Source organism: Podarcis filfolensis (assembly GCF_964270895.1).
Source record: "Podarcis filfolensis genome assembly, chromosome: 2".
NCBI lineage: Eukaryota > Metazoa > Chordata > Lepidosauria > Squamata > Lacertidae > Podarcis > Podarcis filfolensis.
In genome coordinates, this window is record NC_139605.1 from 50,177,921 (window position 1) to 50,313,259 (window position 135,339).

Genomic DNA, 135,339 nt, shown 5'->3' on the forward strand with positions numbered 1-135,339 from the left:
AGAGGCAATGGTCTGGCCAGGAAAAGTAATAATTGGAAATCTGTAATGCGGTTCATTAAAAGAAAGCCAAGGGAGATGAACAGCTCGAGGCCATTGTCTGCTAAAAGCCACTTGAGCAGGGTGAGAGAGCACATGCGTCTCCGCGCACCAGCGCAATGCAAATAGCTTTGCTGCCCAGAAGCTGCATTAGATGCAGCATGTGATGGGACCTGCTCTGCTGAAACGGTTGCATGATGCAAGACTGAAACTAGGCAGCGAACGGTAGAAGGCAGGCCACACTACCTGGCCTCATGTCTGCTATTTCAGGATCATAACATAAGAAGAGGCCGCTAGATCAGGCCAATGGCCCATCTAGTCCAGCATCCTGTGGGAAACCAGCAAGCAGGATTTGAGCACAAGAGTCCTCTCCCCTCCCGTGGCTTCCAGCAACTGGTATTCAGAAGCATCACTGCCTCCAGCTGTGGAGGCAGAGCGTAACCATCATACTAGTAGCCATCAGTGGCTCTCCTCCATGAATTTGGCTAGTCCTCTTTTAAAGATGTCTAGGTTGGGGGCCATCACTGCCACCTGTGGGAGAGAGTTTCATAGATTAACTATGTGCTGCATGAAGAAGCTTCGTACTCTTGGACCTCTACAGTGGTCTGCCCAGGAGACTTGGTTGATAAGTAGGAACATGCCACAACCCAGTAGCAGCCGGTCAGGTCAGCATGGTGGGGACTGTGTTGTTCTCTCAGCTCCCTGACACCGTACATTGCTGCCGCTTACCAAGAGGTGAAGCACAGGGAACTCAGTGTGGTGCAGAAACAGTGCATTGTGTACTCAGGACCACTGCAGGAAATCAAAATGGCTGCCTTTTCTGGCTTTGGAAGCGGGCTCTGCCAGGGTGCTGAGGCCCAGACAACTGACATTCATTCTGGGGCCTCTAAGCCAGGCATTCATTCTGGGAACCATTTTTTGGACCAAGGGCTACATTCCCTCCTGGACAATTTTCTGGGGACCATGGGCTAGTGGTCAGCAGGAAGGGGAGGGGAAATTGACACAACAGGTATGACTCAGTAGGCTACATTCCAGCCACACAGAAGGCAGGATTTCCCCCTCCACACACCTCTCCATCTTCTATTAAGGCAAGCAAGAGACACAGCTCAGCCAGGTAAAAGTGTTTGAGGAGGGTGCAGAGCTGGATTGTGGCCTGGGAAGAAGGCCAGATAACTAGGTGGGTGGGCTGCAATTGTCCCTGGCCTGAGGTCCCCCCCTCTAAACCCTCATGCCCATCAAAGGGGGCTACTTCCACTGAAAAGGGCATTTGGTTCTGCACAGTTTACAACAAGACAACTTCATGGGGAAGGGAGCAATATTTCCTAGAAGCCATGACTTTGTCCCTCAAATCTAACTGGCTTACATAGGGCATAGAAGGGACTCGGCCCATTCATGATTAAAGTACTTGGCCTTGAAAAGCCTGAGTAAACACACCAGGTTTTCCATCATGTTTGTTCCTGCACATGGCAGTCATTGGCACGGCGCTCTGTTTCCAACTTGTCTATGATTGTTAAACCATGACAGTAAACAGAACTTAAGGAATTAGTCATTATATTGCTTTTTACTGCTGTAAGGTTGGAACCATCAAGTGATTCATTAAAATAAGATACTCTCGGCAGTGAAAGAAGTGGGTGAGGTGCCTAACTGCAAGAGTCTGGCTATTTCAGATTATTTATTTTTTTAATGTACACAGCAGGCAGATAAGTCCAATGTCAGGTGTGCAATTAAGGGGAAAAACAACCTTAACAAATGTGATTGTCCAGGTGGCTTGTGACACACTGAGCAGGCAAAGGTGGCAGCAGGAGGAAACCAGAGCACCCAAGACTCTGTTCACACTCCTGTTTATTGTTCACTCGCGGTGTTTAATTCATGTTCACAACACGGTGTTATCCAAAATGCATGAGGATTTCTGATAAAGGCTAATGGAGTGAAGAGATCTAGGCCCGGACAGGAGTTCTGGAAAGCGGGGGATGGGGTGGGTAATGGGGGGAGGGGAAACCACTCCTCACTATTTAGTGGGGTGCTACTAATGCACATAACCAATAAATTACATCATGCTGTGGTAATTCACCACTTGGTAGATGGCAGTCTGCATCTACCTACATTTTATACTGTACCAACAATATGATTGCATGCAGTGCCTTTTTTTCTAGAGAAAAGGTGGTGGTGCCTAGCGAGAAGACCAGGGTGCACATGGCCAGCAGCAGAGTGCAGGTCACATTCTGCACTGCCCACTCTCATACTCCTTGGGGAGCGGGCAGTGGCGTAGCGTGGGGGGTGCAGGGGGGGCCAGCCGCACCGGGCGCAACATCTGGGGGTTAGGGTTAGGGGGCGCAAATCCATGGGTTAGGGGGCGCAAATCCACGGGTTAGGGGATGCAAATTACTTGCCTTGCCCCGGGTGCTGACAACCCACGCTACGCCACTGGGAGCGGGACTCGTGTGGTCCAGCCAGCCTTGAGGGGTGGCAGCAGCGGCCAGGCCCTGGCAGGGCTTTGCTCAGGTCCCGGCTCCCCATGCAGTTTAGCCTCTTGGGGCGGGAAGGGGTAGTGCAGGTACTGGATACTGTACCACCAGGAAAAAGCACAGATTGTATGCATGGTATCAAGTGAGATGGTGTTTTCTCTAGTCTTTTGCTGAAGCAAAAGCTGGGGAAGTTTCAGTGTTGTTACATAAGATCCCAGCTTCAAAACCAACACCAAAAATAGGTCAACTAAACAGAACTTTAAAAGGAGGCAGTGTCAGTCATGTTCCAGTGAGAAATGTGGAGCACTCCCCCTACCTGACCCTGCATTTTGTGGCCTCTTGACACCCATTTCTCCCAAACCACACATGTATGTCTCTATCTGTTTCTGCCTCCTGATCTGTAGGAATGGCCAGTGAGGAGAGGCAGGGCTACAGACCTGGCCTGTAGCGGCCATATGCCAGGATAATGCGTTGACAGGGCAACAGTGAGGTTGGGGTTGTTTGAGCATACCGACATGGCCAATCCAGTGCTACTGGTTGCCTGAACCACCCTGACTTGCCACCGCCGTGCCCTGCCCCCACAGCACCCCACTACACAGCAGTGACACCACCGCTAGGAGCCCACTCCTGAACATCAGTGGAAATGGGCTGTGGTCAACAAATGTTTGTGCTACAGTAAAATTGTGAGGATTTACTGCTGGATCATTGGTTGGTTGTGCAGTCCAAAGGTATTCATCCACCCACCCACCACTGTGCAGTTGTTCAATAATTAGCCTCCAGGGTTGGCTTGTATAAGTCTGATATTACTCATCTAAACTGAATAGGTGGAGTCTCTTTGCTGCTTTCTATGCTGGAGCAGCTATTCCAGAAGCATTGCCAGTGTTTTGGGATCATGTAGCCCTGGAATACAATGCCCTCTGCCATTATGAAAGCCAGTGTGGTATAGTGGTTACAGTGTTGGACTATGACCTGGGAGAATGGGGTTCGAATCTCCACTCAACCATAAAACTTACTGAGTGACCTCTGGCCAGTCACCGCCTCTCAGCCTAACTTACTTCTCAGGGTTGTTGTGAAGTTAAAATGGGATGGAGAGGGGAAGAACCATGTATACCACACTGAGCTCCTTAAAGGAAAGATGTATAATTGTAATAATAAAAATGTAACCTACAGAATCCTTGGTTTCATTTCCCAGGTGGCACAGCTTTGAGAAGAGAAAAAGAAAACCATGGAACTTAACCATAAAGATTGGCCACCCTGTGATGTCCTTAGACCCTCTTCCAAGAAGGTTCTAGAGCTCGACTGCCTCAGGCCTACATCTTCCGACTTTGCATAATTGTTTTCTTGAAAACAGCTTGGTTATCTTGTGCCATCACCATAAATGCAGCATGGAAACAGTTGGGACAGATTTATAGCAGATAGCAGTTAGAGCTATCTATGATTCACAGCACCAATGTGTTTTGCCCAGAGGAGATAAGATATCCTCTGGTAGATCATTGACGGCTATTTGGCAGCATGGATTTCCTGGGCTGCCTGGTTATACTGAAAGTGAATCTAACCTTTAGAAGCCCTGATGTGACAGACTGCGAGTATGTGTCTGCCTGGGAATCTCCATTTGGGGATGAGTCGGTCAATGGCAACAACTTAAACACACACAAAATGATGGGTGAAAAAGGAGACGCTTCATGCATGCCAATGTTTGCATGAAAGTGCTTTTGCTTTCCTGGAAGATGAATGTATTGTTGTGAGCCGAGAGAGCAAAGTTCCAGATATTTATTTGCTGTCCCCTCCATTCATCAAAACATTTTCTCAATGGTTGTTGCCAGCCATAATAGCTAGGAGATGACAAACCCAACTAGCAGATTGATAAGTCTTAGTCAGGAGTTCACAAACATGTGAAGATAAGCAACCGAGGGGTCAGGCACACTCTCTCACCATCCCACATTGGCTCTCCCCACAACACTACCTATGGACATAGGCCATCTTTGCAGTGGGGCAAGTTGCTGGATGTGGGGACCCAGATTGCAGGGGCAGGCTGGTGAATGCATATTATGGGGCAAGCATGTGCAACCCTGCTCTCCATCCTCCTATGACTTGTCCAAACTAAGTGTGCACCCTGACTCTACAGCATGTGGGCGATTCTGACCGCTAGGAGAAGAGGTAGTGGCCAGGCCTCACTAAGGAGTACACATAGACATAGCGCTTCAACAAATGGAGGATTGACTAAGGCCTGATTCATGCTTTCCAGGAGCAATGTGGGAAGCTGCTTAAGTGCGACTTCTTCTTATGCTACTTAATCAATGTCTGGAAGGGGAAGCCACCAGAGAACTTTGGGTTCCCATGGGAAGACAGCGCAAACACCACAGCCACAACACCTGACCTGGTTCCTTATGCTTACATGTTTCATCCTGTCTGATTCCTGCCTTCCCACGTGGCTCCCCTATTAGTACTTCTCTGAAAGAAGCCCTAGGGGAGCTGCTTCCACATGGGAATTAAGCCTTAAGCTCCGCCTTGTTTTTACAACATCTGTGTATCACTATCTACCAGACACCCGCTATCTGGCTTTGGACCCATTCTGCTTCCCTGCCTTGCTAACTGGGTTGTCTATTCTCTGCCGTAGCCTGTGTGGTCTACAGGAGCAGCAGCCAACTGCCACGCTGAACAAGCCCTGTGTGCTGTCAGATGTTTGCCTCTCCCTCGTGTAATAGGGTGAGGAAACTCCATTGGCTCCTGTTGCTGAACCCCAAACAGGGCACAATTGTTCCAAGTTCTTCCAGTAACCATTTGTTTCCTTCTTCTTACCAATAATATCCCACATGCCTCTCAGCACTATTAATCATCTGTGCTTTGTTTTGTTTCTATGCCTTATTCAACATGAGTCATATCCCGTTGCGCCTGTGAACCTGGTCCTAAACACACTCGTTTCTAAGTTCTGCTGGTCCAGAATCTCATCTTGCATCTGTCAAGTTTGTGGCTATGGTTTGACTGAAATAAATCTTATTAAACACACACACACACACCAATGTTGCTTAGAGTGCTGCTCCAGTGTACTTTATCGCTAAATAGATTTGGCCATAACACATTTGTTTACAATATGACTCAAAAATCCACAGTCCGATCAGGTGGAATCTCCCAAACATTCCTTCTATAAATCTCCCATCCATTTCCATAGGAGGGTGTGCACATATGAAGAACGTCATACAGTGGTACCTCGGGTTAAGTACTTAATTCGTTCCGGAGGTCCGTTCTTAACCTGACACTGTTCTTAACCTGAAGCACCACTTTAGCTAATGGGGCCTCCTGTTGCTGCCGCGCCGCCGGAGCACGATTTCTGTTCTTATCCTGAAGCAAAGTTCTTAACCCGAGGTACTATTTCTGGGTTAGCGGAGTCTGTAACCTGAAGTGTATGTAGCCCGAGGTACCACTGTATTTGTTAATAACTTCAGTTGTACCTTGGAAACCGAACAGAAGCCATTCCGGAAGTCCGTTTGACTTCCAAAACATTCGGAACCCAAGGCACAGCTTCTGAATGGCTGCAGGAAGCCCCTTCAGCCAATCAGAAGCCGCAGAAGCTGCACCGGATGTTTGGATTCCAAAAGAACGCTCGCAAACCGGAACACTCCCGGATTTGCAGCGTTTGGGAGCCAAAATGTTTGATTCGCAAGTGATTCGTCAACCAAGGTACGACTGTACTTGAAACATCAAAGGTCTGGATTCATAAAATTTTAACTTAGGAAATGTGGTCACAAGAATACAGGAATATGAATTAATATTGTTATTATTTATTAATTCTATAAGTCACTTTTTGTGACTTGTAAATCAAAGTGACTTAGAATATTTTAAACAAAAACAAAAGAAGACACATACATATATTAAAACGGGACACACACACACTACTGGAGGGTAATCCCACCCATGCAACAAGGCCATAAATAGTTACTGTCCCTGCAATCTCGCCTTTTACACCTTTATAATGGTCCCTTGTTCATGGAACTCCCTCCCTCTGAAAATAAGCCTGTCCCTCTCACGGATCATTTTCAGGCAACAACTCGGGATATAGCTGTTGGCACACAGGCACTGTGAGGAGGTCTGTGAGTGGATATGGCCATCTTTGACACGGATGCTAAATTCTTTTTATTGGTTTGATGTGATTTTCATAATGCTTTAACTCCTGTCATTTTATCATATGTATTCTGGGATCCTGGGGGCGGTTTGTGAATGCAAATAAGTAATAAATAAAGTTGTGATTTACCACAAGGGGCAGTTGACCATTTCGACTGAGAAAAACAGGCTGGTCTGCATGTTATCACTGAGGACGGTAAGAGGATTGAGCCCTTAAAAAAAACAAAAACCCTTTTGAACTTTTCAGCCATAGTAGCTGTGGCTCTATCAGGCAGAAAATGTCAGAGGACCTTATCTGGCACAAGCGAGGGTGTTGATGTGCTTCCCATGGAATGCTGATATCTTCCATAGGCAAAAGCAGTCGATGACAGGTTGGAACGCCAAAAACCGCTGCGGCCCTGATACATTCCGGGCCTTGGCCTTCTTCCCAAAGACAAGAGCTGCTCCAAGTCCTCCTATCTGAGCTCTAACTCCTCTTCTGAAGGAGCAGATAACAACTTCTAGGAATAAACAGAAAGTGCCAAGCCTGTGCCATACATGCCTTCCTCCCTATATATGTTCCTTGGGCCTCTTTTTTTTTTTCCTTTTTGGTCCTCCTTTGCTTCCGCTTTGCTGCTCCACGGTGGAAGTTGTCACTAGGAAATGCTGTAATGACCAGAGCACACAATCAAATAGGCAGGAATCAGCCACACAGCAACAATATCCTCCTCATCTGTCCTTCCAAGGAGCTCAAGATGCCATATACGGTTCTTCCCCTCCCCCATTTTTTCCTCACAAGATGTCTATGAGGTAGGTTAGCCTAAGAGACAGTGACTGGCCCAGGGTCGGTTGCCCAGTGAGCTTTATGGCAGAGTAGGGATTTGAACCCTGGTCTCCTGCTATAACCACTATACCATACTGACCAATGGGGAGGGACACCCAATAACAACAAAATTAGAATACAGGCCTTTGTCCCTTTAAAGGTTCCAACATGAGGAAAACCAATCTGGCTGTTCATCTTTACTGTGCCACTTGGATGTGAGAATGTTCATTGAGTCTTAGAAGAATTGAGGTAACACTTTTAACAAGAAAATCTAAGTTGGATGAAAACATTAGAACATTAAGCAAGACCTTATGCTGATGTAGATATAATTCTATAGTGTGGGGAATACACATAGTGCTGTAATAACAAAATACAGCCATCAAATATCGTTGCAAGTATTCTTTTTTGGATAGGAGATGTGACCTTTTCTCTAGGCGTCGGTTCGGCTTAAGAGCAAATGATGCTTCCGCAATTGGCGAGAAAATGCTTGCTTAAATTAGCATTGGTGGGTTTTTTGCTGGGTTGCAGCAACTGAACACATCATCCCTGCTTGGGTGGCAGCTGGAGGGAAACCTTTTGCCAGTTTCCAATGTAGCCAAGGGAAGAAGAAAGATTTGCATATGCCTGGCAAGGAGCAGCATTGCGGGTGGGGATCAAAGTTTGGAAGAAGTGATAAAGCTTTAGAGGCTCTCAATCTGTCTGGGTGCTTGCCTCCTTTCCTGTGGGCTCAACACATACTAGAAAAAACAGCAGAAGGGGCCAGTAAAAAGCAGCCACTGAAACTTCCTAGTACATGGGCAAGTAAGGAATACAAAACTGTTTGGGGTTTTTTAATGGCTAATACTAGCCAAGGATTTCGCCTTTCCTGCCTATCTCATAAAAAGAGGGGTGTCTTTGCAGACTAAGCCATTTCCCTCCCCAATGCTAGAGCAGGTACCATCTACCCATGCTTATGGTGGCTGTGTTTGTATTCATGGAGAGAGGATAAGAGGCACCAGTGTCTTTAACCATCCTGTTGAATAAAGGAGCTTGTGCAGCTTGCGAGGCCTAGATGAGAAAGGCTGAACCTGCTGAAACTCCTTCATGTGAGCAGCTACTGAAAGTATAGGAGTATTTGGACCCCTTTCAACCTGGCTTCAGGTCTGGCCCTGGCAGTGACCTTGTTCATTTGGTGATGCGGTTCTCACCCCAAACAATGTTTGCAAAAAATGCATATATGTTAGAGGAAAGCGTGCACAAAAAATAAGGTATTCGTGGAAAGGACGTACAAAAATCGCATTTTATCAGGGAAAAGTACTTGCGGAGATATGCAGATTTCATATACAAAAATGCATATAGACATGTGTTTGTCAGGAGAAATTCACATTAAAATGCTGGTGAATTTTCAGGAAGATTTTTTTATAATAAAAAACCACAAATCACTGCAAAAATGTGAAGAAGAGTGGGAAAGCCAGAAATGGAAAGAACTGAAATGGACAGGTCTTTCCATTCCTAGCAGTGACTTTTACTAGGCATTGCTCTTCTCTTGCAAGCTACATGTGAAATTGAAACTGACTTTCCACATGTCTGTGTACATTCCACTCCATTCAAACCATTAGGTGGTTTGGCGTAACCATGTGGACAGGGGAGGCGCAATGCATACAAGATGCCCTTCTGAGCAGCTTTTACATTTTTTATCAAAACTTTACAAATTGCGCTAAATCACTTTTCCGGCTGCATTTGAAAATATTCTTGCAACAGCACTTCAATGTAATTGATTACTGTAAGTGGCTTTTTAAAAAATTATTTCTTTCCAAAAGGCTGGAAACAATTGCGACTTGGAGACCACATATTCCCCAACAGAGTCTGTTGTTTCCAGCCTTTCCCAAGTAAATTAAACAAACCTGTGATCAATTACCGTTGCAAAAAATATTTCACTTCATTTCCCCTGTATTTTTAAAACTAGGTGAAAAAGCATCATAGCACTAAAAATAAAAATAGATTAACATAAACATGGAACATAACTTCAGAATATTGGTGTCAAGACCAAATTCAGTATTGTGCCCCATCAAAATGTGAGACCGTCAGATGCTGTGTAACTCACTCTCGTTTCTGGGGGCTTCCTCAATTCTAATTTTGTAAATCCTCAGAGACAAATTACATATTGAACACAGAATCTGCCCTTGTGTCTTTATTTTTTAACCGTTTAAATAGCAGCTGTGGCAGGATCAGGAAGCATTCAAAGCAAAATGGCTGTGAGATCCAGGGGAAGCAGCCTTATCTAGGCTTTCCCCTCCCCTCTTCAGCAAGGGCTCATGGGACAGCTTTTCACCATGAGCCCACCACACAGAGAAAACACTGGGTGAAACCTTGCCCAGTATTTTGCTGCAATCTATGAGCCACAGTGCTGCCGGGCAAAGGCTTATTGGTTACGGAACATGGCTTACAGGTCACAAACACCCTGGAGCTGCTTTTGGGGAAGAAAGCTGCCATTTGTATCCAAGGCAACTTCCCTCCAAATAAAAAATAGCAGCTTGGTGTGAGGGTATTTTCACTAGGTCCATAGCTTGAGGTTAAAGGACTAAAACCCTCTCTCTTACACTGTGGTCCTGATCCTGATTGGGCTTCGCAACAACTGCTGTTTGAAGTTTAAGAAACTGACAAACAAGTCCAAACGTCACCTTGGCTTCCCCCAAAGAATCCTGGGAACTGTAGTTTGCTAAAGGCGCTGGGAATGGCGTTGAGGTAAACTGTAGTTCCCAGGGTTCTTTGGTGGAAGCCATGTACTTTAAATGTATGGTGTGCATGTGACCGTAATCATTATATATCACCTTAAGGCTTAATGTACAGTTTGCCAGAGTAAGGCAGTAAATTGATATTCTTCCTCTAGCCATGGTGAAGCCTCCTTTTTGCCTCAGGCTGACAGAGCATTTCCTTTTTACACATTTTCCTGTGAGTTCCTTTAGATTCATTTATGTAGACCTCTTTCCAGTGGGTTGTGACCCGCCTGACATTGTGCAGAGATGAGCCCTTTATGACTCAAGCAGTCTATGGGACAATCGACGTCTGGGCACAGAATGAAGTCAAACGCTTGCCTCCTTGTTTGAGAATAATGAAAAAAGGGTGAGAATCCCAAGATTTCGCAAAGATCTTACAGAACGGATTGCATCAGGGTTTGGCCAACTCATTTCTGAGCAGAATCCAAGGTCTCATTTCTCATTGCTTTGTTTGGATCGAGGAATTTTTGGCACCATTTGTAAATTCCATATTGACAGTTTGTCACCACATTTGTCATCACAAATAATCTACAAAACAGGGATTGTGATATTATTATTCAGTGGTTCAACATCTGCTATGATTACTTGCACATGCAAGTATTTATAAAATGCTTCAATGGTTTCCATAGGATCATAGAATTGAAGGGTTGGAAGGGACCCCAAGGGTGATCTAGTCCAACCTCCTGCGATGCAGGAATCACAGCTAAAGAATGCCTGACAGGTGGCCACCCAACCTCTGTCTAAAAAGCTCCAATGAGAGTCCAGCACCTTCCAAGGTAGTCTGGATCTTTTATGTGACACACATTCCACAGAAACCAGTCCAATATTCCCATATTGTATCTGAGAGCTGATTTTTAAATTACTAGAACAGTGTGGGTATTGCTACCTCATGACACTGGCAATGCAGCGAAATCCGATACCTGCATAGTAAGAGTGGATCGTGCAGAACACGACAGCACCAACAATGGTGGGAGATAGGACAGCAGCATCCTTGCTTATCACACTGATCTGCATGCAAAGTGGATTCAGATGTTACTAAAGCAGCCTAGGAAAGAGTTGTGTGATCTTTGCTGTATATTTCGTTGTTTCTTCAACTTGTAAACCACCTTGTGCATATAGTAATATAGAAAGGCTGTATACAAATTAAAAGTGAAATGAAATTAAAAAGTTACCGGGAAGCAGCAACCCTGTCACTCTGCTAATGCTCTGAGAGTTTGTTCACGGAGAGGGTTGCCACCACTGTAGACCGAGGACAGCTCTTCCTCTCTTTGCTATACAAAGGAATGGTGATACCAATGTGCATATGGTATGTGCAAATAGATGCTTGGGGAATTGAATTGTGCAGGGATGCCACATGGTGCACCTCCATCATGCTCTAAGTGATGCCTAGGAAGATTTGCGGGTGACACTGAGTATAGATCAACCTGGTTTTCTCACTTTCGAGGTCAGTAGCAGCAAGAAGACCTGAACACAGGGCTGCTAATGTTTGGTGTTGCCATCTTACTTTCATTGGAAGCATTCTGCCTTCTTATCATCCTCTTGAAACAAATGGTAGGGCCTGCCGGGCATCGTTACCACAGTTTTGTCTGTGCCCAACTCCAGGTGACTCGGGAAAGGGAAAAGGGAAAAGCTCAAAGGCAGTCATCCTTCTGAATATCAGTTGCTGGTTCTGCTTGTGGGATTCGCACAGAATGGCCACTGTGAGAACAGGATGCGTGAGTAGAGGGGCCATTGGCCTTGATCCAACAGGTGCTTCTTATATTCTCAGCATAAGGCAGCCTCTTATGTTCCTGTGATCACATGTATTGAGTCCCCAATTATGGTCATGGTTTTGCTGTGAAACAGTTAACAGCATCCAGCCCGGCATAATAGCTTAGTGATTTCATGTGAATATGAAAAAAACAGTTTGTGGTTGGGTCTATAACCAAGCCAAACCCGGTGGTTTGGGGAGAGCTTGATTTGGGTTAATTGGTTTGTTTGAGCCTGAAAGCCAAAATAAACTCCAGGGCTTCTGAAACCACGCTAATAAAGCAAACAGTCTTTGAGGGGTCTTAGAAGCCAAAGTCACCTAGAGATGTGCATCTCAATTCATATTTCATTTCGCATTTCAGTATTCAGAAATGTGTTCAGAAGCAACCGTCAGGTTCTGGTAACTGCTTCAATATGAAATAATCGGGTTACACCGTTCCATCTTTCTTTCTCCAGACCAGTTTGGTACTACTATAAAAAGAAGACCACAACCAGTGACAACCCAGTGCAGTGGTGGAGAATTATATCCAGCCAGTGGGCCAAATCATAACCTCCCCCATCCCTTGTGGGGTGAATTTGGCAGGTGGGCGGATCCACCCACCGGTTAGTCACCTAGCATCGCAATGATACCATGTGACCTTTTTCGCCCACATGGGTCTTGCAGAGCACTCCACAAGATGGTGTTTTGCAGGGGGCTTAGCAAGGCCCCACCCCAGCTGATAGACTGGAAGGATAAGCCTTTCTTCAAAACAGGGCGATAATCAGTGCTTTTTTTCTGGGGGAATGCAGCGGTATGCACACCCCAAAACATTTTGTGAATCTAAATTTGGCCTCACTGAGGGGCAGTATTTCAATAGGAGTAGGAAAATGAGAGTGCCCCTAAACATTTTTTTTAGGGGAAAAAACAAAACAAAACTGGCTATAATTGAGGGAGCATGTCTGAGCCCAATATGGCTTCCCATTGCTATAACCCTATTGTGAAGCCAATGCATTTTAAAAGCTCATCTGAATCACGCCAGTAATAAAGTTGCAATAACAAGAGCGAGCAGAAAGGAGAACAAAACAAGCAAAACAAAACACCCCAAAACAAAACAAAAGGTAAGTGGTGGGATGGCTTTATGAAACATTTGTTCATGTGGAAACTTCCATTTGTTTCCATGGGGATGGTCAGGAAAGTAAGGATTACTCACCAAAAAGGCTTTCAGGATCTGTTTCACCATTAAGGTTATTTTGAAAAGCACGAGCTTTAAAACAGCATGATTCGTTCAGCTGGACGCACTGAATAGTCAGTCAAAAGGAACATTTGGCTTTTAATTTTTATATTTATGGTCAATGGGTATTGGGGTTTTTAATAGCATTAGCTGCCTTAGGTACCGCATTTAAAGTAGAAGAACAAAATTTAAAAATACAGGTGGACCTGAAATTTTAATCATGGGCATTCTTAAGAAGCAGCTTGCTGTCTGAGACCATAAAAATGCTAACATTATTTCAAGACAACTTCACCAAACTTTCAGAAAGATGCAAATCTATTTTTGAGGTAGAATGAAAAAATGCATATCATCACACTTTGTATAGGTTTCATTAGAACCATAGTCAACCCAGTGTGTCAAGGCAAGCCTCCGTTTTCTCTCCTTTTGTTTATTTTTATTTTTTTCAAATTATTGGAATGTTGCAAAATCCATACATTTGCACATTACAATTCATGCATGGTAGTAATTCCTAAGCCGCCTTCCTATTTTCATATACACACTTTCTTTATTGGCCAATTACTTCTTCCATATAAAGGAACCATGGCAAATCCAAGAAGAGAGCTGTGATGAGACAGATCTTTGACAGTACTTTCCCGACTTCTGACTTAAACTGATCTGCAGAGTGCCGTGTATGGCCTAGAGACACTGCTGAAGCGATTGTTCTCTAAACGTAGGCCCAAAACATTTAGCTGCCAGAAGTGAAGGCAAAGATGGCATGCCCTTCCCATTCCACGTACAGAAACCACCTGGACTGGTTGTTAGTAATAGTAAACTCAATTGCACCTGAAACAGCAGGACAGATTGGTGGCAGAGGCAGGGCAGGCTAAGTGGCAACAGAGCAGAATGGTGGGAAGTGGGGCAGTTCAGGGGGAATAGCTGGGGGCTGCCCCTCCTCAGCATCTGCCACCTCAGGCAGCTGCTTCCCTCTGCCTAACAGTAGGGCCAGCCCTGTACAGTGGTACCTTGGGTTAAGAACTTAATTCGTTCTGGAGGTCCGTTCTTAACCTGAAACTGTTCTTAACCTGAAGCACCACTTTAGCTAATGGGGCCTCCTGCTGTTGCTGTGCCGCCGGAGCACGATTTCTGTTCTCATCCTGAAGCAAAGTTCTTAACCCTCAGGTACAATTTCTGGGTTAGAGGAGTCTGTAACCTGAAGCGTATGTAACCCGAAGTACCACTGTATATAAGTTTGCAATGGTATCACATTTTGTTCCACAAAGGGAACCATCCCACACTCCTTTGCCCTGTTCCATGTGCTAGGAGGGAAGAAGGGTGTGAGAAGTCAGGAGCTAGTCCCATACAGAACACAGTGGCAATGCATGGCTAGATTGGAGTAATTGTTACACACCTATAGCTGTAGGGCACAGCAGCCCTGGGAACCTGCACATATAAGGAACAATAGCAATAGCCAGGAGAATGGCTGGAGGCCTGATGCACATCCCTCCCACCCTGGCATTCAAGAATCCCATCAGCATGGAATTAAAATGTGAAAGCTGCACTACGGGAAAACTATGTGCAAAGCATAAGTGGGTGTCACTCTGGCTCTTACCTTGACGGCATGAGTTCCGCTGAGTCATGCAGCCAATTGGACTACTCCGAGACAGATTAAAGGGTATTGTCATCATAAAGTTGTGAGGTAATTAAAAAAAAGAATATAGATATCTTTTGAGGGTGTCTTGGTGTCGACATGACCAACTGATGACTTGCTGCAAATGAAGTTCATGCCTAAACAATTTGCTGAAACGGGTTTGGTCAAAGCCCTTAAGACTTAATGCTGGAACAAGCGAGATTCACTTATTAGGCCTGCGGTGTTTGAGCAGAAGAGAAGAAAGGTTAGCGTATAAGTTGCAAGCCATTCTGTGATCTTCGGATGAAGGGTGGTATACAAATTTAATAAGTAATAGTCCAGCATTCAGGTTCCTATTTAGCTAGGTTTCAAACAAAGCTGATAGGTTGTATCAATGATCAATTTTGAAAATTCTACTATAAATCCTGGTACAGTTTTGATATAACAGACTACAGATGTGTTGTTTTGTATCCATCTTTATGGAGCATCCTACCCATTCGTTTGTAGTTTTCTTCTGAACATTACATTCTAGAAAATGTGTACTATAAGATTAAAATGAGTAAAGAAAACACAAACCACGCTGTGGACACCTATTCATATATATTGGGGTGGGGAACCTGCAATCCTCCAGATGCTGCTGGACTACAATTCCCATCATGCCTGACAAAAGCAATGATGGTTGGGGCTGATGGGAGTTGGAATTCTACATCACCAGGTTCTCCACTCCAGGTATATATCAATGGCAAGCTTTTGCCTCATGACAGAGAATCAGTGGTTGAGCCAGCTTTCATAGTTATAGACTTGGTTTCCCTCCATAGCTCTACAGAACATTCACTGTGTATAAACATGGCCACACCTTCTTCCTGTGTTCACTCAGCCACACAGGCATAGGGGAGGCTATAAAAGGTGAGGCATGGTGATATCATAGCTGGCGTGGCTTCATGTTTCATTCTGCTGCCTGTTTAAACTTGTGAAGGGCTCCACCTCCCCCGCCCTTGGATTCTGATGCTCCCAGTTTAGAGAGCTCACCTGGAGTACAGGTGTGGCAACACTTAACACAGACTCAGGGAGCCAATCAGATAATTTGGAACCTTAGCAAGGAGCCAATGTGTGAGAAGGTTCATTGACTCCCATTCATCTGTTACACAACTGAAGATAAACGTATTCATGGCAGGCGGCAGTGAAAGATGAAAGGGTTGGATGGCACCAGGGTGTCTTGAAGAGATGGGAAAGGAAATGAGAACAAAAGCAATTAACGTATTTGACGTTTCATGCAGCAATTGCAGTTTACATGTGAAGTTTTCACAACACAAACACGCTTCTCCCAAGTCAAGCTGACATGGTACGTGCTGTTTCTACGCTTTCCTTCAGACTTGTAACGAAAACAAAGTTTGGTGTGATTCATCAGGTGAGCTCCAGATAGATTGAACTATTGATATCAGTCCCTTTTTCATAACTTTATGAAAAAGGAAGCCTGATCTTATGGTTCCACTATGATGGTGTGTTACATTGCATTGCATTGCATTGCAGTGTAATGTAATGCTTGTTCACACGTTACACAAGACATAGGCACAAACTGTCTTTACCCAAGTACAGTCAAACCTCAGTTGTCGAACGTAATCCTTTCTGAAGACCACTCGACTTCCAAAAAGTTCGACAAGCAAGGATCAAAGTGCGGTCGACGAAGTCAATGGAGAAAAAAGAAGAAGAAACTCCATTCAGCTTCTGAAAATCATTCAAAAACCGAAGCAGTTACTTGTGGGTTTTTGGCATTTGTGAGCCGAAACATTCCAAAATGGAGGCATTTGGGAGCTGAGGTTGGACTGTACAAGTGTCAGTGTGTACAAGTGTTGGTGTGAAAGAGTGTGCACAGGTACACAAACTAGACATTTGTTGAACATTACCTGTACACGTGTACAGTTCAACTCTTTGTATACATGTGCAAGGGTGGTTTCAAATATACACACCTCAGCTTAACCATGGCTTAATTTTTCAAATCAGATGAAAGCTGCTTTGATAGGAAAATACATCAAACAGCAAAAACGGCCAGATACATATGAAATGTGGCTCGTGTCATGTGCACTCAGCTTCCGACACCAGTGGTGGGAGCACACGAGAGCCGGAGTAAACAGTAATGTGTACACAAGCTAAGCGTTTTGGGGGATATGCAATGAGCTCTGAGTGGAAGTGAAAACCAACCATTTAAGAACTGAAGAGCTTCCTTGGTGCTACCAAGGGGAAATAAACCCCTTTCAATGTGTGGTGCTTACGGCAGAATGGGCGGAGGAAGAGAACTATTAATGCTGCAAAGGCAAACAAAAACACACACAAAAAATCAACGTGTCCCTTGTTAACTCTGAACATGCATTAATGTGCACTACATTAATTAGGCAATATTGTTTGTTAATTAATCAACAACGCATGCACCAAAGGGGATCACTCTCGCTTCATAACAAGGGGGCAAGAAGCAACTCGCATATTCAATTTATTGTTGACTCTCGTAATAAATTAATTACAGTCTCCTTCACATCTACACAATGAAGCCTATGAAGCTCCCTAGTTAATTAAAAAACTAGTTCAGCAAAATAGCAAACATTTATTTTAAGCCATTTGTGTGTGGCAAACAAAGATGGTGGTGCCTTTTTCTTTGAGTCCTGAGAATAGTTAGGGCTGTGTCTTGTAGGCCTTCCCTGCCTTAACCAGGAAAATATGTTCCATTCTGCTTCCAGGAGAATGATACACCAGACAAGCGACTTGTTTCCAAGAGACCTAATATTGCATCCAGTCAGCATTGTGTTGCTGTTTGGTGCCAGCTGTGTCCCCCCAGAGTGCAGATTCTGTTCGATGCAGAGTTTTGAGTGCCTGCAAAAAAAGGGTTAGGAAGCTTCTCTCCTTTGCCTGAATTTTATTTCCCTGTTCTCTCCAGGGCCTCAAGTCTCCAGTCAGATGGGCATTGGGATCAGGGGCAGAGGAAGGGGGCGGGGGTGGTCCGCCCCAGGTGTCATCACTGAGGAGGGTGACATTTGGTGCCCACTCGCCGGTCGCAACTCCCAAACCTACTCCGAGCCATCGCTGCCTTGCTGGCGGCCTTCCCCCCTTTCTGCCTTCATTTTGACAGCTCGGGGGAGGCTTGGGAATCGCGGGCGGGTGGCGTGCCATTGCCCCCTGCTCCCGGGCTGCTTCCTGGGGGAGGGGAAAGCCTCCCCTGAGCTGTCAAAAGAAAGAGGGAAGGGAGGAAGGCTGCTGGCAAGGCGGCGTCTGCCTCCCCTCCCCCGCCCAGGAAGCAGCCCGCCATGGGCAGCTCGCTCCGCCCCCATGGGCAGCTTGCCCCCTGGGACGCTCACCCTGCCCCAGGTGCACAGTATGCGCGCTGCTCCGTGTGCCGGAGCAGCTAGCTCTGCATCTGATTGGGATACAGTGCAGCTGGGAAGACATGATCAGTTTGTGGGAAATTCTTAATGCAGGCCTATGCGAATAAGGAAGTGGCTACATGTTTAAAAGAGTGGCGCACATCTTTCCAAGCGTCCATAGTATATCAGCTGACTCCATACCCTCTACCATTTCTCCAGTGAAAATAGGGACATCCCATTCCATAATGATAATTTTACTATTTATACCCCACACATCTTACTGGGTTGCCCCAGCCACTCTGGGCAGCTTCCAACATATATAAAAACATAATAAAATATTAAGCATTTAAAAAAACAACCCTTCCCTATACAGGATTGCCTTCAGACGGCTCGGGTGTTGGAAAACTCCATACCCTCCAACATTTCTCCAATGGAAATAGGGACATCCTAAGGGAAAGTGGGACATTCTGGAATCAAATCAGAAACTGGGGCAGCTTCTCTAATGTAAGTCAGAGATGTCCCTGGAAAATAGGTACACTTGGAGGGTCTGTGACTCAAAACTAAAAGAGCAGGAACCACATACACTCAACTGTTGCTCAGCAATTCCATTTCATACTGAAAGAGAGGGGAGATGGAACATTTGAATCCTTCGCATTGAAAAAAGGAGAATCCACTGCCCCACCTGTATTATGATATGGTACAGTCTGACCAGAGCTTTTTTTTCCAGCTAGAACTCACCAGAACTCAGTTCCAGCACCTCTTGGATGGGTTCCCTTGCCATTCTTAGAGAACGAGGGAGGCGTTCATGGTAAGTTCTAGCACCTCCTTTTCTAGAAAAATTGCACCGAGTCTGGCAATGGACATACGTGTGAGGTTTTTGCTCTTCTTTGATAGCTCAGGGAAGGAAAACGCTGATGGTTCCACAGAAGGCTAGGTGCAGAAGAAGGATGTCCTAAACTTTGGAACACTTGCCAATCACATCCAGAGGGGAGGCAGAAGCACAGTATATATCAGGGGCAGCCAATGTGCTGCCCTCCAGGTGTTATGGGCTGCAACTCCCATCATCCCTGACCATTGGCCATGATGAGTTGATGGGAGTTGTAGTCCAAAACATCTTAAGATGTTGGCTACCTCTGGAGGCTACCCCTGCTGTTGCTTCCATGAAGCAACTATGGGCCACAGCTTCTATGTGTTCATGATTAGAAGGCTTCAAGAAAACCAGTCTGGGCTTTCATTCTGAATGAAAGCAGTTATACTTGCCAAGAGTACACTGATGTTCTACTAGGTTTCCAATGCTTGTCAGGAGGCTTATCTGCTACAAGCCTCTGAAGTTCACTGATCTTCAGTGGTTGTCAAAAACTGACGTTATTTATTGCTCGAGTCTTCCCACTGAAGGGATCAAAAAATGCTGAAGAACTAAAATTAAATGCTACTTGATGCTGTCTCTTAGCCTAAAGGCTGAAAACACAAAACCAATGACCTGATGCATACGTGACAAATGAATCATCTTTTGTTTGAACCTTGCCTCATTTCTCGGTAATCTAAGCTCTTACCTATACCGTTAAACCTTCAGCAGTGGTCCTATATCTCACCAACACTGTTAAGAATCAGATGGGGTCCCATTTCTCATTCTTATGATCTGCTCCTTCCAGCAGAGCCTGTTTTTTTCATAAGATAATAAGAAGAACAACAGCAATAATAGACGTTCCGTTATCTCCAGGTTCATCAAGTGCTTAATGCTTTGTTGCTGCTACATTCACATTGTCTTTAGCTTGACATTGGAGGTTTTCCTTTCTTATTCCCACTGCTACTGGATTGCGGTTTCTCATAAATAAGAAATCTAGGGGTAATCCTGTACACACTTAACCTGGGACTGACCCAATTTTAACTGAGTGGGGCATACTTCTGAGTAGACATGTGTGCGCTATTACGACCAGAATGGGTTCTGTATTTTCCGTTTTGCAAAACTGCATCGAAGACTTATAACAGGTAGTGAATTGGTTTAATCTGTAGACCAAATGCCTGAAAGTTTAGAGAAATAATCAGGGCAATTTTAACTGGCAGGGCTGCAACTGAAGTTGTGTTAGTTGTAACAGGCCCAAAAAAGGAAGAAGAAGAAACTGAAGGTGCCCTTTCCATCAGGTAGTGAGTGATAGCTTCCACTTTTTAAGAGGTAATTTGGATTATTATTCTTCAATGTCACAAAAAGGCAGGATTTTGGTGCATTGGTAGTATGCAAAATTATTTAAACAAAAGGCAGGTGATCAATCAACTAAAAGCTCTTTTATCAGCTGTTATAATGTTACATTAAGCAGCTTTGTATACAGCAAGGAACTAGATAAGTAGTAGTAGATCAAAGTGATGGAGGACTGAAGACAGTGATAGAGCTTCATTCCTGCAAGTATTGTAGTGTGCTAACTAAAGTAACAGTGCAGCAAGATCCTACATGGTTTCTAATACTTTAGACAGAATTACAATAGGCTGCAGACAAGTTCCATGGACTTCAATTCTACTAAAGGACTACAGAGTGAAGACGACAAGGAATTCTGCAAGAACAGGAGCCATCTTTGACAAAGGATCTGGGTTGCCCTTCACAGTGAAATTTGGCTCTATGCGCCAATGATGCCATATGATCAATATGAGTGCACACATATATAACACCTTATTGCAAACTAGGTGGTTTAATAGAGTGAGTAGGTGTACACCTAAATGTACATCTCATGATGACCACAACATCAAGCCTTATGGGCATGGATCATTAGAGATATGACGTGCTATTTATGTCTCCTGGTATCACCTTGAACATGATGTTTTTTAGTGAAATCACACTTTTAGCTGTGACTTATAAAGTGCAAAGACATTTATTACATTTGCATGCATGCACACACCCCAACATAAAGGTTTTTGGATGGATTTCAGAAAATAAATTGGGGGGAATCGAAATGCAAAGTAAAACAAATATAATCAAGGAATTATATCATTCATGTAGCTGCCATCTTATGCACGGTTATCTGGGGGTAAGCCCCATTGAAGATGGAACACAATTAAGTTTTCCATGTGAGAAAACATGTAAAGAATTTCTCTATGTGTTAGCTGGGTCTCATGTGAGAAAAGCATTTGGCTACTAAAATTCAGTTAACTTTTGCAAAGTGGCTTGCCTTCTATTCACTCTCTCTTTGGGTAATTAGAGCCACTTACCAGTTGACTTATGGTGCTGGAGGAGACTCTTGAGAGTCCCATGGACTGCTAGAAGATCAAACCTCTCCTTTCTTAAGGAAATCAGCCCTGAGTGCTCACTGGAAGGACAGATCCTGAAGTTGAGGCTCCAATACTTTGGCCACCTCATGAGAAGAGAAGACTCCCTGGAAAAGACCCTGATGTTGGGAAAGATGGAGGGCACAAGGAGAAGGGGACGACAGAGGACGAGATGGCTGGATAGTGTTCTCGAAGCTACCAGCATGAGTTTGACCAAACTGCGGGAGGCAGTGGAAGACAGGAGTGCCTGGCGTGCTCTGGTCCATGGGGTCACAAAGAGTCGGACACGATTAAACGACTAAACAACAACCAGTTGACACATGTGCACCACACAAAAAGGCTCTGTACTTTCTTTTTGAGGCACCAATACATTATTATTGGCTTGCAATTAAGAATACATATACCAATGTGTTGTGCAACAGGACTGAAGCATATTCACCAGCAAAGAAGATTAGTCCCAAAAGATAGCCAGGCTATGAAACCTTCCAAATCTAGGGATATTATCTCTAAATGAGAATTCAATCCTACTGCATTAGGCAGGTGTGTTCAAAGTCAGGTGTTTTTGCTTCCTCCCTGTGCCCCTGCCTCCTGCTCCCATATTTGGTCGTTGCCATTCAGCAAGCAATTCACTCAGGTCAAAAGTATTTCAAGCCTCGCTAGCATAATAGCAACAATTTAGAGTAATTTTCTGCAGGCTAGACGGATCTCATCTGTCTAGGGTGAAAGTTTCTTGAATGCAAATTCCAAGGTCAAGTAGCACCTTCAGAATTATTTTATGCAGGACACCAGAGAAAGGTTGGCAGAAATGTTTAACCTTAGGCCTGGCATCAGCACACAGTATCACAGGGCAAACGAGGGCATCAGTCTCCCCTTTTTAAAATTAAAATTAAAAATACCAGTATCATATGGCTATTCTCGGTCTGCCTCATGAGCCAATGGTACACCATTGAAATTACACCAAGGAAAGGGTTTTCTGGAGCAACAGCCTTTATGGACTCATATGAAGTCTGTTAGTGCACATTGGACAATGCCAGAACAAATTCCTTCATTGCAATTAGCTACTGAGCCTGGCTGGGAGGAATCATACATGTAAAAGTGAGGCCTTGCATTTGTTGAAACCTCAGGCCTGTACTCAGGAGACCAAAACCCTCCCATTAACATCCACTCTTTCCAAAAGTGATTATTCAGACACATAGCTGTCAACTTTCAGATTTGAAAATAAGGGATCAGCAGCCTCACCTGTCCCGGGGCCAGTCTATGGGATATCTAACAATCTGGGATAGCAGCGGGAAGCAGCGGGAAACGACGCTGGAATAAGGGAATTTCCCGCAAAAAAAGGGAAGGTTGACAGCTATGTTCAGACAACGCTCTTGTGACTTCTTTGTGGAGGGGGTCGGGCAGTCATTTGTTGCATCGTTTTCCCCTTAGTGCAGATTACTCAGGACAAATACCAACAATTGTGCTGTGGTCACAAAGGACCTCTTCCTATCTCTCCAGTTCAGTCTTGTTGATGCTTTGCTTCCATAAATGTTCTCCTGGGCCATGTAATGAAACTGGTGGTTTTCATCAAGGACAGGAGGGGTGCTGAATAGCCAGTCCATCCCAGGCTCCTTGTGCTGCTCAGATGCTGCTACAGACTGGCTTACTACAGAAGGGAAATTTAATGAAGTGGTACCACTGAGTTAATTTATTGAGATGTTTTCTCCCAAGAGGAGGACAGAGAGGACAGACTGTCTTCAGAAGCTAGAAGTGATCCTGTATGCAGAAGAGTCATTCCTAGTTTCAATGGGTTGCAATTAATTAAAGGTTCCTTCAACAGACACACAGTCTGGGACATTCTAAGGAGATAATTAGCTCACAGATCTTTTAAATAATTGCTCAGCGATTCCTCCAAGTCATTACTCTACCCAACCTCCATCATACAAGGAATGAGTAACAAAGAAGCTTAATGCACTTTTGGAAAATGGAAGATGATTGTGTTAAATGTCTTGGGCTTATCAACAAAAAGAGGCCAACACCCTGATTTACACAGTGATAATAAAGATACGTTGGAATATACAAATTTGTTCAAGCCAAGACTCCTAAAATGCTTTTGAACTCCCTCTCCTGTATCTCTTCTTATCTCTTCCTTCCTTTCTCCTACTCCATCAGCTCAGCACAAACCCACCCACCCCTGTCTACAGTCAGCAACTGGCTCCGTGCTCTGACAAGATAGTTTATCTGAGTGGCACCACACTTGTGGATTTGATCTCTGCCCTGCACATGAGAATCTGTGTTACCAAGTCTTTTACCAAGGGACAGGGCTCTCACAAGCATGCTTATGCTTCCCTTTTCCAAGGATGGTGCCTGTTTGGTCTACATAATGAAGGCCAGACAACCATCCCAAGGTTCACTATTAGAAGAAATTATGCATCATCCGAGTCTACACAAAAATATTCTCATTCTGAAGCCTGTTTAATATAAATTATGCCGTTCATACCTATCAGACTGATGTGTACTTTTCTTTGTTTATGACTGCTTTCGTCATTATGTAAATCCTTTCATTTGTGAGCCACCTTGAGCATGGTTATAACTATGGAAAGACAGCAGACAAGTACAGCCGTGGTGACGCTGGTGATATTCTCTCACTCAAAATAAAACCAAAGTCAGGTAGAGTTGCCCCTTAAACCTCCCTGGAGTGGTAGGGAATGGTATTTACAGTGGTACCTCGGGTTAAGTACTTAATTCGTTCCAGGGGTCTGTACTTAACCTGAAACTGTTCTTAACCTGAAGACCACTTTAGCTAATGGGGCCTCCCGCTGCTGCCGTGCCGCCGGAGCACAATTTCTGTTCTCATCCTGAAGCAAAGTTCTTAACCTGAAGCACTATTTCTGGGTTAGCAGAGTCTGTAACCTGAAGCGTATGTAACCCGAAGCGTATGTAACCCGAAGTACCACTATCTGGAAGACTTCTCATCTCATATTTTCACCTTATAATATCCCCAAAGAGGCTTAAAATTTAAAACGGAGACCATTTAAGCAACGTGAAACCAAAACTGAAACAATAAACTGCAGTAGCACAAAATACAAAGAAGCACCATCGAACTTTAAAAGTAAGAGGAAGAAAAATCAGTCACCATTCTTTTAAAATATCAGGCAAATGTGATATTTATGAAGAAGAGTCTAAACCCTAGCAGTGTTTTTAAAGTGATATATAGCTGGTGGCCATTTCCATTGGAGTGATAATAGGTGCTTTTGATAAATTGTATGGCACCACGTTCTACATCATCTAAACCAAATGTATCATCATTAAATGATGTTTTGGAAGATACATGTTGAATAGCTCTTGAGTAAAGCAAATAGCAAATTAAAGCTTGTGGTTTTGCAAAAAAAAAGAAGTGATATTAAAAAGACATTTGTGGTGTAATTTTCTGTTTTTCTTGGACACAAACTCAGATTTTCCCTTCTGAGTTAGGCTAGGATCCAAAATACTTTGCAAGAAGCTTTTACATACTTTGGGCTCTCTTACCTTCCATCTTGCAACCGGAGCCTTCTTGCTTTAGTTCATGAGAAGACAATCCAGTCCTGTTGGATCAGACAAAAGATCAGTTTAATCCAGCATTCTATTCTCATGGTGATTTACCAGATCCCTGTGTGAAGCCCACAAGCAGAACATGAATATAATAGCCTTCTTCTATCCATATTTGACCGGAAAGAAAAAAAGAGGAGACATTTGGTGTATGTACAAAAGTATTATGGGTACTGTCTAAGAGGCTCTTTGCATCTCAGCCCTAAAAACATAGCAAAGCATTCTACCATTGCAGTGAACCCATCAGTCAAGCAGCTTATATTTTCATTTGAAATAAATGGGAAAGCAGAACTTCTAAGGTTATCAAATCTCTGATTATGAGCTAGGCACACAGGAGAGTTCTGATAGGAAATCAGACCCCTGGTCCATCTACTCCAACCAGGACCGGCTCTTCCAAGACTGTATAAAGACTTCTCATTTGTGCTTGTTACAGACAATTGGTTTGTTCAAATACTTAGTTAGTAGGTATCTTATAATTTTGGGAAAAGTGCAGGATAGCATTTAACAATCTGTGTGGATGAAATACTTTTAAGCGATGAAAATGAACCTGTTTATTTCTGCAATCGGTAATTTTATTTTATGGTGGGAAACCCAAACTTGCCACTTGAATTCAACCCCCACATTGCTGCAGTATTTATTCTCATATATAATCTCTCATGTGGACAGAGAAGGCCTCTCCTCCTCCCAGAGGGGAGGGGTTGTGAGTGGGAGCAGCTTTCCACTGCGGCAGGGAGGCCTACTCGGCTCCCTGCTCCTGATTGCTTCTGCTGCCGTGGCCAAGCCTTCCAGCCGACCAATAGGGTCGGCTAGTGGGTGAAGCTAGCTGCATTTAAACAGCCGCGGCAGCACTCAGCTCCCAGTCTGTTCCTGCTTGCTTTGGATCTCCCACCCTCCCTCCCTCTTAGGTCAGCTTCTTTTGCATATTGACCTTGCTATGGACTTCGGTTGGTTGCCTTGGTTGCCCAAGGGGCCTGGTAGGACTTTCTTATCCATTTGGCAAATTGGCACCAGCCTCTTGGGTTTTTTGCCTACCTCATAGCAATTTGTCACAACTTTCTCGTTTTGGTGGTTAGGCATTGGAATATGTGTGCTGTGTTGGAAGATTGGGTATGGGCCATCATCTACCCCTCCTCTTTTGGGTATTCTGTTACAGGAATCCAGCGGTCGTGGATCCTGTCCAATGCCATGGCACGACCCCCGGTGATGTCATGGGGGAGCTTCCACTTGTATTTGCATCAACAAGCTCCTCCCATTGGTTGTTAACCCTGATATGACTCCCATGGAGTCTTGTATTGCTGTTTCATCCAATGCCTAAGCCAATACTACTCACATGCTGTAACCAATAAAAGTTGTGGCCTAATTTTGCCCATTAACCTAAAATAATGTGTCTTTGTGTCCTATGCGGGTGGCAGGTCCTTGACTCACAATGAGATGCTTTGAGGACAGGAGACAATTGCAGAGAAAAATAAACCAGATCCAAGAATGCAAAGAAATCACTAGTTGCCTCGCTCAGCATTTCATTCAGCTTCAGGAGTAGATGGTAGGGGGGAAATCCAACATTTGAATTCCCTACGGAAACATCTAGGGGCAAGTAATCTCCAGCTTTCATGAGACAAAGGGTTTACCATTACTGCTGACTTGTCAAGCGCATCCCAGCATTTAAAAAGCCAGATTAAAAAACAAAACAAAAACACCAATGAATCAGTGCTCTTAAATGGCCGAAACAAATTATTAGGAAGAGGTTTTTAAAAACCCAACAACAGAAAACTTTCTGGTGATATTGTACTATATCAAGCTATGACACATACATAAAAAGCTCTCTCCATAATGTTAGCGGGATTGTGGTATGGTGGAGTGCCCTCCTTTATAATCATTCTAGCTAATGCTGTCCAACAATAATATGTTAGGCGACGTAAGCCAGCCCGTCAGTCCAAACCCAGAGAGAGCCATGGTTACTGATATTTTTTGAGCTATGAAGATCACACATCATTAGAGGTCCCAGATCTCTTTCATAGATAGGGGTTTTTGAGCAGCTGGTATTGCAGAGAAGCTAACTCAAAGGCAAAGGGTACAACAAAATCATGTTGTTGATATTTGGCTCTCTTTTTATGAATGACAGCACACATAGTAAATGGCCCTCTGGAACCTCAGAAAGTCTTTGGCATGGTGCGAGGGCTGGAGGGGTGTGCCAAATTTTGGCCTTGCTCAGGGTGCCATAGAACCAAAGTCCACCCCTGCTAGCAGTAGCGCAATGGAGATGGACTGAAACCCCAGTGAATGCATCTCAGTCTTGCCCTTTCAACAGAAAGGGAGGGGAAATAAATTTCCTGCTCCACACAAATGACTGATTTTCATCTTTGGTTATTATTCATGTTTAAGGGAGGAGCGCTTTTGTTCTGGGTGACGGGATTTTTACCTGGCATTCAGACGCAAGCAAGGCATCTAATTGAGATGCCCACCAATAAGAATCAGATAAAGGTTTTCATTCTATTGCTCGGCTTTATCTTTTCCTGGGTTCTTTTGGAGATTGGTACATGGAGAAAGATTTAATGAAGTCCATACAGTGCTTGGTAACCCTGCTGCCCGGGGGGTGATGAGGAGCAGAGGAGGATGAAAAGCAAGCACATTTTCAAAAGGGATAGGGGGGATTTTTTTTCCCCAGCAGAGAGACTGGGACATATTATAAACCTTCCTATTGTTGGCCTTTTGCTTCTTTCCTTGCAGGCAAAATAACTAGCTCCTCATACCAAGGGGCCAGGAAAAGGTCTGTGCTCTGCAGCTGCACAAGCTTTTCTGCAAAGGTCCCACTTGTATTGCCTTGGCTTGTTCGCCTAGCTCAGAAGAAAGGTTAAGTTGATGTCACCTCCTCCCCAGTTCCCTTAGCATGTAGCATTGCCAGCAAAAGAATACTCTGTTCCCTACCAAAAAAAGCAGACATTGGCTCAAGCTATAGATTTATAGAAGCTTTTCTTTTAAAAAGTAAAAATAAATGAAGGAGAGAGGAGAAAACTGAAAGGAGTGTGGTGTGTTGAAGGAGGCAAGGAAATGATACAGATGTCACATTTTTTTGCTGATGTTGAGTCCCACAAAAGAGATATGTAAGAAGAGCCTGCTGGATCAGGCCAGCGGCCAACTAGATGCCTATAAGATCTGAACACAAGAGCTCTCTCGCCTCCTGTGGCTTCCAGCGAGGACTTTCTTTTTCCAGCATTCAGTTTCATATATCTGTCGGTTTCTCTAGCATTTGTTACAGTCTGCTCATTTATGTACCCAGTGTTCATCCCAAAAGTGTTTCATTCCCATTTTGTCCCAGTTTTTAATTTAATTTTAATTTATTGTGAGAGTCCTCTGCCTTCCAAGGTAGTATGGTCCACGGTCAAACAGCTGCTGTGGTCAGAAGGTTTTTCCTAATGTTTAGTCGAAATCTCCTTTCTCATAATTTGACTCCATTGTTCCAGGTCTTACCCTCTGGAGCAGAAAACAAGCTTGCTCCATCTTCCATCTTCCAGCCTTCCCTTCCCTGGGCTCATTTCTTCTGCCACTGTCTTAACCAAGCCTTCTTATGTTCCATGGGAATCTGCACCTCCCCTGCCTGCTAGGAAGAGCATTGTGGCCAGGGGGAGACCAGCCTGGCCTCATCCATCAGCTGCTTGAATGCTTGCTTCCCTCTTTTGAATTGTGCCTATGAGCCCATGGAGCAGGGGATGGCTTATCTTTTAACATATGCAGAGCACTTGGAAAATTTTAGACACATTCTAAGCATTGTAAGAGCCACAGGAACTCCCAGATAACAATGCAAAGTGGGATGCAGCTGTGGATCTCCGAAGGATGTGCTGTCAGGGACAGGCAGGGGTACCAAGGGTGGGCAGAGGAGGCAGGGGGCAGGAGGATTATCCAGGTGAAAGGGCCAGTGATTTATGAGGTTCTGTGCCACCTGTGAAGCAGGGGAAAGAGGAAGAGTCCAGGCAGTGAGAGACAAGTGAAGAAGAGATGGAAGAAGAGTTGCAGGAAGTCACAAAGAGAGTTGAGCTGTTGGAATCTTCTCTGTCCTCTCCTCTCCTATCTCCAAGGATGAGCAGAGGCTAAAAGCGGCAGGAGCAGCTGGAGCTGCCGCCCAGGAAAAGTCACTGGTTCCTTGAGCACACTATGTCAGAAGAGGGAGTGTAAGTGCGCTGATTCAGGTGTAGTCGCACTGTTGCGCCAACTGTCCAGTTTGGATGCCAAGTGTGAAGAAGGAGCTGTTTAGCCTGCGATTCTTGCACCTTAGGAGCTGGTGCAATTGAGTGCTTTGCCCATAAAGAACTAAGCTCCCCATCACGTGTTCTCATTGGGGGACTGGGTACACAGGGACAGTCAGGCCTGCGTTCTTTAAGGCTGACTTCCCTCCCCTCCTTTAAAACTCCCATTTTGGATGTACCTTGATGTTTCTTCAGCAGCTCATGGTTATTAAAAGCAGCCTTAGAAACTTCGTGACCCCTGGCCTCTCTTCCATCTGCATGCATTTGTAGGCGTTGTATAATAACTGGCTTGCTGGCGGCCTGTTTGCAGTTGCGCAGGTTTAAAAAGCCAAAGAAATTCTATACTGCGAGGCATGAGGTTCTCGTGCACATACAGGTGCCTCCTATATAGCATTGGCGGTAATCCAAACAGTAAGCAGCAGCTCAAGCAAACCTCACAAAGTCAAAACAATAAATCACTGCTGAGAGATTCTCGGGGGCGGGGGGATGGTCATCCTTCACATCTTTATCGTTTTCTCTGCAACATTTTCATAAGACTCCTTTGCAACCGTAGCCAGGTCTAGAATGGAAAATTCCTATACAAATGAACACAGGGTGCTTTTGATCTTGAATCTGTTAAGGGTGTTCATCTGAATAGGGTGGGGACTGAATGGGGCAAATATGGGTGATTTGTGGGTCTCCCCCTTCTTGAACCACAGCTCAACGTCAACAACCCCCCCAACCCCAAGTTGGATTGGGGACCCCACAAATTATTGTGCCGCTGTGCTATATTCTCTATATATCTCTACGTTTCACTAGGTCCCTGTGTTTTGTAAGAAGTGAGGCTCTCCAAAATATTGCCTGCAGAGCGCTAAAGAGCTCTGCATTTGTTAGTTAGTTTTTAAGCACAGCAGCTTTGTTAAGACTTCAGCAAGCATTGTTTGTGTGCATGTCTTCCTCATTTCCCATGATGCACCCTGGTGGCACCATTGCTGCACGGCTGCAGCATTTGTTTGAGCAGGCAGCGAGCAGAATCTTTTTCACAGCAGTGAGGAAGCAGCAGGGCGTCAGGCGACAGAGCTGTGTGCCATACAGCCTGCTCTGTGTCCTCTAAGCTGGCATGCTGCCTTAAGGTGTGGTGGGGGATGCTAACTTGATTCCAGCGTTAAAGGAAGATTCAGCTGACAGCCAGGCCAGCTTCTATACGTGGAATAGGGGCAGGGAGGGCACCTCCTTGGCATTTGCTTAAGGCAGCAACATGTCTTGGGCCAACCACTGAGCCAGTGTGGTGTAGTGGTTAAGAGCGGTAGTCTCGTAATCTGGGGGACCAGGTTCGCGTCTCCGCTCCTCCACATGCAGCTGCTGGGTGACCTTGGGCTAGTCACACTTCTCTGAAGTCTCTCAGCCCCGCTCACCTCACAGAGTGTTTGTTGTAGGCGAGAAAGGGAAAGGAGAATGTTAGCCACTTTGAGACTCCTTCGGGTAGTGATAAAGCGGGAGATCAAATCCAAACTCCTCCTCCTCCTCCTCCTCCTCCTCCTCTTCTTCTTCTTTTTCTTGTTCTTCTAAATGCAACTAAGTTGTGCACACTTCCTCAGGCACAAACTTCACTTAACATGCAGTAGGGCTTTATTCCAAATGAATATATATAGGACTGTGGTGTTAGTCTCTGAAATATGAAAGAGAGGCAAAGCAAAAAATGGGTTTTGGGTTGTTTCTGTTTCTTTCAACTTCTTCTTTAGACTGCTGAGTGCTGCTTGTACATCCTCAACAGCACCACTTCCATATTAGATCATCTGGGTTTAAATGCTTGTTTGGGTTATCTCCCTGTTTGGTATTGCTGGGAACCTTGGGCAACAGTGGATTCATGGCGTCAGGGTTGCCATCTTGCTGGCTTCGATCAAATGGAGACACCTTTCTGTTTTTTTCCGCAACCAATATCTTAGTTTAAAATTAATCTATAAACTCATTCTTGATACTAAGCAGTGATCAAGTTGAATACATTTTAAGACCAGGACCCTCCCCCCCGTAAATAGCACGTCTGTCAAATCTGACAGGCGACTAAAAGACACTTGAATGTTTTAACGTAAGTCTCCTGCCCTTAGCAGTAGTGGCTGGTGGGGCAGGGTAGGGGAGCATTGCTCACCTGGTTTCCCAGTGTGGAGGCTGCTGCTGGTAACCAAATGAGGCAGCGCAGAGGTCAGCGCAGGGCGGAAACAGCAGCAGAACTGTCAGATTGGGTCTGTTGCTGTGTCTGCACCGTGTCAACACTGCTCCTGCCACCCCCTCCCAGTTCCCAGCAGTGACTTTCACACTGGGAAGCCAAGTGAGCAATGCTGACCCATGAGCTGCTACTGACTCTTAGCAAAAGGAGTGTAAGGAAAAAAATTCTGGGGAACATTGGGGGAATGGTGTAGGAAAGAAAATCCACACAGTCCCACTCTCTTAGCTTCTTTCTCTCTGCCAGTCTCACTCCCCCTGCCCTTCCCCGCCTCTGTCTACCTTTCTCTCCCTATCTCAGCTTCACACAGAGCTTTATTGAAAAAGATGCCTCATGTTTCCTAACCTCCTCTCTGACAGAGAACCTGTCTGATTGCCTGAATTTCTGAAGCAAGATTGATAAGACTTAAGAAAACCATTTCACCTACGGCAAGCTTCTTAGGCTAAAACAGCTGCCTTTGTGCTGGGCTGCTGCTTATGGCTTGTTTGTTTGTTTTGGCTTGCTATGCTATGAGTGATCATCCAACATGAAGAGCTGTTGAATCCAGCAACGCTTTACCAAGCTCAGCTTCCTCTGGATTTTACTCATTGATTCTGCTGCATGACGTGTAAGTTGCTCTCCTGGAGGAGATTGTCTTGTTCCTGGGCCTCACTTCGGGGGAAGTGCCTCAGGGTGCAATTGAGGAAGTTTGGCGGAGATCTGCAAACTAAACCAGATTGCCATTCTGCATCGCTCTACCACCACCCTTCTTTAGTGCGTATCATGGTGGTGCAATGATCTCTTGAAAAGAGAGCATTCCTTAGATAAGTGGACCCTTATCACGAGTGTTCCCTTAGGGAAATATCATTACTAAATCGAGGTGAAGCTCATTTTTTAGCACTTACAGTGTTCCAGCCCATGAAAGCATATTTTTGTTAGCCTTCAAGGTGCCACACAAACGGTGTGTGTTTTCCCCCCTGCAACAGCCAAACACAGCTGCCTCTTTGGAATTTGTCAATTTCAGGTAATTATTGTAGTTGGAAAGAGGAAACGCTTACGGTATGCATCAGGACATTTGGAGATTGAAAAGAAAGGGGTACAGAGTGAACTGGCACAATCTGGAAACAAAACAAAAAAAACCCATATGAATTGAGGTCTCTGGTACAGACAAGTCCTTGAAAGTGTCGTGTTTGCTGAGCAGCCATTGTCCGATTTCACTGTATTTCAAAAAACTGTAAATCCACAAACCAAGATTTCATGATTGTAAATAAGGATGTGCCAATTCTTTCACCTTAAGCTCCAGTGGCAAATTCACCAGGTGGTGTCTTTGCCATTATATTGAATCATCTTAAAAATATCATGTGTTGTGTCCTGGTAACTGCACAACATGAAGAAATTCCCTCTTCCCACCTGGCTCTTTCAGGTCTGCACGATTCACATCAGCTAAGATTATTAGTCGCTCTGTAGGAAATGGCATCTCTACTTTACGCAATCTCGGGGAGTTGAGATATCTGATTGTAAACTTCCACATTTAAGTGCCTGGTATGCATTTAGAAGTCTGCTTCCCCTTCCCTGCCAGCCCTATAAATATCGCTTCTGGTGACTTGTGCAATCTTTCCAGCGTGGATGAGTTTCCTAATCCTTCTACAAAGAACGGCATACCCTCCCCCAGAAGTATATGTCTCGGTGGGTGGGTGTGCACACAATTGGCTCCAAGGCGAGGCTTGCTGGAGTCTCTCAATGAGATTGCTCACCCTCAGAAGAAGGAATCAGACAGCCATTGACACAGAGCAAGGAATTCCAGAGGAATATTTACCAGCCAGAAAGAAAAAAGACGTTCGAAACAGAGAACCACTGCACCAGATATGGAGACTAGGACCACAACTTTATTGCTGAACTGGTATCCTAATAAGAGAGATGAAGGGTATTCAGACGTTTAGAAAATAAAGAATAGAAAACATCTTCCTCACCTAAAAATAGCAGTGCAAAGCTTTACGGATATAATTCATCACTGTTTGATAAACCACAGAGATCTACTCCCCACCCCCAATAGATGTATCCCTCATCATTATATTCCATTAAAACTTGATCTGCTGATATCAGACATAGGAGAATAGGTGTATAATGACTCATGGTTGCTGAAAATGGACTCAGTGCGTTCCCTGCAACTTTGGTTTAAATTAAAAGCGTATGGTGCTGTGGTTTCAGTAAGACACTCCGAAATGTCAAATTAATAAAGGATTTATAAAGAATAAATAAACAACAGTTTGGATGTACAGTCACAAAAAGGAGCCACAGAATAATGTCCTATCATCTCTCTACAGCACTTGCATTGGATCATGCAACCATATTGCTCAATCATCTAATGCCAGAAGCCTTCTAATCAAAGCAAACGGGACTGTTCGGGAGCAACTGACTCACAATGCAGGGCATAAAGCTTGTTTTCTTAAAGCTTTATCGGGGGGAAATATAAAGAGCCAGATAAATTAGTCTGCAGCGGCTCGCAGTATTTGTTGGGCTCTGTTTGCATTTGACAGAATCATAGGCTGCATATAAACCATACACTTAAAGCAGTGGAAGACAGGAGTGCCTGGCGTGCTCTGGTCCATGGGGTCACGAAGAGTCAGACACGACTAAACGACTAAGCAACAACAACAACAAAAGCACACTTAAAGCACGCAGGTAACCCCTGCGTTACCATTCCCAGCACCTTTAACAAATGACAGTTTCCAGGATTCCTTGGGAGTAGTCATGAGGTTTAACTGCATGGTTGTGTGTGCAGCCATAGAGTTGGGTGGGATCTTTTAGGTCATCTAGTCAATGTCAGAAATTGTGTGCGCGTGCGTGCATAAAGGTACAGTCAGTATGCCAATGTGAAGTGTGTAGCTGGGGAATAATAGTGGGGGGTGGTGGTTCTGGCCCTCGTGTTTTGCTTGTGGGGTTCCCTTAGGCCATGGGTAGGCAAACTAAGGCCTGGGGGCCGGATCTGGCCCAATTACCTTCTAAATCCGGCCCTCGGATGTTCCAGGAATCAGTGTGTTTTTACATGAGTAGAATGTGTCCTTTTATTTAAAATGCATCTCTGGGTTATTTGTGGGGCATAGGAATTTGTTCTTTTCTTTTTTTCCAAAATATAGTCCGCCCCCCCCCCAAGGTCTGAGGGATAGTGGACCGGCCCCCTGCTGAAAAAGTTTGCTGACCCCTGCCTTAGGCAACTGATTGGCCACAGTGGAAAACCAGGCTTAGGGTGAGATAGGCCTCTGCTCTTCTGATGTTCTTCTGATTCAAAGGAGTACATGCATCAACCCATTGGAGCATTTCTGGGAGTCTCTCTCTCTCAGAAGCCACCCTGTGGGAAAACCTTTATCCCCTCCACACACACACACACACACACACACCCAAATGCTTTTCAAACTTTAAAAAGCAGACTAAAGACTTGGCACAAGAGATGCTTAAAGAGAGACTCTGGAAACAGGCATGAAGAGTCTCTGTGGTCCTGTCGATATAGAGCAATATAGCCCATGGGACACACTGGGTGGCCTCAGGCAAATCCCTCTCTCGGCCTCAGCTCCTCATGGGAACAACATGAATGCACCACCAAGTTGCTGGGAGGCAAAAGCTATAAAGCACTTAAATGATTATTTGCAGTAAAGGCAAGGGAAGGAGCACGTGCACACTGGGAAGCTCTTGCCCTTTCAACTGTTTTTGTACCAATCCGCTATTAACTTTCCACATACCAAGATACTTGGGCCTCACTTATGCCATTTCGGAGACCTCAGAATTCTTACAAGGACTTCCACAAAAAAAAAAAAAGACTGGCAGCTGAAAGGTGGCAAACAGGCACTTTGGTTCCATCAGATGAAAATAAAAATGGGACACTTGGCCTAAAATTGCCTGGTTGGGAAAATCCTTCTTTGAGCAAAAAAGACAACATCAGGGGGAGATGGGACACCTGCATATCCAGGTCTTTATGTGGGGCCTCTGTATTACTATTATTATTACTACTACTACTACTAGAACTAATAATCATAATAATAATAACTGGTGACATTTGTATATAGGGAAAGTGAAATCTATCAAGTTTTGGTTTCTCTCCATTTCTTGTTTTTCCACTCCGAAGTTCAGTTTGCCACATTTCCAAATTGTATTTTTTAAGTCCTCAGAAAAATTCATCAGCATTGTAGAGCAGTATATTCTCCTAATATACACATTTTGGGAGCAATTTTGCCTAGTACATATATTTTTACAAAGCGATTTCCACAAATAGAATGCATTTTTGTGGGTATCTCCCCCACTATTATGTACATTTTAGTGCACATTTTACCCTAATATATGCATTTTTGTACACATTACTTGACTTGAGAACTGCATTGCAAAATTCAGGGAAATGCAAAAAAAATTAAGCATTTCAGAGAATGCAGTTTAGGTAAGTCTTCCTATAATTGAATTGAAATTCTCTCCCATCCCTGTTTGTTTACCACCTTATAACATGGGATTCTCTGAGTAGCTTACAATAAAGAAATAAAGAAACAACAACTGAAATACAAAGCAAAACAACAACAACAAAACAATAACAAGGAAACAGAACTCACCACACCTCCCACAGATTCATAAAACAGAAACCCAGACTATTTAAGGTCTAAGGCCTGAGTGAATAGAAAGGATGCAGAAAGGATGACAAAGATGGCACCAGGTGAGCCTCCTGTGGAAGGCTACTCCATAACTGGAGTGCCACTACTGAAAATGCCCTATCCCTAGTGGCTATGCCTTACGTAATTTGTTAGGAGCGCTTGGAGCAGGGCCTCTGAATTGGACCTTCAGGCTTAGATAGGTGTGTATGGCAGAAGGTAGTCTTTCAGGTAGCTTAGTCTCAAGGCATTTAGGGCTTTAAAGGTTGAAACCAGCATCCCAGGTCCTTCAACCTCTCCTCTTTATGCACTTGAAGAACTACAGTGTCTATCTTCTCATCAGGAGAAACTATGGCATGTATACTGCTCTACAGTGCTGCCTTGCCAGGCTGTGCCTTTGCCCTGAGTTCATTCATCACTGGTGTTGCTTAAGATACTCGAATGGAAGTGAAAAGTAGGTTGCTACAACTTCTTCCCGCACATTTGACAAAGCAGATGTGTGTTGAGCTCACAGCTACAATATCCTGTTAGGTCATGCTCTTTCTCATTGCAACATTAGAAGCCACATCTGGAAAACTCTTGTGTTGCAGGCCAATGACAGAACCATGGGAGCATCAATGCACAGAGAGGAAAATGTGTCTCATAAAGAGAAGTTGTGATTTCGAGGACCCGTCCCCCGCTTGGAAATAATAAAGACACGTGGACACAGTATATAAGGTTAATGGGCAAGAAAAGGCCACAACTTTATTGATTACAGCATGTGAGAAGGTATTGGCTTAGGCATTGGACAACTCCAAATTTGACTCCACCCACTCGGAGAGGGGTGAGTCTGACGAGGGGTTAACCACCAGTAGGGGGAGCCTGTTGATGCAAATACAACTATAAGCTCTCCCCTGATGTCACCGGGGGTTGTGCCATGGCCCCCCGCCACACAGGGCATCGGACAAGATCCACGACCGCCAAATTCCTTTAACGGAATACCCATAAGTGAAGGGGTAGGCGATGGCCACACCTTGCCCTTCCATACACCAACAACACATTCCAATGCATAACTGCCAAATACAAAGAAAGTTGTGATGATTGCTACAAGGTAGGCGAAAAAAACCAAGAGGCCGGTGAGTCGTGAAGATCAGTAGCGCAATGGCAGGAAGAGCTGGCGCGGCCGCATTTGAGTGGCTAAACCACGCCCCCGCAGTGTCACCTGATTGGGTGCCCAACTGGGAGGCGTGGCGTGCCAGCAATGAGGACAGGGCAGGGGGCAGAATGCCCCCTGCGTGACGCGGGGATCGGCTCCCGCTCATAACCCCTCCCCTCCGGGAGGAGGAGAGGCTTTGTAAGAATAAGCTTTGATGTTTTCGGATGTACACAAACTATTGGCTACCAAAATTATTAGGATTGATTTCTACCTGACAGGTCAAATAGAAAATTCTTCCTTGAGCAACCAAGAGCTACAAAAAGTATAAGTCAACCAGATTTAAAATTCTGTCTGAGATTGACTTTGTGGCCACTTCAGAGAATAATCTGACAGTCTGAGGCAAACATACAGAGAAAGACACTGAGGGCCTGATTTATTTCTGCCTTGAGATCAGTACATCTCTATGGAACACTACCACATCACTAAGACATATCTTCCATTAAAAAAAAAAAGGCCTCTGGGATTTAAATACTTATTTTTTCTAGACCAGGGGTGAAGAACTTGTGTCCCTACAGTTGTTGCTGGATTGTGGCTGGACCCATGGCCGTGCTGGCTTGGGCCTGTTGGAGATGGTCCAAAAAAACATCTGGAGGGACACAGATTTCCAATCCCCTGTGCTAGACTATCAGTGTTTTTCACACAACAAGTTCAGGGAGACTAGTTCATTCTTTAATATCATAGGTTTTAAGATCTACTGAGAAGATTCTCTTAACAGAACTAAGCTAAACTTGCTTTTTGATTGTTGCCATGATTGTGGGAAAGTGTTTCTCATTTTCAGCTATTTTCAGCAGTTATTGCAAACATTTGCATTTTTCCAGTGATATTCTTGTTAACACAATTTCCTTCTTCTTCCTCCTCCTCCTCTTTCGACCTCTTTGACTTCTGGATACTTGGCCCACACTGACATGCCAAGGAAATAAACAACTATCTGACTTTTAGAAGACAGTTGTAGGCAGCCCTGAGAAGTTTGGATGTTTTGGTTTGCTGGAAGCCTCCTAGACTGGCTGGGGCAATCCAGTCAGATGGGTGACATATATATAAATAAATAAATTGTTGTTGTTGTTGTCATCGTCATCATTAAATCCTATTGCAAATTGATAACTTCAAGGAGGAGTTTTGCAGCATGATCCCTCCCCCTCTTTGGACAAAGCACTTGCAAATTGCCTGGTAGGGGGAAAGACAGCACTCAGCATTTTCACCCATGTTTCCAGTGACCACTGAACAATTGTCCAAGGAGGACTTTTAAAATTTCTGATGAAAATTTCCATGAAACACCTCCATCCACATTTCAGTTCAGCCCTAATCTTAGGGGCTTCCTGCTGGCAACCAGCGTTCTAATGAGAAATCAGCTGTGTATGGCCCGATCTTGATATGAAAGCCTGGCCATGCGAGACAGATGATGTTGCCAGGTGCCTCCTCTGTCCTGGAGTTCATTCCAGTTCATTTGTTAATGAATACTGGCTTCTCTGCCCATAGCCACATAGATCTCATGACGTTGTTATGGAATCACCTAACACAGAAAAACAAAACAAAAATTGAATGGCTCTCTTCAGAGAATACAGGGTTGTTATATTCTAATTTATACAGCCAACACCCCAAGTTTTAATCCAACTAGTTGAGCGCCGCAGAGTCGGTCACGACTAGACCTAATGGTCAGGGGTACCTTTACCCTCTGGCAAATGTGAAACAACAGAACCCAACACCTATATATTGTGTCTTCTAAATTTTGCCTTCTGAAGAGTGGACAAAACCTTGAAAGTGTCTCCATCATCAACATGATCTAATCAAAGATACCGTACCTTCTCAACCATCTTTAGTATCTCTCTTGCTTTGGAAACAGCACAACTCTGCTTGGGGAAACATTACCTAGGCCTCCATTGCTGAATCTGTTGGTGAGATTAGGCTTGTGAACATTGTAATTCAGAGAGTAAATATTCACAATTTATGGGGAGAGCAGAGAGCTGATGAGGGTTCCATCAAGGAGCTAGCATCTTGCAGGCCCCTGTGCTGCTAAGGAAGCTGCTCAGGGTGCTCCAGGTCTAGATGTCCTGCATCAGAAGAACATAAGAAGAACTACAATTCCCAGCACCCCTAACAAACCTAGGATTCTTTTTTGAGAGGATGCTTTAAATACATGGTGCCTACACAACCAGGGATGTGGAATTCAGAGGCTGACAACAGAAGCCACATAGACATCTTTACCCCAGGGTCTCAAATTTCTCTCTGGGGATCTCAGCAGTTAATCCCTGAGCAGAATACTATTTGTTAGTACTAGTTAATACTTTGTTAAAATTACATCTCCATACTGGTGGAAGATGCACAAGTAGTATTTATGGCTGCCAAGTAGCCCTGTCAGATAAAAATAAAACAAAAACAAAAAATGGTGTTCCTCATGAAGAGGCAAGGACAACAGGCTGTTCCTTTATTGTATTTGCCCACTGGGAGTTTCAACTTGGGGACCACCACTAGCACCCAGCTTTCCAAAGCAGTAGACACCCGTGCTGTGACACTTGAAGTAGTGCATTAGCTTGGTTGCCATGTTATATAGGTCAGTTATGACCATTCCAAATTACTGGTAGTTTCCATGGCAGTAACACTGCTAGAGCTTGCCATCTGCAGTGCTATCCTCATTCCTTCATGGAAGAAGAGTGGACTGTTCTTGCCAGCAAGGAAGACAGCCTCCTGTTCTAGATTGCTTTAAAAAAAAAAAAAATCCTAGAGAAATATGCTGGAGTGCTCATAGCACATGTGAGCACACTGCATCCAGGAAAAAATATGAGAGAGATGAGCAAAAAGTTGGAGGGGGTGGTTCCTAACTGACCAAAAAATTGCAACCAGACAGGAGGAGGAGAAATGAATCAATATCACACAGACACCATCGAGTAAGGAGCCAGTGACTTTTGTGAATGTGCCCCCCTACCAAAACATCTGGAAGGATTTTGCCTGCTGGCTTCAAAATTGCTATTATCAACCAGCAGGTTCAGATAAGTGCTGCTGATGGTCCCAGTGAAAACTTCAGGAGCGCCTAATTTGGCTTCACTGCTGAGGTTTGGTGTGTGGCTAATCAGAGGAAGCCCCATCTGAGGGTGAGAGGCAAGTACAAAAGTGTGAACCAAAAAGTTGCAAAAACCTGTGGTTAACCAGGTGGGCTGGAAGCAGTCGATGTGGTCACAGATGGGACAGATGCCTGGCACTAGATCAAGCAGGCAAAGCCAGCAACAAGTTTCTCAGTCTGAGAAGCAGGTTTCAAAGGAAATATCTGGTGTGTCTCTATTGGCTTGTGAGGTCAGCTGACAACCTTTGGGCTGTCAGATCAGCTGACACTTACTCAGGCCAGTCCTGTAGCCCAGAGGGCACCTTTGCCTTGACAAGACTTTATTTGGCTAGCTAACTGAGGAGACCAGAATACTGGTGGAACAGAAAGCAAAGCGCAAGAGGCTGGCTGCTGAAGGTCCTGGTTCACCTTACTCTAGGCACAAAAATTAGTGTTGTAGGTGTTAAGACACCCTAAATTCCTGGGTCCAATAGGTGCTAGAATTTAATTAGGGCTTAGGGTGTCAAAAGCTAATTAAGCTAGGCCAGTCCTCTATGTGAGGTGATAGCCTGGGGTAATGGGCAATTAGGATCATAGGAGCTCGGTGTGAGGTAGCAAGTGAGTGGGGCCTCTCTCTACAGATAAATGGAGCTTAGTGTAGAGGGAGTTAGACGCAATGCCAGAAAGAACCTTAGACTAGGGACAGATAGGTAGCCGTGTTGGTCTGCCATAGTCAAAACAAAAAATTTTTTTTCTTCCAGTAGCACCTTAAAGACCAACTAAGTTAGTTCTTGGTATGAGCTTTCGTGTGCATGCACACTTCTTCAGATACACTGAAACAAAAGTTGCCAGATCCTTCTATATAGTGAGAAGGTGGGGAGGGGTATTACTCAGAAGGGTGGTGGGAATGGGTGATTGGCAGATAGCTGTGATGACTCCCTTAGACTAGGGAGTCAGGGATGTGATAGTAAAGCAGTGAGCTGGAGAGAGAGGCAGACAGCATGATGCTAATGTTGGTTTAAGTCCAGGGCTGTGGCTATGGGAGAAGCAAAGCCCGCTTTGAGTGTGAATGCTGGAAACCCCTCCATTGTAGGCTCAGGTTTTATGTATGTGCAGATAAACCATATACCATAAAGACACCACAGCCTCCTCTGTGCCTCCTTTCCAAAAGGAAACATGGTAAGTGGGCCTGGGATTTCCTGGAATCTCGCACCTCTTGGAGATTGGGGGTGGCATGCAACATAGCAAGGGGCAAGCTTGCTTGGGGAAATAAAGCAGGATTGATCTCAAAGCTCATATAAAGAACCTTCAACTGCAAACATGGCAATATAGTTTTAGAAACAGGGCCAGGTCCCTTATTTTTGTTTTTCGTCTTCTTTTTCTAAATGGATGCCTTTGAAAAATGTTCTGCTGATACATCTCTTAGAGAGAACAATATATATTTTTTTTTAATCCAGTGGTTATAAACTGACAGCTTATTATTACCAAAGCTCTGCAATAATTGAGAAACAGTAACTATTTACACAGATGTCACATAGAGAATGATTTCATCCATGAATTACATTGGTGCAGTTAATTCTTGCCATTTTAATTACAGTTTTCACAACAGTCATTACTGGATTAATTGGCAGTCCTAAAATCTGGTATTATTTTGTGAGAAATTAAATTTATGGAAAACAAAGCCAGTTGTATGGAAATTTTCCAATTTAGGAAAATTAAGCCAGTTGAATTTATGGAAAACAAATTAAGTTGTGTGTGTGGTGCAGGGATGTGCAAATGTGCCTCAATCCATCCCAACATGCATTTGTACTTCCATATGGTGTTTTTCTTTCTGTAGAAACTGGCTTATTTTGCACAAATCTTTCTTCCATTTCATTGTCTGCTGGTGCGGAAAGATACATGATTCTTACATATATCATATGTGCATGATAGAAATGCATATCTCAGCCATCAAACAGATGTTTACAAATCTGTATTGTACTTTTTTTTAAAAAAAGCCTTTTAAACTTCAACAAAAGGACTCTTCAGTGCTCCATAGGCGTCATTTTGGACAGCTTCACTTCTTGCAAAGCCCATGGACCTAGAGAAATATTGAAATATATAAGAATTACAGCACGTGCACAGCCTGTGGGTGCATAGCTGTCAACTTACAGATTTGAAAATAAGGGACCAGCAGCCTTGAAAATAAGGGATCAGCAGCCAAAATAAGGGACCTGCAGCCTCACCTGTTCCAGGCACTCTAGTCTTCCTGTCCTCCTGCAGTCTGGTCAAACTCATGTTGGTAGCTTCGAGAACACTGTCCCACCAACTTTGTAACCAGAGGTTCAACTGAATAGAATCTGAATCACATGCATCACAAGGCCTATGCAGCCTCAACTTAAGATGGCTCCCCGGCCTGGCTTTGCACTGCAAAGTTTGCAGCAGCACGTGCAACAAAATGCCGTCCAGCGTTCAAAACCTCCCTCAGCTTGCATTAACTAGCCACACACACACGGCCTCCCCCCCTCGCCATGAGATCGCCAGTCACCCACCATTTTAGTCAACCAGCTCCTTTCTTTCCCCCCATAAGTCAATCAAAGGAGCCTCCAAAACAAATTCAAAAGCCCCCCCTCCCACGAGATCACCTTTCCTTTTCCCCCACCATGTGCCCCCGCTCCAGACAGACCTTTTCACCGGCAAGGGTGAGTGGGCCATCGATGAGATATCCATCCGTTTCCGATCCAAGCACTCAGCACAGGTATGTTCAACTTCTGAGCCCCTCTGAGCCAAAGACAGAAAGCCCAGCCAGCAGCCAAACGAAGCCTCAAGGAAAACCACCCTCAGCTGGGAAGCGCTGAGCAAAGGCGAGTCCCCGGGCAACGCGGCCAATTTGATCAGCACAAGGCATGCAAGCTCCCAGTTGTTCTTAGACTTCTTACTGGGTGAGCAACACAGCCAAGCAACATAGTTGGAGCCTCCCTCCTCCCTGGCTGGCAGGGAGAGAGGGAGAGGAGCTGCTTCCTTTGAAATTTAAGGGACATCATTTAAGGGACATTTAAGGGACATCCATCAATAAGGGACAGCAGCGGGACATGGCGCTGGAATAAGGGACTGTCCTTCCAAATAAGGGACGCTTGACAGCTATGTGTGGGTGTCAGCAGGAGGGCAGTGGGGCAAGGAAAATGTGGAGCTGCCTCACAGCCTTTTAATCATGTGAAGCCCTTCTAACACATGGTGGGAGAATGTGATGAAGGCAAACGTATTAGGGTAGGGATGATCTCCAGTAACTGTGCTGTTATATGCAAGGTTCTCAAAATGTGAGGAAGCCATGTGGCCAGATTGAAAGGTGCTAACTTGCTATACTAAAGAAGAGGAGGCCCTTCATAGGCTACCAAAAATGCTGTTGCTGCTGCTGAAGTCAGCAAACCGCTGTGAAGTCAGGCTGAACACTTACTGGCAAGCAGGACATGGAAGTCCCCAACTTGCATGCTTTTTGCTATATTATGGCCATCTTCCAATATCTCAAGGGCTTGTCACACGGAAGAGGGGAGAAAGCTTGGTTTCCCCTGCACCAGAGGAGAGAACCCAAACCAATGGCTTCAAATTGCAAGAAATGAGATTCCGGAACATCAGGAAGAGCTTTCCAGCAGTAAGAGCTATTCAGCAGTAGAACGGGCTTCCTTGGGAGATGGTGGACTCTCCTTCCTTGGAGGTTTTTAAGAAGAGGTTGGATGGCCATCTGTCATGGCTACTTTAGTTGAGATTCCTGCATTAAGTTGAGATTCCTCAGGGTCCCTTCCAACTCTACAATATATGATTCTATGATTTATTTGCAGTGCTGAACTCCTGGCTGTTCTGTTACTGGTCACTCATCACCATGGTTAGGTTTGGAGAACTGACTTTGCCGCCCTGAGTCCATGCTAACAAGTTCACATATTGAACAAGTCCAGCATTGATTGTGGAAGAACTTTTTCACCGTTCCACCACACAAACCTGTTACTGTCTGACAGCCAAAAGGCAGAGGGAGAGAGAGAGCGCGCAATCTATATTTAACTGTGGCTGGGTCATCACAAATCTTCCCATGTCACCTGCAGTCTTGTTTTATGGGAAGCATGAAGGTGACAAAGTGCCATTACATAAAAAGGGAGGGAGGGAGAGAGGTGATTCTGAAAATTAATCGACAGAGGAGAAATCACCTTAATGGCTAGTAATACTAGGCTGCAGAACTGTTATAAAAAGGCATTAAAAGAGAGCTCAGTAATTGGAACTATTACACAGGTCCACTCAGATGCCTTCCCGCCCCCCTTTCCTTTTTTGAGAGGGGGGCAATGATGAATGCCACTTTCAATGGGAATAATAACATTAAAACATCCATGTTAAGGCAGGTTACATTAACTTTTCGATAGGCATAATTTACTGTGCAGTGACTTCTGAGAGCTGATTATGATCAAATGGTAGGCCCATCTTCTGGAGGCTAATAATACCTTGCAGGCTGTCTTACTGGGGTAGTGAGGGTGGAAGGTATTTGAAGCATCTAAATTATGCATTAAATAGTATTTTTAAATGGACATTACTCTTGTTCAGAGAATAGGAGCACAGCAAGGGGGACAAAATATGCAGCAAACAGAGCTCATTCGCTGTGCCTCTGCTGGTCAACATCTTGGGCTGGTCTCAGCAAAGCAGAGTGGCTACTAAGTCTGAATGGTCCAGTGAGAAGGTCTTTGGGTTCACTGCCATGTCTCATCATTGGCTATTCTAATGTGATAGGATCGCTCAGACCTATTAAGAAAGATCAGCACTTGCAGAAGTGAATAGATATACATCTACTAGGGATATGGAGTGACTCTGCTGAGGGATGCTGAAAGCACATGGACTACTTTGGCAGGCTTAATCCACTCTGAGGTGCTCCTGTGTCTGCACATTTTACCCACTTTGGCCAAAAGACACCACCATTTAAGATTTAGGTGGGGAGCATGGAGTTTCATTTTATACACAGTGGCACAGAACTTGTATTACAGATTGAAGAAGAGAGAGCGCAGAGCAACTCGGGAATAGGCCAGTTCTCAAAAAATGCCCACAGCTTGCTGACTGGTCCCACAAAAGGGAAGAGAGTCTACTCATTCTTAGTTTAACTCTCCATTCAGTTATGAAACTCCCGGTGTGATCTTGGGCCACTCACTGTCTCTTAGCCTAACCTGTGGGGCTTGCTGTGAAGATAAAAGGGGCAAGAAGCACACACGTAAGCCCTGTCCACCACCACTGTTTCACACCTGGCTCCACCTCCAGAACAAAGTTGATGCACAATCCTGAACTTCACCTGCTGGTGTGTACTATGCCACCATGTTGGCTTTCTAAGTTAGCCATCCAAAGCACTCATTGAAACTGTCAGAGGGTTTCCATAGTCTGGATGCACAGTCAAGCTACTTTTTTTTCCACCAGAAAGGAAAGTAAAATCAGGGCAGTCATTTGCATTGGATCAAGTTCTATTTAAAAAAAATAGTTCAATATATTTTGGCTTGATTATATTTTTAGAGATATTGCACTCCGGAATGTGAGAATACTTGAAGCCACAGCAAAAGGTATGACTCATGCATAAATGAGTCGGCAGCCAGACTAAATTATATTCTGCCCTATCTAGGTACTTATACATGATAAGTGAAGAATGACAAAGCTGATTTTCTATGCACACAGTGTGTGGGTGTTTACTAGATCACTTTGATTTTTTTTGGACAAATGGAACCAGAACAAATACCAATTCTTCTTATACATTCACAGTCACTAATGAAGATTAGAATGATCAGGGGGCCCCCAACCCCAACCCCCCGCACTTTGGTCAAGATCACTTAATGCAGATTAGTTACCCCTTAACAGCCTTAAACCAAACAATTATTCACACAATCAGGGAGGCTAAAAGTTAAGCCAAAGTGAGAGTACTTTTCCACTGTTTCAATTGATGTTTATGGCATCATTCTTTGCAATCCTGTGTCAATGCTTTTATCTCCAATTAATTATTTGGGGGTATTTTCAAAATCACCAGTGGGATTCAATTTAAAACTTTTACACAGCTTTTAAACCTTCTTTGGATGGAATGGAAACCATGTGCCCTCTCCTCTGCCTTGACTGAGTAAACTAACGGGTGGCTAAGTTTGTCAAAGGGGAGGAAGTTCCCTTTAAGGTCCTATGCAGATGTCACCTTCCTGTACACCGAGGGCCTTTGCAGGTGGTGCGAGCTGCCAGGAGGGACTAGGCAGCCATAATTGAATTGCACAGGTGTCGCCACCCCTAGAAGCACTTCTCTTTTAGCAGGGAGAAGTGGAACCTGCAACAAAAGGTTGCAATCTGGAGTGCCCCTGAGCATTGTTCCAGCTGGCCATATCCTCTTCTAGGATATTCCAGCCACTCTCTCTCCCACCTGATTTTTCATTTTCTCCCACCCTATAGTCAACTGGTATTCCTGAGCATTCTGTCCTTCGTTGGATGTTATCAGTGGCCGCCACCTTCACCACCTTCTTCTTCTTCTTCTTCTTCTTCTTCTTCTTCTTCTTCTTCTTCTTCTTCTTCCTCTTCACTGCACATTTTATACTTCTGCAAAACCAGAAGTTACCCTAATCCTGCCGACTGAACATTTTGCATACAAAGCTTGTGCACTGAGCAAATGCCCTCCCCAAATGTTATTACTCAAATAAAATCAGCAGGTCTAGCTATATTACTTTGGGAATGTCCCTCCACATCTCTGCTTGCTTGCTTTCCTTCTTGGTTCTGTTTAACTGCTTGAATGCTATTTTCCAATATTCAATAGAACAGAGTCTTATTCAGGTGTGATGTCACTGCAGTTATTTCCTCACTACCTGAGTAAAATCAGCACCAATTGTTTCTTCCCTTCTGTTAGACCATTGGCAACTAGCCAGGATGGCTGTGTTTGACCTCCACTGTTGCAGACTTGCCTCTGAATGCCAGTGGCTGGGAATCACAAGTGGGGAAAGTGCTGTTGCGCTAAGGGCTTCTTTTGGGTTTCCCATGGGCATCTGCTTGGCGAACGTGAGAATAGGGTGATGGATTAGATGTGCCTCTGGCATAATCCATCAGACCTCTTCTTACGTTCTGAGACAGTCCCAATTCCACATAATCAAGTGCCACAGGAGTCCTTCCTATATAGGTTTTTTGCATATCTGATACAACTGTGAGGTAAATCATACTTTATATGGGGAGGCTAACCAAGAGGTCAGCCCTGGGCACAGATGGAAAACAATGGCTGACAGGAGGGAGGGTAGCAGAGGGCCATTTCCTTCCCTGAAGCAAATGTCTTTCTCCAGAAGGTCCTCCCTACTTCAAAGGTATCAACTACGTTGAGGAAAGCTTTGGTAACTCTGAAGAAACCCTTCACGATAATTTCAGGTCTTCCGTTCAGATCCTCTATTGTTTCTTTCCTTGGAGGTTAAGCTGTTTGAGATAAAGAGGCATATTAGTATGGGGCCACAAAGAGTGTTTGCTCTGCTTAAGCAACAGTCAACTTGACTGGTTGAATTATGTCAAATGGCTGCACCTTTTTTAAAAAAACAAAAAACAGTAGGGGGTGAAACAGAGGTGAGTCAGCATGCCAGCAAGACAAAAGCCTTCTGAACCAATATATTAGAGAGCCTGTGAGTTCTCTCTTCAGAAAGTGTGCAAATGCAAAGTTCAAAAGAGAAAATGCTTTACTGTTGCCCTTGAAAAGACTTCCTTCACCACTTCCTTGTTTAACTTCCTGTGAGGAACCATTTCTATTTCTCAACAGGAAATGTGGGGGTGGCAGGGAGGACATGTGGGTAGCAAAACAGGAAGATTAATTTCCTGTATCCCCAAGGGTTATTAACACCATTTAAAATACAAAAAAAAACCCTTTCCTGTGTCTTTCAAAGAACTTCACAGAGGTGGCAATTGTGTAAATACACTGCTCAGAGCTGGGCAGACTTTGCTGTTCTGTTCCACCTATGGAAAATTCAATTTATCATTGAGAACAAAAAACAAACATTCATAGCAGCCAAGAGATCAGAAGCTCTGGTGAGTTGCTGAGTAATGCTCATAATGCAAAATGTGATTTTTAAAAAACAATTTTATTAGTTTCTAAACTAATGCAAATAAATAAATAAATGGGTTCTATTGAGAGCTCTTTTAAGCATTGACATATGGAAAGAAAAGGAGACTGCACTTTATTCACCCTTCTGTTTTTTGCTGCACATTGTCTTCTCTGACAGTTTCAGCTCCAAATGCATGTGAAATTTGTACATTTCCCCACATTGGGAGGTAAGTGCCATGGGCCCTGTCCCCAGCCTAGTGACCTGTAAATCTTGGTTTATCTCAGTTTCTCGTTTGTCCATCCTTAAGTTCAGTTCTCCACACTTCCACATCAGTGTGTACTACACACACACACACACACACACACAGAGAGAGAGAGAGAGAGAGAGAGATATCATTTGAATGTGGATTTCTCCTAATGTACACATTTTAATGCAATTTTTGCACAGCCGTTTCCCCCTAAAATATTTATGTTATTTTAATTAACATGCATTAGTTAGGATATACATTTTTGCAGAACTGTTTTTTTGTACAAATTACTTGGCTGGAGAACTGAATCACAAAATTCAGAGAACTACGAGTTTCAAAAGACTGGAGTGGAACCCTGGGATATGCAATTTTTTTTGTACAAACTACTTGGCTGGAGAACTGCATTACAAAATTCAGAGAAGAACAGATTGCAAAAGACGGCTGTGTTTTGCTTTTCATATTGTTTCAGGAAGTGTGAACTAAGTAGGCTTGCCTTTAAATGTGAACTGAATCAAATTTCTCCCCATCCCTCTGCCCACCTCCTCATGCTCAAGGGTCCCACATGCACAGATTCATTTCCTCCACATTGTGGGTTATGGATTGTGTGCATTGGGGGGCGGGGCTTATACAAGTTTGCGTACAAGCTCTGTGCACATGGAGGCCAGGGGCAAGTCCAGCAGCCTTGACGCTGCCCCAGCCATTCATTTCCAGATAAATGAACTATTTAATGCCTGTTGTAATATGCAAAACAGCTCCGTGTTTGAGATAATTTTGCTGGCTAAATTGCCAGAGTAACAATTTCATGCATGGCCCCTTGAAGAGAAACAGTTGTGACCCAGGAGGAGGCTGGCTCCTAGAGAGGTGATTCAGAGCTGCGGCTTGGGTGCAGAAGTTAGCTACTACTCTTTGCAGGCTCCCAGGCCTCATTAGAAATAAAGTTTGTTCAGCCATTAACTTTTAGTGAGTCCCGCATAAGCAGCAGAAGATAATGCAGTGGCCAGTTACAGAGAGAGGACACACACAGAGAGAGAGAAATATATTAGAGCTGTGTGTGCTAATTTATGTGTTTAGATGCAAATCTAGAAATAAGTACAATACAGTGGTACCTCGGGTTAAGTACTTAATTCGTTCCAGAGGTCCGTACTTAACCTGAAACTGTTCTTAACCTGAAGCACCACTTTAGCTAATGGGGCCTCCCGCTGCTGCCGCGCTGCCAGAGCACGATTTATGTTCTCATCCTGAAGCAAAGTTCTTAACCCGAAGCACTATTTCTGGGTTAGCGGAGTCTGTAACCTGAAGCGTATGTAACCTGAAGCGTATATAACCCGAGGTACCACTGTAGTTATAATTTAAACAGAAATACAATATACCCTTCCATCTGAGGAAGACTGTGACCAGGTGACCCATCTGCTGCTCAGACTGTGGTTGGTGGGCAAATTCAAGACCCCTGCTCTCCCCTCTTATGGTTCCTTATCTTTAAACTGGGATTGGACTGAATAGATTTTCAGAGATCTCCTTCAAATAGATGACTGCCCTCTGTAAAATAGGCCACATGGCCATCCTAAATTTCAACGACAGGTTCTAATGCTAATCCCACTGACCCGGGCGTAAGAGCAATTAAACTCAGTAGGACTTCCTTCTGAGTTGGCATGGTTAGGGCTGTAGCTGAAGGCTGTAATTCCAGACAGAAAGATCCACTGCGCTCCTTAGGACATGAATAAACATGCTTAGGACAGCGCTGTAACACATAGCAGCTCAGTGCACAAGATGGGCCCTTTGCTCTACTGGCCAAAGGCCACTGTCTACCCAGCCACTTGATTTATCTGATGTTTCTAATAAAAGTCCCAGGCTGCTCGTTGGCTTAAGGCTTTCTGTCTAAGGATCTCACAGTGTTTAGTAAGAGCAACAGAAAAATATTTCTGCCTTATGGTTACAATAAGAACATGATTGTTCACATGGGACTGCTGGGTTCTAAATTTATCCCGTCTCTGATTTGTCTAGATCTCTCTTTCTCTCTTAACTCAAAATGTGCATGTGTGTGCATTTAAACTAAATGTGCATTAACGGTGCACGCTCAGCCAGGATCTGAAGCACCCACAGCTGTTTGGTTTTGCATCAGATTGTCATAAGAAAGACATTATGAAACTCGGCACAAACCAGGACCAATTCCCTCCCACAGAGCTGGATTCAGTTTCAGCGTGGAAAGAAGAGGCATTGGCGGTTCGAGAAGGGAGGTTAGAGGAGGCTTTCGCAGTTGTCTTCCATTTTGCCTCTCGCTGCTGCTCCAAGGAGCTCAAGATGATGCACAGGGTTCTTCTTCCTCCTCCTCCATGTTATCCTCACAACAACCCTGTGAGGAAGGTTAGGCTGATAAGAGAGAGCGATTGGCACTAGGTCACCCAGTGAACTTCATGGCTAAGTGAGGATTTGAAAGCTAGCTCTCCCCAGTCTTAGCACAGTTTCTAACCACTACACCACACTGACTTTCAATATTATATATTTTCCCTCAGGACAGGGGTGGGAGATTGTCTCATCTTAGGTAGGGAGAGAGTGCAGTGAGTGGGAGAGAGAGAGAGGAGGGAAAAACCTCAAGTGCACAAAAACATATTTTATTTGCTCCCTGTTTCAAATTAGAAACTTCTTTAGGACCACTATGCAACTAGGTCACAATATACTTCTGATTGTCATTCCTGAAGGATTCATAGGTTTGGCAGCTTTTCTCCTCATGGAGGCTCTCTTTCTTTAACAACTGCAGCACAGGCAGAAAGCCAACAGAGGCAGAAGAAGCTTGGCACCTTGAATTTCTGCCTGTTGTTCAACTATTAAAGGATGGGCCCTCCATTGGCCAGCAGTGGTGGTGGTGGGAGAGGTGGCAGTCTGAAATGTAGACGACTGGATTCTAATTAAGCCTCACAGCCAGGGTTGGGCGCAGGAAGGAATGGGCAAAGTTTTAGTCGTTATTTAACTTTCTCGTCTGCTATTCCTCCCAAAGGAGCCCAGGGCAGCAAACAACAAAGCAGCAAAGCTCCAGCAAGAACTTGGGAGGCCTTGCTGCATCACTGCCATGGAATGCTTAAAATTGCCGCCAGTTTTGGGTTGGCAACCCTTCCTGTAAGCCATGTTAGCTGGGGCCATATCATTCCCATGTTCTCTTCTGCGATCAGCCCACAGTAGGCTCTAAATGGGGTGGTGTGCAAGCAGGAATCGTGCTTAGTTGTGTCTGCACAGCCCATGGTGGCTGTGATCTTGGCTCTACCTCAATAAGTGATGTATTCTGTTTGATTTCTACTTCCAGTCATTCCCACAGAGTTTTGGCCGCGCAAAGGGCCATCTGTGTCGCAGGCCAAGAACACCCAGGTCTAGTCAACATGAGCAAGCTTCACAAAGATTGCCTTGAAACCCACCACAGACCCTTTAGTGTTTGCTTAGTATTCTGGCTTCACTGCTTTTAGTCTCCTGTGGACAGGTAGGTTCAATTCCTTCTTGGCAGTGCCGAGAACTATTTTAGAATGCCTATTTGGCAGCACAGCCCTAACCATGTCTACTCAAAAGTAAGACCTATTGAATTCAGGGCTTACTCCCATGTAACGGTATCTTAAGGGCAAACAGACAAACCTCTAACCTACCTAAAATATAGTAGATTTGTAAAAGTATCCAGAATTTGGATCTCGGGGAGGGAAAAGTAAATTTACTTTGTAAAACATTGTCTTTATTAGGACCAGCTAGATATTGAGCTAGACTTTGAGCTTGGCAGAACTCTTTCTCAGGCTGGATATTAACCATACACACAAAAGTGGAAGGAGAAGAAACATGCTGTGAAAAGATGGTGCAATCTGAAGAGATTATATGAGATTCAGAATGGATCACTTCTCTCTTTTTTTTCTTAAAAAAAGTAGCAGGCTCATCCAGGGTAGAGGGAGCCAACTTAGACATGTCAGTGGGTGGGGATGAGTTCATTTCTGTCCCCCTTCACAGGTACCCATACAGCCTCCATATGTTTGGCCTTTTCATTTCTCCAATGAAAATAGAGATGTCCTATTCCATGGGCGTAGCCAGGGGATGGGGAGGCAGCTTCCCCCTCCCAAATCAAGTAAATAAATAAAAATACTTAGCTAAATGACCAATTGTGTCACAGATAACTTGGTTCTGCCTCCCCAACATAAAGCCTGCCTCCCTAAAATAAATCCTGGCTGTGTCCATGCCCTATTCCATCATCATCATCATCAACAACAACAACATCAACATCATCATCATCGTTTTATTATTTATACCTTGCCCATCTGACTGGGTTGCCACAGCCACTCTGGGCAGTTTCCAACATATATAAAAACATAACAAAGCATTAAACATTTTTTTAAAAATCCCCTATACAAGTCTGCCTTCAGATGTCTTCTAAAGATTATATAGCTACTTATCTCCTTGGCTCAGGGGGTCGCATAACTCCATACCATCCAACATTTCTCCAATGAAAATAGGAATGTCCTAAGGAAAAGAAGGACACTCCAGGATCAAATCAGAAACCAGGATGACTTCTGTAAATCCAGGGCTGTCCTTGGAAAACAGGGACACTTAGATGATCTGTGGCTGCAGCTAGATTGTTAAGAAGGCAGCCTGCCTTGTGACAGAAGTTTTCTTTTTGGCCTTGGGCAAGTCGCAGGTTAATGGCTTCACTTCACTTCTAAAGGGGTGTTTTGAAGCTCAGTTCAAAGCTCTGAAATGTTTGGATGAAGGTGCTGAGGCTGTGCAATTAGGGGCAACTTTAGTAACTGAATAGCTGTTTTTGTGATCTTCGCTTCTGTTCTTCCACACTGATCAATCGATACTCCGCAGGCTCTGGTTCTTGTTGTGGATCTATAGGGCAGCGAAAGGGAGAGGGGGGTGGAGTGGCTTTTCATCTCGATCAGCAAAGCCCAGACTTTATCCTCATCTGCCAAAGGGGAGCGCAGGACGGGCTTTCAAGAGAACTGTAAATATCACACACTAGCAAACTGTAAACTTGTCCTGCGTGTCTAACAAGTTGAAAAGGAACTGAATGCATTCCAGCTGGCATCCCCACCAGCCTTCAGACGGCACTTATTTATTCAAGGTAAAAAAGAAAAGGAGGGAAGGGGAGTAGCAGCCTGGGGTTTCCACTGGAGGATGCTGGCAGGCAAGCCGATCTCCAGGGCTCGCACATCCAATAAAGCCCTTAATAAAAATCATGCCTTCTTGCTTCAGAGCCAAAGTTTTTCATGCTGTGTACCTCTGAGGAACCAAATCCAGACCATGCCTGTAGCCTGAGGCAAGCGGAGCTCACGAAAAGTGGTGTGCTGGACTAAAAGGGGCGGTGCTTGGGTTTCTCAGATAAGTCCTGATCAGCTTTACGCTGCATATGTAGCCATTTCCAAGACTATTCCTTTCTCACTCACAAACACACACACACACCACGCAATGAAATAGCTTAGGGAGATGAAGGAAGCATCTCCCAGGTGTCAGAGAAGGGACCCTCTGCCCTACAATGGAAGAATGAGGGGACTTCTCTTAACCTTCAGCCTGCTGCATTAATCAGGAGATTGCTTTTGATGTTGTCCAAGCCTAAAAAGAAAGTTCCGGTACTCAGGCTTACATATATACAGGAAATGTAGGCATTAATTACCCATGGAATTTTTTAACCACAATACCACACTTTTTCCTTATAAAGAAAGAAACCCCAGGCTAGGAGAGAGAGAGAGGCTGCCGGCATCCCAAGGAAAAGTTATTTACAAGGATAGGTGGAGAGGTTTCTCTAAAACTAGGAGACATGTGGATGAAATCTGTGGATGTGAACAAAAGCAAGAACAGATATGGAACTTGTGTAACCCTTTTCATGCCAAACGTTTTGCACACGGCACTTTCCTTTCTGTCATACAGCCTGTGTAACATTTTGCAGATCTTTTCTCTGCTGCGGAAGAACCTCTCTTGCCTCAAACCTCCAGTGAAATCCCTAGGCCATCGCTGTTTATATGGTCCTCTTTTCTCAAAAGATCACAGCCGTGTACAGTAAGCAGTGTCCTGCATTTGCCAGAGGCCATGTCTGCCTCCTGCAGTCCAGCCAATTGGTGCCCTAGGAAAACCATATGGCTAAAAGATAGTTGTACCATGGGCAATAATTCATTTCCACCACCACAGTGTAGCTGCTATGTATTGTAGTTGAGCACTGGCGAGGCTGGCCCAGCTTAGCACAACTTGTGCTAATTTTCAAGCTAACTTTCAGTTACTCAAGCTATAGCATATGTTACAATGTCCCTTAAAGAGGCTGAATCAGTTGAAATGTGCTGGGCCTCAGTACAATGTTCTCAGCGTGTCTCTGAGGTGACCCCTCTCTCTATTGCTTGCGCCAGTGAAAACATAAAAAGAGCTCTGCTGGATGAGACCAAAGGTCCATCGAGTCCAGCATCCTTTTTTCTGGCAGTGGTGAACCAGAAGCCTGCGGGAGACCTGCAAGGAGGACCTGAGCACAAGGGAACTCTCCCCATGTATGGTTCCCAACAACTGGTGTTCGGCCACCTCTGACTGTGGCCTTTATAAGGGTGCATGTTACCACCAGCAACTTTCTGTGCCTCTGGGATTTAGTCATCTAGTGTAAAACCAGAAGGTGGCAGGGAGGGAAGGAAACAGCATTGCAAAAGAGAACTACAGTGTTGTGAGTGGCGGTTTGCTTGTTTGCATGCTTGTTTTACAACCACCAATGGTTGCTTGTCAACCCTTCATCACCGGGATTGCACTTCCCAACCCTCAAGTCTGCTCTACATGTGCTAATTCCCAAGCTCGCTGTAGCAACTGTGAGAGAACGGCCGGGGAATTGGCCTACTCCCCACATCATTTATGGCTTTCAGAATGACGCACTCAATCAGAATTCGAAAAACCTTCCATGAATTGTGTTTTCTCACTGCAGGCAGTGGGGTCTGGTTACTTTTTAAAACAGCAACACAGAGATATGTACACATTCATGGAAGTTTGGTTCATCAGTGACTGTATTAACTAGGGCCGACGATTATGATGATTATTACATTTGTAACTCTCCTTTCTCCCATGAGTCAGAGCAGGTTATGTGGTGTTATAGGCTGAGAATGTTCCTGCCATGACTGAATGGGAAATGAGCCTAGGTTTCTCCTCTGGATATATGCAGAGTTACAATCGATGACACTGAATTAGCATCCCGGAACTGACCTTTAGAATCCCTGAGCACACCTTTTGTATGGTGTATACATTACAAATTGATACACTCTGTTCTCATGAGTACATTCCCTGTTTGAGGCCCTTTAACATCAGAACTGATGGGCACAGGCTATTCCTGACATGAGGACTGAGGAGCAAAAGGTCTTCTTGTCAGCATACAGAAGGTTATATCTACGCACAGAATCTGAACAATTCCACTGTTTTGCCCACTACTCCCCTTCCTCCGAAATACCAGACTTGTTTTCGATGGAAAGAAAGGATATATTGTCCACCATTGGCATTTTCAGCCAGACCATCTCTGACTATCTCACAAAGCCGCAGTTTATGTCTCCGTAGTAGGGCTGACGTCTGTGGATCAATGCATTTTGAACAGCAGTGCTCCGAGGGAGAATTACAGCATTGTGAAAGGGAACTGCGGCGTTGCGGTTAAAACGGATGTCACGATTAGACTGAATAAAGTTCTGGAATTTCAACGCAGCTGGCAAATCTGTCTGTAGCGCTACAGCATAGGGTCGCTTGAACAGAGCAAACGGGAAGCAGAGCTGTGATGTTGTACTCCAGCTACATGAAGGACAATGACAACAATTCCCTGTACCCTGAATTGTAACCCTGAAACAATGAAGGGTGTGAGTCTCTCTTTCCAGGTGTGAGTCAAGCTGCTGGGCACTACCTACCGTATTTTTCTCTCTATAAGACGCACAAATCAAATATCTTTAATACGGTCAGTGACCAGGAAGTATAAGACGCACTTTTCCCCCTCCAAAAACTAAGGGGAAATGTGTGTGCGTCTTATGGAGCGAATGCAGGCTCCATGGCTTCAACGATAGCAATGCGAAGCCTCCGAAGCGCAGTGGGAGCGCTCCCACCGTGCTCCGGAGGCTTTGGGTTGCTTTCGCTGAAGCCTGGAGAGCGAGAGGGGTCGGTGCGCTCCAACCCCTTTTGCTTTCCTGGTGCTGCACAGAGAGGGAGAGCTGCACAGCTCCCCTTCAGCCAAGCGGGAGGAGAAATGGAAGGGGCTCTGTTTCTCCTGTCGCTTCACTGAAGGGGTGCTGCGCAGAGAGGGGGAGAATTTTTTTTCCTTGTTCTCCCCCTCTAAAACAAGGTGCGTCCTATAGAGCAAAAAATACGGTATTTAAAGCAAAGATGTGGATTGTTGTGCACCCACTCTCTAGCTTGCCCACTAAGTGCTCTTTGGGGCTTTTGGGGTACTCTGAATTTTCAAGAAGCCTCAACGGGCATTTTAAGAGCTCAGCCGAAACATCCAAAATACCCTGGTTTGGCTGCTCACCCATTCCTTGGGTGGTGGTGGGTACTGAATTTAGCGAAGGCAGTGGAGGAGATGGAAGCAGAGGGAGAAGGTGCTTCTGTTCATGTGCAGGGAATCTCTTTCCAACTGAGAGCCAGGGACATGACTTTAAGTACCAGGGTCCCCAGCCAATAAAAGACACTCCGCCTTTCAGTTCCAGCCAGGGCGTGTCTTTGCCCACCAGAGATCCTGGGATATGTACCCGCCTCTTAGATCCCAGTAGGGGAGACAGCTAATCTGCACATGGATGGGAAAGTCTATCACGTCCACCATATCTTTTTGTCTTGGGGGAGATGGCCATTCCTATGTCTCTTTTAAAAAGGGGAAAGAGTATGCTAATTTTATGCAGAGATGCAATTTTAGAAATAATGATTATAATTCAAATAAGCCCTCAATACAGCTCACCATGGTGGGGAAGACTGTGACCTGGGTGTGTGCCTGTCTGGGGGCTACTGTTGTTGGACAACTTCAAGGCCCCTTCTGCTCTCCTCTCATAAGGTTCTCTATCTTTGAATCAGATTTTATCTGTAAGCCGTCTTCCAAATAGAGGACTCGTCTGACAGGGTGGGGGGCAAGCACAAATGAGGCTCAGGCTGTCTCGATTCAGCTCACAGCCATTCATGCAGGGAAGCTTCCTTCTTCTAGCATCCCACCTTCAGGCGTTCACCCCACCCCCTGCTCCTGCCTCTAAGGCAATGATAGCCAATGGGGTGCCCTCTGGATTGCAGTTCACATCAGCCCTAGCCAGCATGGCCAATAATCAGGATTGATGGTAGCTGTAGTCCAATGGCATCTGGAAAGCACCACATTGGCTGCCCTGGCTCTAAGGTCAATGAGAGAGGCCTTCTTATGTTTCCCATGTGCATGAGGGGGCTTTCTCAGTTGCTTTGTAGAATTCCCATACCAGGAGATCTGGAATCGTATATTATTTACAGAAGCCCATGAAGTGCCAATAAAAGCCTGCTGGCCTCTCAGCAGCTTTGCTGTATGTCTACAGAGCAATCTCAAAGGACAAGTACATGGGAGGAGGCTGCAGGGCTGGGATTTATTACAGAATGGAATTGTCTTCCTCTCGGCTTCAGCAGCAATCACCGGTCCTTCTCAAGCTATAGACAAATATGGCTCCAGTTAAAATGAGAGCTGTATTCAAGGCAGGCTTATGTGCCAAGGATCCAGATCCAGATCCCTGTTATCCATTACTTCTTCTCACTTTGTGACTTCGGTTCACACGACAGCCCTCAGTGCTCCAACACACATATGTACCCGGCACCTCCTCAATCCACGGCTTGCATCTGGTGAAATATACTATGCTCTGCCTCCCAGCAGTTCAAGTTGCTTAACATAGGGTTCTTCCCAGTGCTATTTTTCTAGAAAAAGAGATGCTGGAACTCACCATGAATGCCTCCCTCATTCTCTCATAATGGCGCCCACCTGAGAGGTGCCGAAACTCAGTTCCGGCTGAGGGGAAAGCCCTGGTTACTCCAGTGGGGAAGGTTCCCCCTCACAGCAAACCTGTGAGACAAGTCAGGATGAGACGGACTGAGTCAAGGTCTATGGCAGCTCATGCCACAGCAAACCTGCCAGTCTCTTTGGTGCCACAGGATGATTTGTTGATTTGTTTTAGGGGAAGGACTGTAGAGCAGTGGTAGAGCATCTGTTTTACCAGGTTCAACGCCTGGCATTTCCAGCTAAGGCTGGGAGGGAATCCTGTCTGAAATCCTGGGGAGGCACTGCCATTCAGTCAACAATTTTGCACCAGATGGACCAATGGTCTGGCAGGTTCCTATGCTGTTATTATACACTGCTAACAGGTAAACATGGTTCTTTTCCCCCCTGGAACTCATAACTGACATTGTTTCACAATCGCATCTCAGCAACTACAGGCCTCATTTATCTGGCTTTCCAGAGTATCTTCAGCCTGGGGTGGGAGGGCCATAGCACAAGGAGAGGGTCAAGGGAAATTGGTCTGTTGCCTTTGGGAAAGTTCAGGCATTCTTTTGGGGAAGGGAGCACTGTGAGAGCTGTCCAGAGTGGCTTGAGTGAATCGTGCTGCAAAGTCTGAGTTGGTATTTTGATTCCAGTCCTACAGCAAGGCCAAGTGGGGGCAGATGACACGCTCCTTCAAAGATGCCTTTCACTTCAGCACAACGCGGCCTCTGTGTGTCCGGAGAGCCTTTCTGGAATGAATGAAATGACCCTCTTCATTGTGCCCCGAGCACAAACAAAACGGCAGCAGTGCGGATAGTTACTCTATCCATACTTCCGCAAGGAAGAAACTTCGGCGTGAGAGGTAACATGGAAAGTGGGCCAAACTGAGGGTGGGAGGAAGGTGGCCGTCCTAATGTACAGATCTAGAAAATGCACAAGAAAATGCTTCTGGAAACAAGATCATGGGGAGAGTTTATTGAACTCATTTGGCTGTCTAAGGCAAAAGAAAAGATTCTCCTATCAGTCTGGACTGGAAGTTCAACAGGAACAGAGCTGTGTTGTCTATTGCAGCTGAGAGCAGCAGGACAGCTTAGGGGGTTTGTGAGAGGCTGTGAGGCACACCCAGCTCTGATCTCCAACAGAGGGAAATGGCCAGGGGGCTTGGGGCAATTGGTTAGGGAGGAGGCTGCCTCAGGCAACTGCCTCACACTCTGACTAATGGTAGGGCCGGCCTTGTGAACCAAAGTACTGGTGAAGAATGAATTAGCTATTTTTGTGTACACTATAGCTACAGGTCTCCTGGCAGCTCTTACAGTTTTCATCCTTATATAAGAAGCAGCATAATCGCTCTAGCCAAATACAAACAGGCATTGTGATCTGCATTTGGCAGCAGTGCATGTCTTTCATACAAAAGATTATCGTTTTTCTTTCCTTTCCATTTTTTCTTTTCTTTACCGGGCAGGCCTGTAAGGCCTGAATGTAGAGGGTCGTAGTATCTCCTTTGTCTGGTCTCTACCCACCAGCCCTTTGGGCTTGGCTCTTGGAGTTCACATGACCCCATACCATGCCTCCACCGCCAGCGTTTCAGGGCACCAAAGAGCAGAAGCAACTTTTAACCTACAATCCAGTAACAAATGCAAAAAGGCTTCGTGATACTAAAGGTGGGGGGAGGCGAGAGAGAGAGAGAGCACACACCATAAAAGCAGGAAACACAGGTTTGTCACCAAATGTATACTAGACCCAGGAGCTCAGGCCGCTGCTGGCTCTTTGCCAAGCAGCCCTGTGTGTCATGAACATATTTGTAAACATGTTCACTCAGCTTTAGCCATACATGCACTAAAATATAATGCGTAAAGGGTTCTTGAAACTGAGTAGACTGGGAACTGGAGGATATTTACCATTTCCTGTGTTTATCACTACTGAGTCATGTGTGTATGATAGTGAGACAGATATATTCAATACCTTTTCCCCAACCAGAAATAAATGACATATGGTGCAGAAGTAGCTCATTTATACAGAAGTATTATTATTATTATTACAGTGGTACCTCTGGATACGAACGGGATCCGTTCTGGAGCCCCGTTTGCATCCTGAACTGAACGCAACCCGCGTCTGCGTGGGTCACGATTCTCCGCTTCTGCGCATGCGCATGATGTCATTTTGACCGTCTGCGCATGCGCGAGCGGCGATACCCGGAAGTTACGCGTCCCGTTACTTCCGGGTCGCCGCAGAGCACAACCCAAAAGCGCTCAACCTGAAGCAACTTCAACCCAAGGTATGACTGTATTATTATTATTATTATTATTATTATTATTATTATTATTATTATTACATTTATACCCCGCCTTTTCCTCCAAGGAGTTTAAGGTGGCATACGCGAATCTCCCTCTTCCAGTTTTATGCTCCAAATAAGCCTGTGGGTTAGGTTAGGCTAAGAGATGGTCACCCAGTGAGCTTCATGGCCAAGTGGTGATGTGAATCCTGGTCTCCCAAGGTCCTCAGTCCAGCACGCCAGTCACTACACCACACTGGGCCTGCTCATTGGCTGTCATGGACACATGACAAGAAGACTCCCATCTGTTAACATAAAATTGTATGTGCAGACCCACTGCCTGCCTGCACATCTAAGAGATACAGAAAGAGAAGACTGGATCAAGCATGCGGACAGTCAAAGCCAATTTTCATAAGCACTACCTAACATTTAGCTGGATAACTTGGCAAATGCCACAAGTGAATTGCCACTGGCCCTTTGGGGGGCATGCACATAACCCTTTTCGTATCTCATGCTCCCAGTAAGCATCTAAAGAGTGGGGGAAGTGAAAAATATATATTTACAAATAAAGCTGTATTCGGTGGATGAAAGGACGTATGATTTTTGACATGATTGAGAATTGCATAGCCAGGGAAAGAGAGCGCTAAAGCGTTAAGACCAGAAGGCGGAAAATATGAAAACAAAGAGAAGAGGCAGGACTGAAGATTTGAAGATATGCTTCAAAGGTCCAGACTATGAGGAGCCCGGAAAAATTAATAATTACAATTTGGATTACAATTTGGTCTTTTAAATTTTAGTTTCTTGTTTTTAATTGGATTATGATGTGGATATGTTGATTTGCTGTTTTTATTGGAAAATCAATAAAAATGATTATAAAAAGAAGAAGAATGGGAAGCGGAACAGGCTCTGTAATACCATAATACCCAGAGTCTAAAATTACCTAAATGCACCAATGCCATGTGTTTATGAGTGCACCTTACTTAGATGCAATGTAGGACAGTCTTTTGCTGAAAAGATTATTCAGCAACTAGGGACAGGGCTCTGAGGCAGCACCTCTTGGTCATAGAAAAGGAATGCACAAGGGTATCCTTAACACCACCTATGAAATGCTAGAAGCAAGTAAGAGAATTCTGAAGTAGCTACACTAAGAACCTGTTGCAGTTTTACACCAAGCAAACGGCTATGATTTCCCCCAAAGAATTCTGGTCATTATAGTATTGCAAAGGACCAGGTTATGTGAATTCTGTGTTCCTGTCACAAACTATAGTTCCAAGAGCTGCCTGCTGAGAGGTAATGGTTCGTAAACTAGTTTAAGTAAATTGTGTGGTGGTCACATACCATCTGACACAACTTGAAGCCAGACATGGGCAAATTTGTCAATTTTGATTTCTCTCAGTTCTCATTTTTCCAGTCTTAAGTACCATTTCCCACATTTCCACATCAGTTTGATTTTCTTTTAAAAAAAGAAAAACCTCGCAAAATTTTACCACTACTTTAGCGCTGATTTCTCCTAATAGGCACATTTTTATATGGTGTTTGCATAATGTGTACAATTTTGCGAAGCAATTTCCCCTGCTCGAAAGCATGTGTGTATGCTGTTTTCACTAACAAATGCATTTTTACCTGCACTGTGTTTTTCTACATATTGCTTGCCTGGAGAAGAGCACTGCAAAATTCAGTTCAGCTTGCGTATTGTTTCAGTAAGTGTGAATTTGGTTCACCTTTAAATGTGAAATGAAAGTTGTTAGCCCAAAAATGGAAACAACATGAAGTACCAACAAAAGAAGAGTGGCAGATGAAAATGATGGACTTTGCAGAACTGGCGAAACTGACAGGAAGAATCCGGAACCAGCGAGACCAAGAATTCTAAAAAGACTGGAATAAATTTATATCATATTTGAAAGACAACTGTAAGCAGTTAACATCACTAGCAGGGTTATCTGAAGATTTGTATGATGAAATTGCTACCTATTCAAGGTTGAGTAATTTAATATTTTAGGTAATGATTTAACAATAATAGGAAAAGAAGTGAAATGCAAAGAAGCAAAATTTAATTTTGTAAACCATTAGGCGGGAGGGAGGGAAGTCACCAGGCTCAGTTGAGCCAAAGAGATTTAATAAGAGGATATGATGTTACGCAATGTGATTATATGTAAAACTGATAAAAAATTATTTTAAAAAATGTGAAGTGAATGGAACTTATTCCCCAGCCCTGCTGGACACCAGTGCAAGTTTTCCCCCAGTCAATCTGTGGTAGCTAGCTGGGAGAAAGAGAGACCTGAGCGGATCTGCTCAGATAGAACAAGTGACCCCCCCCAAAAGAAAAACCCAATACAGCTGGAAGAGCCAAGGCAAACATCTGAGACACAAACATCCATATGCGCACATAAATAGTTCCTTTGACTGTTTATCAAACTCAGGAAGGAAGTGGGATCAGACAGAGAGATCAGAAGTTGCTGACCCATCATATGACACTCCCTCTCAGAAACAAAACAAAAAAAACCCGCAGCACGCCCACACAGGAAACAACAAGGGAAGCCTTGAAAAGAGCTGAGGACACCACAGTCACACCCCGGAGGTGGCCAATCTATCAAAATTCCTAAACCAGAGATTAATAGAAGGCACACATGGACCACAATTCAGAGCCGGGGATAGGACTTCTCTCCTTTGTAGCAGATGTTTGTGGCTTGCTGCCATACAGCAAGCGAAATCTTTCCCAACACATTCGTTTAACAAGTTTTTTTAAAAAAAAAACTATTTATAGATGAAAGGTTATTTACGCGTACTTATGCAATGCTTTAAACTCATTTGGACTCTGCGTTCAATCAGCATCTTTCTGGACGCAAATAAAAGAACTCTCAGATAATTCCAATAGACACATTCGCTCGCACGCACGCACACCCTCCAACAGCATCTGTTCCTAAATGCATAAGGTGCATTAGGTTGGGAAGGGAAGCCACAACTTCTGCTTCTGGCAGATGAATCAGGTTGCCCACTTGCCTTGTGCAGGAAGCTGTCATGTTAAAGGAGAAGAGACGATCACCACAAGTCAGGTGACCTTTGGCTAACAATCACTGGGAACTTTAGGGACACTCATTGTCACAAGCATCTGTTCACCTGGCTGTCCTGACTAATTGCCATGAGGACAATCTGATGTGGCTTTTGTAGGTCAAAAGTGAAGCTATATGTGGAAAAGAAAAGACTTGCCAGATAATGTAAAATTCCTGGAAGGTGGGAGTGTTCTCTCTGTACAGCTCAACAAATATTAGTCCAGTGGGTACCTTGTATTTATTTTACCTGTGGGCAAGTTTATTCACCTTGTTTATGACTACTGAGACAAAAGGCTTTGGAACAATGGCTGTGATTGCAGGGATGCAATGAAAAGGCTTTACAGAGGACAGGAGCATATCTCTTAAGTTCTGGGAGGAAGATGCTGTGCCTTCTCAAAAGCTCACCACTGGAACCTCACTCTTGTCTTGTGACTTTAGTTTCTCATTCATACTCTACCCCCCAGTTCTCACAAACTGACAGGGCCTTTAAAAAATAAAAATAAAAGTGGAAGAACAAAGATGTGCAGCTCAGCCTTGAAGAACAGAACAGACGTCCCAACCCTGACTGAAGGAAAGAAAGCTCTTGTAGAATTATATCTAGGGCTAATACATACATTCAGTTTCTGGCATGGTACAGTCTTCTCAAGTGACTCTACCAATTCAAACTTTACATAGGCTTTGCATATTGTAAAACGTTTTCCCATATCAAAACTGTGTCCCATATGAAAGTAGATTCAGGTAGGTAGCCCTGTTGGTCTGACACAGTCGAAATAAATGTAAAAATTGCCCAGCAGCACCTTAGAGACCAACTAAGTTTGTTCTGGGTATAAGCTTTCGTGTGCATGCACACTTCTTCAGATACACATGCACACAAAAACTTATACCCAGAACAAATTTAGTTTGTCTCTAAGGTGCTACTGGACAATTTTTTTAAAATTTTTTATTTATTCCATATGAAAGTGTTATGTTCCAGAAAGAAGGCTTTGGGCCTAATGCATCAGAAATGCAAATATTTCATGTGGGGCATGGCATTTTCCCCACATGAAATCTGAGGGGATACGGTTGTGTTTTGAGGACTTTACCATTCCAGGAACTGGCATTCTGAACCAGCCCTTAAGCTGGGTCTCCAGCAACTCAGGGAGACATTTATTGCTTATGTTATTTTTATTCCAAGCTTTCAAATAAACTATAACAGGATAGCTACGATCTTATATTTGGGTCTGACTGAATGTCAGATAGTGGTGATCCTATCCATTTTGTGGCATTACTGGCAGTTTTGGATGCACACAGTTAAACCCTTCTTGGCTACTATCAAAGGCTCAGGACAGTAGCACGACTGATGCAATTGCAACTAGTACAAATCCAAGAGGGGCTGCCGCAATTGTGAATGCTTCTGAACTGTTTGGGATGGTGATTGGATGACTGGGGACAATAACATGCACCAGCCAATCAGCCCAAAGGGTAGGGAGCAATAAAGGGCATGAGAATTCTGAAGCACAATTTCCCAATAATCTATTATGGGCTGATAGCTGCCCTGGGAATATTTATAGTTTACCAGGATCAAGACATCCCATCAACACATAGGCAGGAGGGACGGGGCTTCCCTCTAACTTTGATACTAGAGCAAAGCCACCCGTAGGTGTGCATCATCATGGTTTTCATGGTAGTTTGCACCAATGGTAGGATCCGAATTAACCTGGCGCTGCCATTTCATAGGTAATTCCATGAACAAAATCCCCATGGCAGAGGTAGGTGAACTTTGTCCATTCTCCAAAAGGTAACATAAATCCAGGACCTCTTACAGAGTTTGATGCTGTCTCTGTAGCTTCTGAGCTTTCCCCCATCACACACATGGCTTCCAGATGGAATACCATCCCTCCAAGCAAGAAGCTGTGGCTGAGGCAATTCATGGCTCATTTTGGTCTTATCATGTGCTGCCCAGGCATGTTGGACCTGATCCAGCTTCTCTTTATTTTAGTGGGCTGCTGATGTAGCCCTTTCATCAGAAGGCAGCATCCATCCTTAGATATTTTTTTGCCTAGATGATATGTTCATTGCCTCCATATGATCCATTCTACGCCTGGAACAAAGCTGTGAGCTGCTTTCTTGTTGTTTGGGCTCCCAGGCGGGATGGAGCCTGAAGGCTTTTGACTCTTATTATGCACAGGAAAAGCCAATATAGCACCCTGTTGTTTAACTAGCTTTATTAGTCACTTTATTCAAAGAGGTTTCTTTTTGTCAGCTTTTTTTTTTTTTTGATTGAAGCTTTTTTGTGGTTACCCATCAGTTCAACCAGGGAGCGGGGGGACACAAGACTTATAAATCCAGGAGTGCCTACAATTACATCATGAGCAATGTAGTATACCCAGTTTACAGGTCAGGCTACATGTTACACCTAGGCCCCATCTGCACTGTGCATTTAAAATAGCATCATGCCATTTTAAACGGTTGTGGCTTCATCCAAAGATTCCTGGGAAGTGTCGCTTCTTAAGGGGGTTGAGAGTTGCCAGGAGACCCTCTATTCCCCTCACAGAACTACAATTCTCAGAGTGGTTTAACAGTCAATCCCTCATCCCAGGGAACCCAGTGAGCACTAGGAAGGCCTCTGCAGGAGCCTGAGAGTCCTACATGGACAATCCCTGGAGTATGCTTGGCCAGCCTTATGTAGAAGACATTTAGTCCGCAGTACTGGTGCAAGAGCGTAGTTTCAAATACAGTGGTACCTCGGTTTTCAAACGTCTCCGTTGACGAACATTTCGGTTTTCAAATGCCGTAAACCCGGAAGTAAATGCTTCAGTTTTCAAATGTGCCTCAGAAGTCAAATCAGAAACACGGCTTCCGTACTGAGTTTTCCATATTGAGTTTTCCGTTCTGAGGCTTCTGTACTGAGTTTTCGGTTTTCAAACATTTCAGAACTCGAACGGTCTTCCGGAACGGATTACATTCGAAAAACAAGGTACCACTGTACGTTTTATTGCTCTTGGAAAAACTACATGTTAAACTTAATGCATAAGTTGTTTGTTCATATTTGATATTTGCCTGACTGTTGGAAGATTGACCATGAATATTTGTCTAGTAGAAACTGTATATGTTATTCCATGCGGATGCAGCCCATTGGCCTAAATTATAACTCATCATGTTTCGTATCCAGGCCAAATAATATATTAATATATGAAATATGCATCAGTTTCTTAATGTGTCTTGTAAATCGCATCATACAGAGACATGGCTTTGAAATAACCTTGCATAACCTCTAAGGCAGTGATTGCCAGACCAGCTGAACTGCCCCTGTGGGAAGGAATTTCCGCAGGACACAGTGAAGCCCTTAAGCTCCCCCTTCTGGAAGGGCCTTTGGGAGGGCCTACCATCTGGTCTCTGTGACAAAAAGCCTTGTACAATTCTCACCGTGGTATCTGGCATGCGCAGGCTATGGGGATGCTTGGCTCACCACAGTAAGGTAAGGAGGCGGGGGGAGGGATTCTGCAACAATCTGACACCCTGTGCTGATATGAAATTCCTTCATGGGCTTTCACCAGCCCTTGATTTGTGATGGGGGTCAAAATGCTCACAATGAAGCTTGTCTGCATTTGCTAAAGTTCAGTCACACTGGGAGCAAAGCCTTGGGGGCAGTACAGCAGGCACCGCAGCTATGATGTAGAATGGAAGAGGAGAGGTAGAGGGGTGTGTGCCAAATTTTGGTGTCGCACAGGGTGCCGCTGAAATTTGAGACCCCAAGGTCCATCTCTGCAAGTGCTCAGGCAGCAATCCTATCTCCATTTACTGAAAAAGAAGTCCCATGGAACAAAATGGGGCATGTGCATAGGTGGTTTATTATTTGTGGCTTTCCAAATACTAAAACAAACAAACACACTCAATGTATTTGGCCAGGATTTGACGGACTGGTTTACCTGAGAAGGAAATGATGTTTAGAAGACCAAATCCCAAAGACAGTTTCACATCTGTTGTTTATTAGCCTCGTGTTCACAATCCAAGATTCCAGTCAGAACCATGAAGCATTGCGTGTGAGAGGCTGTAGCTCAGGGTGGAAAACTGGTGAGGCTAAGAGAGACTACTAGATTTTTTTTTCTCTCTCCTCTCTTTCTCTGCTACACAGGTGAATTTTGTCTTAGTCCACTGTAGGTAAACTTAAGGAAGCAAATGCCGTTGAAATTAATGGCAATTCATTGTATATATCTTAGTGCAAACCACCATATGGAGGTTCCTGAATTTCCTTCATTTCAAAGCATCCCACTCTTTCTTGCTGGGAGAGCCACTTCAGCTGAATTATTTTTTATGCCTAGCAAAGTGCCCAAAGCCAAAACGTTCCATGGTTCTGGTGAACATGTGACTCTAGACTGAAGCACAAGGAAATTGATTTAATGGAGTGAGAGAGTTTCTCCATTTACTGCAACTCCATGAATGTGATGTGTTGTTGTCTTCCAGCGTGAGAGGCAGGGTGGAAATATGTCAAGTCACCAGGTATTCATTTCCTCCCTCACTTCAAACACAGACCATAACAGGCCGTGAAACAAACGTGGAAGCGATAAAACTCCAGATCTTGGAGTAAACACATGGATAGTGTTTTGTCTACAGGTGGAGTTTATTGCATTCCTGCAAACGGTTTATAGCCTTGAGACGCTGCCGTCATCCCCCGCCTCCCTTGCCTCCTGTTCTTTCATACATCGGCCTTGTTCTGCTATTGTCTGCTAGATCATCTCAAACCGGTTTCCCATGGAAAATAAATTTGCATCAGAGAAACAGGGAAGGGGGCATGGGAATAAGTGAGCAGGCAGCACCAGCTTTTCAAACCAGGGCTACTCAAACTGTGACTGACCAGGCCAAATGGAGCCCACCAGCCATGTATGGTGGCTACAGAGGCTTGACACTCTGTTTTTGTTCCCTGCTTGGAGTGGTCTGGCAGATCCCAGCATATGAATGCTGATGGACAATGCTCACCTTGGCAGATCAAAAGTCATGAGGTCCTGGTTCGAACCAATTCCGTGCCACTTTGGGGTCAGGTAAGCTACAGTATCCAGGGCTTTTTTTCCAAGTGAGTGCCAGTGCCATTCTCAGAGAACAAGGGAGGAGCTCATGGTGATCTCTGACAGCTCTTTTTCTTGGAATACAGCACTGGCAAAGACCAGTCCTTTGTGGGCAGGAAAATGGATCTTTTGGTGGTGTTGAGTCATTGTCCACTTAGTATTTGGTATCTTTCTTGAACAATTGCATTTTGAAGGGTCAAAAGGGTGTTCTGTATCACAAGAGGAACTAACTGGTGTGAGAATCAAGCTGCAACTTATGGTTCCCAAAGAGTTCCTTTTTTGATGACACCGCTGCTTTTTACCAACTTTGCCACATAAAGTATGCCCAGTTTGCAATTGTGAGTGGCAAAGAGATGGGACTAAACCAGAGGGCCCCACTTCTGATTCCATATGAATTAGAAAAATTGTATCTTTATAAATACCCCGTTGTTAGCTTGCACGTAGGAATATTATTTCTTTCAATCTTATTTGTTTGTTAAAAGCAATTACATCCTACCTCTCTGAGAAATATTGCCCAAGGTGGCTAACAATGAATAATTCATTGAAAGGTAAAAGATATATTTTTAAAAAAATACACAGAAGAATCAGAAAAGAAAAGAAAGTAATATGAAGTAGAGACAGAACAAAGCAATATATATATATATATGGCAGCAGAGATTAAAGCTATCCAGTTAAAATCAGCCAATGGATAGGCCAAGTGCCAGCCAAAAGTAGAAATAAACGGGGCGGGGGGATTCGCTTGGAAAGTGACAGCAAAGAGGAAGGAGAGAGAGAGAGAGAACCTGATTCCTCAAGGGCAGTACTATCCCATCTAAAACAGGTTGAACATCCACTCTCTGAGCCACAGGCATATGGGCCATGAGCATCTCTGTTTTGTCTGTATTAAGTTTCATTTCCTTTTCCTTCATCCATTCTATTCCCAACTCCAAGCACCGATTCCTTAACACCACTCTTGGAACACAATGGCAAGGAAAACTAGAGTCAGATAGGAAGAAAGGGCAAGAGCAACCATTTGCCCCTTCTGCCCCCACCCTCAGGCCTAAGATGAGGAGAACACGGCTGCACCACATCATTGATCTTAGTTACTGGGGGAAGTCATGGCTTCCCCCCGAGAATCCTGGGAAGTGTAGTTTGTTAAGGCATGCTGACAGCTGTTAGGAAGCCCCTATTCCCCTCACAGAGCTACAATCCCAAAAGTTCCCCAGGAAAAGGGACTGGTGGTTTCCTTAGCTGCCCTGAGGACTTTGTTGAAAGGGGAAATGCCAAAAGCAAAGGACGAACAGATCTGCTCTGATGGTGACAACTATGAACTGTTTTTGCTGGGGTAGCTAGAAGCTCCAGATGTTTTCCAGCTGTTTCAAAAATGTTGACTGCTGTGATCATTTTAACTAGGCTCTACCCATTAAGATCAGAAGTGAACAAGCTTAGGTTTCCCCAAGGCTTTGCCATTTCAGGCTGTTTGGTATAGTTTGAACGCAGGACTAACCAGTGGAGAGTGTGCCCAGATAAATGATAATGCATCTTTCACATTGAGGAAGTCAGTGTAAACACCACTTATCGTGCACATGCACATGTGCTCTGGGTTGAGTTTTCTTCCTCTTTCCAACGTCTTCATACTGTTTAGACCCAGATAAATTCTTCAAAAAAAAAAAAAAAGCATGCAGCATATTTTTAAAAAATGGTTTCGAAGATTACGAAATTGCCCTGTATGCAAGTGACAACCCAATGTTGTCGTTCTGTAAATTGCCTCATTCAGACAGGCTTACATTGCATAGATTTTACTGGTGATTAAGCCAGTGCTTCTGTCCTGATCTAAGGTTCCTTTTGCGCTGCAGGACCTGTTGCATCTGGAACTGGGGCTTTTTGACGAACGTAGTAAGCTCATGGCAACTTCATGGCCAACCAGTGATGTGAGCCCAACTCTCCCCAGCCCAAATCTAACATGCTAACTGTGACACCCCTCCTTTGCCAGCTCACTATTCTATAACCAGGCCTGGCGCCAGCAGTCAACAAAGCCAGGCACTGCCCAAGGACCCCCCAGCAGCTCAGAAGGGCCCCCCCCAGGAACCCAACCTGGCTGTGCCGCTTTCCCACCCTCTGTTATTTTAAGCACTGGGCGGGCTGTGGCGCCACTTTTGAATGGGAGCAATCCACTGTTTGCAGTTCCATCAACACAGATTTTACAGATCTAGAGCAGGGTATTGCATTTTGGACAAATTAAAACGGCAGGCGGTCACAGAGGACAGGGATCCAAAATGAAACTGCCACCTATCCAATGTTAAAACGCTGCCCTGGGGCCAGCAAGGAGGGTGGTAAGTGTGTTGCTGCTGCTGCAAAAGCAACAGTGGGTGAGTGAATGGCAGGGGGCATCTGTGGCACCTTGCCATGGGTCTCCTGAAGCTTGGCACTATCCTTGTCTGTAACTGCCAGCTGATTCTAATAGATTCGGCATTGTGCTGTGTACTGCTACTGCTACAGTGGTACCTCACGTTACATACGCTTCAGGTTACAGACTCCGCTAACCCGGAAGTAGTACCTCGGGTTAAGAACTTTGCTTCAGGATGAGAACAGAAATTGTGCTCTGGTGGTGCGGCACCGGCAGGAGGCCCCATTAGCTAAAGTGGTGCTTCAGGTTAAGAACGGTTTCAGGTTAAGAACGGACCTCCGGAATGAATTAAGTACTTAACCCGAGGTACCACTGTACACACATACAGATGTTTAGATTCTTAGATTCATTTTTGGGGCACGGCTATGGGGCTGCCATGATTATCTCCTGCATCTCAGAATTGATTGATATGCATTGGATTGGCTGGAAACAAGGGGTGCAAGACAAAATCCATGGGGCACCTCAGATTGTTTCTTGGGATGCGATAACAGCAGTCTTCAGAAACAAACAGCCACACAGGTCTTTCTGTACAAATTATTGACAAGGTACTTGCAGTGGGAGCTTTAAGTCTCTCTCTTTTCTCAGGATCCATTCAACATAAGCACACTAACATGCTAGGGAAAACAGGATGGAATAATATTAGTGGGGTGCAATCCAATGGATAGAGTACGCATTTAAGGTCATAGATAAACCATAATAGAGGAATAATTATCTGGATTTATGTGGTCTCATTAGCTCTGATAGTGCAGCACATCGGACCGCAAAGTAATTAGTGCTGTTGTACAGAAGGATTTAGAGAGCCTTTTACATTAAATACTGTCATCATCGTTAATCAGCCCAACTAAAGTTCCTGCCATTATTAGTGCACTTAACATCTCGAAACGTCCTTCTGTTCTGGAGAAGAAATAGCGCCACAGAACACACCAGACTCTGAATGCTCCAGGCTGAACCCGAGCCAAATCCCTCCGTGGAAAAGTTTCCATTGTCACCACAGTCATAGGATAATTGAAAATTTATTTTTGACTTTATTTAAAACACTTCTGTTCCACCTCTCAGTTACGAAAACACAAACCCACAAATGTCTGCAGCAGCTAACAGAGAAGTGAAGAAGAATCAGTTTAAAATATCCACAGTAAATAATAAAAACCAAATGAGCAATAGAGAAAGGAGCCAAACAATGGAACAATCAATCAGCAGCCATAAAGCAATATAAAGGGATAATGTGCAGTTGTTTGGGAGAGGTAATGGAATTCAGCAACCTCTTCCTACTTGTTCCGAAAAGCTCACATTGACTTTATTGTTCTGGCAGCCAGTGCCTATTGGTGATTATGGCTCAAGATACAAGGAAAATGGAGGGTGCTTGACATCCCTTTCCAAGAAAACTGTTCCATATCAGCTTCTGGGAAGTCATGAAGAGAGGCTTCTGGCTGAGATAAAGAAAGAGTTTCTGTTTGCAACAAATACTAGGAACTCATTGGAAGCTGCCTTTACTCAGTCAGGCTATTTAAGCCACCTAGCCAGTAGTACCAACTGTACTTTGATTGACAGTGACTTCCTAGGGACCTGCTACCTGATCCTTTTAACTGGAAGTGCCTGGGTCTGAACCTGGGATCTACTGCATGCAATGCATGAGCAACATCACTGAGCTACGGCCCCATGGCCACAACCCACAATGCTTAGGGAGATGCAGGGTCATCCATGCTTGCTTGTCCCAGCCCCCCCCCCCATATTAAGGGGGCTGCCACCCCCCACTGCCACCGGCTGCCCTCCGCATGCCCCTGCAACCTGCAGCCTCCCTCGCTGGCTGCACTTCCTGATCTGTTTCTTCACAAGTTCTTCTGGGCTTAAATTGAAATGTGGACACCCAGGAAGGCTGCAGGGTACAGACGACTGGCAATATGGTTTGCAGTTTCTATCCCCTTTGATAATTTTGAAATGTAACTTGTTTTCTTATCAATGGAGAATGGTTATTTAAAAAAAATCAGGAGCAATTTTCAGCACAGCACATGTCTAAACCATCATCACCTCTTAGGACAGTGAGTTCCTTACATTCATTATGCTTTGTGGGACAATGCACTTGCTTTTTTCTGCCCTAAGTTCACACAAGCTCCTCTTTCCCCTAGAACACCCTACCCTTTATTTTTCATTCCCTTTCTCCCAAACAGTGGACAACACAAAGAACTAAACAGTATATACCGATGCTGGGCATTGACATGTAGACTAAGTGTCCCAATATCTTTCCATGCGTCATACTCACATGGTTTTATAGCCATCCACCCACTTGCCCTCCTCTTGGTTATAGTGCCCCATTTCCTTCTCACGACCCACATGCACTTACTTTTTCTCTCCATCCTCCACCTGTCTTGGCAGCAAAGCCAAGGGCACCACACCTCAGTTCTGTGGCGGCCGTGATCTGTTTCCTTCCCTTCCAAGGGTATTCCCATAGCTGCTACTGCAGAGGTCTTACTCTTTCTTGGCTCTTTACAACCAATGAGCTCGCTTCCCCTGTCCACACACATGAGCAGTCCCAGTCGCCCCCTGATGTACACTTGCTTGGACCCATCCAACGTGTGAACCAGGAGTCGAGGACGAACCAAAATCTAACCTGCTTTGCAGGATTGTTATTGTTGCGGAGGTGAGTTTGAGGTTCTTGCAACTGCCCTGAGGCCTTGAAGGTCGTGTTGGAACAGAGAGAGAAACAAATCAGCTAGGAAGGCACAACCTTTGAGAGGCCTCCCTCACTGTCCTGGCTCACTTGAAAATGGATATGGAGACTGGGCAGGTGTCAAAGGTCAAAGGCAAAGTTGGGCATCTGCCAAGGTCTCACACACCAACAGGAGGTGCACAGGCAAGAGCTCTTCCTCTGCAGCTCAGCATCTTCCTTCTTGTTCTGCCCCAGAAAATGGCAGTGGTAAAAAGGACACGGGATAGGGGCCACTTATTGATTTAACTTTTATTTAGAGACTGCCTTTCCGATCAAAGCTTCCCAAGGCAGCTGACGTCATTAAAGATTTCAAACTACAACAGCAATACAAAATAGAAATGGAAAAGTACCTCAGCACTATTAACCATCAGCAGTAAACCAGATAACAGATAAACCATCCCAACCTGGTTTCACAATTTACAGAGCAATTATTTAAGTTACCAGACCCTTTCTAGAACACTGAAGTGTAGTGATCTTCCTGAGGCTCAGAGTCTATACTTTCCACAGCTGCGGGGTCACCACTGAAAAGGCCCTCTCCCTTTCGCCTGCCAATTCTACTTTCCTAGGTAGCAGGCAAATGAAGTGTGGGATCAATTGTTGATCTTAATGTGTGGGTAGGTTGGCAGGGGTACAGGCAGCCCTTCAAACAACTTCAGGATTTTCAAGGTTAAAGCCCGCAATTTAAATTGGGCTCAGAAACTCACCAGCAACCAATACAACAAGCGTAATAAGGGTATTACAAGATCTGACCACCTTGCTCCCATCTTGGCAGCCACATCTTGAATCAGCTGAAGTTTCCAAGCCATCCTTAAAGGCAGCCACACATAGAGCACATTGGGCAGAGCGGTCCCTCCCCCTACCTGGCCGATCCCTTGGCAACACCTCCCCAGGCGGGATTGGACGATTGGCTGAGGTAGGCGGAGACCTCCAGGTATCCAGCCTGGAGAGGGCGAAGCCAGCCCGTACTACCAGGAGCTGCACTGGGATCCGGGGGGCTGCGCGCGACCACGCAAAAGGCGCCCCCCCATTTGATGTGGGGAGCGGTCATTACAGTAGTCAAGCCTAGACATGACTGGGTATAGTTTACTGTGGCTCAGTTTGACTGATGCTGAAGCTGAAGAAATGAACTCCTGCTCACCACTGCCACAAGTTGGTGCAGAGTTCAAGAGAAATCCCTAACTGCATACTTGTTCTTTCAGAGAAAGTGCCACCCCATCCTAGACTAGATGTAAACTTCCTTCTGGAACACGCAACCCTGCCTCCACCCACAGAACTTCCATCTGGACTAGAATTTGTTTGCCCGGTTTAGGAGTTCTGCGGCCTCCCTGGGATTGGAAAACAGAAATGAGAGATAGAACTGACTGTCAACCACATACAGGTGATACTGCAGCCCAGACCTCCAGATGGTTTCCCCCAGTGGTTTCATGTAGATCAGGGGTTGGCAGCCTAAGGCCCATGGGCCAGGAAGTGGCCCACGGAGGCTGTTTAACCAGCCCATGAACCACCCGTGAACCGAGCCTCCCGCTTGGTGAGTCCCCGCGCATTGCATTAAACTGGCGCAGGGACTCGAATCTTCTGCAGCTCTGGAAATTGCTTCTGCGCATGCGCAGACACCGGAAATCGCTTCTGCATAGGCATGGTTTTCTGCATCTGGGCATGCGCAGAAGCGATTTCCGGCGCCACGGACATGCGCAGACGCGATTTCCAGTGTCACGCTGCACCGGTCGGGCCCATGGAGGATCTCCACAGGAGTGATCTGGCCCATGCTCGGTAAGCCTTGCCGACCCCTGATGTAGATGTTCAAAGGCATGGTGGACAATACCAACCCCTGTTGAACCTCTTACGTCAATTGTCACAGGGTAGAGCTGAAGGACCAACTTTTGAGAATGCTCATCTAGGAAGATTCAGCTTCACCACAAAATGGTGTCTCCTATGCCCATCCCTGACAACCAACCCAGAACAATGCCCTGGTTAATGGGATCATATGCTCCTGAGAGCTCCAGGGGAACTAGCAGCATAGCACTTCCGGTGGTGAGGAGGTTGACTCCCTGAGGGAGGGGGGCCCACGGAGGGTGTCTTGTCTTCTTCTTGCCCAGAGGCACTTCCAAAGGTGGATTTGTCACTATGTGGAGGATGAGCTCAGGATTGAACACGAAATTTGGAATGGTGCTTGGAACACATACATGCATGTGCGCACAGAACACACCCCAACTTTCCTTCCACATCTCAGACTCTTAAGACAGCTGTCATGTTGCAATCTATTTTGTCTTTGGCTTCCCTTTGAAAATGGCGATGCTGAGATTCGTACTTGAAACATAGTGTGTAGCCAACTGGCATTCTGGTTGTCTTCAAGGGAGATGTCACCAATGACAGGCTGGCTTGTGCACTGAATGGCTGGTGTTCACTTTTTCGTCCACGGAACGGAAATCAATCCAGTGAATACAATCGACATTCACTGTGTTGCTGCTTTCATTCCAAGATGATATGTAATTTATTATGTCCCCCCCCCCCACCTCTGTATCGTGTTTTCTTTGCATTCAGATGAATGGGGTAGAATAGCGTGACGACAATGCAATTCATTACATAATGCAATTTTGCCACAGTGGACAAATAATGTAGTTTTCAGTGGAAGACGAACTATGGAAAAAGTGATGCATGTGATGAATACAGGGCAGAGCAGAGAACAGCGCCTTCTTACATCCCTTTTCCTGACGATCGTTAAGATTTCTTTCTCCTTCTCTTTTATTCTTCCCTGCCACCTCTAGAAATATTTGGAAGTGCCACATCCAGCCCTCCCTCCCTTTCATCACAGTAATGATGTAGAGCCGATTCCTTTGATCACAAACATGAAGACAGAACAAACGGTGCCTCCAGAGATCCTGCTCGCTGCCAGCAGTCGGCAGGTGTTGCTTGGGCTGCCGCCAAAACACCACCACAGGCTACCTGGCAGAACGCGGATGCAGCACCTGCACCTCTTTCTTTGAAACCCAAAGGTGAGAAGGCAGAGCAGGTCACCAGGTGGAGGATGCCACTCTATCAAAGAATGGGGGGAAAAAACCCTGTAACAATACAGCAATTTGACCTCGTTACTCATTTGGCTCCTGAAAGAAAGAAAAAAGGATGCAGAAATCCAAGTTGCACTATGATTCTTCAACCTGCTAAGCAAAAGACCAGCGTCAAACTCTTATCCAGGCTGGAAAACCAGGGCTGAGGGAGAACTAAAAAAGCAATCTTTTTTTAAAAGCAAACAAACCCAAGGCAGCTTGCAGACATGGCACCAGGAAAATACCAATATCCACCCATTAACTTCTTGGGTGTTTAAGATCAGCAGAAGGGGGTGCTTTTAGTAGTTCCTCTGCTCTCAGAAGCTCAGGGTGGGCAGAGATGGCATTCTCTGTGACCACTGGTGGAGGAAGGGGGGAGCGCACCGCTCCTGGCAGCACGATCCCAGTGGGGTGCCATCGCGGCTGCCCCCCTGCCCATGCTGGGCACCACACACCCCAGGACACGTGCCAGCCCCGCCCCCGCCTGCTCTCCGCCACTCCCACCCCCAGGTGCCGGAGCCTGAAGCTCTGCCACTGTCTGTGGCAGCCCCTAAGTTGTAGGAATCCCTCCCCACAGAGGTGAGTCTGGCCCCTTCACTATACAGCTTTCATTGTATGCTGAAAATACAACTCTTCACCCTGATGTTTGACACTTGGGATGCATTTTTCAAGATGTTCTTGCGACTGTCATTTGTTTTAAACTGTTTTATTGTTGCGTTCTATTGTTGTGTTGTGACCCTAGGGTGAATGTTTTTATTGGTTACTGCCCACCCATACAACAACAGCAAGCCATGCACAGTATTTACATATGCCCAGTTCAATCTGGTACACCAGAAACAGTCCAACAGCACTTTACTAAGAAAATTTACGGAATGTGTGAAAACTATTACTGCTTTAAAAAAACAAAAAAACCTAGCGGCTTTTATAAGATATTTCCAGCTTTGGCAGAAGACTCGATGGAAGTACTCACAAAAATCACCAGCATATGCTATCCTTCTTATTATAAATCTTTGCACAGAATTCCTTGCAATGTCCCTTTATTTGGCTCCAGCTGAAGCTTCTTCCTTCCCAGCGGCATCCAAACTATGTAAAGGCCCCAGTTGAGTATGTGCATTGAAATCTGGTGGATCAAAGTTTCCCATTCATGCTAGATTACCATTCAGTCTCCCTTGCAGAAATCAAAGAGATGTTGCAGTTTATGTCCTGTTTAATCTCCTTTTGCAAACAAGGGATCCAGCTTCTCTCTAACTGATTTTATTGTTGTAAATTTCTGATCACACACTGAAAGAAATGAGCCAGTAAAATCTCAGCAACTTTTGTTGATCAAAACTCAGACGCACCATATAAAGAAATGTTATCAACGCTGTTAGCTGCAGCTAGAAAGCTAACAGCAAGAAATTGGAAAACTGAAGATGGAGGATGAATGGGAAAATTTAACACAGCAATATGCCTTAATGGAAAGATTGGCAAAGCCAGTACAAGCAACCAGAAAAACCAACATAGAGGATGAGTTCATTAGATGGTCGCACAGGTTCATTCTACATTCCAGAATCAGTGAAAATGGGACTTCACCAGCAGCTTCCTAAGAACTTTCCTGGAGAGACTTGATAGGTTGAGATGAAACAATGTACTGCCCTTCACATTCTCCCTATGCATTATGAAAATAAGCTTAATGACACAAAAAGGGAATATTGTACATCAAAGAAACCAAACCAAATATGATGTGATATTTTTGCATGATATTGGTATATAAAGTGGGGGGGTGAATATGTGTACAGTGGTACCTCAGGTTACATATGCTTCAGGTTACATAAGCTTCAGGTTAAAGACTCTGCTAACCCAGAAAAAGTGCTTCAGGTTAAGAACTTCGATGAGAACAGAAATCGGGCTCCGGCGGCGCGGCAGCAGCAGGAGGCCCCATTAGCTAAAGTGGTGCTTCAGGTTAAGAACAGTTTCAGGTTAAGTACGGACCTCTGGAACGAATTAAGTACTTAACCTGAGGTACCACTGTACTGCCATTCTGGAGGGAGGGAGCTGAATACCGTCCAAAACTAAATTCAACAGGGGAAACAAACAAATGAAATGGTGGGTCATTGCTATGAAGAAGGCAGCCCTGCAAGTTTTCACTACTTGGTTCAATGAAGGTCTGTTTACTCTTGGGTAAAGAAACGGAATGCAATAAAAAGTTTATATATAATACGTGCTTGGTAACAAATGACAAGAAGGGTATTTGTATATGCTGTCAAGCCTATGAGGCCATGTCCACTGTGCCCAGCGAGTTGCAACAGGAATGAAAAAGCTTTTTGCATTTTAAAACTTAAGCCCCAAATCAGTAACATTTTAAAGAATGAAAAATGCTACAGACTCATAGAGAGATGCATTGCCTATCCATAGAATCAGAGTGTTGTTCTGAGGAAACGGAGCTGGATTCTTTACATAAAAGTGAGTGAGAGTTTCCTTCTAACCATGTAATAAAATCTCTGAAGCTGTTGTTTCTCCTCCTCCTCCCTCCTTGCATTAGTTTACACTTGCTTCATTTTCTGAAGTTCTCTTCAGCTGAAAGGGGAAGATCAGTATACTACTTAAAAATATAAATGAGGAGGGGAAGCCCATGGGCACAGGAATCATAATACATATTCCAAACCCAGTGGATCAAGAGATGTTTCCAAAACATGCTGTGGGGAGAGAGTTATGCAAAGCTCTCTCAAAACTTCTCCAGGACATGGTGTGGGGGAGACAAACACAAGATGAACTCATTCACAAGAGTTCTGGGATGTTTCTCTGTGCAGATCGTGGTCAAGTGAGGAATGCAGAAAGTCTGCCTTGCAACGGAAACAGCACTTGCAAAGAAATCCAGGCTGAGATATCTCTACAAGAGTGGTGTCAGATTAGACCAGGGGGAGAAATTCTGTCCTGTTCACATTTAAAGGCTACCTGATTTGCACTTTCCAAATCAATATGCGAACTGAAACACAGCCATCAAATGCAGTTCTCCAGCTAAGTAATGTATAGAAAAACTCATATAGGTAAAGATAAAGGGACCCCTGACCATTAGGTCCAGTTGCGGACGACTCTGGGGTTGCGGCGCTCATCTCGCTTTATTGGCCAAGGGAGCCGGCGTACAGCTTCCGGGTCATGTGGCCAGCATGACTAAGCCGCTTCTGGTGAACCAGAGCAGTGCACAGAAACACCGTTTACCTTCCCGCTGGAGCAGTACCTATTTATCTGCTTGCACTTTGACGTGCTTTCGAACTGCTAGGTTGGCAGGAGCAGGGACTGAGCAACGGGAGCTCACCCCGTCGCGGGGATTTAAACCGCTGACCTTCTGATCTGCAAGTCCTAGGCTCTGTGGTTTTTGTGCATAATTAGTGAACATAACATACGGAAATGCATTATATTAAGGGAAATAGCTTGCAAAAGCATGCACATTGGGGGAAATGACATGTAAAAATATATTCGCTCTAAAATTCTGGTGAATTTCCCACCAGGATGTTTTAAAGGCAGATTGGCAAACTGATGTAGAAACATGGAGAACTAAACTTAAGATTGGGAAAATGACAAATGGAAAAACCGAAATGGATTCATCCATCCCCGTCAGATGTATCTCTTTCTAGCCATTTCTTTTTGCTTTGAGTCAGTGACACACTTCCTTGTGCCTGGCTTCAGAAGAGGTCAGCTCCTTCTAGCATGCAACTCTTACATATTCCAAACATCTTCCCTTCCCCACAGGCATCTTTAAGCATATTTCAAGTTTCCTCACCCAATGACCTACTTGATGTTATTACAATAAATGATTGTCCCAGCAGCAGATCCAAACAACCCAGAGTAATGAGAAATGTTATTCTGCTGGGTAGGTTCATGTGCCATGTATCGTATACATGCAATGAGTGGCTTTTAATATTAGTTTTCATTGAATGAACTTACTGGATGGGTGGGTACTGTTTTGGAATGAGCCTCTACTGGCAGATGCTAACCCTGAAGTGCTAGTCCCATTTTGTCTCACACATTAGCAACATCTAGCATAAAACTGAGAGAAGAGAGTGACTTTTCACAGGGACCAGCCAAAGAGAACACACTGCACAAATCATAACTCATCTGCATTGGCCTCCATTTTGCTTCTGGGCCAACTCAAACCACACTGCTGGTACTGTCAGTCACTTGGCTACTGGAAAAAGCTGGTGTTCTTCCAACTAATAAGCATTTTCTGAAGGTGTCAGAGAAGTACTCAAGAACTATGTTTAAAGCAACTTCAACTTCTGAAGTGTGATTCTTTTTAAAAGCAATAAACAACAAGTTTTCTTAATTATCCATTGGCACTGGACAACTCAACTGAAACAACTCACCGCCACCCCTTCTCTCTCGTAGAAGTGGAACCAGAACTGGTTCAACTGCTCGCACCAAGTGATTTATTAAACAGCTTTATCCATTTGCTTTTTCCATTCATAAATTTACTAAGAGAATCTGCACTTTTTTAATGACTTTGTTCATCATGTTCAATTATTCAGCGACTGATTTTAGAGAGCCTGTAAATAATTCACAAACTGTTCCTGTGATTCTTTTTTTGATCCCTGGAGTTCTTCATTCACGTGGCTGATCACACATGAATGCCAGGCTCCAGCGTCAGACATTTCAGTGAGCTTACTAGTAATTTATAGGAAAGGCTCCCCAAACCTTCCCAAAAAATCCTCATTAAATGGTCCTTTAAAGCAATACAGTCCCCTTACGAATGTAGGGTAAAAAATCTCCTGCAACACACCTCAAACCAATGCAGGGCTTTATATTGGGACGCAAAAGCTACTCTTCCTTCTTGCTGGTTGTACCTGCAAGCTCTACACTTCATTCAACAATTGTGCTCACAATGGGGTGATGCTTCCCAAAGCAAGCTGGAAGTATGAATGGCAGAGGCGCATCATTCACATGCACTAGAGATCTGTGGCCCAAACAGAGCTCATAAGCACATTTATCATGGGTATTCAATAAGGCACGGCTGCCACTCACATTTTACACTCTTACTGCAGAGGGGAGAAAAAAACATTGTAATGCATTGCCACATAAAATATAGGCTCACTCCAATACTTTTTCAGTATGTATGCAGGGGGAGAAAGTGTGCATGTAATATACATTGCCAGGTGTGAAATTTGTTGTGTGTATTTGTTCTGGAGAAGGAACACAAATTAGAAAGGACCAGCCTAGGGCACTCAGCTGCCTGAGGCAGACCAGCAAATGGGGCCTACACACACACACACACCGGGGGGGGGCGGTTATAGTCCTAAAGGCCAGCAAACTGATTTGGGCACCTGAGACAGAAATAAAATCCACAAACACTTCCCCAACAGTATAAAAAAAATACCTAATGATTTTCATCTCTTTTGTGACACCCAAAATCAGCTGCTTGAGGTGGCTGCCTCTCCCTCATTCTGCCTAACGCCAGGAGCAAAACCTGAAGGCACTATTGACAGTGAATGTCCAACAAGCCATACATGCAACAGAAAGACCCTTGACGTGATGATGTTCACCAGCATACACAGGGTTGTGGGTTGATTTTTCCTACACCAGTGTGTACCTTCCTAAAGAGTGCAGTGCATTTGAAATGACTGAAAGTGGTGATCCCAGTTAAGAAATGGAACATGAGCCTGGCTACAGGCAAACCTGCTTGATTTATTCATTTGGAAGTTTTATACTACTCTGGCTTTCTGAATTGAACCAACAAGGCAGACTGAAACAGTACAAAACAGAGAAAACACACGCAAGCAGAACTACACACGTACACACACAGCAGCCCTTAGTCCTCTGCTGATGGCAACGGCCAGAGCGAGCTTCTCATCTGCTGTGCAATCCCAGGGCAGTTGGCAGATGGAGCAGACCTTCTCTGGGCAATGGGTAGGGTGCCAGGTTGGTTTTCCATTTGATGTGACATTCTTCCTGGGAGTTAGGAAGTGCAAGTTCCCAATGACCCTTTGTCCTCTGACCGAAGGTGTTCATGGAGCAGTGCCAAATGAAGGCTAACCAGGAGACTCACAGGAGCAGGAGTAATTCTCCCTTTTGTATTTCTTCTGGGTTCTTCTTTTTCTTTTTTTCTGTGTAAGGTGTCAAAACCTTACACCTCAATTCTAATGAGGTTTCATCCATTTACATCTCAGAAGAAGTTTTTCCTGGACTTACAAATTCAGGACTCTGCTGATTTTCTCACAATGCATTCCACAGCTGAAGACTAGTTTCAGTTTAAAAGCAAATTGCTAGCTTGTGCAAACAGTGCTGTGAGGAAATCATTCATAGGAACAGGAAGTTATATAATTAGGAACGTACATTAGTTTTTAAAGCACAAAGATAAAATGCTATTCTGCAATAGGAGCTATGGCTTAGTCCACAACACATTTTATTGTTGCCAGTTGTGCAAAACGGGAGAGCTACATATTAGAGAACTCCTTGCATAAGGCGAACATAGTATTAAAGGTTATCACAATGAAAGAGAGCAGAAATAAATATAATGTCATTATCAAAGAAATCTACAGTGCAGAAAAATTAGAGTAGTGTACATTTCTGGTTATTTTGTTCCAAAAGGTACCAAAAAGCTAGCAGAAAGTGGGCTTGGTGATAGAGCCCCATGCATAAGGCCATGTGTTCATTCCCAGACTTCTCCAGGTAAAGAGCAACAGGGCTAAGAAAGAACTTTGGATCTTGGAAAGGTACAGATGGTCAAAAGAGAACACTGGACAACAGACTAATAGACTGATACAGCTTCATAGACGTCCAAAAGTTACAGAGAGGGCAACTGAAAGGATCAAGGGCACCATGAAGCATCATCTCAACAAGCGCCGGCTAAAGCCTTTGGGTCATTATATAACCATGAAAAGAAATAACAGAAAATATAGCAGAAGTCAGGGGCATCAACAAAATCAGTAAAATGAGGTGAGACTAGGAAAACTAGTTTGGAGAAAAAAGGTGAACAAATCTTTAATTCGGGCTATGCATTTAATTTAAATTTATATAGCTGTCCATCAATAAATATTCCTTACGAGAGGGGGGGGGAAGCTTTCATAATAGATAAAGCATAAGCCCAGTTTTAAAGCACAGCTAAATCTGCTGTTACTGAAAGTTGAACTTGCAAATAGTGCCGTGTGAAATATGGAGAGGGTGAGGGGCGACACAAGAGAACAGCTAAGGAAGCAGTTGGACCCTTGGATGACAAGGGAGTCAAATATGTGCTAATAGAAGATAAGGGGATTGCAGAAAAGCTAAATAAATTATTTGTGTCTGTCTTCACTGCAGAAGATATATGGCAGAATGCTGTGCCTAACTAAACTTTGCAGGAAGGGAGTATGAGGAACTGAGGCAAATAGTGGCGATAAGAGACAAAGCTCTAGGTCTAATAGACAAAATAAAAACTGTCAAGTCTCCGGTTCCAGGCGGCATCCACTTGAGATTTCTAAAAAAAACCCCTCAAATGTGGAATTTGATATATGTACAAAAATATGTAACATGTCACTCAGATTAGTCTTCATACCAGAGGATTGGAAAGTGGCCAATATAACACCATTTTTTTTAAAGGGATCCTGAGGGGCTCCTGGACACTACAGGAAGCTAGCTTAATAAATGTCACATTAAATGTCATGGGGTCTGAACAGGCAGTGTCTGACCAGGAACAAGACTATGGGATCATGGTGGACAACTCTATGAAGATGTCAATCCACACTTAGAGTACAGTGCGTAGGTCATAGAATCATAGAATCTTAGAGTGGAAGGGACCCAAGGCTCATCTAGTCCAACTCCCTGCGATGCAGGAATCTCAGCTAAAGCATCCATGACAGATGGCCATCCAACCTCTGCTTAAAAACCTCCAAGGAAGGAGAGTCCACAGCCTCCCAAGGGAGACTGTTCAATTGTCAGACAGCTCTTACTGTCAGAAAGCTTTTTCTCAATGTTTAGTTGGAATCTCCTTTCTTGTAATTTGAAGCCATTGGTTCGAGTCCTACCTTCCAGAGCAGAAGAAAACAAGCATGTTCCCTCTTCCATGTGACAGCCCTTGAGATATATGAAGTTGGCTATCATATCTCCTCTCATCTTCTCTTCTCTTTTCCATACCCAGCTCCTTCAACCGTTCCTCATAAGGCTTGGCTTCTAGACCCTTCATCATCCTAGTTGCACACGTTCCAGCTTGTCAACATCCTGAAATTGTGGCACCCAGAATTGGACACTGTGTTCCAGGTGTGGTCTGACTAAGGCAAAATAGAGGCAGTCCAGGAGGACTCTGCCAGGAGTCACGTAGGATCGGGGATGCTGCACGCGGGCACGCAAAGGGTGCCCTCCATTTGATGCAGAGAGCAGTCATTACTTCCCTTGATCTGGACACTACAGTTCAGTTGATGCAGCCTAGAAGTGTCAGCTTTTTTTTTGCTGCTGCATCACACTGTTGACTCACATTGAGCTTGTGGTCCACCAAGACCCCTAGATCCTTTTCACAAATGCTGCTAGTAAGCCAGGTGTCCCCTGGTTTATTACCATAGTACTCCTATGCGTTGCTCATGAAGATCCCAGAGGAATCCGGCTGTCCTTTGCTGGAGACAAAATGCTGAGAGAAATGGTTTGCTCCCACAAAGCAGTTCTTGTTATCTTAAATATTTGTGCCAGGAAATCAGTCCCTTGCTATAACTTTATAATTTTTGCCCTTATTTTGGTGCAGTAGCCGGTATACCTCATTCTAAGCAGTCGTTTGCTTGATCAAACAATGGGGTCAGGCCATTACTGTCATCGCCAGTCCAAATCTTCACATTAAGAAACTTCCAAACAAGCTATGTCGTGATTTACAACACTAAATTCTCTGTTTTGTTTTGTTCATCATCACTAATGTGACAGCTTAAGAAAACAGAAAAACAGTCTGGAAAGGCAATAAAATATATGGAACCTAACCAACAAGTGGGTCACTAAACATGTTCTCATGGGCCAAAGAGACAGGAGGAGGATGGTATTTTAACAAGTATAAACGTGTGTGGACATGCTGGCCAGACATTGCTAGTTCTCAAGAACTTGCAACATTACTTCGGGGTGTGGTATTATACTTTGCTTAAGTAAAATAATAGGAGCACACACCCTAATTGTTCAACTGTGTTAGAGCATTAGCTCAATAACCATTGCATTGCAGAATTTATCCCCTTATAACCCTACAGAAACTTAATTACATTGACTCCTACTCTTACCATACACTTATTTATTTAGACTTTTCAACCTTGCTCGTCTTCGGGTGATATGCAATAGTTCATAACCATCTTTAAACCAACTGACAAAAAAAGTAGGAACTCAGGTGGAACCAAGTACGGGCTAAAGTGTTGACATGATCCTACCCCAAACACTCACTGCAAACAATTCCATGTCTTTTTCAAAAGAGTGCTAAGGCATCACCACCAGAAATCAGAGAATCAATGACATACAGCAGGAGTGGGGAACCTCAGTGCCAAGCCCAAATATGGACCTCCGGACCTCTATCTGACCCTTGGAACAATTCCCAGGCCTCATCCTGCACTGACCCTGCTTCTCACCCCAAGTGTTTTTGCCTGGGTGAAATGTGTACCTGAACTCTGATATGCCTCTTGCTTGTCTAGATGGGGGACAGAGAGGTGTGAGTAGGGAGGGCCCTTGGGCTGAAAAATGCTCAGCACCCCTGGTATAAGGGGACTCTTCCACACAACCCTCCAAGGTGTTCTCCTACAAAGAAGTCCTCTCAAAATGAACAGATTCATGGGAGCTTCTGTAGGCTTGGCCCATGTGAGCTTCCCAGCAGATGAATAGAGATGGAGATGTTAAAGGCCATCCTATATTACAATTTTCATGCAAGAACTGTGTTAACAGCACTTTGCCACAACATTACAATGTAGTAAAAGGAACAGGTTCCGCTATGGAACTGAGAGATATTGATAAACACAACCATTCAGGCCTAGGTGTGTTTAAATTTGACTGATATTGTTTCCAGTTACAATTAACAATTTGTATGGGGGAGGACGACTGAAAACCAATGGTGTATTTTCATAGAGTCATAGACTTGTAGAGTTGGAAGGATTTAAAACTATTAATTAAAGTATAGATGGATCTTTGACACCTCTATACTAAGAACATGTACGCAGAATGTACAAAGCACCAATTGGGTTCAGGCAAGGCTGAATTTGGTGGTCCTGATTGGGCCCCGATTCAGGCCTGATTGCTCCAAGCCTCAAACTAAATTTGGACCTTATACAACCTTGGGATCAGGCAGGGTGGAGGTGAAGTAATCTATGATGCAGACAGAGAGTCTCACCTGCGTCATTGTCTTCTCCTTGCTCACCGCCCCACTGCATGTTTAATATCTTCCCCCACCCCTCCTTTTTTCCCAAGGTGATACAGGCCTGCCAATCCATAAGAGCCCCAATTCAGTCCAAATTATTCCGATTTGGTTTGGAATTCAGCCTGATTGGTTGCACAGCCCACAACGTACACCTGTAGGTTATTTAAAACAAACTTTTCTCTACTACTAAGAGGTGTGCTTTCTGTGAATCCCAAGAGACCAACCAGAATGCAGTATTATCATCAGCAGTAAACCACAATGATATCATGCCCAGTTTCAAAAAGTGTCTGCCTGAGCAGCTACCACAAATGTAAGTTTTATTCTGCCAGTTCTCTCCTGCAAGTTAAATGCAAAAACAATGAAGAGTCTTGTGTTATCTTAAAGACTCACAAATGTATTATGGGACATGCTTTTTTAGAATGGAGTCTACTTTAGTAGATACATGAAATAATACTACGTAGTTTATTGATTTACACAATAAGCAAGAGTTGCAGTGAGCATGCTTATTTCCCAAGGAATAACGATTCAATAAAGTGGTTTCACACCCTCCTTCCTTCCTTTCATTGAAAGACTACCTTCTCCTCTTGTTCCTCTTCCTCGTCAACACCCTCAGGCCTTGCTAGGAGCATGATCAGATCTTCTTTCGAGGTGGCTCCCCACTGATAAGAAGTATCTAGCACATGCACAGGCCAAATGGAGCTGGGCAAACTGTGCACCTGGCTCATGACATTGCATCCATAGATGAGAAATGTATTGTTAACTCACTAAACAAGCTCATCAGATACAAATATCATAACTTCCTCCTTTTCTGACAGTGTGATATACAGTGGCGTAGCGTGGGGGTGCACGGGGGGGCGGCCGCACCGGGCGCAACATCTGGGGGGGCGCGCTCGCACTCGCAGCTCTCTGCCCCTACCTGGCTCACTCTCTCTCTCTCACTGCAGTGCTGGCTGTGCAAATCTGATCCGGGTCGCCGCCCACTGTGGAGGGGGTGGGTGCCAGGCGTGCGGTGCGGAGAGAGAGCGAGGGACTATCTGGGGGAGGGACAGTGCAGCGGCCGCCCAGCGCAGCACTGAGCGCGGGAGAGAACCACACCAGACCAGACCAGGCAGCAGCAAGAAGAAGCTGGCAGCGGCGGCAGGTTAGGGGTTAGGGGGCGCAAATTACTTGCCCTGCCCCGGGTTAGGGGCAGCAAATTACTTGCCTTGCCCCAGGTGCTGACAACCCACGCTATGCCGCTGGTGATATATGAACAGCAAAGTCAAGAAGCCTTTTTTTAATATAAAGAAATTGGAAGCCTTGTTCAAATGGAGAAAAGGACAAACTTTGAGACACACAAAATGGAGGCTGATAATAAGACAAGGGGGGAAGCAAATGCCCCCCTTTAAATATCTCAGAAGCAAGAAAGCAGAATTTTGCCTCCGTGTGTCCTTCCCTGTGCTGCCATTTGCATTTTTGCTACTGCCCCTTTCCGTATCATCATCATCATCATCTGGTATCTAATGTTAGTCAGAGTAGATCCAGTGAAAGTAGTGGGCATGACTAACTTAAGTCTGCTCAGATCAGAACTTTGTTGGATGCAACCCAATCACTCCAGGAAGAAAAGAAAACAGATGCAGGGCTACCATCAGCTCTGCTGGGGAACCAGGATCTTCCCTCCAGCAGCTGTACCCCATCAGGATATAGCAAAGGAAGGAAAGGAAGGGATGCAGGTCCACTCAGAGACAGTGTGGCACTAAAATTTGGTGCCCCTCCACCTCTCGCGCTCCATTCTAAATAATAGTTGTGGCGTCCCTGGCAGCAACCCCAAACCTCTGTGCCCCCAAATCTGCCTCTGTCATTAATGCTGCCTCCCATGATGGTGCTCATCTTTTAGTGGGGTGGGTAGGTAGGTCTAGTCCATGGGTAGGCAAACTAAGGCCCGGGGGCCAGATCCGGCCCAATCACCTTCTCAATCCGGCCCACGGACGGTCCAGGAATCAGCATGTTTTTACATGAGTAGAATGTGTCCTTTTATTTAAAATGCATCTCTGGGTTATTTGTGGGGCCTGCCTGCTGTTTTTTACATGAGTAGAATGTGTGTTCTTATTTAAAATGCATCTCTGGGTTATTTGTGGGGCATAGGAATTCGTTCATTATTTTTTTCAAAATACAGTCTGGCCCCGCACAAGGTCTGAGGGACAGTGGACCAGCCCCCTGCTGAAAAAGTTTGTTGACCCCTGTCTTGGTCCTTATTAATATATTGGTGGATGAGCATTTTATGTTAATCTGTCATCATTTTGAATTTTTCTGGCTTTAACATGTTTTTGTATGCTGCATTTTATATTGTCAAGTCGCTCTGATACCTTTTTAAAAAAAATAAAAGTGAGAGGCAGATGAAATTTAGTATTAAAAGAACAAGGATTTGTAACAAGAAACTGGTACCTGAGTTTGCTTATTTCTTCTTCCTTCCCAATCCATTTTCCTTTTGTGTCGTTTATTTTAGATTGTAAAACTGTGGGTAGAGGTTGCCCTGCTTTTATTGATTAGTAAGCTACTCCGAGAGGGCCCCCCCTTCCTCCTTCTTTTTATTTTCCTGAAGAGCCAGGGTAAAAATTCCTGAAACAAATAAAATGGTATCGCATGTTTGTTATGTGTCAGTCAGTTGTAGATCTATGATGACAGCAGCTAAGCAGAAGAGAAAGCCTTTCTTGTTCTGCCCTGAAGGGTGTGCCCAGTCACTCAACTGGTTAGATCATCTGTTACCTAAAACTTGGAGAGGAAGTTAGTTCCCATGAAGACAAGGCACTAATGATGGTGGTGAAAGCCAGGTAATGTGGGGGCAGGAGCTATTCAGTCTCATAATGAGAAGCATCATAATTTGGCTTTTGCTCTCAGCACTCATTCCTCCGCTTTCACTGCTGATAGACTTGGATAATAGCACTCATCTAGCTTAACAAGCATGTGTCTTCATTGACCTACAAGTAAAAGAGGCCTCTCCCTTGGAGAAAGTGTTCCGGCTAAGATAGCAGCTTTGCATAGCTTCCAAGAGCATTAGTGGAGGAAAAGTACCTTCATGAGGAACAGAATCTTGTTTCATGTAAATAATAATAATGACAGTTTGTACATCCTGAAAATAACATTCTTAGGTCACATGGATTATATCTCCAGCATGTTAAAACAGCCTCAGGGTGGGGTGGGGGTGGGGGCTTTCCAATGTAAGATTTTTGAATACACACACACACACACACATTGATTTAAAAATTCAGAATATGATGATTCAAACGTAAATTCATTAGATCATTATTATAAACCATTTAAGACAACATTTCCTGGTTGTTTAACAATGTTGCCACCCATTTAATGTCTAATTAAAAGAGACTCAAGCAGATTCACATCCCACATTTAAAGCACCTTAGATTTAACACAGGTGTCTCCTCCAAAGAATCCTGGGAATTGTAGTTCACATAGCCACACTTCCCAGCACCCTTAATGAACAGAAGATTCTTTGGGAGAAGCCATGTGCTTTAAATGTGTGTTGAATGTGCTTTAAATCATAGAGTTGGGAGAGACCCCGAGGGTCTCTATTCCAACCCCCTGCAATGCAGGAATTTCAACTAAAGCACACATGACAGATGACCATCCAGCCTCTGCTTTACAACCTCCAAGAAGGAGAGTCCACCACCTTTGAAGGGAGTCAATCCCACTGTCAAACAGTTCTTATTGTCAGAAAGTTTTCCCAAGTGTTATTTTTTTAGAAAACAAGGCACTGGAAATCACCATGAACGCCTCCGTTGTTATCTTATAATGCCACCTGAGAGATGCTAGAATTGAGTTCTGGTGAGTTCTAGCTGAAAAAAAGTCCTGTTTAAACACCATATTATTTTGGTTGACAGATTTGTTTCGTTGATTCTTGTGTAAACCACTTCGTGACTATCTATGATGAAAAGTGTTCTATAAATAAGAATAAATAAAATTTCCTCATCCCCACTCTGTAGCTGCCGCACAACACGTTTCTGAGGAGAGTCTTTTCAGTGTGCGCAGGTGGAAGGAGACGGTGGAAATCCAATATCTGGAAGCGCCCCAAGTCCCAGATATTCAGACCTGAACTGGAGGGAATTTTACCTTTTTCGTCTGCCTCTGTTTGAAACTTGACTATCTTTCACAAAAGAGTGGCCGGTCTTTCCTTGTTTCAAATATCTGCAACATAGACCATTGGTTGTGTTTTTTTGGGTGTCCCCCCTTCCTCTTTCAGATTCATTTCCCAGGGACAAACTCAGCCCCAGGAAAGGCAATGTCTTTTCTGAGAAATGCTCCATACTTGACATATTGTCTATTATGCAGTAACTTGAGTCAGCTTTTGGATGAAAATGAAAAAAAAAAAAAACGTTGCTTCATCTGCCTTAAATAACAGCCCCCACTCCACACCCTTCAGATGTCTGCATGCTTCCATTAACGACAACAACAACAAAGACATCTCGGTGCATAAATAATCGCAGGAGAGTTTGAGTCCTAAAGTGGGTTATCAGTACATGTTTGGGCACACACTGAAGTCAGCACAAGTTAAGAAAGACGAACACCTCCTACACAAACTGGAGACAGAGAGGAAGCAGCAGTAAGTTTGCGCCAGATGAAGAGACCTGTCGGAACAGGACTGGACAAACTCAGTGGGCGGAAGCCATCCAATGAGCCAACATGAGCCAACGTTGTCAGCAGTATGCTGATGACACTCAGCTCTATTTCTCCTTTACATCTGCAGGTGGGGCAGTGGAACTGCTGGACCAGTGTCTTGCCTCAGTAATGGACTGGATGAGAGCCAACAAACTGAAGCTCAGTCCAGATAAGACTGAGGCACTGTTAGTGGGTAGTTCCCTAGACCTGATGGGTGGGAGGTCGCCTGCTCTTGATGGGGTTACACTTCCTCTGAAGGAGCAAGTTCATAGCTTGTGGGTACTCCTGGATCCTTTGCTGACACTCAAGGGCTCAGGTAGCCTCAGTGGCCCAGAGTGCCTTCCATCAGCTTCGGATGGTAGCCCAGCTACGCCCCTCTCTGGACAGCGATAGCCTAACTACTGTTGTCTATGCTCTGGTAACTTCAAGGTTAGATTATGGCAATGTATACATCGGGCTGCCTCTGAAGACGGTTCGGAAACTTCAGCTAGTGCAGAATTCAGCGGCAAGATTGCTTACCAGAGCAAGACGGTTTGAGCATATTACACCAATCCTGGTCTGACTGCACAGGCCTGGACCCCATTCAAAGTGCTGGTTTTGACTATAAAGCCTTAAACAGCTCGGGACCACAGTACCTCAAGGACCGCCTCTTCCCATACCCAGAGCCTGACATCATCTTCTGAGGCCCTTCTTTGTGTGTGGAGGTCCGGAGGGTGGCAACATGAGAACGGGCCTTCTCTGCAGGGGCTCCCCATCTGTGGAATGCTCTCTCCGGGGAAGTTCGCCTGGCGCCTTCATTATGCACCTTTATGTGCCAGGCAAAAACGTTCCTTTTTAACCAGGCCTTTGGTTGATATGACTGACATCCTATGCCCTTTTAAAATGTGGGGTTGGGGGGGGTTAATGGGTTGTTGTTTTTATTTTGATTATGTATTCTGTGGTTTTATGTTTTGATTTTATTCTGTGAACCGCCCCAATATAGGGCAGTTTATAAACTCAATTAATAATAATTAATAATAAGTGGGGGAAGAGTTAATGGCTACTAAGTGCTGTACTTAAAAACTCCTAATGTCACAGACTCAAACGTTTTCTCCCAAAACATTCAAGGGCACAAACATTAAAGGAGTCTTTTGTGACCTGCAATGCAGGATGGCTGGTGAATGACATATATGTTGATTAGCTAAGCATGGACATCAGTGGAGAAAGTAAAGAATTTAACGTAGCTGAGTGTGTCTCCCCAACCCCCCAGAGAAAAGCTAGAAGCAGAAAGAGGAGTTCCTACTCCGACCAGCTTGACACAGCAGGCCTGAGGTCAGTCTGAGCAGGATTGCAATATTTCAAAAACAGCGCACCATGGCAAATTACAGACAACTTCCCAAACTCTCATCAGGTTTCAAAGAATCAGTCTGAGTAGCTTTTATTGTAGGCACTGCAGTTTACCTCTCACAGAATTCCCAGCAATCCTGAACAAACTTACAGTGCCCAGAATTCTGGGTGGGTGGGTGTGGGTGTGCTTTGAATGTAATTTAAAGGTATCTCATGTATGCAAGCTCAACTGTACCTTGCTTTTCAAAAGAGTTGATTGTGCAAGGCAATTATAAGTTTTAAAAAGCATTATAGCATGGGGAAAAGACAGTGGGGTGTCTGCAAAAATAGAGGCTAAGGAAACAAGCTGCAATTTTCATGAAGAAGGGAGGGGGGGAGAGGGGAAGAAAGCCCAGCTGATAAACTGCTCATAGTATCTCTCTGTTGACAAGTAAAATATCCTAAGCTGTGACCAACAGAAACCCAGGAAGAGGAGTTTATATGACCAGTTCATATGCTACAATAAGGGAGGAATCCGATGTCACCCTCTTCTGATTGTTTTATCAGCACAAGCATCCCAGCTGGCCAGACAAAAGAATCCCACCTTTCCTCCATCTGTGTGCTGTTCTGGGGGTTCTCCTGAGCCTTCCTAGAGCCAGTTTCAGCGGCATAGGGGCGCATGCAGTGAAAGGAGAGGGGGGAACTCGTTGCACCAGGACAGATATGATACAGATTTCCTTCATATTCACATATGCTGATTCAACATGCACAGGCACAAATGATAAAATAATGAATCTGGGTCAGTTTCAGCCCTAGTGGGAGCCAGCACAATGCAATGGAATTTCTTCTGAATTCCCCCTGAGCTCTTGAGGCATCAGGAGAATGGGGGAAGGAGAGGGAAGACAGAACAATCACAACAGTGCAACACTAAATTCCTCCATATAATTTGAATGGAAATACAACTCACCATGGTGGGAAGACTGTGACCTCCCTCCTTCTTGTCTTTCATCATTACATTGGACTTGGGCTGGACGGGCCTTCAAACAGAAGGCTCCTTACACCGGTAAGTGTTGTCTACCACCATAAATGGAAAAATTAATCAGATCCTCTGTGTTCTGGTGAATGACTGAAGGTGTCCATATCTTCCAGCTCTGAAAAATTAGCCGGATATGACATGTATCTTAGTTCTGCACGCTAGGAATGCCAGTGTTTAATAGGGTTGCAGCTCGCACGCGAAAAGACAACATGATTCTAAAATTCAAACATACACTCCACATCCAAAGCACACACTGCTGGGTAATTCAACATCAAGTGCCCTAAAGTACTTTCTTGATGACCACACTGCCAGTATGGGAGGGGGCAGAATTCTTAGCCTCTGGGGCATCCAGTGGTTTTTGAACAACTGTTGTATTAATCTGGTTTCACAGATCTGATATACAGCAAAGAGAAGTTTTCTGTTTTCCACACTTCACTGGATATTTTCTTTGTTTCTCTTCCTGTCTTGGCAATTGTACGACAGGTTGGGAGTTTAGTGGAAAGTTTCTTATAGAAGATAACCGTAACCTGCGATGTATGCTAAGCGCTTTTGAAGAATTCTAGGCCTTTGAGTTGAGGTGTCAGGCACTGAGCCAGCTTTTCAGGGAAGGTAGTAGCCTCACCTAATCAGATTATCATTCCAAAAGTGAAAACAAAGGAACAGAGACAGGAACTAGCCAAACCCTTCTATTAAGTGTAGCTGCTCTATAAAGCTCATTCCAAAGGGCTGTCATTTAGATGTATTATGAATGCAGGGCAGGGAGGGACATGTCAAACCAAAACAAAGACTCTGAGGATTGACTCTGAATTATGCTCTTGCACTCACAGTTTCCTCTTACTTTGTGATAAACCAGAAATGAATCAGACACAGTAAACATCAAAATAATTTAGATTTCGGGGCTAGAGTTTGTACCCTCTTAGGTGGGTTTTCCACAGCTAACTTTTACTAGTTTTTTGGATTAGGTACAATCCCTTATTGCTGTCACTTTACACTTCATGCATCTGATGAAAAGGACTCTATGGTGTCATCAGGAAGGGACATCATTGCGGGTTAGTATAGGGAAATTTTTAATGTTTGATGTCTCACTGTGTTTTTAATACTTTGTTGGAAGCCGCCCAGAATGGCTGGGGCAACCCAGTCAGATGGGCGGGGTACAAATAATAAAAATTAGTAGTAGTAGTAGTCGTTGTCGTCGTTGTCTCAGCTCTGTTAATAATCCACAAATGTATTGCAGGGTTGCAATATGTCCAGAATTTCCTGGACATATCCAGAATACTGCAGCCTTAAGCAGTGTCCGGGCAGATGTAAGGAAAAGGAAGGAACATTTTATCTATGTGCTGGGAATGCAAATGCATTAAAAAATATTGGGGAATGATATACAATGAATTGAATTTTTTTTTAAAATGAAGCCTTTTTGTTAGGTATCTCAAATCAAGAGTTACCAAAAGAAAAATGGACATTATTTATGTATGCTACAACAGGAGCAAGAATCTTGATTGCACAATACTGGAAGATGGAAGAAATACCATCAAAGGAACAATGGCAAGAAAAACTGATGAACTATGCAGAATTGGCTAAGCTAACAGACAAACTACAAGAGAAGGACAAAAAGGACTTCAAAAGAGTCTGGGAATAATTTACAGTATTTTTGCAGAAACAACAGAATGGACTGGATTCACTGGCAGGATTTGAATAAACGTTCACAATTTCATTTGAGTAACAGATATTTTAGAGAAATGATAAGGGATTTTATTTTTGTGTAGGAAAAGCAGGATATAATAAATAAAACTAAATAACACAGCAGAGGGTGAGTTGAGGGAAGTCCAGAGGAGGGGAGGGAGAATAATTGTATATAACAAGATGAATGAGATTTGTATCATTATTTGTTATAAAATTCAATAAATAGTCATATATAAAAAAACAACAAGCAGTGTTCGGGCACAAAATGTCCAGGAAAATCAGGATGTATGATGGCAGTGTCGTTTTTGCCAATATTCCTCAGGAATGGCTCAAAAACGTCCAATTTCTTTTGTAAAAAACAACAAAAAACCAACCTTCAGCAACTTTTCTGTCCAGATTTTCACTTTTTGAAATATGGGAACCCTAGTACTGGGGGCTTTAGTAAACTGAAAATATACTGTTGTTTAGCAGCTATATGCAAAAAGCAAATCATGTTACAGCTATAACTATCCTGTTATGTTCATTTCAAGCTACTCATATATTTTTACGAGGGCTGGCCTACCCATGAGGCAAAGTGAGGCGATCACCTCAGGCAGCAGGATTCACAGGGGCGACAGATCTTGCCTCTAAGAAACGCATCACACGCTCGTTGGAAGTCAGATCTGCCGCCGCCTTGGTAACGCCCACCCAATGCTGCCTCTACAGTGGTCTCTTGGTAAATAGGAAGCACTGCTGGTTTCCTCCCACACTCTAGGGAGGAAATGGCAGGGACTGCCCTCTGGGGTTTTCTGCACCAGCCAAGTGTGATCCAGAGTGGGCTCCTTTCCTCCAACAATGGCCTTGAATCCCAATTCAATTGTCAGGTAAGGCTGACTTGATTCTCCCCATTGTTCCCAGTGTAGATCTTCACTCACCAAAATTGGGGGGGGCACCATTTTGTAGGTGCCAAAATGTATTGCATCAGCCCTAACTTTTACCCCTTGTTTACTTCTTCAGTAACATGGCTGTATCAACCCCATTTTTTCAGTAGATGCCTTATACCACATTCTTCCACAAACCATAATTCTCTGTTCAGTTTACACAGTTTCAAGAGAACAGAGGACGCAGTCCTTAAAGTATTTCCTTTCACTTTTCCAACTAATAAACGGATTAAAGTTTATATCCATTTTGCAAGGAAAATGTGTCTGGAGCCCTACTAAAATATTTATCACTCACTTTTCTTTTCTTTTTTACAGCCGCTTTATTTTTAATGCAAGACTCATGGGAATTGGGTCATGTGAAATTCAGCTGCAGATTCCCCTGCATGATATAGTATTACCAGATTTGGTTCTATAATCTTTGAGAGTGCTAGCTGGATTAGCAAGCCGCTGCACTGCTTAGCCCCTTTTCAGAGCTGCAAGCTAGCAGATACTTTGGGTGACACTTGGGTATGTGAAAATGCAACTCAGCCGCATACACAGGCAGGTGTAGAGCCCTGGGCCTACTCTAGACAACCTCCTGTAGCCATAGAGGTAGCTTGCAGCTTCAAACAGGAGGCTTTTGCTTAGAAAACACGAGAACGACAAATACATTCTGTCTTTTTGCGTTGCCCTCCCCCTGCCATCCTCTCTGTCTTCTGTTCCTGGTCTCTTCCACTATTCCATCAGGGTCATGTAATCTTCTGCCTGGCTCTTTGAAAGGAAATTATTAAGACCCAGAGCCAACCCCCAGCTACCATCAAACGATGGGTTTGCTTCCAGGTTGGGAGAGAATCCTCTAAGGCCATGTGTATGTTTGTGTGTCTCTCCTGCTTTGATCTTAACAGAGTACTAACATTCAAGTCATACCACTTGTGTATTGCATTGTTCTGTATTGTGGCTGGCTATGATTCTGCTTCACTGAGCAGTAAGCATGTGCAGCAAATATGCCGCATTCTGTTAACCTCTGTACATTTTGTTTATAGCATGAAAAGGAAGCAGGCTGTGAAAGCTGTGACGACCAAATGCATAGGGTGAGTGAAGAAGGAAGGCAGAAATCTATGCCTGAGCTGTCACTGGACAGACTCCTCTGCTTATTTTTCTGGTTCCCCCCTTGTTGGTTCCATGCTGCAAAGGAGAGGGAAGAATTGTTTGTTTGCATGCTCTGCCCATGCATACAGCAATCTTGCAGAAGATAAACAGGTCTAGTCTTAGTCATTGCCTGGATATGAGACCACCTTGGAATAGTGACCATATTGCGTTCAATGGAGGAAAGAAGAGGTATAAGTAATATATAGTGTTTGTCGTGCCAACTGAAGTAAACAGGAATACAATGGAAATACATTGTCTCATAGCACCAAGAGAAATTAAACTGCAACATCCAAAATACCAACTCCCAAATGCAAAGGAATATCATAGCAAACTTACCACACCAGAGGAAATACAGTACCTTCACCTGGTGGTTACAAGTTGCCACAGAAGGGAGACCACTTTCCCATGGGTTTTTACAAAAAGCCTTATAATACATTGGTTGAAGATCTTGACAGAGAGGGTGCCAGCCCCAGATAAACTGTATTTTTAATAGTAGAAAAGCAATCAAATGTTTGGCATTCCATGAATCCTACACAACAGCTCCACTTCGTACCTCTTCCCTAGTTATCATAAATTATGAGGCCATTGCAGTAGCACTGGAACATCTCAACAATTTATCAACACTCACTGTGTGTACTATTCCCCACCACCACCGCTGCTAGTCAACTCTCCAGCAGAAGAACTGGTGCCCATAGAGCGGTTATCACAATGCCATGCTGTGAAACTGGCAGAGGAATGTGACTCCTACCAGAGTTGGCCCATGTCATTTTATTGCCCTCAGAGGCGGCATGTGCGGCAAGAGGCACATCCCAGAATAGTGAGGGGCTGGGAGGCACACATCTCCAAGCATGCACCATTTTTCAACGGCAACCGCTATAACATTGTTCCGGCCCTATCAATTGGTTGTGTTGCTTGCACTCAGGCCCATTTGACCATGCTTACATCTCATCCAGGGATGGGGCACCTCATGGCCCCTCCAGCCTTCTCTACGTGGTCCTCAGGACTCTCCCAAATCCATACACCCTCCTGAACTACACCCCTCACCAGCTCTACTTTGCACCTTCCTTTAGTGTTTTCATCTGTCCTTGAACTCTGATAATGCTTCTTGCTTGCCTGGATGGAGGACAGAGAGCAGGTGTGGATGTACAGCCAACAGTACAAAGGCAAAACCTGTGTTTATTTGCCTCACCCACCACTGACATGTGGCCCTGGAAGGTCACAGAGAAGGGAACATGGCCCTCAAGCTGATAAGAGTTCCCACATCTCTCCCACATAACCCAATTTACTAGAGCCCAAGTTACTCATCATTACACCCAGGCCTTTGCAAAGCTTGCCTGAGGCCCAGGGCAGGAGTCCCATCGGAATAAAGTTATAAACTCAAACAAAAAAGCAGCCGGCCTGGTTACATAAGCTGGCAGGACCTCTCGGCCAGCTTAGGCCTCCAAGGCCCAGGGCAAGTGTACCTGGCTGCCCCAACCGCTCTGCATGGGCCTGATGACGCCTGTATCTTTCTCTGGGAACTCCCTCGGCTGCATTGTTCCCAGCGGTCACAGCAGACATCCTGGCGACTCACCCACCTAAGGGATGTGCGGCCCACCGGCAGGTCCTGATCCCTCCCTCGGGAATCCTCGCTACGGCCTAACGGCAGCAGCACGTGCAATATTGCTCGGCAGAGGCAGCGTTATCTGCATCAAAATGTCATGCCTTCGGGGATGTAGTGAATAATTATCCGAGTAACAACAATACAAAGAACAAACAAGAGACAGCAGGAGGAAGCGGAGCGGAAGAGTAAATGCCACAGCCTGATAAGGCTTCCTGTGACATGCACGTTTCCCACATGGGCACCGCAAGCCATGCTGCTTTTCAGGATGGTCTGCTTACCCATTTGCTACAGCAATAGAGATTAAGAGATAGATCTGAAAGGGAGGGCAAGGGTAGGAATGAAGGGCTGCCCGTCACCCTCACGTAGCACAGCCTGCCTTCCTCACAATCTGCTCGCTGCCAGGAGCTATCTTGACAATCATCTCCTCCAACATCCTGAAGGGAGCTAAGATTAGGATGTCATATTGGGGCTGCGAAATCAAAGAGTGACGCTGGGAGGGGAGACAACAAAGCAGTGCATCGTAAGATTAAAAGGTACCAGGGAGTCGGTGAGAATAACGTCGAGGAAGGAAGGAGACAAACCTTTTCAAAACATCCATGGCAGGCAGGCAAGAGGTGAAGGGCACAGGGAACGAGTTGGTAAGGCGGGTAGGGAGCCCCATAATAACCCCAGTGAAAGAGAGGGGTGGGTTCTCTGGATGAAAGAAATGGGGATTTCTGAATGAGAAGTTACATTTGCCCCATTGGATGCCACAGCGACTAATTATACTGGGATTAGAGGAGGAAGCCTTGTGGGAAAGAAGAAAATAAGTGTCACTGGCTGGAATGATTTTTCACTTTAGATTGTGTTCTCTGTGGCTCCTTTCCAGGACCAGGGAATTGCCTTGCAGTCAAACCACCTTGGACTGTTATCCTATTATCTCTTATAGGCTAGGCAGGTCAGGCCAGGCCAGGTAAGGAGGCCAGCAAATTACTCCCAGATAGAAAGAATGCCATGCTGGCTGTACAAATGGGGGGGGGGAATCTTAGCAGAATACATTTGCGGGTTCAGACCCAGAGACCTCCCCCCTAAATAAATTCACACTTGACTCAAATTTTAGTTTTGGTTTTTGGCAGAATTTAGGCCACAACTTTACTGATTACAGAAGGTGAGTGGTTGCATAGGCTCTGGTCCGACTAGCTCCCTACACCCTTGCAGGCAGCGCTGACCCAGGGCACCAGTGTAGGTCAGCCAAGGGTGAACACCTGGGTAGGCGAAAAGCTGGGAACAGACTATGTTCACCACCCAGATGCCCCCCTGGACTCAGGCACGGGCACAACCCCCTCTTGGGGGTTGACCAAACCAGTTGAGTCCCTGGATTCCTTAACGGAATACCCTTCACATAGGGATGGCAAGACCGCTCTCCCATCCCTATCACCTGAACCAATGCCTATCCACCACACGAGCACCGTGCTCTCCACCAACCACTCACACCTGTAACCAATCCATTAACCCCACTGACACGGAGGTATAGAGCAGCCCATTGGCATGGCCTTATCCACATAATACGCTCCATCCAGTTGGAAGCCAAGCAACTTAAAATCAAGTGGATGGACAGAAAGTAAGCGGAACACAGATTCCACATCACACTTTGCCAAAAGTGCACCCTTCCCATAGCTCCTGATCAGCTTGACCGCTTGGTCGAAGGTGGCATACTTGACAGAACACAACTCAGGAGGGATAGCATCATTTACTGATGTACCCAGTGGGTAAGATAAAAATTATTTTTTTGGTAAAAAATTAAGGCTTTATTGCAAATTCAAAAAAGAGAGAAGACGTTTCCATATCAAAAAGAGGGCATCCGCTTGCTGGAAGGGGGCAGACAGTCGGAAATAGTCACCTTGCACCATTTTCCTTCCTTGGATCCTCCTGCTGAGCTGGTCTTCCTTCAGCATCAAGAATCCATCTTTCTCCTCCACCTCCAAATTGACATTGGTGTCATTCAGAGATCTGTATTCTTCACTGTCCGTCTCAGAGATGGTAGACTCATAAGTCAGGTCCTGGGGATCATCTTCATCCGGTAGTTCTTTCTGGAGCTCAGCCCAGGAGAGTTCCTCCTCTAGAGTAACATTGTCCTTTTTTCCTTTTGTTCCCTTTGCCCGATGGGTGGACGGGGACTTCCAATGTCTCTTTGGGGACCAAATCCTGTTCCATGACGTTCAGATATCCGAAAGCATGCTGGAACCTCAGAGGGGCAAGGATGACACGCGCTATGGTTCCCAGCCGCTTCTTGGCGCGGTGCACGGGTCAATCCAGAGACTGTGCCAGGGATCCTTGGCCAGTGGGGTCCTTGCAGGGATGACGAGTTGAGCCCAGGGGAGGAATTTGCGAAGGAACTGGAACAGATACGTCAGCAGACGACCAGGGCTTCTTGCAAACCACACTGTCCCCGGCACGGAAGTCTGTACCGGACTCCTTGATTCCTTCTGCTCCGTTGCATGGAAAGCAATGGGGACAAACTCTGATTCAATTTGTGGGTAAGATAAATTGTGAATTAAATGAAATTCCCCAGGGGCCTTCTTGGGCACCACACCCAACGGGGAAAGGCGTAAATCTGGGTAAGGAGGGCACTCAAATGGTCCAGCCATCCTTCCCAACGCTAGATCCTTCCTGATCTTTTTCCTGGCTATATCAGGCATCTCTCTCACTGATTTTTGATTTGCAACTTTCATGGACCTGGGCCGGATTGAAAAGAAGGGGGTTTCCCGCCCTCAAACAAATACCCAACCAGCCTTTCCTCAAAAAGGCACATGGAAATCAATATTGCATCGGAGAGGGAACTCTCGATGTAGCAAAATTAGTCAAAGCGCTGAACGAAAACACCCAGAGAGCGACAAATGCAAATTGCCCAAGTCATGTTAGCTGAAAAAAACCCAAAGCTGCAGCCGCAGCCAAATTACAGGGACACCAGCCGCTGTAAGAGTGGGGCGGCAAGCTCCTCAACCGGGAGCGCTCAGGGGCTGAGCCCCAGTGGGCCAAAGCCCTGCTAGAAAAGGGAAGGAGAAGGGGGGGGGAGAAGACAACTGAAAGGGGGGAAATTAACGAAAGGATTAACAAAAGGGAAAGAATAACAGAAAGAAATCACCAAGGTAAGTCTCTCGGATGCACAGAGGACACGCTGTTAGCTTGTTCCGAATGCACGAGCCGAAACAGGAAGCTCTGGGTCACATGCATAGGTCCCTCGATCCATTTAGACTGCGCCCCATTGGCCAGATTGAACCCAACATCAAGGGACCTACCAATCAGGTGCTGTGGCTGACCAATCCAACCCACCCACAACACAGGAGGTCAGTCTCCAGGTCTCACCGTAACACGTGCCCTCTTTTAGGGAGGATACGATTTATTAAGCCAATTAAAATATCACGAAATAGTGCTCAGGTTTTAAGAGTTTTCCCGCACTCTTCATCAGAGCAATGGGAAGGAGTGGGGAGAGAGAGGTTTTGTTTTTGTTTTTTTGCCTGAGAGTGAAGCCATGAAGTCTGTATCAGGCCACAGTTTAAAAAAATGGATCCAATTTGACTGATGCCCTGTCCCTCTCTCTGCACCAGCCAGGTAAGCTGTAGTGACACTGGTGTTGGGAGACCGGCTCCACAGTGCTGCCCCACCATGCTGGGTGCTACTGGGTGCTAGGCAGGTATCAGGTTGCCCCGAGGCCTGCTGAAAACAAGAAGCACAAGAATGACTCTGGTTCCCTATCACTAAAAAACACAAGAACTGGCTGTTATCCAGGTCTGTTTCCATGCTTATTGTAGGTGAGACACACAGGTTCCTGGAGAGCTGGAAAACAGGAAACAAGAGAAATTAGGTAGTCCTTATACTATCAGGGCTGGCTGAGACAGAACAGCAAATGGTGTGCCCTCCCCAAAAAAGCACCCCAAAGATGACCGGACAATCTGGATTGCTAAAACCAAAAATCCCATGTGCACCATTCCCTGGGACCTCAAATACTGCCAAAACAAACTCAGTCTGCATATACCCCATACATTTAAAGCATATGACTTACCCCAAACAATCCCAGAAACTGTAGTTGCTTCTCAAGGAGCTATAATTCCCAGCACCCTTAACAAACTACAATCCCCATCATTCTCTGGGGAAAGTCATGTGCTTTAAATGCATATATAGCCTAAGAGTTTCCTGCCCTTTCATATTTAAAATCAACCACCTCAGGCAGCCATCTCTGTCTGCCTAACAGCAGGGCCCACTTCTTAATTCTACAGACCAGATCCCCTCGTACAAGGCGCATGTCACCCACAGCCTGAATCAGTTCAGGCTGATTTTCCCCATCTTCAAAATGTCTACACAGCAACTCCAAAATTTGACTACTGTTATATATATACTGTTATATACTGTTATATATATATGATGGTGCTGTCTATTCAGAGGAAGGTGTTCAAAACACACACTTTGCAAACCTCATTTTCTCAAGCACTTTTTCCTGCACAAAGAGAATTTGCCACATATTTTTCAGATATGTCTCCACGAGAGGCAGAAATTCAACAGCCACTGCTTTTTTCTACCATAGAGACTCACTGTTGTGTGGCATACAAATAGAATGATGATGATGATGATGATGTGATCAAAGCTTCAACTATTGAATTTCTGCCTGTCATATGGTTCTACATTGCCAGAAGCTGAGTAGGTAAAATAGCTGCCAACTAGTGTCAAATCAGGAGCAGATATGCCCTGAGAAGTGGACCTGACAAGCAGAGGACTTCACAGGAAAGAGATGTGCAAGATCAATTTCAGGGGAACTGCAGAGGAACAGGAATTGCAATCCCACATCCTGTCAGCCTCCGCCTCTGGCTTGCATCACATCTGAAAAGCATAGCTGCATACATACCAAACATTTAAGGCACATTTATAGCACTTTAAGAGTCATGGCTTCCCCCAAAGAATCATGGGTACTGTAGTTTGCGCCTCACAGGGTTAGAATTTCAAACACCCTTAACAAACTACAGCTCCCAAGATTCTTTGGGGGAAGTCATATACTGTAAATGTATGGTTTGTACATAGTGTAAGTTAAGACTGTTGCATGACCACTCTTCCAACAGTAGCCCAACACGGGTCTATTTATGGTGTTTTCAGCCATGTCCCTGTCTACCAAGCAAAGCTGGGAGGTGGGGCAAGGGGGAAGAAGCCTCGAAGTAACCGAGAGAGCCTGTGATCGCAATGCAGCACCTTCACGTGCAGCACTTCACAACAAGCATGTGCCAGTCTGCTATAAATACAATGTGTTGATTAGCAGAACTATTTACATGCTCTCATGTTTTCAAGGCTACAAATGTGTGCGTGTGTGTGGGAGGTGGAGGAAACCAGGCCCGCTACCTTAGAAAACCAAGAATTGAAAGGTAGTGTTCATATTAAGATTGTACTTCCTATACAGTATTCGTTTCCCCTCAGCTACAGCTACAACATGGAAGGCAGGCTCAAAGTCATGTTTTGGCAATCAACATTTCTGTGTTACGTGTCAAATAGCTAGATGCTTCTGCATGTTGGAAACGCTCAAATAGTGACTGCCACCATGTCAGCTTTCAGAGAATTCCAATGCTGAATGCTACTGCATGTCAGGCTGCGTCATCTATTGGTGTCAGATATTGTCAAAAGCCGACTTCCATGTCAAATAGTAAGCTATAGCATGCCAGCTACCGAGATAGACTGCTTCTCAACAAATACTATTGCATGTTTACTGCATTTCTCTTTTCTCCTGCCCCATTGGTCTCTCCTTACCCTCATTTCTCAGCCACCCTTTCGTTTTTTTCTTTCCTCACAAATAAGCTTCTCTGCATCCCATCATCACCTTTTCTCTAGTCGGCCCATATAATCTTCACTCTCTTTCCTCCTCTCTGCACCATTATAGGTTTAGGCTGTTTTTTATTAGTTTAGTTTAATTTAATTTATATACCGCTTTTGGATGGTAGGCCGTGCCCAATGAGACTCGTGTTAGACAAAAAGCAAAACAGAACACAGTTAAAAGTAATTGTTGCCAAAATATAAAAACAAATAAGGCATCATCAACAAGTCACATTCAGTACTGCAATAACAGAATCAAATGCAAAATCAGGATCAATATTCACAATTTAAATAAATAAATCTCTAACCCACCCACCTGACTATCCAACAAGTGTCCCAGGCCCAGCCTGCCAATAGCAGCATAAACAGTAAAAGGCCTCCAACACATAATCAATAACACATGAAATGTCCTGATTTAATGAAAACTGAAGTACCGCAGCCAGAAATCCTGCAAACCGTCTTTTAGCCTTCAAGGCCCATGTCATATTTCCCAGGAGTGACTTAAGCATGCAAAATTTCACTTCCTCTTCTCAGGGGTAAATTGAGCAGCCCTCGCTCAACCTCATTTTACCCCCATAAGGAAAACTCACCCACCCTGCAGAAAATATCCCACCCATTAATAGGTCCCAGTGTCGCCAAGGTCTCAGCTCCATCACCCTCTCTTACCCATTTTTCTGTTCCGCATCTCTCAGCTACCAACCCCCATTTTTCCTGCTTCAGCCTTTATTGCCTGTTTCTCTCCGCCCCCCCCCACCACAAGCTTCCTTCTCACTAAACATGGCAACACGTATACACAAAACATTCACAATACCAGCAGTTCCTACACAGTGAGAGACACTCAGACAGAGGTGGGCCCTTCATGCAACTTGGCTGGCTACCGTAGGCCAGAAAAACCAGGGCCACAAAACGCTCTTTCCTGTGACGGCTAGGGCAATACCACTCAACTCCAAAGGTAGGGATCCTGAATGAGACCTAGCCACATCAAAAATCCTTTCCTTTGAGTCACAAGCACAGCAAACATGTAACATGGTGGTTATTGCAGGGTCCTCTTCAGATCAAGCCATTCTGAAGCGATGCAGCCTCTCTCGCACAGAATGTTAAGTTTATGCTTATTTCTTCCAGTTAGAGAGCTAAAAATAGCTGCTGTACTGTTCCAGAAAGACACAAGCTACTGCGAGGGGGAAAGAAACACTCTTACACACAGTTGATGCTAAATGCTATTATTAACCTGAATCCTGTCCAAGGATGTCAAGCAAAAACCAGGGAAGCATACCTGATTGAGGACAGAAAGCAGTCTTACTACAGCCAGTGAGACCAGCTGGAAATATATGTTTGTACTAATATGTGCTTTTTGAAAGCTTCCTCAAAACCCCTGTATTTTGTAATATAGCAAGAAAGGCATGGAAGTAGTTTACCCTCCTCTGCTCATTGGTTTGCATCTTTCAAAATACGTCTGCGCCCTAAGCTGCCTGTGATGATGTCAGTTTTGCACGCAAACAGTTGCCAGTCCTTGCTTTAAGCACAGCCACACTGCAGGATAGTGAACCAGTGTTAACATTTGTGTAAATTAAAACTTTTTTATATACGACTTTAGAATCTTAATCCCTGGAGATCAAACATTAATATAAAATGATGTGTGCATTAAAAGATCCTTCATCTAGAATGCTAAATTCATCCTCCAAACTAGTCAAAGAATTTTTTTAGGAACTACCGTTCCAATGTCCTCAAGATAGAAGGCACATGTGCTGCTGTATAACATGCTGGGTTCCTCCAGAACACCTGTCTATTGAACATTTATCCTGATTTGCTTATGTGGTTTAGATTAAATATGGTCTGTATTGAGCATCCATTTTATTTGTGTGGGGGTTATGTGCCAATGAGCATTCATCCGCCTGATTTATTTGGGGGAAGGTTATATGTTTTCCCATCCATTTATTTGTATCCCACACTTATCACTGTTCTAAATGCAGCAAGCCTAATGGGTGGTGTGTTTTATGTGGATTTGTTACACCTGAGTGCTTTTATCCACTTTAATTGTGCAAACCTTAATTTCCAGTATGTGACTGAATCCCTCCCACAAAATTGTGGCAACCTGTAGGCATCCTCAATGTGGGAAATGGTCAACACTCCAGCTCCCCCTCAAAAAAACCACATCCTATTCTTGAGTTTCTGACTGGGCCTTAGAACAAACAGAATTACACTATCTTTTTTGAAATAATCACGTTTTTAGCTGGCTGGTGAGGCTTGTTTTGGGCAGCTATATCCAGGAGCACCCATTTATTCTTATTTCCACCCTCAAGTTGACTGACTGCTACCCTTCCCATGTTACACAGAGGCTACACGAATGACCATTTCACATTTGCTTAACACGTAAACTTATTATGGTATACAACTAGCCAAATAGGAAGCCAGAAATCTAGAAATCTGGACTGCCTGAACAAATGTTGGAGGAACTTTTACCACCTCTGGAAGAAACTGAAATCTAGATTCCCTTTTAAAAAAATAAAACAAAGGCTGTCATTTGTGTGTTAAAATTCTCACCACCTGTCCAAACACTAGCTCCCTCAATGAATGTGTGTGATGCTGTAAGTTTACAAGCAGCTACTGTGATCAAGCTGTCCCAGTCCAGAAACTGTCATAGCAGGTGTAGCCAAAGCTGGATCCATAAGCACCTGCAGATTGTGTACGTCCTCAGTCAGAGAGTATGCAAACAATTTCTCAGCCAGTGCCTTCACCTTTCTATGATTCAAGCTTATCTTGTTTTCCCATATCCATCCCACCACTGCATCCAGGCACTGGTCCGTTGTTTACTATTTTGTATCCTCAATTTGTTAGATGCCCCTTGCCTGCCTCTGCTCCTTAATGGGTGTATGGTATGGCCAGCATGATGAAACCGCTACTGGCGAACGGAGGACCGTGACAAGTGCCAGAACGCACGGAAACGCCATTTACCTTCCCGCCGCAGCGGGACCTATTTATCTACTTGCACTGGCATGCTTTTGAACTGCTAGGTTGGCAGGAGCTGGGATAGAAAGCAGAAAAAGTTAACAAGCATAGACCTTTTCCCAGCCTAAAAATGCAGTGGAAATAGCTGCCTTTTCCCTCCAAAGTTAGCACCAAACCTCCACCGGCAGGGAACGAAGTAGGGAGCAAAGTGGCCGTCATTTTGTCAATTCCAACAGTTAAATTAGAGTGTAAGGTGTTCACAGCGTTTCTGACAGGAATCAGCACATTAGGTGGACAGATAAAGCCTTGACAAGGACTTAAGCCGCCCTTCATCCCAGTCCAATTCCCAGGTGACATACAAAATAAAACTCACCCTGCCAAATGAAGCAAAGGGAGACATGGCCCTGTCATAGTTCAAGAGCAACCATTACTTTCAAGAAAGCTGATTCCTGTCAGGAACTCAGCATGTCTGTAAGGATCAGGCACCAGAAAAGCAGGATTAACCAAGGTGCCAGCTGCCCCAAAAGGTCTTATTAACTCATGTGTAAATTTTAGGTGTCAAACATCTTAAAATCTAGGCTCTGGCTGATTTACAGATGTAGGCCATCCATATCTACCATTGAAGTAGCTGGCAGGATCCCAATAAACAGAAACCTGCGACACACGACTCCTGCCAACCAGTGCGTTCTCAGCCAGTGAGATGAGGTCAAGTCTTTCAGAATGGTTCTTTATGCTTTTTTAGGTTTAATCCAGCCCCTTTCCCCCCAGACTTTCACCACAGGACTGTCAAAATTATAAACGGCGCATGTAACCAAATGCCATGCAAACACCAACCAGCAAACACCGGTCACGGTTGAAGCAGTGTATTAAAGGCAAAAGGAATAAAGAGGCAGAAAGCCAGAGTGGCATTTGTGACACAGAGACATGGTTTTAAAGAAAAAATAATATTTATTTGCAATATAAACAAAGTCCCAATATTGGGTTCAGGATATATAGGGTCACACATTTTTCCTTCATAAACACAGAAAGCAAAACTGTCCCTCGCTAACAAATTCTCATTTATACGAAGAGGATGCATCTTTCATTTTTCTTTCTTTATTTTAAAAAAGACCACCATTGGCACAGGAAGCCTTTATACAAACCAGCTTAACAAGATACAGATGCACTGTCTAAATCCCTGAAAAAATAAAAATTCCTCCTTGAGGTAAGATTCAGTTAGGAGATTCCGCATTTGCTTGCTCATCCACACACAAAGCACTCCACGCTTCCTGCCCCGATGACCCAGCAACCCCAACATTGCTAACATAAAAAAGGAACAAAAACGAACAAAACCACCAACAACAAAAAAGACAAAAATCATTCCGATATTCTGGTAATGTTTCTTTAAAAAATAAAATACACGCACACACGCACACATACCAATTCTGTGATGCAACAGCATTAAAACATTCTTCCACATAGAGATTTATTTATTTGGGGGGGGGGGAGTATAAAAACTGAATATTTTGAGGGGGGGGACTCCGTGGCTTTTAAAAAGTTACTTTGAGAGTGAAAGTGGAAAGGGAGATGAGAAAGGAGGGGCTACATTGCAGGCAATGAAGTTTTCCCATGCCCATCATGCCCTCTTCCTGGGGGTGGGGAAAATAAGCACCACTTCTCCCTCTTCCAGTATAATACATTAGTGAGAAATATAAACAAGTCTTCTTGTTGTAGAAGGCACAGCAAAGAAGTTACCCAGAAAAAAAGTTCACCAGAGAGCTCAAATGGGCTAAAGAAAAAATCCACGTTTCCATGCCCCTTTTCTAAACAGCATAATTCCATGCCCTCCTGTGGTTCATATGAGAGTTGTCCACTGGTTACGCACCAAAATGTCTCTGCTCTGCTCAAGTCTTTTAAAATAGCAGAATCAGCTGATTCTTCTCACACCTCTCAGCTGCGCTCCTCCCTACACACACACACAAATTCACACACAAATTCACACACACAGAGACACAGAATTAAGTGCGCTGGATAAATGCCAACATCATTGAAAGTATTTTCATTGCTTCAGAAACTGGAATGATTTCAGGCCAGCTGGGTGATGTTAACAGTCATGATAGGCTGCACAGAGCAGCTAAGAGCCTCGAAACATGCCTCTACCAGCTCAGATGGAGGAGACTCAGGTAGCATCAAACTGGGGCCAGAGGGCAACAGGTGTAGGGTAGGGGCGAGTTGTTTTTTTGGCAAAAGGTGGTGTTTTTAAGAAAGCACAATGGCGCTTAGTCACCTTGGCTGATTCAGTGCAGAAGAGATTGTGAATGTGGGCATGGCAGAGAGTGGTATTATCACCAACTGGCCCTCACAAGTCATGAAAACGCCAACCAGATGCTAACAAGCAGCAGCAACAGGTGCCCTCCTCTCTCTCTCTCACTCACTTACTCTCTCTCTCTCTCTCGCTCCCAAGTACCCAGTAACATGCCAGAATATATCAAGGCTTTACAAAGTGTGCAAAATGCATTTGGTCAATAGAAACATTTTGATTTTTTTTCTCGTCTTTTATCTAAAAACATGAACTCGAACAAGAACAGAATAAAATACTGGTTTTGCAACCTTGTCTGTACAAACTGTCAGGTACATACATATTTTAAAAGAGCTTGAACCCAAGAAAGAGTAAAGATTACCTCCTTTTCTTAAAAAAAAAAAAAGTAAACTGGGTTTTAAAACAACAGTCTCAGGCCAACACTTATTGATCAATGTTGCCAAGTGCATGAGTCTCCTTTGCTTTCCACACCGAGCAAACACACACAAGTCGTTCTTAACGTGTGCGTGTGTAATACATGTATGTGTGTGTTTGCATGTGTGTGCGGTGTGTATTATGTCAGTCTCTACACACCCAGGAAAGCAGCTACTGCCAGTAACAGCTGTGTTCAGAATGCCAGGCCATCCCCCACATTAAGTAACTCTGATAAGGTAACTCCTCTGAACCCATTTTGATTTAGCATCAGAATACTAATAAATGGCACAAGCCTTTTCAGTAAAGCAGCAATTCAGACAGCTCTGCTTGGAGAAACCAGTTCTTTCAAGGCTGGCTGGAAAGACTTTCCGCTTAATGGATTTGAAATGCTCAAAGAGAAGCGATTCAAGGCTTTGGGGGGTGTCCCCCAGAGAAAATCCACTTCATGTAGACTCCAAAGTGTTCAGTGGAAACAAGTTGTGATTGGTTGGAGTGGTGAAGTAGAGCTGTTCAGTGGGGGAGCGGTTGTCACATGGGCTGTTGAGCCCCAAAGTTCTTTCAAAGTCCAGGAGCTGGCCCATGAAGTTAAAGTTTGGAGAAATGTTGGACTTTTTCCTTTTTACAAAGTCATAGGCATCATTGAGAGACAAGTTGAGCTTTTGCATTAAATAGGCAACAGTTACCGTTACAGACCTGCTGATGCCGGCTAGGCAGTGAACCAGAATGCCACATTTCTTAGAACGGGCCTCATCTGAAAGAGACAAAAAAGAGAGAGGTTGAATATGCTGGACCACAAGAAGCTGCCTCTCTTTAAACCAGGGCGAGATGGAAGCCCGCATCAAACAGCTTAGGTCAATTATTGCAACGGATTCGTTATTCTTCATCATCATCATCATCATCATCATCATCATCATCATACATGGATTTCAATATCCATGTATTGCTGGATAACTGTAGTTTTCACCCACAATTCTTTGTATTTCCTCACATCTATATGCTTTCCTCAAGTCTCACATGATGACTAGTTGCGTGAACAGTGGCAATCAGCACTGTGTAGTCAGAACAGTTTACAAATATTAGCTCATTAAATCTTGGCACATAAAGATGATGTAAGCATGGAAGTGTCATAAAACGGAGAAGATAAGGAAGCAAGTCTCTTGAGGAAGGAAGACAGAATTGCAGTTCTGTCTCTGGAGTTCCCTGACTCTTCTTAAGATGTAGTTCAGGCCATTCTCGCTTCAAATTTAATTCTGGTATTAAGCAACAGCTAGGTGCCCAGCTGCAACTAGTCAAACTTGGCAGCACTGACATGTGTCAAAATACAACCACTAAGGCCAAATCTGCTAACTTTTTGAGGTCCCTTTTATTTTCGGAATCAGCTTCAGGTGCTGCTGAAAAACTGAAGTTTGCTAAATAGTTGCAGGGCGGTTTTTTGGGAAGCAATATAGCAGCAGAGCTCCACACACAAAGTTATCATGGATTAATAATTATATTCAAGCAGACGGCAGCAGGGAAAGGAAGGTGAGATGCTGTTTAGTGGCAGACACAAACAGCTTTCACAAGCTAAAAATACTATCGGTGACTGACTGCAGCATGTACGTATTTAAGGTGCATGCCTACACCTAACTGACACTGGCCAGTGTCTCTTCCCACAGCAGTCAGTTTGAGGCTGCAATCCTATGTTTGTTTCTCTGGGGTTAAACCCCGCTGAACTCAGAAGGACTTACACACACACACCACTGCACAGTGAATATGCATGTTGACCCATAACAAAGGCCACACAGCCCTAAAGCACATTTATGCAGAACTACATTCCACTGATGCCAAAGAGACTTACTTCAAAAGTACATGTTAAGGCTTGGCTGTTAAGCCCGGAAAAGTTTACAGCCTAACTACCTTAGCCAGAGACGGAAAGATGAGATAGCCAATGATAGCAGGGAAATAAAGAATGAACAAGTTTGACTTCTTAGCCCGCATTATTGTACAAGTCACGAAGCAGTGCCAGGTGACAAGGACTGCTCTAACACAGCCACTTTTCAAGCAAAATAAATTTCCCAGAGGTCTTCTGGTGTCCTATTTGAACACTGGTTCTTTTCCCCTCTATTTACTCTTATAGTGAATGAATGAGGTAAGCATTTCCTGTCATAAAAACCAAAGCAGAGTGTGGTTTTCACAGAAAGGATGTTTTTTTGACTGAGCTGGTGTCTAAATACCATGCTCCCCTCACATGCCTTTAAGCAAAATGATCTACTGATAAGAGCAATAGAAGAAATAGACTTTTTCATATTGAGGTTTTGGGGCAGTACAAACCAACTAAGCTTGTACTTTTCCCCAGAGTATACTGGTTTAGAGAACACAGAACAGAAGCAAGCAACTTTAGCAGCACTGAGGTTTTCAAGCCTACAGTACAGTCAAGCAGACCAGCACTTGTCCACTGTCTCAACGAAACAGCTCTCTGGTTTGTATCCAATTAAGTCATATTTGCAGTACACCTACTGAAATCAGTGGACAAGCAGGTTTAGTCATGACTAACTTTAGTTCAATGATTTCAGTGGGTGTATTCTGAGTAGTGGGTGTGCACTCTGACTTAGGCAGAAACAAACTCCTGGACTGTTGTATTTTCAACTTTAGGGCACACAACTTTGTTAGGTAAATATGAGCCATTATCTGGCAGCCATATATCTATTCCTGCATCACAATAACAATTCTGGAAAGCTAGAACAATCCTAGAAAGGATCCATTTGGACACTGTGTTTCCAAGCACAATTCAAAATGCAATGCCAATAATGTCCTACATACTTCTTGAGACCAATGTGGGCATTAAAAAACAAACAAACCAATAAATATGTCAATAAAAATGTTATTTCTCTTGTGCTGAAAAGACAGTAAAGCTTTCTCCCTGGGGAGAATACTACAAAGGCAGGGTGCCACAACTGAAAAGACCCTTTTTCCAATTGTCACCTGCCTCACCTTAGAAGCCAAGTGCATTGAAAGAAGGACTTCTGAAGATGACACTTGTGAACAGGCATGTTCATATCAGAGAAGGCACTCCCTAAATGACTGTGTTTTTATCTTGCTCATTCTTGCCATATTAATTGGCTGAATTTAATTTATTTAGATGTGCCCATTCTCATAGCATCTGTGAGCTACCATGGAAGCAGAAATGGTGAGGGGCAGGATCCAAAGTTTTAAATAAAATAAGTTTTAGGTCCTTTAGGAGTTATGATCAGCATAGGGATTTTCTCTCCAAATAGCAATCATAAACCCCTGTTCAGGAACTAGCTAGTTCACACATGCACGCCCATCATTTTACGACTTCAGCAGCTAGAGGTAATTTGAGAGAGTTTTTAACACAGAACTTTCATCTTTGTTCACATGTTTAGGTTTATCTTTAGGAATCAAGGAACATACACAACATGAGCAAAACAGCTCTTTCTTTTTCTCAGTGGTTTTCTAAATGTGTCCCATTAAATTTTGGGGTTCACAATGATGTGAAGACTAGGAATGGCAGGCATCTTTCTCTGAAAGGCAGATTGCCCAGTTCTACTGATCTTCCCCTGCCATCTCCTGGAGCAGGTAAGTGGTGTGTGCCCCCCAAGGCAAGGATGGAGAGTTTCTGGCCCTTCAGGTGTTTTGGACTACCAACCACCACCCTCCCCATCCATCGGTCATGCTAGCTGGAATCAAGCAGTGTCTGGGAGGCCAGCCATTCCCCATCTTTGTCCTAAGGAAAGGTGTCAGAAGGAGTGGTTTGCCAGGTGAGGCAGAGCTGCTGCAGCATCACTGTCGCTCACTGAGAAGGGAGAGGCAGGGGTGGGATTGCAGTTGCTCAGGTTCCACCCACCCACAGCCTCACTGCCCCCTCACTGCCTGGCAACGCTGCCAGGAGACTATTGCCGCAGCTCACCTCCAATGGGTAAGTGGATCCTGGTTCTCAGGTGGCACATGGTGATGGTCGGGGCCAATAGGCAATACTCCCTGTGTACGCACTGCAGAACATGTCTGTAAGCATTTGCAGCACACAGGGGGTTCCACAACAGATGCTTAGCAGATACTTCCTTGTGAAAAGTCTTTCCCCAAAGTCTAAAGCTTAAAAATGCCTGCTTTATCTACTTCCCAAAACACAAAGGAGCTTTCAAAAAGGTATTCCATTTTCAAAGCTATTGGACCCTCAAATTTACTCATAAACAGCATGAATAGGAAACCATGGACGTATAGTATCATAACATTTAAACAAAAATAGACCATTTACAGGGCAACCCTACATGTGTCTACTTAGCCAGAATCCCCAGGGACTTCAATGGAACCAACTCCCAGGTAAGAGTTTACAAGATTTCAGCCTCAAAACACCAGCATGTAGTTTGTTAAACAACATTTAAAATCTCTGCAATGGAACTTAGTTTCGTGGCAAATATAATGCCCACAAAGGCAGAAATTATAATTTAAAGCACAGCCCTGAAGCCCCAGACAAAAAACAAGCCTTCTTTAAAACTGTTCCACCACAGCCAACTGAAGCAAAGCTTTTTGACTTTGAAGTAAAGTCTGAAGTAGGGAAAATCAGCGTCTGACACTGGTACAATCACTAGCTACCAAAATTAGGAGGTGCAACATATATTGCATGGAACCTAACAGTGAGCAGGTACTGAACCCCCAGGACTAGTTATGGAAAACTACTGATTGCTAAAGGGGCTGGTCCGCCGAGAACAGGATGTCCAACACCTACCAATGAAAGCAATGGCCTCGGGAAAGAATTGGGAGAGATTCTGACTCCAGTGATCCGAGATGGGAATCTGTTTGTACTTGAATTCTCCGTCGTGCTCAAACATGTTGGGGAGGTTGGGAGTAACGTTCAGGATGTACTTGATGCCGTATTTGCCCAAGACATCCAAGTTGGTGGAATCTTTGGCACAACCCAGGTACAAATAGGGAAGAATCTGGACAGGAAAGGCCGGCTGGTTGTTTGGGACCGGGCTCCCATCGGATTCCGTGGCACTGCTAGGCTCCCTGTCCGATTCCCCATCCGAACAATCGGAGCTGATCCTCAGGCCCCCGAGACCAAGGACCGATGTAGGAGGAGAGTTGGTAGGAGATGAAGTGTCAAGATTGGTTTCACAATGCTCCGAGTATTCTGTCTGAAATTTGTTGAATCCACCTGCGGAGCGAAGAGAAGGCGCACTTTAATATCACTTGCATCCTAAAGCTACCAATACCTGAATACTTATTCATTACCAGGAAAGAGCCATATATTTTAGCCATCTGTTTCCTCCTTAGCTAAACGCACCCTGAAAAGTCCATTTACCTAAATTCTTTGCTTCAAGCGTATGGTCTGAATTAGGCCCAGATTGGTAGCATGCTGCTCTGTGTACAGTCACGTGGGGAGGAAAGGCAATGGCTCCTAGCATCGCATCCTGTGCGAGGGGAAGGACAGCTCAGTTGGTTAGAGTGTGGTGCTGATAATGTCAAGGTTACAGGTTTGATCTCTGTTTGGGACAGCTGCATATTCCTGCATTGTAGGGGTTTGGACTAATTGATCCTCAAGGTCCCTTCCAACTCTACAATTCCAACCAAGGGCTCAAAAAAGCACTGGCACTGCCATCCTATACATGCCTACTCAGAAGTAAGTCCCACTAGGTTTCATGGGACTTACTTCTTAGCAGGTGACCGGTTTTCTCACCCTCCTCTTTGGTGATAATTACAGTTGCCAGCTCACCACAGCACAAGCCTAGCCTGTTCATGTGTGACTTTACACAGCAATTTAATATCCGGGAAGCAGCCAGTGAAAGTTTTCATAACATGGAGATGTTTTAGGAACTGCTAATGCTTGCAGACCAAGCTGCTGTTGAAGCACAGGAGCAGGGGCTCAGGAAAAAAGTTGGCAGCCTCAACAGAAGTGCCAAGACAGCAGGAAATTTCAGGTGACTGCTGCAGTTTTCACTTGATCACACATCAGTTACACTCGTATTACTGAAATGTGCTGTATGGCTCCACCTTTTTGTTTTGCCATGCCAGGAAAATGCTCTGAGGTGAGAAATCTGTGCCTCGGTGTAATCTTTTGAGATGTAATGAGGATTACATGACGAAATGTTCGTCAGTTTAAAAACCAATCCCTGCATATCAGAAAACTAGACTATCAGGGAGAAGAGTAAGCTTCAACCTTCTCCCAGACATTTAGCTTTCTACATGTAGGGTTGTTGCTGCTTTGCTGTTGTTGCTGCTGCTGTTATTTGCTAAGGGGAGGCATTCAATCACAAAAAGCCACTTCACCTATAGTCTGAGGCAATTAAATCCACAAAATTTGCACTAAACTAGTATCTGACTACCTGCTTCTTAAGGAGGAATCTCCTAAGCACATATTTAACATATGCCATGCATGCTTGACTTGAGAAAGAAAAAAGTGGGTGGCAAATATTAACATTTAATAAAATTATAGAAATGATGCCTGCCGTTTTTCTTCTCCCACCCCCTCCCCCAGAGGGCTCCTGCGCATTTAAGATGAGCGGAAAATCAGCAGCTGCCACTTTCCAGCATGAAAAGGCAGTGACAAGAAAAGCTTCACCTGTTGAATAACTGCCTGTCATGTAACTGGCTAAAAGCAAAGGGGGCGCTGTTGGGCGGTGGGGATGGGTGGGTGTGCATGTGACAACTCTCACAGCAACTCGGCTTGAAAACAAAAGTTCATTTCCAAGCAATGAAAACTTCATTAAGGATAGCCGGTTCAAACAGAAGGCACTGTAAGATCTAGTCTCGAAGATATTGCTCAACATGTGGGGAAGGTATTAAGATATGCTGGGGCCAGTGAGGGTGAGGAGGAGACAGGAACAGAAGTTTCCTTTTTCAAAATTATAGAGTGTTTGGCCACTGCCCGCTTATCACTTGGAACAGCAGCACGACTGGAGAGCTCAGAAAACAACCCGTCACCGAGTTGAGCAACTTGCTCCAATATTGTTTAAGTAAACTCAAGGATCTATTGAATGTGCAAGTAAAGGTCAGGAGTAAAACCATTCCTTCTAATCATTTCTCTTTTGGCGCCTCTTTCCGACAGAGCAATTAGACAAGAAGAAATTTAATTTGCTCCTTCATGAACGTTAAGGAGGCATTTAGCAGTCATTACGTGGATCTGATAAACAGTGTCATTACGAAAAGTCTCCTGGAAATTCCAGGGGCTTGGCATAGTTGTGGCAAGGTCACTGAACAGCATACACATCCCCTGCCATATTCATTCATGAAGGGAAGAGAGGGAGAGGGAGAGAGAGTAGGTTCCCTTTTTCTCCCTCCTCAAGGAGAAAGACAATATGGAGAAGCCATTTTGGAATTTTAATTGGAAACATTTCCCACTGAGGCCCCAGAAAAAAAAGCGAAGCAGCAGCTTAACTCCTCCTTTTCTCCATTGCATGCGAGTTTAAAGGAACTAGGGGGGAGTTAAGAAAGGAGGGAAATGCCAGGAGGACAGAATTCAGTTTAAATAACGCTGAACACTCATGAGAACTATTTAGGATCTTGAGAAAGGAATGGGAAGCACCAGTGCATTTCTGTCCTCAAGAGAAGCTGAAGAAGTTAACATGGCAGCATGAGTTCAGCTACTAAAAAGAGCCCTGAAACCTATAGTAGGAAAGAAGAGGACCCAGAATCCCCAATAACAGTTTCATCCTCCTTCCTCTGCGCCTCACATATACTGCCCTCCTACCATCAGAAATCCCGTAATCAATCTACCAGCCTATCCATCCGCCTTGTTGCAAGTGACAATATTGATTTGGTGTTGCCTACTGTTCCTGCCTCAATCCTGCCGCCCAGTGACCACAACAGTGTTGTGGTGTGGTGTGTGTGTGTATTTGGGGGGAAGCAAAGTTATTATCTTCATCCTGGTAGGCTCACTCAGAATGAATGTTTCGACTGCTTCGCAATGCCCCTCTTTTTTGGGGGGTTGTTGTTTTAGGAGATCTGAATAGAGACTTTATAGTGAACTAATATCTCAATTCAAAATGCACTTCATTCAGAGATTGAGAGGCATAACAGAAGCATGGCACAGAATGGCACCAGAGAGGTAATTTAATTCAACCCATTGCCCAAAGGCAAGCACATCCAATCAGTCAACCCTTCACCAGAAACACACACACACACACACACACACACACACACACACACACCAGGAAGCACTGCTAAAGCACCTGGATCTAGTCTCAATGCACAAGATCAAACTTGGGGAGGGGGGTGCAAAGAGAGATGGAGAACTGCATATGATCAATACACCCACCCCTCCCACAGATTAGTTGTGATTACTGGCCTCAAATAACGGCATGTTGTGAAAGAAGTCTTTTAGGGGAGATTGTTGCCACTGTGTGAGAAGTTAGACCCTTATTTAATTTTCTCCGTCTGTATAGAGGAGTTCTCCTAAAGGGCAACTAAGGAGGGAATGAAGATCATAGATCCACACCAGGTCGGGGGACAAGGTGGGAAAACTTGGGATGGTGGTCAGAAAGAGGGAGGAGGGACTATTCCAAAACAGATGCTCACAAACCGGATTTCAGAATGAAGAGTCATGGAGGATTCACTCGGTGAATAAACCCATTCTGACCCATTCATAGATATGGAAGAATCGGGCAGGAATAAGACCTTCCATCGCTGGAACAAGGGAGATGGGAGGGAATAGTGTCTCCCACGCGAGAGATTTGTACAGCGCGGGGAGGGAGGGAGGGCGGCCGGCTGGCCGGCGGGAAGAGGTGCAACAAGAAGGGGACTCCGAGGGTTCAGCGGCCAATATCTGCCCGTACTCGGCACATGAGACCATTTTGAAAGGCGAAAGAGCAGGAGCACAATCCTTCGCCAAAACGAGAAAGCTATAATCGCCTTTAAAGGGTGGGAAAAGTGCAACAGCAGACCAGAAGTTTCCTTCCATTATTATCCCTGATTTCTTAAGGACGGCATTCCCAAAACGCACTACAACGGGAGGCGAATCCTCAGGAACTACGGAAGGGGGAAAAAGCTGCGATCCGGATCCGGATCCGGATCCAGTCAGCATGGTAGTGAGAGATTAGGGGTGGGGGGGGGTTGGATTGCTGTTAGGCGGGAACCACGCCGGTCGCTCCGATGGGGGGGGTGCTGCTAGCTAGCAGACCAGAGCTATCCGGGTGGCGAGCTTCCCCACGCTACTCAAATCGATCCGACCCCTGCCCGTCCCCCAGCCAGCCCCTTCCCCAGTCCCGCGCCCCCGGTACCTTTCAGGTAGAACGCCTTGCAGCCGTCGTCGCGCAGCTTCTGCAGCAGGAGCCCGAGGACGGAGCTGGGGGCGCCGCTGTCCTGCTGCCACTCGGCCGTGGCCTCGTCGTAGAGCAGGACGGTGTCCGCCTTGCAGCGCTTGGCGAAGCGCTCCTTGTCCTCGTTGTTGGGGATGATGGAGCGGATGGGCAGGTTGCCCTTCTTGAGGCGCCGGAGCATCAGGCTCGGGATGGCCAGGTTGATGGCGGTCTCGATGTGCGACGACTCGAAGAGCTCGTGCGGGCGGCAGTCGAGCAGCAGCAGCGAGCTGCCCCCGCTCGACTCCAGCTCCTCCTGCAGCCACTCCGCGCTCTTCCACGGCATCGCCGCAGCCATGGGAGCCCGCGGGGTGCTGCCCCAGATGTGATTTTTCATGAGGATCGCAAGGGAGGGGGGGAAGGGGGGGAGGGCAAAATCGCGGGGGGGGGGAGCGGAGGAGGAGAGCGGCCGCGCGTGGAAAACAAATCACTGGCGCGGTGCGGGGGGGGGTGAGAGGGAGCGAGGAATGCCCTCTGCAGCCTACTGTCCAAATCACCGAAGAAGCAAAAGAGTTAGTTTCAAAAAAATAGGATCGTTGTTTTAAAGGGAGGGAGAGAGAGAGAGAGATCCGGCCAAGGAGCCCGCGCTGCTTTGGAGATCCAAGCGCTCCAAGCGGATCGGCGTCCGCGTTCCCCTCGATTTCCTCGCCCGCAGCAGAGAGACGTTTCCTTCCACTTGCAGGAGCAGAAGGCGGGAGGGAGCGGGGGAAAAGAGCCTGGCTCTGCTCGTGCTTCTGGGATGGGGGAGGCGAGGAAGGCGCTGGCCAGGCTCGCGGGGCTGCTGCTGCTCCTCCTCCTCCCCGGGAAAGGCTGCTTTCACTTGGTTCGGTTTAAGGCGCTGCTGCTGCTGCTGCTGTTGCTGCTAGAAGCGCCGCGTCGTCCCGCTCGCTCCATCGCGGGCTCAGCCTGACAGCCTCAATTAAAAAGGGGCTTCGCCATCGGATCAGCGTGTCATGCTCTGGGAGGCGGGACTCGGCGCAGAGGGAGGGGCCAGCGGGGCGGAGAGGCCCGCCTTAAAGGGAAAGCGGCTCTCTTGCGCTCGGGCAGATGGCTACAAATGTCCACTTGCAACTAGCCGGCCAAGACGTGGGTCCCGCCCCCGGTCTCCCTGACTCGGCATTCTTTGAAGCACGCTTCTTTCTTGCGCGTTCTCCAGTGTGTGTGCGCCAAGTTTATTTAAATGATGTTGAAATAGGAAGCCCCGTTGAGCTCCGTGAAATTTGCCTCTGGAAATAAAGGGGGGCTCTGGAATGGGGGGTCGGACGGCGGACCCATAGGATCTCACTCACATCTGGTCCGAGGAGCGCCTGCAATCGATTCCACCAGAAGGGAATGCTTTTCTTTTTCCTTACACTTGTTTAGAATAGTTCAAAGCCCCTGAAAAGTCCCTAGCCTCGCTTTAAAAGGAGGAATAAGAAGGGATCGTGGCTGAACCACGTAAAGTGTTTCTACCTTAATGCAACAGTGTTTATGGACTAGTTATTATCACTCAGGGAGAACCATAGTAATACTTGTGGCCAAGAAGTAAGTATTCAGTCCCTAGTCCTAGAGACATTTCAACGCCACCGCTTCAGCTTCAGATTTATGACAACAACCAGCCTTCCCACATCAATAGACTGGGGCTGCTATGAGGTTTCTTTTTCATGTGATTTGAGGACTAGTACCATGAGCCAACTCCGCCAGAGATTATCATGCTTGCCTCTGTGGGACAAATAGTAGGATTCCGTCGGGAGCTTCGGTGCGCCTCTACCCAACGTCAGGTTATAATGAGCGGGATAGTCCACGATACGTGCAAGGGCTTAAATATAATATACGGCTTCAAACCTGGGAAAGGCAGGCGATGCTTGCCCCAGGAAACGACCAGAATTGTCCCCAGAGAGCTGGATGCTGGAAGGAGAATGATCGCATTATTCAGACAAAATAAATAGTAATAAAAAGGAAATAAAATATAAGCGGGGGAATAGAACGACTCGGCTTTCAGTGTTATTGACCGGATTCTGATTCTACACATTCATACTGAGTACTTGATTGACAACCTGCTCCTCGTGCCTTGCTGCTTTATTTAAATAAAAATAATAATTTCCTTCTTGACTTTCGCCTTTTAACGGGGCGCCAATGAGCCGCTTAGGTAGGCGGTGTTGGAATGTCAGAGGCCTATCAGGGGAGGGAGGCGGGGCTTTTAGAATCTTGTGTATCAAGTCGCTAAGCGCGGGAAGGGGGACCGGAGGAAGTGAATGGAGCAGCGAAGCTAGAGCGGGCTTGCGCAGAAGGCCAGCGGTTAGCCTTCCTGGGATTATCGTGCGGTTGATTCTAAGGCATTGTGAAAAGCGAGGCGATGCTCCCCCGCCCTTTGCCTTTGCTTCCTTGCATGCTGATGCTATTCAAGGCGTGCAGGCTTCGGCATGCCCCGATGGGCAACTCGGGGCCTCCTCTCACAGAAGCTTTTGGTGATCAAGGTGTTTTTAGTGCACACCTGTAAATGTTAGGTATGCAAGAAACGCGTGTTTACTAAAGTGCATAAAATAGGCAGATGAGTCACGCAAGACGCTGGGGTTGGCTGTAGCTGCCTGTTTTGTAAAAAAAAACAAAAACCCAACAACTTGCTGGCAAGGCTGAGTTTGAATGGGGTGTGAAATGGCCCTTAGGCCTTTTGACTTTTATAGGTTGTTATGCAAATCAACACTCTAAAGCAAAATGAGTAATTTCTCTTCAAAGAAGGCCCATCTTTTCCAGCATCCTGTTCACACAGTGGCCAGTCAGGTGCAATAGAAAACCCGCAAGCAGGATCTGAGCACAGGAGCACTCCCCACTCTTGTTTTTTTCCAGCAACTGGCATCCAGAAACATTGCTGTCTCAGTAACTGTGGAGGCAGAACATAGCCATCATGCCTTGTAGCCATAATAGAATTGCAGAGTTGTAAGGACGCGGGTGGCGCTGTGGATTAAACCACAGAGCCTAGGACTTGCCGATCAGAAGGTCGGCGGTTCAAATCCCCGCAACAGGGTGAGCTCCCGTTGCTCCGTCCCTGCTCCTGGCAACCTAGCAGTTCAAAAGCACGTCAAAGTGCAAGCAGATAAATAGGTACCGCTCTGGCGGGAAGGTAAACGGTGTTTCCGTGCGCTGCTCTGGTTCGCTAGAAGCGGCTTAGTCATGCTGGCCACATGACCCGGAAGCTGCACGCCGGCTCCCTCGGCCAATAAAGCGAGATGAGCGCCGCAACCCCAGAGTCGGTCACGACTGGACCTAATGTTCAGGGGTCATAGAATCATAGAATCATAGAGTTGGAAGAGACCACAAGGGCCATCGAGTCCAACCCCCTGCCAAGCAGGAAACACCATCAGAGCACTCCTGACACATGGTTGTCAAGCCTCTGCTTAAAGACCTCCAAAGAAGGAGACTCCACCACACTCCTTGGCAGCAAATTCCACTGTCGAACAGCTCTTACTGTCAGGAAGTTCTTCCTAATGTTTAGGTGGAATCTTCTTTCTTGTAGTTTGGAACCATTGCTCCGTGTCCCTTTACCTTTACCTAAGGAGTCATGAGGGTCACCTAATCCAACCCTCCGATGGAGGAATCTTTTGCCCAACAGGGCTCAAACCCATGACCCATTAATAGTCCCATGCTCTACTGACTGAGCTATCCATAGCCCTCTCCTCCACGAATCTCTTTGAAAGATATCTAAGTTGGTGGTCATCGCTGCCTCCTGTGGGAGAGAGTTCCATAGTTTAACTATGCACTGCGTGAAGAACTACTTTCCTATCCTTAATCTCCCAGCATTCAACTTCATTGGATATCTGTGATTTCTAGTATTATGAGTGAGGAAGGAAAATGTTCCTCTTTCCACTTTCTCCAGCCCATGAATAATTCCGTACACTTCTATCATGTTGCCTCTTACTCACCTTTTCTCTGCCTATTCTGGTGCCACAGAGCAAGGAAACACAGGTGAGGTTTGTTCCTTCCTTTATTTCAGTGTCGAATGGTTGAAGGCGGAGGGAACACCTTGTAAATAAACAAGCAACACTCCTACAGATATAGGAGAACTGAATAAACATTTTGACGTTCCTTGACATCAACCCGTGGAGGATCAGAAGGTTGCCCCCTCCCGCCCCCAATTGGTCCTATAAAAAGCATTGACAGGCTTTGTGTTTCTACTGCTGCTGCTTGCAATTTCTAAAGACACTGTGAGATGCAAAAACATGCAGCTTGTTAGGCCACATTGGGCAAAGTGTGGCATAGATTTGCATCCAGTACTGCAGAAGCGGAAGGCAGCTCACTCAGAGTATTTTCTTTTCTTTTTTTTTGAAATAATCTTTATTAAAGTTTCAAAGATATTACAAAATAAGAAAAGGAAAAAAGAAATATAAAAAAAAATTAAAAAACATACAAAATACAGAACAATTAAAAACAAATCAGTCTTTCCTTTCCTTTTCTTGTCTTTCATTTGCTTATTTCCTTGACCTCCTCATACCTCCCTTTTTTGTATTCTAATTCAATAGTTGTTTCAGCAAATCCTTACCCTTTTTACTTTTATCTTAATATTCTATCTTGGTATATTATAGCCTTACATTTTCAACTGTTATCAATCCATTTTTACATACTCCTTTATGACATTATTACTAAAACCACATAGCTTCATTCCAGCATCCCTCTAGCATCCCTTAATTTTACAGTGTTTCTGTAAGTAGTCTTTAAATTTCTTCCAGTCTTCTTCTACCGACTCTTCTCCCTGGTCTCGGATTCTGCCAGTCATTTCCGCCAGTTCCATGTAGTCCATCACTTTCATCTGCCATTCTTCCCGGGTGGGTAGATCTTGTGTCTTCCAATACTTTGCAATGAGTATTCTTGCTGCTGTTGTTGCATACATAAATAAAGTTCTATCCTTCTTTGGCACCAATTGGCCGACCATGCCCAGGAGAAAGGCCTCTGGTTTCTTCGGGAAGGTATATTTACATACCTTTTTCATTTCATTATAGATCATCTCCCAGAAAGCCTTAATCCTTGGGCACGTCCACCAAAGGTGAAAGAATGTACCTTCATTTTCTTTACATTTCCAACACTTATTATCGGGCAAATGGTATATTTTTGCAAGCTTGACTGGTGTCATGTACCACCTGTAAATCATTTTCATAATATTCTCTCTTAAGGCATTACATGCCGTAAATTTCATACCTGTGGTCCATAACTTTTCCCAGTCAGCAAACATAATGTTATGTCCAACATCTTGTGCCCATTTTATCATAGCAAATTTCACTATTTCATCCTGAGTATTCCATTCCAACAGCAAGTTATACATTCTTGATAGTATCTTAGTTTTGGGATCTAACAGTTCTGTTTCCAATTTTGATTTTTCCACCTGGAAGCCAACTTTCTTATCTAGATTGTAAGCCTCCCTTATTTGATAATAATGAAGCCAATCTTGCACTTTATCTTTTAGTCTCTCATAGCTCTGCAATTTCAATTTATCTCCTTCTTGTTCCAAAATCTCCCAATATTTCGGCCATTTGGCCTCCATATTGAGCTTTTTCTGAGCCTTCGCTTCCATTGGTGACAACCACCTTGGGGTTTTACTTTCAAGTAGATCTTTATATCTTATCCAAACATTAAACAACGCTTTCCTAACAATATGGTTTTTAAATGCTTTGTGTGCTTTGACCTTATCATATCACAGATATGCATGCCACCCAAATACGTTATTAAAACCTTCTAGGTCCAAAATGTCTGTGTTCTCAAGAAGCAGCCATTCTTTCAGCCAGCAAAATGCGGCTGATTCATAATAAAGCTTAAGGTCTGGCAGGGCAAATCCACCCCTTTCCTTTGCATCAGTTAGTATTTTAAATTTTATTCTGGGCTTCTTGCCCTGCCAGACAAATTTAGAAATATCTCTCTGCCACTTCTTGAAACAGTCCATTTTATCCAAAATTTGTAATGATTGAAACAGAAACAACATTCTTGGCAATACATTCATTTTTATAGCAGCAATACGGCCTAGCAAGGAAAGCTTCAAGTTTGACCATATTTCTAAGTCCTTTTTCACCTCTGACCAGCATTTTTCATAGTTATCTTTAAATAAATTCACATTCTTAGCAGTCATATTAACCCCCAGGTATTTTACTTTCTTAACCAACGTTAAGCCTGTCTCCTTCTGAAACCTATCTTTCTCAATCGCAGTTAATTTTTTCTCTAAAACCTTAGTTTTAAATTTATTCAGCTTAAATCCTGCAACCTGACCAAATTCTTGAATCAGATCAAGTACTCTTTTAGTACTAGCTTCTGGCTCCTGTAATGTCAATACTAGATCATCTGCAAATGCTTTCAATTTGTACTGTTTAGGTCCGACTTGTATACCTTTAACCAATTGGTCCCTTCTGATCATATTTAGGAGAACCTCCAGGACTGAAATAAAGAGCAGTGGGGAAATTGGGCAACCTTGTCGTGTCCCTTTCTCTATCTTAAATTCCTCCGTAACCACATTGTTAACAATTAGTTTGGCCTTTTGTTCTGAATAAATTGCACCTATACCATTTCCAAAACCTTGACCAACCCCCATCCCCAGAAGATTCTTCTTCATGAAACTCCAAGAAATGTTGTCACTCAGAGTATTTTCTCCTCCCTTCCCCCACCCCCTGCATTGCTCCCCCACACGGTTAGGTGGACTATCAAACATTGTGGACTGTGTCTTATGGGACTGTATTAGGTGAGTGGGTGCGGGAGTAATTGCCCCAAACTGGGCATAACATTATTGTACCACTTTGCACAAACCTCCCAAGTTTATGTGATTTCCCCGTACAGGAGAAAGGAGAGAAAGATGCATTGTGCAGGCTTGCTTTTTGCTCACACGACATTGAATACAACCTATAGCAATTCAGTCTCCCTAATCCCCGCAACGGGTTGAGCTCCCGTTGCTCGGTCCCTGTTCCTGCCAACCTAGCAGTTCGAAAGCACTTCAAAGTGCAAGTAGATAAATAGGTACTGCTCTGGCAGGAAGGTAAACAGTGTTTCCGTGTGCTGCTCTAGTTTGCCAGAAGCGGCTTAGTCATGCTGGCCACATGACCCAGAAGCTGTACACCAGCTCCCTCGGCCAGTAAAGTGAGATGAGCGCCGCAACCCCAGAGTCGGTCACAACTGGTCAGGGGTCCCTTTACCTTTACCTTTAGCCATGATTAAAACTTGTTGGCTTGCTCCCTAACAAAGAATTCAGAGAGCAAATATGAATGTGGGGAGGGGGGTACTGTCCCCATTTGTTGTTGCTTCTGATGCTGGATGCTTGCCATTTTTGCATTTGCTGTTTCCTATTCTTGAACTAAATAAAATATACCCCCTTCCCCCTCAGTGTCCCGAGTGTACACGTCAGGGTGGTGATTATATCACTCCAGTGCAGGTGTTGGCTTTCCAGATTTGGAACTTAGTACATAAACTACAGTCCAAGAGCATGGGACGCTTCCACCTGGATACATACCGGTACTTTTTTTTTTTTAAAAAAAGGTTTGCTTGGAAGCACTCTTACTTGTGCAGAGCTCAGGCACAAACCTGTCAGACTAGTATGCACAAGGCAAACCATCTCCACTTCACCCAGATAACATTCCTGGTCTTTGCAGGAGATTGTATATCCCTGGAAATGCATAAATACTGCCAAATGCTGGAAGGGAGCACTGCGATCATTTATGAAAGAAGCAGTGTGTATTTAGTAATTCAAAGCAAGAGTCAAAATCAAAACACACACATAGAATTTGGTATAGAATTCAACATCCTAAGTATGGCAGGGTTCCACAAAAACACGTGTTTTTTTTCAAAATCAGCATTGATTATCTGTAAGGAGGAGACATGTATGGTATATTTCTTTGACAATGCACATGCTATAGAGGAAGATGGAATCCAGCCCAGGTGGGGAAAACCAGTGGCCTGAAGAGTTGATCTCTGTTGGATTTGATAGTGCTGAACAAGCTGGACCAAAGGTTTTTGACACCTTTGTCTTAATTTTAGTTACCATTTCTCTCCATCCATTCTCAATACAAGCAGGTTTTACAGAGCATCCTCAGTCTGTGGCTTCTTTCCCTCCAGGGCAGAGGAAATTATTGTTGCTCTAAGTGTTTAACCCCAGAAAAGAACTTTTTTTACATTGCTGTACTAGCTATATTGGCAGGTAAAATACCCAGGAATCAATACTTCGTAGCTTGTGTGATGAGTCAATAATTTTTCAGAGGATGTTATTTAACTTTTTCCTCTGTATTTTCACTTAAACTTGCTTTCCTTTGATGGAAACTTTACTTCTCATGCTGGGTCTTCCATAGGAACAAAACATTTAAGAACAATTGAGGGGGAAGTACGGCAGAAATGTCATTAAATGTGAACTTACCCTCATTTGAAACCCTGGAGAGATTTAACATTTGGAATATATTTTTCTCAGTTTCTCTGCTACACAAACCTTCCAAAAGTAGTTTTGTATACGTGCATCACTGCCCTGCCCTCTGCTGGACAGAATAAGTGAGGCAGGATCAAAGCCTGGAATGTTTATGGTAGCAAAACTGGGCATGAAAACAATCACAGTCAGTTAAGGTGCTCATCACAGGAAAACTCTTCTCTCCTTGAGGTCCCAGGGACTTAGAAAGTAGTCTGACTGTTTGAAATGGCAAATGGACACACATACCTCTGCAGAGACATTTTGGACCTTGAGGAAGTCAGCTTTCCAGTCATCCTCCTCTGATGTCACAGTCACTCCCCACTTCTGTCTCAGAGTCTTCATGGAAGAGGAAAGACAAGAAAAAGAGGGGGAGGGCGAAATTGGATCCCTTGGACTGAAGATCATACTTCCCACACACCTCCAAGCCTCTTTTCCTTCCCTGTCACACTGCTAAGGAAGGAGTGGCCAAGTTCTTCGGTGAAAATAGCAAGGGGACTGAGGGATGAGGCTTTGGTACACGAAAGGACGCCACCTTGGCCTGCTCCGGAGTACATCTTAGGAGTTGCCATGGAGATGCTACCAGAAACGGCCTGTGATGAATCATCCCAGCCCAGGTGCTATGATATGAGTATTCATGCCATGTACCAGAGCCATCATTCGTGAGCCTCCTCTGTACCTTATCATGTCATAGCCAAGGACATATTCAGCACAGGGTGTCTGCTTCCTAAGGCAATTCTGTGGCAACCTATAACACATGCCTTTCAGTTTTGGGGCCAGGATGATGATGTCCCCTATATGCATATCTGAGGAGCTGCTTTCTGAAACCCCTGTTTGTACAGGATGGTGGGCTCCCTCCCAATGGAGATTCTTCAGTGGTTGTTGAGTGACGACAATGCATTGGTGACTCATAAGGTGGCCCTTTTTTTGTTCTGGTGGCAAAAAAGCTCAGGAAGAAGCCATAAAGCAGGCATAGGCAAACTTGGCCCTCCAGATGTTTTGAGACTACAGTTCTCATCATCCTTGACCACTGGTCCTGTTAGCTAGGGATGATGGGAGTTGTAGTCCCAAAACATCTGGAGGGCCAAGTTTGCCTATGCCTGCCATAAACTGTAAGGGGGATGCAAAGTACTAAATTGAAACAGTGCAGATGTGGAGGCATTCCTGTTCTCAAGTATCGCACGTTATATGTGTCTGAGCTATATTTTAAACTGGTTGTGATTGGATTGAATTGTCATGGCCTTCGGCTAGTACAATAAACTTATTTTGAAAATGATGGTGATGAACCTCAGCCATGGATTTAGGGTGGGGTTTAGGTCTGCAGAACTCTAGGAGTGGTGATTTTGTGGCAGCCACGGGAGCACAGATGGGGGCAAAGAGTCTGAGGTTTCACCAGGTGGGCACTCGTGTAGCATTTTCTCATTTTCTCCTTGACAACAACAACATCTCTGACCTGCATACAGGAGCAGCTTGCCTGGTAGGGTGAAGCTGTAGCAACAGTTTCCTAGCAAGGAACGTCACTACGACTTACCAGGAATCAGCAGTGACGCTGAGGCTGCACCGGCGCAGCTAATCTGGTGCCACTGCTGGTGCACCTGTGCAACCTGGACCTCACTGCTGCTCCACCCTTTGCAGGAAAGACCGGCAACAGCCCTGCCAGGAGACTCTTCCCTATGCTCAAGACAAGTGTAGAACTGGGTGCTTGTGCCTACACCATATTCAACTGCAGAAGCATTCTGCTGCATTGAAGTCCTCTAGCTAGCTGTGTGCTCAGGACCAGAGACAGGGAGCCTGTGGCCCTCCATATTTTGTTGGACTGCCATTCCCACAACCTATGACCTTTCGCCATACTGCCTGGGAGCTGGTGGGAGTTGGAGGTCAACAGCACCCCTCCATTCCACAGGTTCCACACTCCTGCTCAAGACTAGGGCTGGTAGTCCAACCGATTGGAAAGAAGGGACCTAAGACAGTCATTTTGATTTGACATTTCAACAGGTCCATGCTGAGTAAAACTTTCCTGGATACCACCTTGTCTTTTTTTAGTTTGCTTCAATCTAGGTGGCCAGTAATGTAGGGTTGGGTGCAGCAAGGATGACAAAGTAGCCTAAAGGAACCAAAGCTGGCTGAATGAGGCAGCTCTAATGGTGAAGCCACTCACTGCTGAAGCCAGACCTGCTTCACCTGCTGGAAAGACCCCACCCCTCAACTGCCACTGTGGGAACAGGACCCCACATTCCATGTGCCACCTGATTCCATACTATCTACGCTGTTGCATGCCACCCCAATCTCTGAGCGGTGTAAGATCCCAGTGGTTCCAGGCTCTTACCCAGGGTTCAGTTTCCTCAGAGGGAGAGGCAGTGGAGGCTGTGGTGTCTTTGTGATAAATGGTTTAGTTACACATATATGCAACCTGAGCCTACGATGGAGGGGCTCACAGCATTAACACCCCAATAAGGCCTTGTTTTCCCCATTGCCACAGTCTTGGATTCCAACAGAAATCAAGCATGACTCTCAGTCTCTGGCTTCCGCCTGCTTCTTACCCCGGTTCTCATGCACTCCACTCTGGCTATTGTCTTTCTCACTACCACGCATTTGCCCCCAGCACAGAGCAACCTGTTACACTACAGCAACGAAGGCCATTCTCTCACAAAGGGACTTGCCTGGCCTGTTCAACAGTGGACTCCTCCAAAAACACAACAATACCATAGTGAGGAGCAGCACTATATACAAGGCCCATTGTGCTCATCTTTCTGTTGCACATAAAGTGGGCCGATTTATTCCCACTTAAGGATCAAGCCCTTATTGAGGGTAGCAGGGTTCTGATATGGCAAGGCAAGTGGGAATGTCAGAATTTGGAATGAACACATTCTTGCTAATGTGTGCAAAAGGCTAAGCCTCTCCAGAAAAAAAGTGGGTGGGGTGGGGATGTATTCAGAGTTTTTATGCCAGCCTTTCAGCTCCTGCACTAATTTGTGCTATTTTTATCAATGCTAATGTTGTGCTATGATAATAAGGTTCCACAGGAAAGTTTAGAATTCACGTTTTCTTTTATAAGCCACTCAGCAGAAAGTTAGCTCTGCAGCCTGCGCAGTGCCTAATCTCGCTTCATTAGCTTCTTCCACCCCATGAAACTGTCAGGTGGCTTTGGCCAGGCAAGTTGCCTCTCAGAGCTGCCGTGTCAAAGGAGTGGCGGGTGAACGTGAGAAGCCTTTTAACTCAGCTCATGACATACACAGCTAATCCATCTCCTTCTTTATGCCCTTTCGCTCCTTTATTGACAGTCCCGTAAGACATCAAACCCTAACCAAACAGAAGAGTCTTCGCCACCCCATATATACTAACAGCAAATCCATTCTCCCAAGTCTGAATCTGTATGTGGTCAAAATGGCACCATCCATGCACACGAGGGAGGTAGCAGCAGGTTTGGAAAAATGCCCCCTTTAAAAAAACAACAAGGCTTTATACAGAAAAACGGTGTTGGGGTACCAAAATTCTGCTTGTCCCATGAGGAGAAAGCAGGGGGTCTGAGCTGTTTTCCATTTACCCCACCCCTTTCCCTGGGAAAACCCCCTATTTACTACTGGATCAGAGCAAACACCAATTCAATGGTAAAGAGCAGGTTTTTCTGTAGGAAAGTGGCAGAACAAACAGAAAAGTAGATGAGTCCAGAGTTGGGGCAATAATGGGGTGCATTATTGTGATGGGGGGGATTTGCAGTTCCCCAAACAATATGCAAATCACAACGCAGCTATCCTATGAAATTTGCGCTTGTCTGAATTTTGTGGTGAAGTTCTCCAGCAATACACACATGCACACACAAGACACAGCGCTGCCTGCCATCCTTGCACACTCCACTCACCAACCCCAGCCTACCCAGCAACCCCTGTTCTCCCACTCCTGGCCAACCCTCCTCCCTTTACACATCCTTCATCCCCATGCCTATTCCCTCAGCTTTTCCCACCCTCTCCTCCCCCACCTGCTCGCATTTAGCCCCAGTCCCTCCCTTGGAGTCATCTCACAGTAAAGGAGTTATGGAGTGCATGTATTCAGGAACAGATATAGGGATAGGGATGTGTGTATACATTTAACTCGTGCATCCAATTAAAGCTGTAGGCCTTCATTTTGCAACATATACTCCTTGCATGCCCCCATCAATTAGGGATGGCTTCACCACTCCCAGAACAATTTTCTCTGGCCATGGCATGGCAAACCCCCCAAATTTAAATCAAGGTATGCTAAGAAACACTGTCTTTGCTTTGGGCTGTAATATTGAGGTGGGGAAAAAATACCCGTCTTCTCTGTGCATCTGTTTCAGATTTTCATCTTCAGAAGAACAGGGAAAGGAAAACAACCCAAAGCTGTGGGGTGGGGGGGGGGGGAGGTTCTTCACAAAGGCAGCTTTAAGGGGAAGCAGGACCTTTTCAAAACAGCCATGTTCAACAGCAGGTTAGTCTGCCTGTTCACCACTTAGCAAGGTCCCCTAAATGAATGGGGCAGGGAATCTGCTAGTCAACCTAACTAGCTGAAGAAGGCTGCAAGGTTGAAACACATCTAGCAGCTGGAATAGTTATATGCCATGTTTATCGGGGATGAGATCTATTTCTCTCTGTTCTCCCTGATCTCAATGTGTTTAGACGTTTTTATATTTTTAAACTTACTAGTTTTGTTTTTAAACGTGTTTATGCATAAGTAGTGGCAAACTGAGTAAATTGTGCTGCATCGTAGGACTTCTGGCCCTATTTTATTAAGTTTTGACTGGAATCAAACCAAAAAGAGAAATTCCTGCCAATGGCATGGTTGAAACATGAAATATTTTTCATCTGTAAGAGGCTGTCTATGGTGGTAACTGAAAGTTTCGTTTATCTGAACTATGATGCTGGATAGATATAGATACAGTGGTACCTCGGTTTAAGAACAGTCCTGTTTATGAACGATTCGGTTTATGAACTCTGCAAAACCGGATGTAGTGTCCCGGTTTGCTAACTTTACCTCGGTCTAAGAATGGAATCCGAACGGTGGAAGGGCACCGATGGCGGGAGGCCTCATTAGGGAAAGCACGCCTTGGTTTAAGAACAGTTTCGGTTTAAGAATGGACTTCCGAAACGGATTAAGTTCGTAAACAGAGGTACCACTGTATAGATATAGATATAGATATAGATATAGATATAGATATAGATATAGATATAGATATAGAGATATAGATATAGATATAGATATAGATATAGATATAGATATAGATATATAGATATAGATATAGAGATAGAGAGATAGAGATAGAGATAGAGATAGAGATAGAGATAGAGATAGAGATAGAGATAGAGATATATAGATATAGATAATGTTAGTTAGAAGCTGGCTTATCTTAATATTTAGCACTTGAAAGCACTGTTTCCTCACATTAGGCTGTTATATTCATCTCTATTTTATTGTTGTGTTGCTATTTTTGTACATAAGGATACTTTTAGTAAAACCTGTAGGGTTTTTGTCCTGACTTTGTATACTATCTCTTAGTTTTGATTAGTCTGGGGTTCCCCTTTGTTGACTGTAGCAAGTGCATTGATAGTGGAAGAAGGATAAGAAATATCTGCTTCTCTAATTAATATCACATTTATTTATTTTATTCATATGATCATTTTACAGGACAGTCCTCTCAAGGTGGCTTACAAAACATAAAACTTCACAAGACCACAATTCCAGCAATATGACACAATGGCCATGTCTGCACAGCATAAACCATAAACAAGCCATAAACCATAGACAAGCTTGTCACACCCACTTTGCCTCTCCCCACTAGCACTGGGAAATAAATCACAATCCCTGGCTTAGCAGTACATCCAGATTTAGGATTGTGATCTGTTTCTTTCCAAACGAACTCTGATCTGAAGCCAGGAATTGGTTGTTGGAGCAAGCAAACCATGATCCCTGGTTCAAAAGTAACACAAAACCTAAGATTGTGGTTCCTATTCTCAATGCACTAGCAGAGAAGAGCAAAACCGCCCAGATAGGCATGTTAATTAACAATGGTTCACCAGGACATGCAAACTGGGCCAACATTTAAAAAGTTTGAAGGCAAAACCATTGCATAACTGCCAGAGGTTTGGGCATCTTGAGCTAGTATATTTTCTGCACTAGAAGGGTGTTTGTAATGAAGGAAAACATAAGCAATAGAGCAGATTATTCAGAAGGAGCTGGATGAGTGGTTTATAGATTTATGAATGAGCTAAAACTGATTTCTAGTTTCAGACATTTGTTGTTTGCAAGGATTAAGTGCTCGTTGCCATTGGAAATATATGTTAATTATGCTTCCAGCCCAGTGTCTACAGTAGACTCTACAAATTAATATAATCTATATAATCTGCGCCAGAACAGGTTGCTTAACAAAACAAAGAAAACAACTTGGAAATAGGGTTCTTCCTTTGCCTTTGGGGAATTTAATTATGCTCTTGTGTCATAACTTCTGCCAGTGTTTAGTGCATGAATGACACCTATCAAAGGAGACATCGTGACTCCTATATATATATATATATATATATATATATATATATGGGGAAATGAGTCATTCCAGCGCTAGAATATTCTACTTTGATCTGGACTGAGGCAAGAGGAATTATTAAGAAAAGAATCCCACTG

At 44.6% G+C, this 135,339-nt stretch overlaps 1 protein-coding gene and 2 long non-coding RNA genes across 3 annotated transcripts; all 3 read right to left on the reverse strand.

The window, feature by feature from the left end:
• Positions 1-19,475: 19,475 nt before the first annotated feature.
• On the reverse strand, positions 19,476-98,405 carry LOC310757874. The gene is made up of 4 exons (XR_014545529.1): positions 98,270-98,405; positions 94,137-94,320; positions 24,857-24,912; positions 19,476-19,752 (listed from the first exon to the last, which is right to left on the reverse strand). It is a non-coding gene; the product is annotated as an uncharacterized lncRNA (long non-coding RNA).
• Positions 72,160-75,414, reverse strand: LOC310757896. Its single transcript, XR_014545550.1, has 2 exons — positions 73,493-75,414; positions 72,160-72,581 (listed from the first exon to the last, which is right to left on the reverse strand). It is a non-coding gene; the product is annotated as an uncharacterized lncRNA (long non-coding RNA).
• Positions 98,406-109,239: 10,834 nt separating the features above from the next.
• DUSP7 (dual specificity phosphatase 7) lies at positions 109,240-121,274 on the reverse strand. The gene is made up of 3 exons (XM_083603525.1): positions 120,237-121,274; positions 115,748-116,176; positions 109,240-111,775 (listed from the first exon to the last, which is right to left on the reverse strand). The coding sequence occupies exons 1-3, from the start codon at positions 120,649-120,651 to the stop codon at positions 111,468-111,470; spliced, it is 1,152 nt and encodes a 383-aa protein (XP_083459651.1). The 5' UTR covers positions 120,652-121,274; the 3' UTR covers positions 109,240-111,467.
• Positions 121,275-135,339: the final 14,065 nt, after the last annotated feature.

Excerpts from the sequence above, each read along its gene's own strand:
- DUSP7 (XM_083603525.1), bottom strand. The coding sequence starts at position 120,651 with ATGAAAAATCACATCTGGGGCAGCACCCCGCGGGCTCCCATGGCTGCG. Across the intron at positions 116,177-120,236 it reads CAAGGCGTTCTACCTGAAAG|GTGGATTCAACAAATTTCAG; the intron begins GTACCGGGGGCG and ends TTCGCTCCGCAG. Across the intron at positions 111,776-115,747 it reads CGAGGCCATTGCTTTCATTG|ATGAGGCCCGTTCTAAGAAA; the intron begins GTAGGTGTTGGA and ends TGTCTCTTTCAG.